At 40.0% G+C, this 144,179-nt stretch overlaps 1 protein-coding gene across 1 annotated transcript; it reads right to left on the bottom strand.

Moving 5' to 3' along the window:
• Positions 1 to 24,929: 24,929 nt before the first annotated feature.
• On the bottom strand, positions 24,930 to 113,276 carry LOC308604968 (uncharacterized protein C1orf87; the record flags this gene model as incomplete). The annotated part of the gene is given in 15 exon segments (XM_081214603.1): positions 24,930 to 25,090; positions 32,935 to 33,142; positions 36,436 to 36,500; positions 57,576 to 57,637; positions 57,775 to 57,872; positions 65,453 to 65,694; positions 69,575 to 69,638; positions 71,365 to 71,498; positions 71,501 to 71,575; positions 71,578 to 71,614; positions 72,197 to 72,202; positions 72,206 to 72,325; positions 85,908 to 85,949; positions 85,953 to 86,142; positions 113,170 to 113,276. Coding segments are annotated over 15 exon segments (1,611 nt in total).
• Between the last annotated feature and the right edge of the window lie 30,903 nt (positions 113,277 to 144,179).

The raw sequence follows: 144,179 nt of genomic DNA, 5'->3' as shown, positions 1-144,179 counted from the left end.
TTTGAATACTTTGTTTTTCCCAATGAACACAAAAGTGGCTCCAATGAATGAGAAGTGATGAGACACTAACTTTTTATTAAAATGTTTCGATAATTTAAAAAATTGTTCTATTTTATCCAGGACATTTTGGTTTTTAAACAGCTTTGTTGAGATATAATTAACTTACCTATATATGTATAATCTTACTTTGACACATACATTCCCCATTTAAAGCATACAATTCAATGGCTTTTGTTATTACATTAACACATTTTTAAGGTCGTAGGTAAAATATGTATAAAACAGAAAACTTGCCATTTTAACTATTTTAAAGTATACAGTTCAGTGGCATTAACTATGCATTGTGCAAACACCACAGTGTTGTGCAAACATTACCACAATTTTGTTCCGAAAGTTTTCATTACCTCAAACAGAAACTATGTTGACATGATTTGGCTTACATGTTAAAAAAATAACTCTTTATGCTATGCAAAAAAAAATTTATATTGGGAAGGGGCATGATTGAAATATGGAACCTGATAAGAGTCTATTGCAACAATCTAGGTGAGAGATGGTGGAGCTTTGGCCAGAATAATATTTGAAAGGTCAAAAGAATAGGTCAGATTGAGGATGTATTTTGAGATGAGAGATTATAGGATTTGCTGATAACATGAATATGGAGTACATGGAAAATAGAGGAGTCAAGAATGATTCTAAGGTTTTGGTTTGATCAATTGAGTTGCCATTTTCTGAAAGAGGTTGGAGCAGGTTTGGAGTTGTGATGGTGGTGGAGAGTTAGGAGTTCATTTTTGGAACTGTCATATTTGAGATAACTTAGATATCCAAGTGAAGATATGAGTAGTGAGTTAGGCGCCTGTAGTTCAGAGAAGAGGGCCAGGCTGGAGATATAAATTAGAAATATTGGATGTAGGTGATATATAAGCCATGGATTAGATGAAATCAACTGGAGAGTGTGTATGGATAGAGAAGAACAGAGTCCAGAGGGTTGAGACCTGGACTGGTCCAACACTGTGCCACTAACACGAGAAACAATCTATTATGTTTTTGAGAAAAGACAGAATGTAAGAGATACTATGAGTGTTCACCCACTGTCAGAGTGGTCCAGTTTCTGTCTGTGTGGCCACATGGACTCCTACACACCCTTTTCCTGTGTCTGCTGTGTGGTTGTCCTGGGATCAGCATCTCAGTGGAATGATAACAGTGAGCTGTGGTGAATGATATTACAGTATTACTCTGATGATCACAAGGTATTAAGATTTTGTGTTGGTTGGATAAGTTGTAAACTCATGGGTAACCTCCAATGCCTTTGGTGTGTGGTAGGGTATTTTGGAAGAGTTGTGGTGTTCAAGATCTGATGCTACTTTCTGACATGTATTGTCGATCCTTACCTGTCCTGTCATTAGTTGGCCCAGAAGCAAGACTGTGGCACATAGAAGTAATATTGATTAAGCCTGACCCTTGGCCAGGTAGTAACGTAAGCCTAGCCCAGTCTTCTTAAGATAGTGCCTTAACCTTTCACCACAGCACTCTTCTCCTTCATCATCTTTACCTGCGTCCAGAGACTTTCAGGGCAGTCTTTACTTATAGTCCTTCATGGAGACATTTATGAAAGGCCTACTTTATCCAGGATACCTTAAAGATATTTATTTTCATTTGATTGAATCATCACAGCAACCTTATGATGTAGATCTTTTTATTCCTACCATTCCCAGTTTACAGAAGAGAAAACTGAGGCTCAGGTAGGTCACGCAGATGGTAAATGGCAAAACTGAGAACAAACACATGCCTGCTGGACTCCCAAGGCCATGTTCTTCCTGCTTTACACACTAATGACATATCTAATGCATGAAGCACAAACACATAACAGAAGTTCTCATGGTTGCTGGTGAGGACTAAGCAGGTTTTCCCAGGAAAAACATGCAGGTGGGGCTGATAAAAAAATAACACAAAAACAGCAGGATTTCTTTATAGAAACATCTTTGCAAAAGGGTGAGTGGCAAGGAAAGCAGACAAAGGCTTCAGTTGTGACTGTCTTCACATCCCAACTAGGTTGGCTGAATTTACTTTGGAGGAAAGAGGTAAACAGTATACATTTTCATCCATATCGCCAAAGCTAGCACCTCTGATTGAATGTTTTACTTTCTGGGTGGTTGTTTATGCATTGTGAAGTCATGGCATTTATGTCTCAGTGTTGGTGGAGGGTGGTGGAAAGGGACAAGATCAAAGAAATCTAAGCACTTCAGGCAACTCTATGCCACAAACCAATCATTTTGCATTTACAGTGTACATCTGAGCTTCCCCTTTTTTTCCTCCCATTGAAATGTGACCTTGGCCTCTGTCTCTGAACCAGCCAGCCTTTGAACAGATGTAGTTTTATGGTTTAGGTTGGAAACTCCAGATACAAAAGCTTACACAAATTTTAAGAACAAGCTGAGATAACTGTGAAAGAAAGCTCTTGCTGCAGGAGCCACAAAGCCAGGAACAAATCTCCAGGCCATGTAATCACAAGGGGTTTATGCAAACCTCTTAAAGGAGGTTTCTACAAATATACATCCTATTTCCCCTTTAGAAAGGGCTGTTCCTTTCCAATGAGTCAGTGTTTAACAGAGCTTGGCAAAGCATGAGCCTGTCGGCTGGAAGAAGATGCGGTTTTAAAACTCGACCTATTCTTTAGAGAAGAAAATAACCCTTAAGCTGCATTAACATGGCCTACCAGGAGCAGCAAGCATGGGGATTCTGTTATTCTGTTATCAAGGCGTCCTCTGGGCTGGCATTTCCATTCCAGGCTGCAGCAGCCCCTGCTTGCCTGCACCTGCCTTGTTATCTGCCTCCTGCAGACTAGACTCGCCTTTGTGTGTGCCATCTCTGAGCGTGTATTTGTGAGCAAGGCTCAGCTTTCTGGGCTTTAATTTTGAATGAGATGGAAAACACACTCAGCACAGCCACTGCCTCCTGTGTCTAAGTCTTGGGGCAAAGTTCATTTCATCTTCCTATCGCGTGAGAAAAATGGAACTGCATTGGACGCAGACATGGTAGGATTATGCTGTAACGTGCTATTTTTAAGGACTGATCTACTGGCCTTTTTGGGTAGTATCGTAGTGTTTTCTTAGTATTTTTATGAATCTGAAATCGGAATCATTTACTTCTTGAGGTCAAGATCAAAGACACAACTTTTCAACGCATGTGAAAAGACAGATTGCTGGGTAGTCTCCCAGCCTGGTCAGGGCTGTGGGTCTCACATTCTCAGTAAGCCCCCAGTTCACAGAGCTTCTATTGCTAGAATAATTCTTTTCTGCTCTCCTGAAGGAGTGGAATGTCACCTGAAAGCGATGCAGGTAATTCTCCCGTCTCTGGGATCTCCATCTGTAGATGATAACATTAAATGAAACAGAGATGAATCAGAAATGGCTTATTTGAAAGCAATATTATAGCTCTCAATAAAAACCTTGTGGTATCTGCCTCTCCTTCCCCCGAAAAATGTTTGTTTGAAAAAGATCTCCGAAGTTATCAAACAAGAGATGGGATTGAGTGGAGTCAGATGAAAATATCTGGAATTTATTTTATAGCACAGGTTCATTATTCTCTTCCTTCTCTCCTTCGTTACTTATCCCTCTCTTGTCTTTTTTTTTTTTGTCTTGACACTTACACTTCACTCCTTTCTCCTCTTGGTTTCAGTTATCCCCCACAAATAAGTGACTGGACCCTCCTAGCAGAGGCTAGCTGCTGGGGTTCTAGGAGAGACCAAAGTCCCAGAGAGGAGAGGTGGTGGGGGAGAGACACAGTTGGAGCAGGGCAGCTGGCTGCTGGCGCTCACTCTGGAGGAGGGGTCCCCAACCCCCAGGCTGCAGACCGCTACCTGTCTGCTGCCTGTTAGGACCTGGGTTGCACAGCAGGAGGTGAGTGGTGGGCAAGAGAGTGAAACTTCATCTGCCACTCCCCAATGCTCCCCATCACTCTCATGACCGCCTGACCCATCACTTGCTTTACTGCTTGAACCATCCCCCCACGACCCCCATCCGTGGAAAAATTGTCTTCCACGAAACCAGTCCCTGGTACCAAAAAGTTTGGGGACCACTGCCCTAGAGGTCTTCTCCACAGTGAGTCCAGCAGAGCCAGGGGACACCCCAGTTCTGTTCATCGCCCCTGGCTACATGGCCAAGAACAGTGTGTGTGGTGTTCAAGAACACCAGTCAGAGGATGAAGCTGTGGGGCTGGTGGGCACTGGCGGGGGGGACCAGAGCACGCAGACGACTAAAACAGCAGTTCTGTGCCATCTTCGTGATGGACTTGTGCCTCTCCCAGCTCCTCTGTCCAAAGTTGTAACTCGGTGGCTCATGCTATGTTCATAAAGTTTTGAAACTATTGCAGAGTTTTAATCAGAAAAAGCTGATGTTGTATAACTCTCTGTATGAGGGATAAGAAAATTGTAATTGCTGAGTTTGATTTCTGCACATAAGCAATAAAAACCTTCATGTTTTTGTTCATTCTCGACTTATTGGAGACCGACCTGTTACCATGAAGGAAGAAAACCATGGCATCAACACCGTATCTGTTGAGTACTTTAGATGCTCAACAAAGATTTGATGATAGTTCGTGTTCCATGGAAATGTGTTCTGTATTATTTAGTTCATTATAAAATCCTAACAATCCTGGGGCTCAGTCCCTCCAGAGTCTGCTAGATGGCTGAAATGGACCTGGGGATGACTCTATGTTAGAGCTCACTGATTATGACAATGGAAGGGACCTCTGACACCACCTTGCCCAGAGGATGTGAAGTGACTTGCCCAACGACCCCCAGTGAATCTTTGGTAGAGAAAGGAATGGGTTGCTTGCTTTACTGGGCAAACCCTCCCAGATAACATTTGCATAAAGCTGGAGAGTGGGAGCAGCACTGAGAATTTCAGCAACCCTGAGAGCCAATGCAAGGAGCCATCTGACCTCAGTTTCCTCTTAATTATCCCCCAATGACTGCTTCGGGTTGTGTCCTTTCTTGTTCCCATATCCCTTACTGGTGTCACCTCTCTGGCTCTATGGGGCAGAGGTAGGAGGGTCTCTCCACTTCAGATGCTTGGGCTCAGGTATGGCTACATGTCCTTCTCCTTGTGTCCTTAGCAAAGCTGAGAGAATTCTGGGGGTGGCGGCTTGAATGAGATTTTACTAAAGGTGGACATGTGGGGACACAACTGCCTCTTTCCTGATAGACTGACATCATCAGAGGAGTCAGGCTTAATGACTGGCTGCAGGCTAATCCACCAGCTCACAACAACTTGGTGGGACATTCAAGACAGAGAAGTAAACTTACAGCAGCTGCGAGGATAGGCTGGCTGGGCTTTTTTTTTTTTTTTTTTAAAACAGAGACAATCAGATTTCTCCTCCTCAGGTGGATCTTCCATCCTGATGCTGTGTCCATTTCCTGCAGATTTCTCTCCCTTTACACAAGAGGGCGCTGGAGCCCATGGTACTGCACTCTTGGCTTGAAGAAGAGGATCCAGGGAAAGGCGGAAAAGCCGTCTGGCTGCGTTCCAGGTGATGGCACTAGCTCTGCCAGCTGGAGGTTCAGGTACTGTGTGTGTACCCCGAGATGCAGTGACTCGTAGCGCTGGGAGGGAGGATGTAAACCTCAGCCAGGCATCCGGGAGCAAGGGGTTCTGGGCACACCTCTGAGACAGGCATTGCCTAGCTTGGAGGGTATCCTGCAGGAAGTGACCATGTGAACCAGGCTTGGGACATTTTAGTTCAGAGAAAAGAAGATTGATGGTTAGGTGGAGGTCGGGGGGATGGGAGCTGCCTCTGCAGTCCTAAAAAACTTTTTTTTAAACATCTTTATTGGAGTGTAATTGCTTTACAATGTTGTTAGTTTCCGCTGTATAACAAAGTGAATCAGCTATATGCATATGTATATCCCCATATCCTCTCCCTCTTGTGTCTCCCTCCCACCCTCCTTATCCCACAGCTCTAGGTGGTCACAAAGCACCGAGCTGATCTCCCTGTGCTATGCGGCTGCTTCCCACTAGCTATCTATTTTACATTTGGTAGTGTATATAAGTCTATGCCACTCTCTCACTTCGTCCCAGCTTACCCTTCCCCCTCCCCGTGTCCTCAAGTCCATTCTCTACATTTGTGTCTTTATTCCTGTTCTGCCCCTAGGTTCTTCAGAACCATATTTTTAGATTCCATATACATGTGTTAGCATGTGGTATTTGTTTTTCTCTTTGTGACTTACTTCACTCTGTATGACAGACTCTAGGTCCATCCACCTCACTACAAATAACTCAATTTCATTTCTTTTTATGGCTGAGTAATAGTCCATTGTATATATGTGCCACATCTTCTTTATCCATTCATCTGTTGATGGACACTTAGGTTGCTTCCATGTCCTGGCTATTGTAAATACAGCTGCCATGAACTCTGTGGTACATGACTCTTTCTGAATTATGATTTTCTCAGGGTATATGCCCAGTAGTGGGATTGCTGGGTCATAGGGTAGTTCTATTTTTAGTCCTAAAAAGCTTTTGTTTGGAAGAGAGACTAGGCTTATTTTATGTGGCTCTAGTTGCAGAACGGGGACCTATGAATAATCTTTATCAAGAAAGAGATTTCAGCTCAGCATATGAAGAATTTTGAACGTGTGGAAGGTAGCATGGTTTAAGCAGGAAGGGCGTGGGCTGTGGAGGAAGCCTGAGTTCACCTTCTGACCTGCCCTGACCAGCTCTATGACTCATCACCTGACCTCCCTTAACCTCAGTCCTCTTACCTGTAAAATGGGGATCATGTTGTCTACTTTATAGGATGGTTGTGGGGAGTCAATAATTTGAATAAAGTGCACAGCACCGTGCCTAGCATTTTTGGGGGGAGCTCAATTAAAAAGATCATAGTAGCTAAGCTTGATTCCTTATTCTGTGGAAATCGCTGTGCCATCTCCCATCCATTGTCTCTAAGCCTCCAAACAACCCTATGAGGTAAACGTTCCTACTTGTATTTTACAAAAGAGGCAGGTGGGTTCAGAGGGTGTAAGAGATTTGCCCAAGGTCTCAAGCCTGTGAACTTTTGCGACGCTGACATCCTAAGCCGGGTCTGTCTGTCTGCAGAGCTGTGCTCCTGCCAGGACACCATGCTGCCTGCCTGTGTCAATGTGGTGTCTTCACCCCGAGGGCCCCTGGGTCTGGGAGCTGTTGGCGGGTTTATGTATCATACACAATGATGCAGGGGCACATATGTTGTTCTGGCAAAGGCAAGGCGCCTTTTCCAGTGTCGGTTGAAGCAGCGGATGAATAATACAGGGAGAGGGACCCACAGAAGGGGCAAGAGGAGGCCAGAGTCACATCAACTCCCCTGCCTCTAACACGGGCAGCAGAAGGTGCAGCTGGCGGAGCCCCATCATCCCGCCCCTGGGTTTTGCACAGCTTTCCTTCTCCATTCTTTCCCATTTTTGACACTTGTGATTATTACCAATCCTGGTGGCGTTGACGCACGGGAGTGCAATGGTTACCATGGCATGCTTAATAGCGAGAGCAGATGTTTGGCAGGCTAACTCCATGCATTCTAAATACACAAGGCAAAAGGCGGTGGAGGGAGTAATTGATTTGCTGACTGCGATGGGAAGCCAGCCCGTGCCGTGCTGGGCCCAGGCACCTTCCCACAACCTCTCTCTTACACAGCATGCAGCCTCATCATAAGCTGACCTCTCGTGGGCCCCTCTGGCCTCACGTGTTACCAATTCCCACCTGCTCGCCTCTCTTCTGCTCAACACCTGTAGCCTCCCAAATAAGCTATGGTCTGTCTCCTGTCTGGGTCTCACAAGCTGTTGCTTCCATCCAGAATCCCATCCCACGTGCCCACCTGTCCCTCAGTTCTGGACTTGGTTCTCAAACATGCCCTCCTGAAGGCTGAGTTGGCAGGGTCACCCTGTGCCTACCCTTTCATAGAACTTACTGCTGGACAGTAATTGCTTGTTTAATTGTTTATCTTCCCAGTAGAAGGCAAGGTTTTTGAGTGCAGGTACCATGATGCTTACAGGAATAATTTTCACTCTAATTTATATAAAAATCACATGAAATAAAACTTACATCCTTTACCATTAGTATTGCATTCCTTGCAAAAACACCTCACAATTGGTCATGACAGCAAGTGCCCATGTCCTCTTTCTAAACAGGATTATTATTATCTGCATATGAAATACCTCTGAGCCTATGTTGGCAGCATTGCCTCCATCTAGGAATCTAGTGTTTCCCTTATTCATGTCTACCTTTTCAAATCCTGTCCATCAATCAAGACAGCTTTCAACAGCCATGTAATCTTCCCTGACATACCCCTTTTCTAAGCAAATATGATTGCTTCTCAACCACGGACCCCTTCCCCATCACCCTACTTCCACTGCATACTTAACACCAGAACATACTGTTTGCATTTCTTTTGATACCCTCGACTTTCCAAGATGCAGCCAAGTGCAGTGGAGAGCCCAGACTTTGGCCTCAGGCCAAAGTTCATGTCCCAAGTCTGTCATTTACTTGTTATGTATAATTTTGGACATATTAAATGACCTCCCAGCTGCATTTGCCCATTTATTGGAATGGGTATAATCACACCCACTCCACTGGGGAGCCATGTGGATTGAACGAGATACTGCAGAGAAAATACGTAGTTCAGTACGTGGAAACAGTAAGAGCTCATTAAGTGGTTGCTATTATTAAGTCACTGATTACATATTTGCCTGACACTCCCAAGGAGACTGTGCCCTCGTTGAGGTCTGGTGCCATGAAATCTGCCACCTACAACTCGGTGAGTGGAGGAAACTTGCCCGCCTTGCTGAGCTCCGCTTTCCTTGTCTGTAAATTGTGGTTACAAGACAATCTGGAGAGATAACTATTTGAGTTCCTTTTAAACTGTAAGCTCAAAAACAACCTGAGTCACCTTAAAAGAACCAGATGAGAGGAAACACAGGGAGCAAAGGCACATCCAACTTCTGCTTCACTTTGAAGATGCTGGGGCTAGTTTATAGTCAATTATTGCCTTGGTGACACACGAGGTTTGTATTCAACTCACCCACGAGTTCTGAACCAGGTAAACGAAGAGTCAGAGAAGGGAGTGGTGTGTGTGTGTGTGTGTGTGTGTGTTTTGGGGAGGGAAACGAAGGATAGAGAGAGGGTTTTCCAGAGACAGAACCACTGAGAATTTGTCTGGAGAAGAAAGAGATACTTTCGTTTGACTTTATTTTCCAATCATCACAACTAAGAGTAAAGAAACTACCAGCTCTGTGATTGTGACCAAGGCCTTAAATTAGTAAAGAAGAATAAGAAATCTTTTACCTAGTGGTTTGATGTAGGGCATTGACAAAAGTGAATGTTAGTGAATGTCACTGAGCTGATCCCCAGCTGGGTGGTAGGATTGAGAGGTCCCTGTCATTTCAGTTATACCAAAGTGTTCATAGCTTTTTTTCCCCATCTTAATGAAAATTCTGTGATTTTCAAAAACTCTATTTCAAAAGAACTATAGCTGTGGCTCATTGTTTTCAAATTATGAAGTGGATTTTTTTTATATCACATTTTCAACAGTTGCAATTTCCACCTCCTTGGGAAAGTTACAGGAAACACATAATCCCTCCCCTCCAACCCAGTGCTCCCTTGATTCTATGCTTATGAACTGGAGCTCAGGTATTTTCTAGCATGGCACGGGCTGGAGTTAGCTTGTTCCCACTCCTTCACTTCAGCTGCCATGTGAGAGCTGTGAAGGAAGTCTCTGGGTAATTGCCTCTCTATACTTCAAAGATTGCGCTGGCCCCCAGCATTGGGTGACATCCTCACACAGCCTTCAGGTCTGAAGAGCTGGATTCTAAATCTTGATTTGTCAGTAATTTGTAACACTGAGAATGTATTTTCTCCATTCTGGGCCTCAAGCTTCTCACCTGGAAAACACCAGGGTCGGACTCCATCATTTTCTGTGTCTTTTCAGGAGATCATATGGTTTTTCTTCTTTAGTCTGTTGATAAAGTGAATTGTATTGATCAGTTTTTGATTGTTCAAACTTGCATTCCCAGGATAAACCTCACTTAGTGCTTAACTTTTCATGTATTGTTGGATTTGATTGGCCCGTATTTTGTTAAGGAGTTTTGAGTCCATGCTCAAGAGGGAGATTGATCTGCTGATATCTTTGCTTGTAATGTCTTTGGTTTTGGTATCTGAGTATCCCAACTGAATTGGATGATGTTCCCTCCTCTTCCATATTCTGGGAGAGTTTGTGTAAATATTATTTCTCCCTTAAATGTTTGGTAAAGTTTTCCAGTAGACTCCATCATTTTGAAGGTTTTTCATATTCTAGGCAGCTCCCAGATAACTGAGGGTCTTTCCTGGGGAAGGTTTGAAGGGGTGTCCCACCTCAGGCCTGTTAGAGGAATAGGGGAAACACTTTCTCCGAACCACACATGGAGGATTCCTCTTCCATGGTTATTTTTGGTGCTATGTCACCAACTTGCAGGCCAATTTTCCCAGAATGATTTGGAGCCTCTGGGAGACAGCATGGATAGTGGAAAAAGCTCAAATCCTTGGCTCTAGCACTTACCGGTCATGTAGCCTTCCATCCACATTCCTAAACCTCTCAGAGCCTCGGTACCTGCATCTATAACTGGGCAAGGTAAAGTTTAGCTCGCAAGACTGGTACGAAGATAGGTTTTCAATGAGCGCTAGCCTCCTTCCTAGGAAATAGGAACACCCCGTCCTATTTTACTCAGGCTGTGGGACCCATCTGGGTATAAAGCCTGTTTGCTCACCTCTGAATCTGGGATAGAGTCTTTTGAAGGGAGTCAGAAATGCAAAGACAGAGAGCTATTTTTTTTTCCATCTGTTCAACAAGACAAATGAGTTTACCTTGAAAACAGTCACGTTACAAAGTAATTGCTGGATGGGAACAATTTGTTATAATGCTCCAGTTCCAGGACTTCCCTGGTGGCACAGTGGTTAAGAATCCGCCTGCCAATGCAGGGGACACGGGTTCGAGCCCTGGTCCGGGAAGATCCCACATGCCGTGGGGCAACTAAGCCTGTGCACCACAACTACTAAGCCTGCGCTCTAGAGCCCGTGAGCCACAACTACTGAGCCCTCGTGCCACAACTACTGAAATTCGAGTGCCTAGAGCCCGTGCTCCGCAACAAGAGAATCCACCGCCATGAGAAGCCCACACGCTGCAATGAAGAGTAGCCTCTGCTTGCCGCAGCTAGAGAAAGCCTGCGTACAGCAACGAAGACCCAATGCAGCCAAAAAAAAGAAAAAAAAAGATAGACTGTCACTCTCCAGTTGAAGAGAACAAGACTCAGGCAATTAAGTGATTTGTCCTTAAGATGATAAGTTGGGGATCCAAAATATAAGTCTAAGTTTTCTAACTCAGAGTCTACTGTTCTTTCTAAGACAGGACTATATTCTGATCATACCAATAAGTGGCTCTCTTCTTCTCTTAAGTTCCATGTCATTTTAAGGACTTGAATTACCTCTACTTCACGGGATGCTCTTTTATTACAATATGACATGGTTACTGAAAGAAACAAAATCACAGTTCTTTGGTCAACATACTTTCCATTCAAAAAGCACAGTGCTCTTTTGAACCTCTGGTGTTACACAGAAAACCTGAGCTTTGGAATCAATCCTAGCTCCCTTAATTACACATTATGTTATTTTAGGCAAGTTTTTAAGGCCCTTTGATCCTCTGTTCCCTCATCTGTCAGATGGACATAATCACATCTACCTGTTGGGTTGCTGCAATGGTCAAATTACCTGTGTATGGTGTGTGTAGTGCCTAGAAGAATGTTAAGTGCATGGTGGAAGCTAAGTCAATGTGACTTTTCTCTCCTTCCTCCTGTCTAGCATGTACTTTTTGATCCACTTCCAGATCTCTAAAACTGTCTCCTAACATAGTAACTAATAACAGTGGAAACTAATCTTTATCACTAATGCACAGTTCATCTGGGAGAAAGCCATTCCTTCTTAAATCAGGACTAATCAACAGGGCCTCAAGACCCAGATCCATCCTACCATGAGCTTGTAGGAACAGATGGAAAATGGGCTGTGCAGATGGGAAAACTCCATTTTCCAACAGGAATTATTTATTTGTGAAGTTGGAACCACTTGGAATGAATATTTTGAATCAGGAGGATGAAATATTGTAAGATTCAAAACAGGGCCATGAAATTAACTAATGCACTGCAACTCCCAGCATCACTGTGAGGCAGGGAGAAGGAAAAATAATGGGGCTTTTAAAAAATGGTCCAAACACATAAATTATTTACTTGTGTGTGCATCAGTGTCAATGACTCCCTGAAGCTCTTCTGCTGATGGCATTATCCCTCACGCCCTTCCTAAGAAAGGCCGTTCTCACTGCAAGGTCCTTTGTCTTTGCGATCAGGTTATTATAGAACATGAACATTATAAATACATAGCTGTCATTTTATGAGACCTGTGTCAGGTTAAGCACTGTATGTGGTTTTTCCATACCTTATATCCAGCCCTTATGATGGTCCTGCAAAGTAGGTACTTTAAAGCCTACTTTACAGATGAAGAAACTGAAATTCAATGATATGAAGTGATGTACCCAAGTCACACAGTAGTATGGAAGAGTTTTTCCTGCTTCTATTCTTGTGTGTCAGAGCTTTCCCCTAAGTGGCCCCTGAGCAATCAAAACATTCACCTCATCTCATCACAGCCCTTTGCCCTCTGTATGGAGTCTTCACACACACAGCCCTTTGCCCTCTGTATGGAGTCTTAGTTGGGCAGTAAGGGTCTTCAAGATCTGATCCTACCTTCTCCAGCTTTGCCTCCTTCACTTTCACCTGGAGCATCATGCTCCAGTTCCCAGTTCCCAGTTCCCAGTTCCTAGAACAGAGGGTTCATATCTCGGGGGGTTTGCTCATTTTGTTTGGCCTACCTGGAAAACTCAGCCCTGCCACCCAAGTACCCCACTTCTGTCCCTGTTCTGGCAATTACTTCTCCTCTGCCAGGACTCAGGTCACTCATAAATAGTCTAGGAGGCCTTGCCTGATGACAATGACACCCCTATCACTGGGCTGAGCTGAGTGCCCCTCTGTTGTGGTGGAGCACTCCTGGCTTTCCTCTCACCTGGCACTTATACTCTGTGGGACTCAGCATCTCTAGTGTCTGCCTTCACTGACAGGTGAGTCCTGCCTTACTTGTCTCTGTATGCCTGGTACCCAGCACCGCTCCAAGCACAGTGGAGTGTTTCTTGAACTGATGAGTAAATAAATGAATGGATGGATGGATGCGAATGAGGAAAGCTCCCTGCTAAAGCATCCATGTAGTATGTCTGTGGTATTCATAATGGCCTCAGATCAACCAATAAATAAGTTATCTGTATAGGAGTAAGTCATTAATGCCTCATAGGGATCCCAGAGAGGGCTGAAGGAAATCACAGTGCCACCTGAGTGCTGTTCTCTGAGTGGGAAGGATTGAGCTGGGAGACAGGTAGATGGGAGTGGACATGCATTTCCTGACCTGTTAAGTGCCAGTGAGGGAAGCTACCGACAGACCAATTTCAGGCAAGGGTCAATATTGGAAGGAAAGAAGTCCAAGTTAGTCAGTGGGATTTGGCGATAGGCCTTATCTAGGATGTCTGGAAAACATTCTGTCTGTTGGGAAATCCATTCACACTGTTTACTGAGGTCTGATCACAGTAGGTGCTCAGTAAATACTTGTTAAGTAAAACAGAGAGAACTATACAGGGCTGAGCTCTTCTTTTCCCTCCCTAGATACAAGAGATCCAGGGTAATTAAAAACCCCAGGAGGAAGCAGCATCCAGGCAACTGGCCCCCGTAGGCAGCGCGGAATGGAGGTTGACACAGGCCTTGGAGCTGGAAAATTCTGTGTATATATCATGACTCTACCACTCTCCTGCTGAGCCTCTAAACCTCAGCTCTCTTTATTCATAAAGTATATACCACAAAAAATAAAAAAAATAAAAAAAACAACAAAAAAATGAAAATACCGCCAAAAAAAAAAAAAAGTATAAATGGTTCCCACCTCTGAAGGTTGTCATGGGTATTAGGTGAGATTATAGTACCTGGCCACAGCATGTATTCAATACTGAGAGTTTCCTTCTCCTTCTCTTGGGTCAGGGAACCTTGGCATGAGGCAGCAGGAGACAAATTCCAAGCCACCCTGGTGTGTGGAAGCGCAGTTCTTTGCACCCTGGCCGGCCTGGTTCTCGGAATGGGGCAGACCAGCGGCTGGCAGCTGGGTAATAAGCCAGGATGGAGGAGGACTGGCAGGTCTGGCAAGTAATGGCCAATAAGAACCGTGCTGAGGGAAAGCAGATCACCATCTCTGTCTCCAATTCCTCCTGCGCCTTTAGCAAAGTCACAGAACTTCTCTGGGTCTCAGCATCCTCATGTAAAATGCTTGCCATTCTTCTTGCATTCCATTCCATCCCTGGCCCATCCTTGTGTTTTGTTCTGAGGATAGAGGGCATACATGTGCCCTAGACAATGCATAGGCCATTGCAGTGGACCTGGTCAGAAACCACTCCCTCCAGGAGGTGGGGGAATAACCAGCCACCAGTGCTCCTTCCAGAGGCAGGTGTAGATTGGAGCTCAGGCTCTGGAAGCTGCCACTGTGCACAGGACTTTGTTCTAGGTCTGCCTGAGAAATAGCAGGGGTCTTCTAGACCTCAAGTCAGCTGAGTAAGATGTGGATGTGATTACAAGTGTGGTGATAGTTACAAAGAGTAGAGAAGATGAATCTAGTTTAGGGGTAGTGGTACCTTTTTTTTTTTTTTTTTTTTTGCGGTACACGGGCCTCTCACTCTTGTGGCCTCTCCCGTTGCGGAGCACAGGCTCCGGACGCGCAGGCTCAGCAGCCATGGCTCACGGGCCCAGCCGCTCCGTGGCATGTGGGATCTTCCCGGACCGGGGCATGAACCCGTGTCCCCTGCATCCGCAGGCGGTCTCTCAACCACTGCGCCACCAGGGAAGCCCAGGGGTAGTGGTACCTTTGTTCTCTTTATCTGGCATTGGGATAAGGTGGCCAAGACCTGGCAATCTCTCAGATGCTTCATAACCCAACTATTCTGTCATTCATAGTGTCCTATACTTGGGAGGGACCACACTCATCTTTCCCATTACTGACAGGTTTCCATCCTTTTTGAATGCTTCTGAGGACAGAACACTACCTACCTTAGAGAACAGCCCACTTCACTGTTCACCAGTTCTGATTGTTAGTATGTCTCTTCTCTCAGGTGGAACCTGAGAGTTATTAGTCTCCCTAATAACTTTCCTCATTTCTCATCCCACTCTTGGACCCAAAAGGGAACAGAACACCTCTCCCACTTGTCTTTTTGTTCCTTTGCTCTCTCTCCCACTTGCTGACTATGAGGGCAGGTGGTGCCATGGTTGAGTAAGGAGTCGGAAGTGTCATTAACCAAGATCAGCCCTGGTGGGAGTATTCTGAGCTTGAGATGGCTTATTTGGGATGCGCTGATTATTCAGAGGTGTGCGCATATGGAGGTTAAAAATGGAGGGTGTAGGTCAGGGTTTGAGTTATGGAAAGTTTTATATAGTGAGGGACATATGATTCTGATCTTGCAGGATAAAAAGGCATCCAACAATTAAAAATAAGTGAAAAGAGTATTGCAAGAGGTAAGAAATCACAAACATGCATAGTATCTTTAGGAAGCAGGGAATGGTCCACGTGGCTGAAATAAAAATGGGGACAGAGTGGCAAATGAGGCAGGAGAGAGAGGCAGTGGTGAGACACAGCAACGCAGTGCAATGCTTATTTCCAGCAAGATATTAGCTGAGCTGTAGTTGGTCTAATTTGGTAGGTAATAGACAGCTGTTCAGTTAGTATGCAGTTTTATGACACTTTTTTATTTATTCAGAAGTATAGCCTCTTATAGGCCAGACTCTATTCAGGGCCCTGACACTTCAGCAGCGCAGGGCCCAGGATATAGTATATGCTTTACCTGTATTTTCTGAATAAATAAGCGTGGCAGTGGGCTTGTAAGATGTAAGGTGCTGGAACTTTACTTAGGACAGAATTTCTTAGTATCTTGCATAGAACACTAGTTCTGAGGAATGTTAAAATATTATTTGAAAATAAAAAGTACTTTGGTCAAATAAGTTTGGATTAAATAAGGGTAAGAGAATTTGTCTTTTTTTTTTTTTTTTTTTTGCAGTACGCGGGCCTCTCACTGCTGTGGCCTCTTCCGTTGTGGAGCACAGGCTCCGGATGTGCAGGCTCAGCAGCCATGGCTCATGGGCCCAGCCGCTCTGCAACATGTGGGATCCTCCAGGACTGGGGCATGAACCCGTGTCCCCTGCGTTGGCAGGCGGACTCTCAACCACTGCGCCACCAGGGAAGCCCTCTTGTTTTGTTTTGTCTCAGTTGCATGTGCATTAGGCATTTAGACTCACCAAGGGGGAAGAGAGATAGCCTAGGGTGCTTCCCAAACTTACTGGAACATGGAACACCTGTCTGGAGGAGCACCACTCGGTCTTAGTGTTCCAGGAAACACAGTCTGATAAATACAGACCTATAAGTATCAGAAAGTAAGTAAAGAATAAGAATGTTATTTTTTATTATTGAAGTATAGTTGATTTACATTACTGTGTTAGTTTCAGGTGTACAGCAAAGTGATTCAGTCATATATATATATTTTCCATTATAGGTTATTATAAGATACTGAATATAGTTCCCTGTGCTATACAGTAAATCCTTGTTGCTTATCTATTTTATGTATAGTAGTTTGCATCTGTTAATCCTGTACTCCTTATTTATCCCTCCCCCCAACACTTTCCCCTTTGGTAACCCTAAGTTTGTTTTCTATGCCTGTGAGTCTGTTTCTGTTTTGTACATAGATTAATTTGTATTATTTTTTAGATTCCACATATAAATGATATTATATAATATTTGTCTTTCTCTGTCTGACTTACTTCACTTAGTGTGATAATCTCTAGGTCCATCCTTATTGCTGTAATTGGCAATATTTCATTCTTTTTTATGGCTGAGTAATATTCCATTGTGTGTGTATGTGTATGTGTGTGTGTGTGTGTGTGTGTGTGTATACCACATCTTCTTTATCATTTCATCTGTTGATGGGCACTTGGGTTGTTTCCATGTCTTGGCTACTGTAGATAGAGCTGCTATGATCATTGAGGTGCATGTATCTTTTTGAATTAGAGTTTTCATCTTTTGGGGATATATGCCCAGGAGTGGGATTGCTAGATCATATGGTAACTCTATTTTTATTTTTTTAGGGAACCTCCGTACTGTTTTTCCATAGTGGCTGTACCAATTTACATCCCCACCAACAGTGTAGGAGGGTTCCCTTCTATCCACACACTCTCTAGCATTTATTATTTGTAGACTTTCTGATGATGGCCATTCTGACCAGTGAGGTGATACTTCATTGTAGTTTTGATTAAGAAGCGGACTTTTTTTTTTTTTTTTTTTGCGGTACGTGGACCTCTCACTGTTGTGGCCTCTCCCGTTGCAGAGCACAGGCTCCGGACGCGCAGGCTCAGCGGCCATGGCTCACGGGCCCAGCCGCTCCGCGGCATGTGGGATCTTCCCAGACCGGGGCACGAACCCGTGTCCCCTGCATCGGCAGGCGGACTCTCAACCACTGCGCCACCAGGGAAGCCCCCAGACTGGTTTTAATCATTAAGAGCATGGTAGAAGGACAAAGTGGAGAAGACCCAGCTACTTCTTAAAATATCTGACTGAGAAGGAACACATATGACTTCAGTTCACATTCCACTGATGAGAACTAATCACAAGGCCATGCCTCAATGCAGAGGGTGCTGGGAAATGGAATCTCTGCTGGACAGGTACTTTTTTCATCTTCAACTCCCCATTACGGAAGAGGGAGTAAAAATTTTGGTAGACAGGTAGCTATCTCTGCCACAGTATCTGAAAGAAACACTCCATGACTGAGTTAGAGAGAGAAAACTCAAAAGAGTCTGAATGTTCAGCTTTACACTGCAGAGTTCCAAGGGCTATTGCTGGAATTATGTCCCCTTTTCTCTGACTTTCAAAGGTGTATCAGTAAGCTTAGCCAAGGTTTGCCATGATAACAAACAATCCCAAATTCTTAGTGGCTTAAGTTTTGTTCATGCTCCAAGGTTGACTTTTGTTTATGTATATGTCTATAATACTGATTTCCACTCTGTTCCACATTGGCCTTTGCTCCTGGTCCCAGGCTGCTCTCAGAGAGCTTTCTGAATTGTGGTAGAAGAAAAAGAGAAGGTGGAAGAATCATACAGTGTCTTTTAAAGCTACTGTTAGGAGTGACATGTTTCTTCTACCCATCTTTATTGACCAAAGTAAGTGATTGGGATCAACAGGGTGGGTTGACAATTCTCTTGCTGGAAAGGGAGTCACGAGTCACAGGCTAAACTTAACATCAATGAGGTGGGAAAGTATCACCCCCTAGGGAGAGGATACAAGTTTGTAACATTAGATATTTTGAAAAATAATATAATACACCCTACGGGGGACCCAGAATTCCCACCCTTTGGAGTTAGGGCACTGGAAGTTCCTGTGGAATTGTCCACCAATTTCAGGGGAGAGTCACACCTTCTGTTATTGGCAGTCACTCAGCATTAAAAACAGGATTTAGATTTCCAGTCTTGTGAATGTCTTCCTCACTTGGGCTGCTCTCAGCATCCCTGGAGTCCTGTGTTCAATACTCTCTCCTCAACACACGTGATGAGGGAAGGACCCCAAGTCCTGGCTTGTGGAGTTAAGGGAAGAAGGTATACAGCCTGGTGTGTGTGTGTATGTGTTGGGGAGGAGAGGATGGCGAATTCTGAAAAACAGGAGGAAAAGAGATTAGATGTGGCTTGCGTATGCTCTTCCCTTTCCTGGAAAGATAATCTCCCTTTACTCACCTGGAAAATTTCCACTCAACATCCCAGGGTAAGCACAAGTGTCTTATCACAGGAAGCTCTCACTGTTCTGCTTAAGTGGAGCATTTATACCCTCTGTTTGCCTTCCTCATTCCCAGGAGAAATCTAACAAAGTGCTTGTCACATACATACAATTATTTATTTTCTTGTTATTATGGGTTGAATTGTATGCCTGCTTAAAGACAGGTTGGAGTCCTAACCCCTAGTGCCTCAGAATGTGACTTTACTTGGAACTAGGGATTTTACAGAGGTAATCAATTTTAAGGTAATGACCTTAAAATAAGCGCATTATGGTGGGCTCTAATTTAATATGATGTGTCCTTATAAAAGGGGGAAATTTGGGCACAGAGACTGACATGCTTACAAGGAGAACACCATGTGAAGATAAAGGCAGAGATCTGGGTCATATTTACATCTATAAGCTGAGGGACACCAAAGATCGCCAGCAAACCACATGAAGCTAGGAAAGAAGCACAAAACAGATTCTCCCTCACAGTCCAAGGAACCAACCCTGCAGACACCTTGATTTTGGACTTCTAGCCTCCAGAACTGTGAGGCAGCACATTTCTGTTGTTGAAGCTACCCAGTTGGTAGTGCTTGGACACAGCAGTTCTAGCAAGCTGATATACTTGCTTACACATCTGTTCCCCCAATTTCCTCCCAGTCTTGAGACCCTCCCCAACTTGAGTCCATTCTGGAGGAAAGAAACAAAGCTTTCTTTCTTCTTCTTCCTCTTCCTCTTCCTCCTCTCCTCCCCTTCCCTCCCCCCTCCTCCTTTTCCCTCCCCTCCCCTCCCCCCTTTTTCCTCCTCATCCCTTTCCTCTTCCCCCTCCTCCTCCTTTGGCTCCAAGGGAGGGTAGAAAAGGGATTAAAAGGAGAACACATTTTAGAAGAACAAATTGGAGCTGTGTGGAGAGGAAAAGATGACAAGTAGTGAGATCCACATCTCTGAAGATGTTCAAACACAGGGAGGTTGAAGGAAACTCTGCTAAGGACTGGTTCTATGAGAATGCTGAGAAATAGCTTTGCCGGTGGAATCTCCCAGGGATTGGCCTATTGATCAATATTTTGGAACTCCGGTGATATGGAACCTCACAGAACTGTCAAAGATTGTGTGGGAGAGCAGGATGTGTGTTTTGAGCAAGGGCTTAGTGTAAGGCGCCAATTGCTCTCCACCAGATAAGTCTTTGTCAGAGCTCAATATGCCCGTGAATTTGTCTGGAATCCATTCCCAGCAGCACCATCTGCTTGTGATTGTCCTACCATCTGACTGTTTACCCTCTGTCAACCCCCCTCCCGTGGGCACTCCCACCACCAGTTAGAGTCCACCCATTGTCCAACCTGGAAAAACTGAGTCTGAGGAGAGACCTGGCAGCACAGAGAGGGAGGAGGAGGGAGATCATCCAACACACTGGTGTTCAAGGCCAAGATATATCTGGAGAGAGCTCACCATGCCTTCACACAGGACCTGGGGAGGGAGCATGTGGCTGAGCCAGAGCCATATTGTGCCCCAGGCAGACTGATGGCTCCACAAGTAATATTGATGCCTTTTGTTTGGAAACTCTTTGTGGAGTCTTCCCATGTCCCAACCAATCACGCTAAATGCTGGGCCTCCCCCAAGCCACTTTGCCTTTTGCACAGCCCCATGGCCAAATGTGCAGGCAGATGAGTGGCTCTGAATGCTAATGAGGGGAATGGCTGGCATTCCAGAGGCACCAGCTCTGGGAACCCCTACCTTTGTTGCTAAGGAGACTTGGAAGCAGAGCTGAAAGGCTCTCACAAGGGGTGGGGGGCGAGGAGGGGGGAGCAGAAAGGCGAGTGTTTATTTTCAGAGCCATACAGTTCTCCAGCCAGCTCCAAAGCTGTCCAGTTTCTGATCCCAATTAGAATATAAAATCCCGTTATTGTTTCTCTTAATGATCTCGGAAAATTCCTCTGAAGAGTTAGTGGGCACTTAGCAAACTGTTTGGACGGCGCAATCTGTACAGTTGTGCTTCTGCTTGTGTGAACCGATCACGTCCAGAGTCTTGAAAACACCCTGTATTCCTGTCTCCAGAAGGTGGTGATGAGCTGGGGGTACTGGAAGAGGGCAAACGTTGCTGGCTTTTCCAAATGTTCATGTGGAGGTGTCATTCCACAAACGTGTTCCAGGTTCCCATTGGGTGGTGAATCTGGGCTCTGTGCTGGGGACAAAGACCAGGAAGACCTTGGTCCTGGCTTGGCATGTCCACTAGACTTGCTGGGGAGTCAGACCACACACACTAATGGGAATTCTGTGGGTTATTTGCTCTAACTGTGACCTGCAGGGCACCGCTGGACTGGAAGTTGTGCACTGGGTTCTGGTCCTGACTTCATCACTCACTAGCTGTTACTCCTTTGGCAAGTCCATTTACCATGCGAGCCTCAGTGTCTCATCTGTACAATGGGCATAGGAATGCCCACCTGGTTGGGTTATGGTGAGGAGTAAGGACAGGAGAGAGAATGAAGAATAGAAATGTGGAGGACACGGTCTCTGCACTCTAGGACCACACGATCAGTGAGCCAACCATTGGCTTATAAGGTGTCTGTATCTGGAAAGGGCGCATAATGATTTGGCCCATTGAATGGTGTAAAAAGAAACACTGTATAAGAATAAAATAGAAAGCCAGTTCCCCCTTGTGGAGCACATCTCTGTGCCAGTGTCAGGCGATTTGTATACATTATCCCCTTCAATGTGAATGACTCTATGGGGAGGTAGTGGATTGCTCAGGGTCACACATCTGGGAAAGAGTCTGCCCAGGTGGTGAGATCCAGCCTCTGCTGTGTCTTCGGTGCTCTTTCCATCTTTAGAGGCTGAGGTTTTTAGAGAGTTGGGGGAGATGCAGTCAACACCAAGTCTCTCCAGGGCATTCTGGAGCTTAACCAAGCCACTGCACACAGACACCCATTTAGAAAGATTCTGCTAGAGAAAGATGGTCAAGATCACAGACACCAGACTCCCTCTACCCAGTGTTTATTAGAAGTTCACAATGACACAGTCACAGGGAGTATATGAAACAACTCTGATCTGAGAAAAAAAAAGAGAGAAGGGTAATGGATTTTCCATAAGCAAACCATGCAAAAGTTTTAGCATAGCGGTCACTAAAAAATATTTGGAAGCATAATGACCTCATAGCATTTTGCTGTTTGTGTCCAGTGGTTTGCTTCACAGCCCGGCCTCTTTTAACTTCTGCTGTCACTTTGTCACCTAGATATCTAAGCTGTTCTCTATGACTTAAGTTGAATTTTTTTTTTTTTTTTTGCGGCACACAGGCCTCTCACTGTTGTGGCCTCTCCCGTTGTGGAGCACAGGCTCCAGACGCGCAGGCTCAATGGCCATGGCTCACGGGCCCAGCCGCTCCGCGGCATGTAGGATCTTCCCGGACCGGGGCACGAACCCGTGTCCCCTGCATCGGCAGGCGGACTCTCAACCACTGCGCCACCAGGGAAGCCCGAATTTTTGTGTTTTTTTTTTTAATACTTACTCTGAGAAAATCTAATGAGTATTTACTTTTACAAGGACAAGTCTTACACATACACACCCTTACACATACATACCACACACATCCTGGGGTAAAGCAGTGGAGACTTCCAGACTGGAGATGATCTAAGAGCAACTGGCACTTGGTTCTAGAAAGCAGATGTATCTCAAAATTTGTTTGTGCTGTAGCAGTAGTGTTATTGCTCTCTGCCATTTCACACAGACCATTGTTCAAACTTCCTGAGGCTCAGCAGCTAAGAGAAGGGACATAAGAAAGGCCCATCTCTACTATGTGTCTGCATGACATGGCTTTCAGTGTTTATAAAACTCCCCTGAAGAGTACAATTACTCCCATTTTACAGATGAAGGAACTGAAGCTCAGGGAGATTTAACATTTGCCAAGGCTGCCACCTAATAAGTGCCTGAACTGGATTTTGGCTGGTTTTTAAAATTAATTAATTAATCTATTTTATTTTATTTTTTTAACATCTCTATTGGAGTATAATTGCTTTACAATGGTGTGTTAGTTTCTGCTTTATAACAAAGTGAATCAGTTATACATATACCTATGTTCCCATATCTCCTGCCTCTTGCGTCTCCCTCTCACCCTCCCTATCCCACTCCTCTAGGTGGACACAAAGCACCAAGCTGATCTCCCTGTGCTATGAGGCTGCTTCCCACTAGCTATCTATTTTACATTTGGTCGTGTATATATGTCCATGCCACTCTCTCACTTCATCCTAGCTTGCCCTTCCCCCTCCTCGTGTCCTCAAATCCATTCTCTAGGTCTGCGTCTTTATTCCTATCCTGCTCCTAAGTTCTTCAGAATCTTTTTTTTTTTTAGATTCCATATATATGTGTTAGCATACAGTATATGTTTTTCTCTTTCTGACTTACTTCACTCTGTATGACAGACTCTAGGTCCATCCACCTCAGTACTAATAACTCAATTTCATTTCTTTTTATGGCTGAGTAATATTCCATTGTATATATGTGCCACATCTTCTTTATCCATTCATCTGTTGATGGACACTTAGGTTGCTTCCATGTCCTGGCTATTGTAAATAGAGCTGCAGTGTATCCCTCCAGCCAATTATCCATAGGCACAACCCAGCAGCTTTCTTCTGCTTCACTTCTCTGAGCCTCTGTTTCCTCATCTGTAAGGAGCTGTGAAAGCTGCCACATTGAGTTGTCAGATTTGGATGAAACAGAATACGTCAAGTTCCTGACACACAGTAGTTGCCCAATGCATATTACATTGTCTGATCTAATATTCTAATTTCCCTCATTTGGTACTTTGGTAGCATGAGAAAGCCATGTTTTTCTGCTTAGTTCTCTGTTCTAAAAGGCAGCTAGGAAGCCCAAGGGCTCTAGAGTGTTAGAGGGGCATTTTTCTGGGCAACTCAAGGATTATAAAAACTAGAGAAGGAGAGACTAGGAGGCCCTCAGAGATCATTTATGTTAGTGGATCCAGATTATTTTGTTCTTAAGGTTTAATTTATAAGATTTTAGGAGATACCCCACTATGTAAAATGTATTAAAGGCGATGCTCAGAGACCTTTCTGTTTGCTTTTTCCCTTGACCTAACTCCTTCATCCTGTCTTCCATGCACAGAGATTGGAAAATCAGGATCCAGGTCATTCAGCATTAATGATGGTACCGGGAATACTTCTGTCTCTGAAGTCCTGGGCTTCCTTCAATGAGCTCATACTGCCTGAGTGATGTGATGTGAATGTAAGTGTGTATGTTGTGGCCAGGGTGGTGCAAATTGCAGGGGGGTGGATGTTAAGACTAGAAGAACTGTGGGAGCTGGTGGAAAGTTTTACTTGGTTTTCCTGCCAGAGGAAGCAAAGAAGATGTTACCTATTTCCACAAACCTTTGTTCCAGGAGTCCCTCCTCAAAACATGTATTCAATACTCTGGGAAAATATTCTTGGAGACAGTGTAACATCATCTAGTTTTGTACTAGAGAAAATATTGGACTTGTTCAGAAAACTTCACTTGAAATTCTGCTTCTGCTGCTTAGTATTAAGATAATATATTGTTAATACTTTTATTTTTCTTACAATGTGGAAATCCTAGAATAGTGACTAGAGGAAAGGCTGACTTACTCATCCAAAAAAGATATATTTAGGTCTATTATTTCACAGGTATTTTGGGAGTTGACAATATCTAGCATGTTTTTTACTATATGGAATTGCAGGGTTTGCAAAAAAACAGTTTGATCAGCAATACAGAAAAAAAATCATTGAATATTCATCATCAGCTTTTTAAGAATAGAAGGGGATTTTAAGAAATTGGGTTTTGGCCACCTCTGAAGAGAAAACCTGGTTTCCTTGTATCACTTTGAGCTGCTTATGAGTGAGCATCATAGCCAGAAACCAAGTCCAAGTTCAAAGTGTCGACAATAGCTGCATCGGCCTCAACTCTGACAGCGCCTCCACCACTGCACTCGGGCTGAGGAGAAACATGTGTCCGGGTAAAAAGGGAGACAAAAGGAACATCTGTTCTCACAATATGGGCTTGTTATCATAGCTCCTTTAAGTACTGAAGCGCTGGTTCCAAGAGCATATTTTCTCCAGCATGGAATCTCCGCAAGGCTTGGTCAATTTTCCGAGGGCTCAGGGACAGGTTGTAAATAAGATTGTAGTTGTGAATGAGGCATCTGGCTCGTTCCTTCTCCAGAACTCCTGCCATTGGGTTGGGTGGGTGGGAGATTTTTAAAGAGTATTTTTTTAGAGTATTTTTAAAAGAAAAACCAAGAAAGAGGAAAATGCATTAGCTTGAATGACTTCTGAGCAAGAATTAAATGCTAATATTTTGAAATTTTAAGCTTCTTAAAAACCAAGTGACACCCTAAAAATATATTTACAATCCTGGCTATGCATAATAGATGTTGAGAGGAATCTGAGGGTGATTTTGGGGAGGAGATGGGGTCCAATATAATCCATAGGTAGACTCTAAAGCGATTTTAGCTTGTTCTTCATAGCCATAAAATTTTAGAAGACCAAGTTTTGAAAATGGTGGGGTGCTGGCTAAAAACAATTCCTAATTGCTCTAGTTTATGTTTATCTTACTGAAATATCCAAACATGTTCCTAGACATGCAGGATTTAAACAGCTCATTTTTATGCATTTCTGGAAATATATTTACTGTGACTCCCTCCAGCTTGCTGTGTGATCACAGGTAAATCACCTAACTTCTTGTGGCTTAGAGTCTAGATCTGTATAATAGAGATGGTGGTGCTTATCACAGGACATACTCTGGTACCCACGTGTTATATGTACCAATGCCAATGTGTTGTCCATGCTAAGGGTAAGTAGATTTTGATAGTTGCAGAGAGGAGTTTAAGTGTAGAACACAACAACAGCAAAGGTCAATGACTCATTCATAAGCTCTTAATTGTGAGCTTATATATGTCAGATACTGTGCTTGGGAATAGAGAGGATTTTGAGAAGTAGTCTGTTACCTTAGGAAGATCACCAACCAGTTGGGGTGATAAGAGATGCAGAAAATTAACTAGAGTGCAACAACAATAATGACTGATACTCATATATAACATTTACCATGTTTCAGGCACCCCTCCAAACAATTTACCAATATTAACTCACTTAACACAACAGCCCATTTTACAGAGAGAAAAACTGAGGTATAGGGATGAGCAGTCACTTGGCCAAGGTTGTTCTGGTCCATGCATTTAACCACCATACTGTATTATAGAATGAGGGGAAAGAAATTGTTTCAAGCAGGGCTCAGATTGTTTTCTAAATATTTTCCATGAATTGTGAAGATCTACGCTACAGGTGTCAAGCTTTTAAATATCTTTTATAGGGGTGAGATACATCCCTTGCATGTGGCTCTTCTAGTCTCCTGTACTTGTGCAGACTATAATAATGATTGTGAAATTCTTTCTCAAAGAATCCAGAAGGAGTGGTCCCCTGGTCATTTTGCAGAAAGCCACGACCAGTCTATTAGATTTGGGCTATAGTGGATACCTGTCATCTCTGTTTGAGCTCTGTTTGGATTTAAACATGCAAGGGACAGTTGAGCATGATGCTCCTCTCTGAACTGCTCTCTAATGAGTGTTTTTAACAGTGGACTACAGACAGCTGGGGTCCTAATGTGATTTATTCCATTCAGTTCTATTCAGTTCAGTCCTGTCCTGTCCCTTCCCATCCCATCCCATCCCATCCCAGCCCAGCCCATCCCATCCCATCCCATCTCATCTCATTCCATACCATCTTATCCCATCTCACCCCATCCTGTCCTATCCAATGCACTGTTTTTTAATTGTCTATTCTCTTCAGGTTTATTTACTGTCTCTTTCTCCTATTAGAATGTTGGCCCTTTCCTCTGCAGAAATATCTTTCTTTGAGTTGGCCAATTGCATCTTTTCAATTTTCTGGATTGGGTGAAGGCTCTTGACCTGGTCTAGGTTGGATCCCTCAAGACATTTCCTTATATTCTACCTCTGGAAATATAAGTCATGGACTTTGGAGTAAGTTACTTTAATTTTTGAGCCTCAGTTTCCTTGACTCTAAAATAGGGATAATTAAATTGTTTGAAAATTAATAAAATAGTAAGTGCTTAGCACAGTGCCCAGAACTATTAAGCACTCATTAATGTAGGTATTTTTATGGATAGTTATAATAGTTATATCAATATTACTTAAAATACATAAGAAAATATTTTAATTAGAAATTATTTATATATATAATTTAGTTTATATTTTAATTAAAAATTAGAATTAATGTTAAAAAATGCATATAAGAATTACCACTGGTGTGTGTGTGGGGACTTTTCTTCTATCTTCTAAGTTTTACCATTGGTAGAGGATTCGCGCCTCAGACAAAAGTCCATTGACTGAAATTTATCTCTGTCTAATTTGTTGTCATTAGGGGATGCCCAAGACAGCTGCATAAAATAACCTTACAATCCATCTTAGTGTTGGGAAGCTTGTCCTTGTCCCACCAGAACCAGAATGAAATAAGAACCTCTTTATTATCCACTTCATGTTCAGTTTACAAAGAATTTTTAAATTTCATTGGATCCTTTCTCAAATCTGGGAGGTATGTTTTATTATTATCAGTCCTATTTTATAGACGAGGAAACAGGCTTGGCGAATATAAGTGACTCAGCAATTGGTGAAGTCTGGACTTGAATCTGGTTAAAAACACACAAAGAAACAAACCAACAAAGTAACAAACAAAATCTCATGATCTTTCAGGGGGATTGGTATAGCGGGAAGTCCAATAGAACTGGGTTAGAATTATGCCTCAACTTCCCACCTGCTGATATTTTATCACTTTGAGTTTGGCTTTCTCCTCTGTAAATAAGGACATTAATCCCTTCAGCATGTGGTTGATGTGAGGAGTTAGTGATGCAGCGTATGTTAAGTCCAGACCCATGTCCTTGAGGGCTCTCATTGCACTATGCCTCTTTGAACTCTAAAATATTTTCTGTCTAGCCTTCAGTTCACTGGGAAAATTCCTAATCTACCAGTCACTCAAATATTTATCCCAACCCCCCATCTTTCTTTAGAAAGCATGACCAGTTATTCATAGTCATTCCTTATTCTTTCTCCTCAAGGATATTTTCTTGACAACCCCCATTAAAGAATAAGCTCAGAGTAGGTTCCCAGAAATGCTAATTTGATGATGGATGTTCTGCCTTCACCCTGGATGAGGAACACCCTGGCCTACATATTTCCTTGCACATACTAAAGAGCACTGATTCATCATTGGGCAGAGTAGGGATGATCTGCTCAGCGTCTAGAGGAGGGCCATGGTGGTCTGCTAAATACTGTGGCTAATAAACCAACAAGATGACCTCAGTTAATCCTCTTTCCTCATTAAAGATAGTTATAGATGTTTCCAGATTTGGCTGACACATTCCTTGGCTATTGAGGAACTAATGAATTTCATAGAAACAGAGAAAACAGGCATAAATAGTGAAAAGGCCATGAGAAAGTCATTTCAAATCTGCCAGAATCTGCCCCAAAGTCAAGAAAACTCCGTTTTTCCCCAGAGCAGTTCAGAAGTATGAGAAAGGTCCCAGTCTTTGGGAGTCTCTTAGCAACTAAGTTTATGATCCATCATCCACCATCAAAACTCAGCATTTGTTTCTTTGGAAACGTCTTTTCTCTCTACCTGATTTTTTGTTTTGTTTTGTTTTTGTTTGTAACCCCATCAACACTCTCACAGTCTTGATATGTATACACAGACTCATGAAATAAAGGTTATTTCAGTAAACTTTTGATCTCCCTTTTCCCCAGTATCTTCCTTAAATGATCCATTTCAGCTTTCCCTGTGTTCTCTGGTTGAACCTTTGGTGGACACTGGGTAGAGAATTAAGCCTCATTCCAGCCTTCAGGATTCACAATAGGGTCTCAACTTCACTATGCAATCCAACATGACCGTCAGTCCTGTCTTTCTCACTCTCTTCCCCATCATACTCATTCTCACCTTCTAACCTTTGCAGAAGATGGTTTCACACTCAGAATGCCCTACCCAGCTATTCAAAGTCTACCTCTCCTCTGGGTTCAGCTCAAGTTCTCTCTTCCAAGAAGCCCTCTCTGAGTACTCACTGAGCTTTTTTCATCTCCTCTGTCTTTGGACTCTTTAAGTCTAGTTTGTGTCTTTAATTATAATACTTTATTCTGTCTTAAAAATTTTTCTTTTACTGGCTTTGAACTATTGGCAACCTCTGTGTCTTACCTAAAAGTTCCCTGAGGCCAGAGACCATGTCTCATCCTTTCTGGTTTCCCTCCTGGTCCAGCCTCTAGCACAGGGCTGGGCTCATAACAAATGTTTAATAAATGAGTTTCTAATTCATCTAGATGCATTTTTTATCTAAAATTTTCATTCCCCCCTCTCTTTGGTATAGTTATTAGAAGTCATTGGGTATTATATGATATTCATACTTCATGTGGTCTAGAATTAACTTGCATTGGAAATTCAAAGCAAAATGAAACAAAAACATACAGAGAATGGAAAGGCATTAGTGCTGTTATATGATTACTTCTAGAAAGTACTAATGTGTACACTAACTTTTTTTATTGAGATGTAATTGATATATCACATTGTGTAAGTTTAAGATATACAATGTGATGATTTTATACACATATATAATGAAATGTTTACTGTAATAAGGTTAGTTAACAAATCCTTTACCTCCCATAATTACCATTTTGTTGTTGTTGTTATGGTGCATACATTAAAGCTCTACTCATAATAACTTTCAAGTACACAACACAATATTGTTAATGAGAGTCACTACTCTGTATGTTAAATCCTTGGAACTTATCTTATAACTGAAAGTTTCTACCCTTTGACCAACATTTCCACATATTTCCTGGCAACCACCATTTCTATGTGTTCCATATTTTTAGACTCCACATATAATGCTAAGTCTTCATGAATAACAGTATGTAGTTAAGGACAACAATTTCAGTGCATGTGTTTTTGTATGTGCTGCCTCTTATCCATTTCACAGGTCTCTGACCTAGTTCTGAATTTCATTATCTCACTTAAGCATTGCAATAACATCCTTTATCCTTTTTATGCTTTAAATTTCTCCTTCATTCTGCACATAGCCATCAAGGACCTTTCTGAAATACAACTTCATCATACCACTCTCCTGCTTAGAAACACAATATGCTCACTAGTTTGAATTAAATCCAAGTTGCTTGGTCCGTCATCTAGATCTGATCCCATCCTATATTTTCACCTTTGTCATTTAATATTCTTCTTAATAGCCCTTGTATTCTATTCAAACCAAATTCCTTGTATTGAGCTTCATACATAATGCTTTGCTTGGCTAACTTGCATGTTTGCCAGGAAGGACCCTCTATTTCAGTCCTTTGTATACAAACTGCACTTTCCCTTAATGATCAATTTCACACTAACATAACCTTATCACCTCACTAGGAATGAATTCTCCTTTGTCTGAATGCCCACACAGCACCCTCTAATGGTATTTGTCACCTTCTATTTTGGGTTTAGTTACTTATGTACATTCATTTATTTGTTTCCTAAAAAAAAGTTTGAACAGAATTGTGCAAGGTACTCAGGATAAAAAAGTATCTTAGTACTTAGATAGTACTAAGTCCCAAATAGAAAAATACAATATATCAAACATGATAATGGGTGTTAAAGAACTCTAAGAGGCCAGATAAATGTTGGCCTAAATCTGTCTGGGGAAATCATGGGAGTCTCAGAGGAGTAGAGCTTGAGTTCTGACATAAATGTGTTTAGGTATTTTTTAGCCAGGTGGACAGTGTGGGGAGTTGGCAGGGATAGAGCAGAGGCAGACAGCTCAGGTAGAGGGCGTAGGGTTAGAAAAGGCACAGCCATTGGCTTCTCTGGTGACGCAGTGGTTAAAAATCCACCTGCCAATGCAGGGGACACAGGTTCAAGCCCTGGCCTGTGAAGATCCCACATGCCGTAGAGCAACTAAGCCCGTGCGCCACAGCTACTGAGCCTGCGCTCTAGAGCCCGTGAGCCACACCTACTGAGCCTGTGTGCTACAACTACTGAAGCCTACACACCTAGAGCCCGTGCTCCACAACAAGAGAAGCCACCGTAATGAGAAGCCTGCACACCTCAACGAAGAGTATCCCCTGCTTGCCACAACTAGTGAAAGCCCATGGCAGCAACAAAGACCCAAAGCAGCCAATAAATAAATAAATAAATAAATAAATTTATTTTTTGCGGTACGCGGGCCTCTCACTGTTGTGGCCTCTCCCGTTGCGGAGCACAGGCTCCGGACACGCAGGCTCAGCAGCCATGGCTCACGGGCCCAGCTGCTCTGCGGCATGTGGGATCTTCCCAGACCGGGGCACGAACCCACGTCCCCTGCATCGGCAGGCGGACTCTCAACCACTGTGCCACCAGGGAAGCCCAAATTTATTTACTTTTTTAAGAAAGAAAAGGCACAGCCACAGGAGAAAGCAAGGCACATTTGAGGAAGGCAAGTTATTCATTATGATAGGGTAGGATATGCTGAGAGAATTACAATAGAAGGAGAAGATACTGGTCAGGTGGATAGGGACCAGCTTTTGCCTTGCCAAACAGTTTAGAGTTCAGCCTGTTAGCAGGCATGCTGATGATTTCAATCAGGAGAATTACAAGGTTGGATTGTGGGTTAGAAACTAAGAGAAACTGTAAGCAACCTGGTGGGGGATTCATGTCTGATTTATCTTTGTGTTTCCTGATTGCGCTCAGCATAGTGCCATGCACATGGTTTATGTACAAATTGTATTTGTTAAGAAGTGAAAGAAAGGGAGGTGTCCACTCTTAGACTGCAACACAAATGGAAAGGTGTATGACTGCTTCCATGTCCTTATTGTAAATAGTGCTGCAATGAACATCGGAGTGTATGCATCCTCTCAAACTATGGTTTTCTTTGGATATATGTCCAGGAGTGGGATTGCAGGATCATATAGTAGTAGCTCTATTTTTAGTTTTTTAAGGAACCTCCATACTGTTTTCCATAGCGGCTGTACCAATTTACATTCCCACCAACAGTGTAAGAGGGTTCCCTTTTCTCCATACCCTCTCCAGCATTTTTTGTTTGTAGATTTTTTGATGATGGCCATTCTGACTGCTGTGAGGTGGAACCTCATTGTAGTTTTGATTTGCATTTCTCTAATAATTAGTGATGTCGAGCATCTTTTCATGTGTTTTATGGCCATCTGTATGTCTTCTTTGGAGAAATGTCTATTTAGATCTTCTGCCCATTTTTCGATTGAGTTGTTTGGGTTTTTTGATATTGAGCTGCATGAGCTGTTTGTATATTTTGGAGATTAATCCCTAGTCGATTGCTTTGTTTGCAAATATTTTCTCCCATTCTGAGGGTCATCCTGAATGGACAGAGAAGATGTGGTACATATATACAATGGAATATTACTCAACCATAAAAAGGGATGAAATAATGCCATTTGCAGTGACATGGATGGGTCTAGAGATTGTCATACAGAGTGAAGTACATCAGAAAGAGAAAGACAAATATATAATATTGCTTATATATGGAATCTAGAAAAATGGCACAGATGAACTTACTTGCAAGGCAGAAATAGAGTAACAGATGTAGAAAACAAACTTATGGTTACCAAGGGGGGAAGAGGAGGTGGGATGAATTGGGAGATTGGGATTGACATGTATACAGTACTATATATAAAATAGATAACTAATGAGAACCTACTGTATAGCACAGGGAATTCTACTTGGTGCTCTGTGGTGACCTAAATGGGAAGGGAATCTAAAAAAGAATACATATATATATATATATATATATATATATATATATATATATATATACACACACATACACACACACACACATATATATACATATATATATATATATACATATATATATATATATGGCTGATTCACTTTGCTGTACAGCAGAAACTAATACAACATTGTAAAGCAACTATACTCCAATAAAAATTAATTAAAAACATTTGTGGAGCCCAGTACAAAATGAAAAAAAAGAAAAAGACATATGAGCTGTAAGCTGCACACGTCACCTGTATTACTCAGATCACAGAGGTAGAGGGTATTTTCTAGCTGCCTGAGCCTGTCGATCCATGTCTCACATTCTTCAGACGTGTTCTTCATCACTGGATTGACAAAAGGCTGTGAGAATGGCCTGATCTTCAAAGCGCTCAGGAGATCTTTGGGGGCTGAAGTCTCAGCAGGCGGGTTTTCTGGCTGCAAATCCTTTTCTGGAGTTTTCTACCAAAACAACAAACATTTCACTGGCAACATATTCATAACCCAGAGCTCCCCCAGTATCTTGGCCAACATGAGGCTACACAACTAGCAAGATTTATTGTAGGCCTGGCTTTGTAAAGCTGGAGGATGAGTTTCAAGTCCTCTGTACCATAGGACCATATCTGCTAAGTCTTGCTGGATATAGACTACTATGTTGAATATTTTCTTTTTTCTTTAAGAGAAGGATAAAATTGTGACTTTTATTCAGTTTGCATTTCTGATTTACACAAACAGAGGTTTTTGTAACTGACTAAGACTTTCATGATGTTCTACTCTGTTTTATACTAGTGGGATCCATAGGCAATGCTTATAATTTCTTGGTGGAAAAACCTCTGGATTGTGAGTGTGAGATTCTTGACAAAAAGTGATTGAAACAATAGTGGTGTTATCTTTGGCTTGTGGACTCACTATAACGAAGCATAAGGCACCACTAGTTCTGTCTGTCCTATTCATTTAACAAAGGAAGCTGAAGTCCAGAGTGGGGAAGTGACTTACTAAGATCATATAGTGAATGATAGACACAAAACTAGATCGAGGGTATAGAGGTTATATCTAGCTCATCTTTGTATCCTAACCCCATGTCCAGTACAAAATAGAGATCATTTTAGAACAAATAGACAAATGAGGTCAGTAGAGCCATGTCAGACATTCTGTCACCTGTCATGTAGAGAGAGTGAGCATCTATTGTTTGATCTGCCCAACCCCAGTTTTCCAGGAATTGCCCCTCCTTTCAATCCATATGGCTGTAGAGAGAACCATCATGTGTCTAAGCACATAGTGCAGGACTGGGCACCTAATGCAAACTGTTCAATAAACACATTTTCCAGTGACTTTGGAACCATTTGTGAGAGTTAAAGCCAGAGATAGGAAAACAGAGATCATTCTGGATGAGAGGTAAGAAGAGAGAGACAGAGAGGATATGAAACAGCAGAGAAGAGATAAGATATAAGAAGTCATGATGATGTTCAAGGTTCAAGTCTTTGATTTTATTGTTATGTTTCTATCCTTGGGGAGATATATGTATACAGATATATATATATATATATATATATATATATATATATATATATATATATATATATATATATATAAATAGTATGCTCCTTCCTTATCCTTCTAATAAATTAAGTTGGTAGAGTTGGTTATATTAATTGTATTTCAAATATTCTTAACTAATTTGTCATAGAATTAGGCTTTCCAATTTGTATACCATCTGTGCTTCTCCCAAATTTCAAATACCTGAATTTCTCCAATTTTGTACCTTGTCTCAAACCTCTCACATATAAGCTGTGGAGATCCCCTTTCTCTAAAGAATAGTAATTTCAATAAGAGGCCAAGTTAACAAACATGGATTCAGCTGCTACTGGGGAACGTGAAGAATTGTCTTGTTTAAAATAATATAATGCTATACAAAACTGTACCCATACGGATGACTAGTGATCAGTACATTTTGAGAGATTAATATATAAGAATTCTACTTTGATAAAGTCTATTTTGGAAGAAGCTGAAAGCTTTTATAAAGTAAATAAAATAGTGATTCTTATACTTTTTAGAGCTTTGGACCACTTTAGAAATCCAATGAAAACTTTAGATAATCTACCCAGATAAATGCACATTTACATACAGTTTGGTGGATGATTTTAGAAAACTCAAAGACGTCCTGAGAGCTGAGAAACTGACTCTAAATAATTATACATTTCTTCAGATAGTTCAACACTCTCTTTGACCACTAAAGACAGGGAATGGGGGAATTTGTATGGGCCTGAATTAAGCTAAACCTAGGAAGTAAGTACGTAAGTAGATAACTAACTAACTAACTAACACACCCTATACTGTTTTGGTCCCACTGTGTCAGGATGAAGTCTAAATTCCTTGCTTGGCCCATAAGACCATTCAAGTTCTTGTTCTTCCTTCTCTTCTTTCAATGTATACATCTTTTTCTCCAGCCACATAAAACCAGAAAAAAAATACAGTTGTTTGATGCCCTTATGCCTTATATACTCTGTTTCCTCTGTTGTAAAAGTCCTTCTTGCTTCCTATGCCTTGATGTGTTAGGCTCCTACTCATCCTCCAAGGCCCAACTCATATTTCACTTCTTGGGGGAAGCCTTCCCTGATAGCCCCAGCCTAGGTGAGGGACAATTCTTTGTAGCCCCTTTATCCATCATAGCACTTGTTATGGGATAGTGTAATTGCCTGTTAGAGTATCTCTCCCATCCCCTAAAGACCTTGAGCCTGGGCCTGTGAGATAATCATTTATGTATCTTCAAGTTCTGGTTAGTGACTGTCACATAGTTGGTTCTCAAGATATGTTTATGGAATGAATAAGTGAATGAATAAATGAATGATTTTCCTGGAACAATAGGAAAGTTGCTTTACCAAACTTCTGCTTCAAATCCCCTTTCTAAAAAGTGGGACAATGAATGCTGCTTATACAGGAATATGAGAAGAATCGATTATTGCAGAGAGGCAGTAAAATCCTCAAACAAGAGGCAAAATAAAAGAGCAAAGTATATATTTTTTATAATCTTATTCACAGCACACTTAACACTCAAGGAGAAAAGCATTTGCTGTTGTTTCTTGCATGGCAACAGGCTTGCCAAAATGGATACTATTTTCTAAAATATTTCGAAGTGTGAAGTGCATGAAGAGGCCTCCCATCATCTGAAGATGAATTGTGTTCTAATCCGGGCATTTAAAAACAAGAACAACAGAGAAACTCAGGCTGTTTATCAATTCTGTCTGCATCTTCTCCTGGTTAAGTGCTGGGAATATTAAAATGAATTTTAACTGCTTGCCAGATTTTCTTTTTTTTTAAATCAAAGAGCCCATTACATTTTAAAATGTGATGTCTGGGGAAAAGGTCACCCTAAATTTCTGGAAGCTGGACTTAAGATGTTAAAATAAGTCTCACAACCATCCTTCTGGCAGTTAGTGGACTGGTCACAGGCTCTAGAAGGACACCTGTCCACATGCTACAAGTTCAACTTTCAGGGGCCAATGGCAAACCCATCACTGAGTGGTGATAAGTGGTTTCTGCATGCATACCAGCTAGGAGAGAAACCAACCACACTTTAGGAGTTTGTCTCTATTCCTTCTCTGCTGGAGTAGAATCTTGAAGTCAAAGATAGTCTGATATCAATGCACTGGGTGGAAATCAAAACCTCAGAAAGGAGGGTCTCACCCAGCATCAGTGAATAGAAGGCGAAGGATTGATGAAGCCCTTCGTCGAGGTCTGTATACCCAGCTGCATACCATATGTTCAGTTTTTCCTTGAGATATCTCATTAACTTCAGGATGCACTGGAGTAGCAGAGGTTTCTTTTCATTTCTTTCCTGGATGAGAAAGAAAAAAATGGTTTTAGTTTGGTCTCTTCATTTTAACACATACACATATACATCCAGGCAAAGAAAATGTTGAGGCTCTGCTATACGATTGGCATTGTAAATGGTGATGGGGATACACTGGTGGATAAGAAAGATCTAGTTCCTGCCCTGATGAAGCTCACAAAGGGGAGGTAAATGTTAAATAATCACTCAAGATTATTATTTAATTACAAACTACCATAAAGACAACACAGGAATATGTGAAAATAAATTCCTTTTGGGCTAGGGGTAGGAGTGGTGAAGGATCAGAGAAGGCTTCTTGGAGGAAGTGACACTTAAAGTGGGGACCTGAAGGATGAATAGGAGTTTCCAGGCAAAGGTGATGGTGGGCATGTGCATAGAGCAGAGAGTTCCAGATAAGCAGAGACATCAGCCTGTAGAAATGTCCTGAATAAGGAGGGCTTTTACAGTTTGGGAAGTGGCAAGGGACCTCTTCCTGTGGTCCTGCCTCTTAGAGAAGCAAGCACTTCTGCCTCCCTTTCCACCCAAGTTTGCACTTGAAAGATCATGTAAAACCTTTGTCTTCTCCCTTCCTTGTTCCTTTCAATGGTCAGAAGTCCTATATGGGAAGAGGTTTGAATGGCATCCCTAACCCAGGAGATTTTACTGTCCAGGTGCTAGCTGCTCAGGCTGCTGCCTTCATGAATAGAAGAAATTTCCTTAGGATGCAGGAAAGAGACATAAAGACCTTCAGTTTAAATCCTCTAAGGCTTATTGTGGGCATCATTCACTCATCACTCAGCACCTGCCATCAGACTTGGCAACATTCATTTACTGTATAAATCAGTATGACAACTACACAGCATAGACTTCTGGGAGCTTCAGCTTCAATATTTAATGTGTAATTCAAACATTCCATTAACAAATACATATTGTTTCTGAGTTGGGTGTTGCTATTTTCAATAAAATGGTTCAATCAATGAATTTTGAACAAAAGGTAGAGGGTGACAGTATAACACACTGGTGGAGAATAGAGGCTCTGAAGTCAGATGCCTTGGGTTTGAGTCTTGGCTCCTTTCTCTATTAGCTGCATGACCTAGGGCAAGGGACTTGTCCTCTTTGTGTCTCAGTTTCCATTTCTGTAAAATGGGGATAATGCCATCTATAGGTTATTGTGAGGATTAAATGAACTAGAAAATGTAAAGCAAATACTTGGAGCATAGCAAGTACTCAATAAATGTTAACTAATAGTGTTATCTATGTAAGGATGTTTATATAAATAAATTCACAGTTGGATTAAAAAGCCTTTTGTTAGACTTTTAACATTGCACCTACAACTCATTATGAATCTTCTCCCACAGTTTCTTGATGGAGAAGGCAATGTGATTTCATAATCTTCTCTGAAGTCCCAGCACCCAGCATTAGAATAAATACTCATTGCATGTTGGTTGACTAAATGGATGATCATGTGCCCTAATCTGAAGTTTGGAAAATACAGTCACTGAATATATAGTTCTGTGTCTCCCATTCTTTTTCAGGCCCTATGGGAGGAAGGATTTCTCTCTTTATCCTTCTATACGTAACCCAGATGCTATAGATGAACTTTGGTGTCAGATCTGAATGCTATAATCTGGCTGCTTCCCTTTACCAGCTGCAAGCTTTCAGATCCTAATTTTGTCAGTTGTGAAAAGGGAATGATAATAGCTTTCTGCAGTAATATTGTGAAGATTAAAAAAAATTACCTAATAAAATGCGTAACACAGGAAAGATGCCCAATACCAGGTAGTATTATTTGTTACTCTGTTATTTTATGTGATCTTAAGCAATCTAGTTTCTCCAGAAAAGAGGACTTTACATTAATTATGATGTGCCAGGCATTTTTGTGGGCACTGTTCACATGCATTATCCCTTTTAGTATAAGATCTAGAACCTAGAGTTTGTCCTGGTCCAGTTTCTCTACTGTCTGCACTTCTAAAAGTTCTATTAGAAGAAGATGGATGCTCGTCTCCCTGGTCTCTTTTAAGCTTCCCTTTCTCCCTCCTAATGCCTATAAGCATATTTTAAAAGGTAATGGTTTGCACATGTGAAAATTGAGAAACCTGAGGCAGAGCTGATTTTTTTTTCTTTCTAACACAGCAGGAAGGATAAATAATAACCATCTGTCTAGACTGCCAGTTGAAGATTTGTGCTGGAAGAAATAGGCCAAGCTGGCTTCTAGAGATTTCCAGGTATTGGAAGAACCAGGTTTTACAGGGCTTCCAATGGTTTCTGAGTTACACAGCCAGCCCTACCCTCTTTCCCCCACCCCAACTAATGACTTGAAATCAATGGTCTTCAACACTGGCTGCTAAAATGCTCCCACCTGGGGAGCTTTAAAAATTACCAATGCCTAAGTGTCACGCAGACCAATTATATCAGAATCTCTAGGGGTGAGAACCCTTTGGGAATTCTAAAAAATTCCCAGGTTATACTAAAGTAAAGCCATAATAGATAACAACTGACTTAAAAAATGAAATTATGTCATTTGCAGCAACATGGATGGACCCAGAGATTATCATACTAAGCGAAGTAAGTCAGGTAGAAAAAGACAAATATAATATGATATCACTTATATGTGGAATCTAAAAAATGATACAAATGAATTTCTTTATAAAACAGAAATAGACTCACAGACATAGAAAACAAACTTATGGTTACCAAAGGGGAAAGGGGTTGGGGCTTTCCTGGTGGTGCAATGGTTGAGAGTCCGCCTGCCGATGCAGGGGACACGGGTTCATGCCCTGGTCCAGGAGGATCCCACATGCCACGGAGCGGCTGGGCCTGTGAGCCATGGCCGCTGGGCCTGCACGTCCAGAGCCTGTGCTCCACAACGGGAGAGGCCACGACAGTGAGAGGCCCATGTACCACAAAAAAAAAAGGGCGGGGGAAGGGGCAATGGGAAAGGGAGGAATAAATTGGTAATTTGGGATTAACAGATATACACTACTATATATAAAATAGATAAACAAAGATCTACTATATAGCACGGGAACTATATTCAATATCTTGTAACAACCTATAGTGTAAAGGAATCTGAAAAACATTATATATATATGAATAACTGAATCACTTTGCTGTATACCTGAAACATTGTAAATGAACTATACTTTCTAAGAAAGAAAGAAAGGAAGGAAGGAAGAAAGAAAGAAGAAAGAAAGAAAGAAAGAAATGAAGAAAAAGGAAGAAAGAAAGAAAGAAAGAAGAAAGAAAGAAAGAAATGAAGAAAAAGGAAGAAAGAAAGAAAGAAAGAGAAAGAAATGAAGAAAAAGGAAGAAAGAAAGAAAGAAAGAAGGAAAGAAAGAATATGGCCTCATTGGACCTACTGGATGAAGCTTTTGTGAGAAGAAAACGTATATATCTTGAATATCTATATATGTCAGACATTTCCCACGTGTTTTCTTAATCTGAAGAATAACTCTGTGAGGTAGAAATATCTCCATTTGACAGGTGAGGAGACTGAGCAATGAAAGTTTCAGTTATCTGCTTGAGATGACAGAGGTAGGGTTAGGTTGGGATTCTAACCCATTCATTCACTCAACAAACATTTGCTAAATGCTTATTATGATACAACAATGAACAAGGCAGAATCTTCTCATGGAGTGTACATTCCAGTGGTGAGGGCAAACAAGTAGGTACAAAAAATAACGTCAAGTAGTGATAAGTGCTAGAAACACAACTAAAGCCAATGATGGGGGTAGAAAGTAATTGCAGTTGCTATTTTTAGATAGATAATTCAACAAAGGCCTCTATGAAGTGACACTTAAATAGAGTCCTGAGTGGAGAAACAAGGGAGAAAGCCATGCAAATGTCTGGGGAAAGATCATTCCAGGAAGAAGCTATAACAAAGGCAAAGGCCTCAAGGAAGGGAGTATTTGGTGCATTCAAGCAATAGCTGAGAGAAGAGCCTAGCTGACACGGGATGAAAAGAGAAGAGAAGTGGGTTAGATATTTGCAGAACTAAAGGGCCTTATGGGCCATGCATGAGACCCTTCATTATGCCCTTCTAGTGATATCTTGCTTTGTAGGGGCCACACCTCCCTCATCCCAGTGCTGTGGTTTGGTGGGAATATCCTTAGTTCCAACTCCAATCTTGGTTTCTGATTCGTTGAAGACTATTTTGGTATCCCAAACACAGTCTTGTTTCAAAGACGGACATGAAACTCAGTCTGAGTCTCTGAGATGAGAGGAGATATCTGTTATAGTTTCTTAGCTAGTAAAGTTCTCTCCTTCTTGGCAGGACCTCCCAAAAGAGAGTGCTGTGAATATATGATGAACATAGCTGCCAGAGCTATTTTGCTATTGCAGGAGTGCCCAGAGCAGTTGGGACACCAACATTTAGAGGCTGAAGATGATGCCAACACCAGGTAAAGCAATCAGGGAGCCAGAAAGAGAGCAGATCTTTGATCTGACACTTGAATGGCTAGATCAAACCATGTCTATAGCTCTTGCTGTTGCAAGACTTTTAAGTTACATAAACGAAATCTCTTTAATGTCTAAACAAACTGAGTTGGATTTTCTGTCCCTTCAGTATAAATAGTTCTAACTAGGAATTACTATGGATTTTTTTTCTTAATAAAAGGGAGGTTAAGCTCTTAGCCATTTTTCTGTGCTATCTTGAGTGACGGGCCATCAGAAAATGTTTGAGGGGATCAATGAACCTCTGAGGCTACCATCATTCCCTCCTAATTTTCCCCCATCAGTAGTCATGCTACAGCCCTGCTCCATGCTTCCTGCTCTCCTTCTTTCTTTCCCTCACTTCACAGGCTCCACTGTGAAGAGATTCAAAGTTGGGGTCATATTTCATTTTTGTAAAATACTACTTTAGATCTTAGAACAAACCATGTTTGGAGGAGTCTAAGCTCTTTTGTGTTTGTCTTCATGGGAGTTTGTATCATTTCTTGGATCTGTGGTTTGAGATATTTTTATCACTTTTGGAAATTTTTCAGTCATAATTTCTTCAGATATTGCTTCATCTATACTCTCTTCCTCCTCTCCTTCTGCGACTTAATTACACATATCTTGGATAGTGTCACCATTTCCTATATGTCTCTTATACATTCTGTTTTGTATATCCCATCATCTTTTCTCATTTATGCTTCAACCTGGATATTTCCTATTGAACGATATTCCAGTTCACTAATCCTCTCTTCAGCTATCTTCTATTAAACCCATCTGTTGAGTTTTTAAATTTAGTTTTTGTATTTTTTAGTTCTAGATATTCCATTTGATTCCTTTTATAGATTCAAATTAATGGCTGAAAATTCTTCATCTTATTCATTTTCTTAAACGTATTAATTAGAGTTATTTGAAAATCCATGTTCTGTTTTGTATCATTCATGACCATTTCTAACTGAACATTTTGTATGGATAATTCTAGAGATTTTATGAGATGTTAATGTCTTCCACAGAGGGGTTTTTCCTTCTTTCTGTTGGTTGTTCAATTGGAATTTCAAACAATAGCTTTCAAAGAAATATTGTTTTGTATTTTTAAAAATTTTTATTGGAGTATAGTTGATTTACAATGTTGTGTTAGTTTCAGGTGTACAGCAAAGTGAATCAGTTATACATATAGATATATACACTTTTTTTTTTTAGATTCTTTTCCCACATAGGCCATTGCAGAGTATTGAGTAGACTTCCCTATGCTATACAGCAGGTTCTTATTAGTTATCTATTTTATATATAGTAGTGTGTATAAGTCAATCCCAATCTCCCAATTTATCCTTCACCCCACTTATCCCCTGATGACCATAAGTTTGTTTTCTTTCAATTTTTTTTTTGGCTGCCTTGGGTCTTCGTTGCTGCACATTGGCTTTCTCTAGTTGGGGTAAGCGGGGGCTACTCTTCATTGTGGTGTGTGAGTTTCTCATTGTGATGGCTTCTCTTGTTGTGGAGCACAGGGCTCTAGGTGCACAGGCTTTAGTACTTGCAGTGCATGGGCTCAGTAGTTGTGGCATGTGGGCTCTAGGGCATGCAGGCTTCAGTAGTTGTGATGCACAGGCTCAGTAGTTCTGGCTCACAGGCTCTAGAGCACAGGCTCAGTAGTTGAGGCACATGGGCTTAGTTGCTCTGCGGCATGTGAGATCATCCTGGACCAGGGATTGAACCCATGTCCCCTCCATTGGCAGGCGGATTCTTAACTGCTGCGCCACCAGGGAACTCCCCATAAGTTTGTTTTCCACATTTATGACTCTACTTCTGTTTTGTAAATAAATTCATTTGTACCCCTTTCTTTTTCTTTTTTTTTTTTTTTGCGGTACGTGGGCCTCTTACTGTTCTGGCCTCTCCCATTGCAGAGCACAGGCTCCAGATGCACAGGCTCAGCAGCCATGGCTCACAGGCCTAGCTGCTCTGTGACATGTGGGATCTTCCTGGACCAGGGCACAAACCCGTGTCCCCTGCATCGGCAGGCGGACTCTCAACCACTACACCACCAGGGAAGCCCCATTTGTACCCCTTTTTTAGATCCCACATATAAGCAGTATCATATATTTGTCCTTCTATGTCTGACTTACTTCACTCAGTATGATAATCTCTAGGTCCATCCATGTTGTTGCAAATGGCATTAGTTTGCTCTTTTTTATGGCTGAGTAATATTCCATTGTGTATATGTACCACATCTTCTTTATCCATTCCTCTGTTGATAGACATTTAGGTTGCTTCCATGTCCTGGCTATTGTAAATAGTGTTGCAATGAACATTGGGGTGCATGTATCTCTTTTGAAATGTATCTATTTATTTATTTATTTTTGGCTGCATTGGGTCTTCATTGCTGCATGCAGGCTTGTTCTTGTTGCATTGAGAGGGGGCTACTCTTTGTTGCGGTGTGTGGGTTTCTCATTGTGGTGACTTCTCTTGTTGTGGAGCATGGGCTCTAGGTGTGCGGGCTTCAGTAGTTGTGGCACGCGTGCTCAGTAGTTGTGGCTTGTGGGCTCTAGAGTGCAGGCTCAATAGTTGTGGCGCATGGGCTTAGTTGCTCCATAGCGTGTGGGATCTTCTCAGACCAGGGCTTGAACATGTGTCCCCTGCACTGGCAGGCAGATTCTTAACCACTCTGCACCAGGGAACTCCCACATGTATCCTTTTGAATTATGGTTTTCTGGGGGTATATCCAGTAGTGGGATTGCTGGGTCATATGTTAATTCTCTTTTCAGTTTCTTAAAGAACCTCCGTACTGTTCTCCATAGTGGCTGTATCAGTTTACGTTCCCACCAACACTGTAAGAGCATTCCCTTTTCTCCACACCCTCTCCAGCATTTATTTTTTGTAGATTTTTTGATGATGGCCATTCTGACTGGTGTGAGATGATACCTCACTGTAGTTTTGATTTGCATTTCTCTAATAATTAGTGACGCTGAGCATCTTTTCATGTGCTTTTTGGCCACCCATACATCTTCTTTGGAGAAATGTCAATATAGATGTTCTTCCATTATTTGATTGTTATTTTATTTATTTATTTTGATATTGAACTGCATGAGCTGTTTGTATATTTTGGACATGGATCCCTTGTTTGTTGCTTCGTTTGCAAATATTTTCTCCCATTATGAGGGTTGTCTTTTCATGCTGTTTATGGTTTCCTTGCTGTGCAAAAGCTTTTAAGTTTACTTAGATCCCATTTGTTTATTTTTGTTTTTATTTTCATGACTCTAGGAGGTGGCTCAAAAAAGATCTTGCTGCAATTTATGTCAAAGAGTGTTCTGCCTTTGCTTTCCTCTAAAAGTTTTATACTGTCTGGCCTTATATTTAGGTCTTTAATTAATTTTGAGATTTTTAATTTTATTTATTTATTTATATATATATATATTTATTTATTTATTTTAACATCTTTATTGGAGTATAATTGCTTTAGAATGGTGTGTTAGTTTCTGCTTTATAACAAAGTGAATCAGTTACACATATACATATATCCCCATACCTCTTCGTCTTGCGTTTCCCTCCCTCCAACCCTCTCTATCCCACTCCTCTAGGTGGTCACCAAGCACCGAGCCAATCTCCCTGTGCTATGCAGCTACTTCCCACAAGCTTTCTATTTTACATTTGGTAGTGTATATATGTCCATGCCACTCTCTCACTTTGTCCCAGCTTACCCTTACCCCACCCGTGTCCTCAAGTCCATTATCTAGAAGGTCTGTGTCTTTATTCCCGTCTTGCACCCAGGTTCTTCATGACCATTTTTTTTTTTTAGATTCCATATATATGTGTTAGAATACTGTATTTTTTTCTCCTTCTGACTTACTTCACTCTGTATGACAGACTCTAGGTCCATCCACCTCACTACAAATAACTCAATTTCTTTTATTTTTATAGCTGAGTAATATTCCATTGTATATATGTGTCACATCTTCTTTATCCATTCACCTGTCAATGGACACTTAGGATGTTTCCATGTCCTGGCTATTGTAAATAGACCTGCAATGAACATTATGGTACATGACGGTTTTTGAATTATGGTTTTCTCAGGGTATATGCCCAGTAGTGGGATTGCTGGGTCATATAGTAGTTCTATTTGTAGTTTTTTAAGGAACCTCCATACCGTTCTCCATAGTGGCTGTATCAATTTACATTCCCACCGACAGTGCAAGAGGGTTCCCATTTCTCCACACCCTCTCCAGCATTTATTGTCTGTACTTTTTTTTTTTTTTTTTGCTGTACGCGGGCCTCTCACTGCTGTGGCCTCTCCCGTTGCGGAGCACAGGCTCCGGACACACAGGCTCCGCGGCCATGGCTCGCGGGCCCAGCCGCTGCGCAGCATGTGGGATCTTCCGGGATAGGGGCACGAACCCGTGTCCCCTGCATCGGCAGGCGGACTCTCAACCACTGCGCCACCAGGGAAGCCCTGTCTGTACATTTTTGATGCTGGCCATTCTGAGCAGTGTGAGATGATATCTCATTGTAGTTTTGCTTTGCATTTCTCTAATGATTAGTGATGTTGAGCATCCTATCATGTGTTTGTTGGCAATCTGTGTATCTTCTTTGGAGAAATGTGTATTTAGGTTTTCTGTCCATTTTTGGATTGGGTTTTTTTGTTTTTTTGATATTGAGCTACATGAGCTGCTTGTAAATTTTGGAGATTAATCCTTTGTCAGTTGCTTCATTTGCAAATATATTCTCACATTCTGGGGGTTGTCTTTTCATCCTGTTTATGGTTTCCTTTACTGTGCAAAAGCTTTTAAGTTTCATTAGGTCCCATTTGTTTATTTTTGGGTTTATTTCCATTTCTCTAGGAGGTGGGTCAAAAAGGATCTTGCCATGATTTAGGTCATCATAGAATGTTCTGCCTATGTTTTCCTCTAATAGTTTGATAGTGTCTGGCATTACATTTAGGTCTTTAATCCATTTTGAGCTTATTTTTGTGTATGGTGTTAGGGAGTGTTCTAATTTCATTCTTTTACATGTATCTGTCCAGTTTCCCCAGCACCACTTATTGAAAAGGATGTCTTTTCTCCACTGTATATTCTTGCCTCCCTTATCAAAGATAAGGTGACCATATGTGTGTGGGTTTATCTCTGGGCTTTCTATCCTGTTCCATTGATCTATATTTCTGTTTGTGTGCCAGTACCATACTGTCTTGATTACTTAAGCTTTGTAGTATAGTCTGAAGTCAGGGAGCCTGATTCCTCCAGCTCCATTTTTCTTTCACAAGATTGCTTTGGCTATTCAGGGTCTTTTGTGTTTCCATACAAATTGTGAAAAAATTTTTTTCTAGTTCTGTGAAAAACTCCATTGGTAGTTTGATAGGGATTGCACTGAATCTGTAGATTGCTTTGGGTAGTATAGTCGTTTTCACAATGTTGATTCTTCCAATCCAAGAACATGGTATATCTGTCCATCTGTTTGTGTCATCTTTAATTTCTTTCATCAGTGGCTTATAGTTTTCAACATATAGGTCTTTTGTCTCTGTAGGTAGGTTTATTCCTAGGTATTTTATTCTTTTTTGTTTTAATGGTAAATGGGAGTGTTTCCTTAATTTCTCTTTGAGATATTTCATCATTCGTGTATAGGAATGCAAGAGATTTCTGTGCATTAATTTTGTATCCTGTTACTTTACCAAATTCATTGATTAGCTCTAGTAGTTTTCTGGTAGCATCTTTAGGGTTTTCTATTTATAGTATCATGTCATCTGCAAACAGTGACAGCTTTACTTCTTTTCTGATTTGGATTCCTTTTATTTCTTTTTCTTCTCTGATTGCTGTGGCTAAAACTTCCAAAACTATGTTGAATAATAGTGGTGAGAGTGGGCAACCTTGTCTTTTTCCTGATCTTAGTGGAAATGGTTTCAGTTTTTCACCATTGAGGATGATGTTGGCTGTGGGTTTGTCATATATGGCCTTTATTATGTTAAGGAAAGTTCTCTCTATGCCTACTTTCTACAGGGTTTTTACCATAAATGGGTGTTGAATTTTGTCGAAAGATTTCTCTGCATCTATTGAGATGATCATATGTTTTTTTTTCCTTCAGTTTGTTAATATGGTATATCACGTTGATTGATTTGCATATATTGAATAATCCTTGAATTCCTGGAATAAACCCCACTCGATCATGGTGTATGATCCTTTTAATGTGCTGTTGGATTCTGTTTGTTAGTATTTTGTTGAGGATTTTTGCATCTATGTTCATCAGTGATATAGGCCTGTAGTTTTCTTTCTTTGTGACATCTTTGTCTGGTTTTGGTATCAGGGTGATGGTGGCCTCGTAGAATGAGTTTGGGAGTGTTCCTCCCTCTGCTTTATTTTGGAAGAGTTTGAGAAGGATAGGTGTTAGCTCTTCGCTAAATGTTTGACAGAATTCGCCTGTGAAGCCATCTGGTCCTGGGCTTTTGTTTGTTGGAAGGTTTTTAATCACATTTTCAATTCCAGTGCTTGTGATTGGTCTGTTCATATTTTCTATTTCTTCCTGGTTCAGTCTTGGAAGGTTGTGCATTTCTAAGAATTTTTCCATTTCTTCCAGGTTGTCCATTTTATTGCCATATAGTTGCTTGTAGTAATCTCTCATGATCTTTTGTGTTTCTGCAGTGTCAGTTGTTACTTCTCCTTTTTCATTTCTAATTCTATTGATTTGAGTCTTCTCCCTTTTTTTCTTGATGAGTCTGGCTAATGGTTTACCAATTTTATTTATCTTCTCAAAGAACCAACTTTTTGTTTTATTGATCTTTGCTATCATTTCCTTCATTTCTTTTTCATTGATTTCTGATCTGATCTTTATGATTCCTTTCCTTCTGCTAACTTTGGGTTGTTTTTTTTTTTTTGTTCTTCTTTCTCTAATTGCTTTAGGTGCAAGGTTAGGTTGTTTATTTGAGATGTTTCTTGTTTCTTGAGGTAGGGTTGTATTGCTATAACCTTCCCTCTTAGAACTGCTTTCGCTACATCCCATCAGTTTTGGGTCATTGTGTCTCCACTGTCATTTGTTTCTAGGTATTTTTAAATTTCCTCTTTGATTTCTTCAGTGATCACTTCTTTATTAAGTAGTATATTGTTTAGCTTCCATGTGTTTGTATTTTTTACAGATCTTTTCCTGTAATTGATATCTTGTCTCATAGCGTTGTGGTCAGAAAAGATACTTGATATGATTTCAATTTTATTAAATTTACCAAGGCTAGATTTGTGAGCCAAGGTATGATCTATCCTTGAGAATGTTCCATGAGCACTTGAGAAAAATGTGTATTCTGTTGTTTTTGGATGGAATGTCCTATAAATATCCATTAAGTCCATGTTGTTTAATGTATCATTTAAAGCTTGTGTTTCCTTATTTATTTTCATTTTTGATGATCTGTCCATTGGTGGAAGTGGGGTGTTAAAGCCCCTACTATGATTGTGTTACTGTCGATTTCCTCTTTTATGGCTGTTAGTATTTGCCTTATGTATTGAGGTGCTTCTATGTTGGGTGCATAAATATTTACAATTGTTATATCTTCTTCTTGGATTGCTCCCTTGATCATTATGTAGTGTCCTTCTTTGTCCCTTGTAATAGTCTTTATTTTAAAGTTCATTTTTTCTGATATGGGAATTGCTACTCCAGCTTTCTTCTGATTTCCATTTGCATGGAATATCTTTTTCCATCCCCTCACCTCAGTCTGTATGTGTCTCTAGGTCTGAAGTGGGTCTCTTGTAGACAACATATATACGGGTCTTGTTTTTGTATCCATTCAGCCAGTCTGTGTCTTTGGTGGGAGAATTTAATCCATTTACATTTCAGGTAATTATCAATATGTATGTTCCTATTCCCATTTTCTTAAGTGTTTTGGGTTGTTATTGTAGGTCTTTTCCTTCTCTTGTGTTTCTTTCCTATAGAAGTTCCTGTAGCATTTGTTGTAAATCTGGTTTGGTGGTGCTGACCTCTCTCAACTTTTGCTTGTCTGTAAAGGTTTTAATTTCTCCATCAAATCTGAATGAGATCCTTGCTGCGTAGAGTAATCTTGGTTGTAGGTTTTTCTCCTGCATCACTTTAAATATGTCCTGCCACTCCCTTCTCGCTTGCAGAGTTTCTGCTGAAAGATCAGCTGTTCACCTTATGGGGATTCCCTTGTGTGTTATTTGTTGTTTTTCCCTTGCCACTTTTAATATGTTTTCTTTGTATTTAATTTTTGATAGTTTGAGTAATATGTGTCTTGGCATATTTCTCCTTGGATTTATCATGTATGGGACTCTCTGTTTTTCCTGGACTTGATTAACTATTTCCTTTCCCATATTAGGGAAGTTTTCAACTATAATCTCTTCAAATATTTTCTCAGTCCCTTTCTTTTTCTCTTCTTCTTCTGGGACCCCTATAATTTGAATATTGGTGCCTTTAATGTTGTCCCAGAGGTCTCTGAGACTGTCCTCAGTTCTTTTCATTCTTTTTTCTTTATTCTGCTCTGCAGTAGTTATTTCCACTATTTTATCTTCCAGGTCACTTATCCGTTCTTCTGCCTCAGTTATTCTGCTATTGATCCCTTCTGGAGTATTTTTAATTTCATTTATTGTGTTGTTCATCATTGCTTGTTTCCTCTTTAGTTCTTCTAGGTCTTTTTAAAATGTTTCTTGCATTTTCTCTATTCTATTTCCAAGATTTTGGATCACCTTTACTTTCATTATTCGGAATTCTTTTTCAGGTACACTGCCTATTTCCTCTTCATTTGTTTGTTCTGGTGGGTTTTTACCTTGCTCCTTCATCTGCTCTGTGTTTTTCTGTCTTTTCATTTTGCTTATCATACTGTGTTTGGTGTATCCTTTTCGCAGGCTGCAGCTTCGTAGTTCCCATTGTTTTTGGTGTCTGTCCCCAGTGGCTAAGGTTGGTTCAGTGGGCTGTATAGGTTTCCTGGTGGAGGGGATTAGTGCCTGTGTTCTGGTGGATGAGGCTAGATCTTGTCTTTCTGGTGGGCAGGTCCACGTCTGGTGGTGTGTTTTGGGGTGTCTGTGGCCTTATTATTATTTTAGGCAGCCTCTCTGCTAATGGATGGGGATGTGTTCCTATCTTGCTAGTTGTTTGGCATAGGGTGTTCAGCACTGTAGCTTGCTGGTTGTTGAGTGAAGCTTGGTCTTGGCATTGGGATGGAGATCTCTGGGAGATATTCACCATTTGATATTACATGGAGCTGGAAGGTCTCTTGTGGACCAGTGTCCTGAAGTTGGCTCTTCACCTCAGTGACACAGCCCTGATGTCTGGCTAGAGCACCCAGACTGTGTCCTCCACACGGCTCAGAATAAAAGGCAGAAAAAAATGAAAGAAAGAAAGAAAAAAGAAAGAAAGAAAGGGGATAGAATAAAATAAAGTAAGATAAAATAAAATAAAGTTATTAAAATAAAAAATAATTTTAAGAAAAAAATTTTTAAAGTAAAAAAAAACCAGATGGACAGAACCCTTGGACAAATTGTGAAAGCAAAGGTATACAGACAAAATCTCACACAGAAGCATACACATACATACCCACAAAAAGATGAAAAGGGGAAAAAATGATCTATCTTGCTCCCAAAGTCCACTTTCTCAATTTGGGATTATTTGTTGTCTATTCCTGTATTCCACAGAAGCAGGGTACATGGATTTGATTGTGGAACTTTAATCTGCTGCTTCTGAGGCTGCTGGGAGAAATTTTCCTTTCTCTTCTTTGTTCGGAGAGCTCCGGGGGTTCAGCTTTGGATTTGGCCCCGCCTCTACATGTAGGTCACCTGAGGGCGTCTGTTGTTTGCTCAGACAGGACGGGATTAAAGAAGCCGTTGATTCAGGGGTTTTGGCACACTCAGGCCAGGGGGAGGGAGGGGTGCGGATACAGGGCGAGCCTGCGGTGGCAGAGGCCAGCGTGACATTGCATCAGCCTGAGGCGTGCTGTTCGTTCTCCCGGGGAAGTTGTCCCTCGATCACGGGACCCTGGCAGTGGCAGGCTGCACAGAGTCCCGAGAGGGCCAGTGTGGATAGTGACCTGTGCTTGCTCACAGGATTCTTGGTGGCAGCAGCAGCAGCCTTAGCATCTAGTGCCCGTCTCTGGGGTCCACACTGATAGCCGTGGCTCACACCTGTCTCTGCAGCTCTTTTAAGCAGCGCTCTTAATCCCCTCTCCTCATGCACCAGGAAACAAAGAGGCAAGAAAAAGTCTCTTGTCTCTTCACCAGGTCCAGACTTTTCCCTGTACTCCCTCCAGGCTAGCCATGGTTCAGTAACCCTCTGCAGGTTGTGTTCACGCTGCCAGTCCTCTCCCTGCATTCCGACCAAAGCCCGAGCCTCAGCTCCCAGCCACGCCTGCCCCAGCGGGTGAGCAGACAAGCCTCTTGGGTTGGTGAGTGCCAGTCGGCACCGATCCTGTGTGCGGGAATCTCTCCGCTTTGCCCTCTGCACCCCTGTGGCTGTGCTCTCCTCCGTGGCTCCTATGCTTCCCCCTTCCACCACCTGCAGTAAATTTACACACAATAAATTTAAGACAATTGAAATCATATCAAGCATCTTTTCCGAATACAATGCTATGAGATTAGAAGTGAATTACAGGGGAAAAAGTGTAAAAAACACAAAAACATGGAGGCTAAACAATACGTTACTAAATAACCAAGAAATCGCTGAAGAAATCAAAGGGGAAATCAAAATATACCTGGAGACTAATGACAATGAAAACACGACAATCCAAAACTTATGGGATGCAGCAAAAGCAGTTCTCAGAGGGAAGTTTATAGCTACACAAGCCTACCGCAAGAAACAAGAAAAATCCCAAATAAACAATCTAACCATATACCTAAAGGAACTAATGAAAGAAAAACAAACAAAACCCAAAGTTAGCAGAAGGAAAGAAATCATAAAATCAGAGCAGAAATAAATGAAATAGAAACAATGAAAACAATAGCAAACATAAAAAAAACTAAAAGCTGGTTCTTTGAGAAGATAAAGAAAATTGATAAACCATTAGGCAGACTAATCAAGAAAAAGAGGGAGAGGAATGAAATCAATAAAATTAGAAATGAAAAAGGAGAAGTTACAACAGACACCACAGAAATACAAAGCATCCTACGTGACTAGTACAAGCAACTCTATGCCAATAAAATGGACAACCTGGAAGAAATGGACAAATTCTTAGAAAGGTATAACCTTCCAAGAATGAACCAGGAAGAAATAGAAAATATGAACAGACCAATCACAAGTAATGAAATTGAAAATGTGATTAAAAATCTTCCAACAAACAAAAGTCCAGGACCATATGGCTTCACAGGTGAATTCTATCAAATATTTAGAGAAGAGCTAACACGCATCTTTCTCAAAGTCTTCCAAAAAATTGCAGAGGGATGAACACTCCCAAACTCATTCTACGAGGCCACCATCACCCTGACACCAAAACCAGACAAAGATATTACAAAAAAAGAAAACTACAGACCAATATCACTGATGAATATAGATGCAAAAACCCTCAACAAATACTAGCAAAGAGAATTCAACAACACATTAAAAGGATCATACACCATGATCAAGTGGGATTTATCCCAGGGATGCAAGGATTCTTCAATATACACAAATCAAACAATATGATATACCATATTAACAAATTGAAGAATAAAAACCATATGATCATCTCAATAGATGCAGAAAAAGCTTTTGACAAAATTCAACACCTATTTATGATAAAAACTCTCCAGAAAGTGGGCAAAGATGGAACCTACCTCAACATAATAAAGCCCATATACAACAAACCCACAGTAAACATCATTCTCAATGGTGAAAAACTGAAAACATTTCCTCTAAGATCAGGAACAAGATAAGGATGTCCACTCTCACCACTATTATTCAACATAGTTTTGGAAGTCCTAGCCATGGCAATCAGAGAAGAAAAAGAAATAAAAAGAATACAAATTGGAAAAGAAGAAGTAAAACTCTCACTGTCTGCAGATGACATGATACTATACATAGAGAATCCTAAAGATCCCACCAGAAAACTACTAGAGCTAATCAATGAATTTGGTAAAGTGGCAGGATACAAAATTAATGCACAAAAATCTCTTGCATGCCTATAAATTAATGATGAAAGATGTGAAAGAGAAATTAAGGAAACACTCCCATTTACCATTGCAACAAAAAGAATAAAATACCTAGGAAAAACCTACCTAGGGAGACAAAGACCTGTATGCAGAAAACTATAAGCCACTGATGAAAGAAATTAAAGATGACACAAACAGTTGGAGAGATATACCATGTTCTTGGACTTGAAGAATCAATATTGTGAAAATGACTATACTTCCCAAAGCAATCTACAGATTCAATGCAATCCCTATCAAATTACCAATGGCATTTTTTATGGAACTAGAACAAAAAATCTTAATATTTGTATGGAGACACTAAAGACCCCGAATAGCCAAAGCAGTCTTGATGGAAAAAAAACAAAGCCAGAGGAATAGACTCCCTGACTTCAGAGTGTACTACAAAGCTACAGTAATCAAGACAATATGGTGCTGGCACAAAACCAGAAACATAGATCAATGGAACAGGATAGAAAGCCCAGAGACACACCTACACACCTCTGGTCAACTAATATATGACAAAGGAGGCAAGGATATACAATGGAGAAAAGACAGTCTCTTCAATAAGTGGTGCTGGGAAAACTGGACAGCTACATGTAAAAGAATGAAATTAGAACACTCCCTAACACCATACAGAAAAATAAACTCAAAATGGATTAGAGACCTAAATATAAGACGGACACTATAAAACTCTTAGAGGAAAACATAGGAAGAACACTCTTTGACATAAATCACAACAAGATCTTTTTTGATCCACCTCCTAGAGTAATGGAAATAAATAAAAAATAAACAAATGGGACCTAATGAAATTTAAAACCTTTTGCACAGCAAAGGAAACCATAAACAAGATGAAAAGACAACCCTCAGCATGGGAGAAAATATTTGCAAATGAATCAATGGACAAAGGATTAATCTCCAAAATATATAAACAGCTCATGCAGTTCAATATTAAAAAAACAAACAACCCAATCCAAAAATAGGCAGAAGACCTAAATAGACATTTCTCCAAAGAAGACATATAGATGGACAAGAAGCACATGAAAAGCTGCTCAACATCACTAATTATTAGAGAAATGCAAATCAAAAGTACAATGAGGTATCACCTCACACCAGTTAGAATGGGCATCATCAGAAAATCTACAAAGAACAAATGCTGGAGAGGGTGTGGAGAAAAGGGAACCCTCTTGCACTGTTGCTTGGAATGTAACTTACAGCCAATGTGGAGAACGGTATGGAGGTTCCTTAAAAAACTAAAAATAGAATTACCATATGACCCAGCAATCCCACTACTGGGCATATACCCAGAGGAAACCATAATTCAAAAAGACACATGCACCCAATGTTCATTGCAGCACTGTTTACAATAGCCAGGTCATGGAAGCAACCTAAATACCCATGGACAGACGAATGGATAAAGAAGATGTGGTACATATATACAATGGAATATTACTCAGCCATAAAAAAGAATGAAATTGGGTCATTTGTTGAGACCTGGATGGATGTAGAGACTGTCATACAGAGTGAAGTAAGTCAGAAGGAGAAAAATATCGTATATTAATGCATATATGTGGAACCTAGAAAAATGGTACAGATGAACTGGTTTGCAGGGGAGAAATTGAGACACAGATGTAGAGAACAAACATATGGATACCAAGGGGGAAAGCGGCGGGGTTGTGGGGATGGGGGTGTGTTGAATTGCGCAATTGGGATTAACATATATACACTGATGTGTATAAAATTGATGACTAATAAGGACCTGCTGTATAAAGAAATAAATAAAAATAAATAGAAATAAACCCACGGAGCGGCTGGGCTTGTGGGCCATGGCCACTGAGCCTGCACGTCTGGAGCCTGTGCCCTGCAATGGGAGAGGCCACAACAGTGAAAGGCCCGCGTACTGCAAAAAAAAAAAAAAAAAAAAAAAAAAAAAAAAGAAAAGAAATAAATAGATAAATAAAATAAAATTCAAAAATTAAAAAAAAAAGAATGACCTGAGGCTCTTGTTAAGTATACCACTTTCTAACCCTTCCCTTAAAATATTATATAGTGGGTTTGGGAAAAAAAAGAAAAAGAAAAGGAAAAAAAGACAAAGATTATTGGTGTATTGTGTTTTCATTTTAATTCAGTTCAAAATATTGTCTAATTTCCCTTGTGATTTCTTCTTTGATCAGTGGTTATTTATAAGTGTATTGTTTAGTTTCATAATGTTTGGAGAATTCCAAGATTTTATTTTGTTTTTGTTTTTTGATTTCTAATTTAATTTTTTGGGGGTCAGAAAACATATTTTATATGATTTCATCCTTCTAAATTTACTGAGACTTGTTTTATGGATCAGGGTAGATAGGGTTTATCCTTTAAATATTTCATGAACACTTAAAAGGAATCTGTATTCTGCTGTTGTGTGGAGTAATTGCCAGTTACATCAATTTAGTTGATAATATGGTCCAAGTCTTCTATATGCTTACTGATTTTATGTCTACTTGTTTTATCAATTACTGACAGAAAGATGTTCAGTTCTCCAACTATAATTGTGAATCTATTCCTTCTTCCAGTTTTGTTTTTACTTCATGTAAATTGAAGCTATATTATTAAGGGCATGATCATTTAGGTTTGTATGTCCTCTTGATGAATTGAATTTCTGGCAATACCTCTTGATTTAGAAACCACTTTGTCTGACTTTAGTGTAACCATCCCAGCTTTCTTTTCATTAGAATTAATAAGGTATATCACTTTCCATCCTTTTACTTTCTATGTGTCTGTCTTTATATTCTAAAGGGGTTCATTTCAGATAGCATTTAGTTGGGTCTTGATTTTTAAATGAAATCTGAAAATTGCTGCCTTTTAATTTAATTTAATTTATTTATTTGTTTACACCAGGTCTTAGTTGCAGCAGGTGGGTTCCTGAATTGTGGCAGGGTGGCTTCTTAGTTGCAGCTCACCGGCTCCTTAGTTGTGGCATGCACACTCTTAGTTGTGGCATACATATGGGATCTAGTTCCCTGACCAGGGATCGAACCCAGGCCCCCTGCATTGGGAGAACAGAGTCTTAACCACTGCACCACCAGGGAAGTCCCTGAAAATTGCCTCCTTTTAATTGATGCATTTGAATCATTAATACTTATTGTAATTATTGATATGGCTGGATTTAAATCTATTAGTTTTATTTGTATTTATTTTCTATTTGTCCTGTTAGTTTTCTTTCCCTCTTTTTTTTGATCTATTCTTAGTATTTACATGTGATTATTCCGTTTAATCTTCTCTATTAGTATTTTTAACTCAATACATTCTTCCTTCAACCAAAATTATACTACTTAGCTAATAGTATAAGGAGCTTTTTACAGTAAAATTTTATTTCCCCCTCCCAGTCTTGTATGCCATTGTCAAATGTTGCACTTTATTATGTTATAAACTCCACAGTACATTGTTATTGTTTTTGCCTTAAATAGTCAATTATTATTTAAAGAGGTTTTTTTAAAATAAGGAAAATGTATTTTTATTCATTGGCATTTATTTTTTCCTGTACTATTCATTTCTTTGTATAGATTAAAAATGATTATTTTCCTTCTGCCTGAGGGCTTCTTTTAATATTTCTTGTAGTGCTGCTCTGACAGTTATGACTTCTCTCAACTTTGTATGTGTGAAAAAAGTCTTAATTTCCATTAGTTTTTGAAAGATAGTTTTGCTGGATGTAGAATTGCAGATTGATAGTTTCTTCCTTCAATACTTTAAGGTTGTTTTTCCACTGTCTTATTGCTTACATCTTTTCTAATGATAAATCTGTTGTAATTCTTATCTTTGCTGCTCTATATGTAATTTGTCATTTTCTCTTGTGCATTTAAGGTTTTTTATTTACTGCTAGTTTAAGCAATCTGATTATGTTGAGCCTTGGTATGGCTTACTTCAAATTTCTAATATTTGAATTTCATTACACTTCTTAGGTCCATGTCTTTATAGTTTTCTTCAAATTCGGAAAACTTACAGCCATTGTTTTTTCAACATTCTTTTCTTTCCCCCTATTTGTCTTCTCTCCTTCTGAGACTCAAATTTCTCATGTATTAGGCTTCACTACAGCACAATACCCTTCTGGGGATGCTAATCAATGCCACATGTGTTTCTCTCTGATTGGTGGAAATATGAACTATTCCCAAATCTGTGTGAGATCTAAAAATTTCCCCACCTTTTTCTTTTGGTGTTTCTTTCTCTGGCCTTGGGTTTCCTCAAATGCATACATTAGCCAAGTCTTCACATGAAGACATGAGGGCAACTCTTTGGAAATCTCCAGAAAGTACCCCTAGGAGATCTCTCCTTGCTGCTACTTTGTACTGGACATTCTAGCCTTCTTGACCTTCCTGAACTTCATACTCTGTCCCTTTAGCTCAAGGAGAATGCTGGGCTCAGTTTGGAATCCCTCTTCTTGTTCAGTAAACTGAGCTTACCTCATTTCCTTCTCTCAGGAATCACTGTTCTATGCTGCCTGATGTCCAAAGTCTGAAAAATATTGCTTCATATATTTTGTCCTATTTTTTAGTTATTTAGGGTGAAATGGTACATCTGATTTACCATTTACCAGTAAACTGGAAGTGGAAGTTTACTGCTTTTGTTTTTCTATGACCAAGAAGATCCTCTGTTCTTAATATAAGCAAACATTCCTTAACTGTCTTTAGGTGATAAAATTGATTGCTTCATACATAAAACTTCTAGCCTAAAGACAGATCTATGTGTTTGGTATTCTAATAAAAGACTGTGTGAATAAAAAATCAACTTACTTTATTTCGTCCTGATAACCCAAATCTTGATGGTTAAGTAATGTTTCCAGAAGGCTCAAAGTCAAATATAATCCATGTTTCCTACATATAGCCCTGACCTGCAAATAAGAAAAGATTTGAAATTTCAATATAATAAAATTAAGATTTGAATTTCCCTCCTATAATTAGAACTTATATAATTTGGACAAAGAATTAATAACCAGGAGTGCATTATACCATTAAGATACCATTTAGGACAAGAATGTCCACCTGAATGTGCATCACCAGCAAATTTTTAGTGGCTTGACACAAAGGTATAGTTCATTACTCAGAAGCCACTGAACTTTGAAATGCTGATCTTACATTTTTGTCAGCCATGGAATGGACGGTCCAGACCTAGAAATTATACACACTTATTATATAAGTAAATTACAAACTATTTTTGTACAACTACTTTGATTTACCAAAGGAGCTTGTTGTATTAGTAAGGTTACTATCACTATCTGTATTTTATATATGAGGAAACCAAGGCTTAGAGAGATTAAGTGACCTTCTCAATGTCACATAGTTAATAAATGGTGAAACTTAGTCTAGAAACCAGGTGCTCAATTAATATTTGTGGGATGGATGAATGAAGGGTCATTGCAGTTTCCCAAGTATTTAATATTTTCTGAGTCCAGCTGACAAACCAGTTCATCTCTGAAGTTGGTGGGTGTGTGATACTTAGATTCAAACACATCAAACTTTTAGGGTTGTCATAGTATGTATTCTGTGTTTAGCATAATGTTTAAACATAGAGACTTAAGAATAAAACATGACTAATTTTGAATACCGGATATGCTGCCTGTGATTTGTGTGACCTCAGTAAGTTACTGAACCTTTTTATTCCCAACTACTTCATCTACTAAGTAAGACCAGTATTTTCTACTCCTCAAGAGAAAATAAGCAGTTAGAATAATGCTTGGATTTTAGTAGGAATTTGATTAATATTTGTAGAAATGAAGAAAAGGAAGGCAGGGAAAAGGAAGAAGAAGGGATATAGAAGAAAGAGAGAAGAGAAGAGAGGGAAGGAAAGGAGAGAAAGGGGAGCAAGAGAACTAGAAAGAGAGAGAGGAAGAGAGAAAAAAGAAGGAAGGGAGGAGTAAAGGAAGGAAGAAAGGGGCAAAGTAAAGAAAAGAAATGTCTAATTCAGTGTTTGGAAAAATTGTAGCTACTATTATTATTTTTAGAGGAGTTTCCATACACTGACTGTATTAAGCATGTCTTTTTATTCTGATACTTTGACATCATGGGGCCTTGCTGATTCTGGAGAGACTGCCTCTTTCACAGGGCTAGCCAATTCCTAGAGATAGTGAAGGAATGGCTTGCAAGTGTGTCTTTAATCTGCAAACAAACTACTTCTTTTATTGAGGCTCTCACACTTGGGCCACTATTTCCATGTCCTAATTACTCAAGGGCCAAGTGCTAGGCAACTAGGAATGGCCCTTATGTCCCAGAGCCCACTGAAATTATTCAAACTAGCCAGTCCTAAGCCTTCTTACTCTTGTCTCACCCATCCCACAATAAAGGCTCTTGCCCACATTTTCCCTCATCCTCTCTTCCTCCTAACCTCCTGGTGCTTCCCCATGTGGCCTGTGCAGTGTTCCATTCCCCTCCTTTTGGGAGCTGAGTAACAAACTGTCTTTTCAATGGCAATCACCTCCTGATCTGTTGGTCTGACCGTACTTGAATAATATAACCTAGATTTTAATACAGTGACAAAAAGCTAATTTTCATTTGTCTTTATGCAAGGAAACAGCCAATCTGGGTTAGAAACTTGCACATGTTACTTACTAGCTGTAGAAGAGTATGTCAGGGAAGGAAAAAGATCTATTTAGGGCCTCCCTGGTGGCTCAATGGTTGAGAGTCCGCCTGCCGATACAGGGGACACGGGTTCGTGCCCCGGTCTGGGAAGCACATGCCGTGGAGCGGCTGGGCCCGTGAGCCATGGTCGCTGAGCCTGCGCATCAGGAGTCTGTACTCTGCAACGGGAGAGGCCACAACAGTGAGAGGCCCGCGTACCGCAAAAAAAAAAAAAAAAAAAAAAAGATCTATTTAAAACATGAAGAAAATGAATAATAGTTTGCCAGAAGAAAAAGGGGTTGAGTATAATTCCAGGCAGAAGAAAAGCATGTATAAATGATGAGTGAGAAAGAGCATGGTGCTTTTTATAAACTGCATGTATTTTGGCATAATTCACCCTACTATAGTTTTATACCCCTTTTCACTGGGCAGTAAATATCTGTTCATGAGAGCTTCTCTAAAAGACAGTGGTTTACTGAGGGCTGGAATTGTGTCTCCTTCATTTTCCTATCACCATTCCTAGCACAGTGTTGAAAAATAGTTATTGAATAAATGAATACATGGATGAATTAGGAATGAATGAATGAGTTGAAGGTCCTGAAGAGTGGAATGTGTATGGGCATAGGTTGGAAAAAAATAAATTGAGAGAGGTAGAAATTAGTCACATTATGCCATTTTACTCAATAAATAAAAATAGACTTATCCTCAAGATTAGAGCATATTAGCGTTTTTTTTTGTTGTTGTTGTTTTTCGGTACGTGGCCCTCTCAATGTTGTGGCCGGAGTGCAGGCTCTGGACGCGCAGGCTCAGCGGCCATGGCTCATGGGCCCAGCCGCTCTGCGGCATGTGGGATCTTCCTAGACTGGGGCACGAACCCGTGTCCCCTGCATCGGCAGGCAGACTCTCAACCACTGCACTATCAGGGAAGCCCATATTAGTGTATTTTTAAGCATCAATATTAAGAGGTTATTCTAAAAACAGTTTATTTACTTCTGGCAACATTGAATTTTGCTCCAGGCTAAATGAACAGCAGATTAGAAATAGTACATCAGGGTTCCTAGAAGCAGATTGATTGATAGCTAGGAACTGACTGCTGACAGTTGTGGAAGAGCAATAGAAACATCTACCAGAAAATCCTGGCAATTTAGTGTTATCTAGGATTATTTTAAAAATCCATATTCATTAGGATGTCCCTTGTTCAATAAGAAAATATTTGGCTATGTATAGTTTCTTCTGTTCAATAACGACATTTAAAAAATCAAATGTAAATAAAATATTTATGTTATTTAGGAAATGACATGTAAAATAAATATTCATTTCCTCAAAATGCTCCTCGAGAGAGTGATGCACAGATGCTCTCTCAACTTCCTCCCTTCCCATTTATGGTTCCATTTGCATTTTACCCCATCACTCTACTTAAATTGTGTTTACCAAGTCATTAGTAACCTCCACAGTTTCAAATTTAATGAATACTTTTGAGTCCTGATTACAGATGATCTCTTTGCAGCATGTGACATGGCTGATCATGCCATACTTCCATAAATCTATTCTCTAAGCTTTCTTGACCACTGCCATATTTCTTTTGATTATTTTTAGTCTCCTTTCTTGGCTTGTCTTCCTCTACCTACTCCTTAACAATGGGCGTCCTCCTCAACCTTCCCTTCTCACTTTCCATTATGTCCTTGAGTAATCCTAATTACTCCCAAGGGTTCAACTCCATACTGAAGACCCTTAAATCATTTAGCTTTAAGCTCTCAACCTACATCAACACGTTCAAAACTGAACTCATCATCCTTTCCTTTACCTCCCCAACTACTGATTTTTTGTTTCCTATCTCAGAGAACGGTACCACCACCTACCAAGTTGCCAAAGCCAGAACCTTGGGAGTCATTTTTGATTCCTCTGAATTCAGGACCTACGTCTAATTAAATCACCAAGACCTACTTTTCTATCTCCTTAATATTGCCATCCCTCCTGCTACTACCCTGGTCTAAACCCTCATAATTTCTTGCTTGAATGACTGGAACAGTCTTTTAAAGGTTCTCTCTGCCTCTAACTCTCCACATTCTATTAGAGCGCTCTTTTCAAATTTCAAATTTGACCATATCACTCATTTGTTTAATATCCTTCAATGATTCCACTGGGGCTTTAGGATAAAGTTCACACTTCTTAGAAAGACCCTTCAAAAACAAGTTCCTCCTTTTCATTCTAACATCAACTTGAGCAGCATCTCCCACCATCCCCAGCCACCATATATTTACTGTGCTCTGCCTATATGAAATGGCTTACAGTTCCCTGAATTAGCCATGTTCTCTCTTACTTCAGTGACATTTCACATTGCACCTTTTACCTAGAATACATTTCCTGTCCCTTCCTCTGCTCTCCCCCAGTTGTTTGCCAAATTCACACGTCCTCTAAGATTCAGTATTTGCATCATCTCCTCTTGAGTTTTTGGGTGAGGCTAGGTTGGTGTTCCTTCTCTGTGTTCAAATTTACTGCCATCACTCTCTTTTACATATAGTATTGTATCATGTTTAAAACATTACCTTTTCCCTGAGCTCCTGGAGAACTCTGGAACTGAAATCTTAATAGTTTGCTGTCCTTAGTGTCTTATCACACAGAACACATTGAGTGATTAATATGTTGAATGTAAGAATAAACATGCCATATTGTTCAGAAATCTGGCTATTGCTTTGGAAGAAGGGAATGATTTGAAGCTAGTAGAAACCATTTATCATTTTAGGGCAGAGTGTACTGATATAGAAACAACTAAGTACAAAAAAGGAGTCTGGCAAACTGCAGAAGAAAGTCTTACAGTTCTGGTCACTTGGTAAACTAGTGTCATAGCTGTAGTCTTGCCATAGGCATGAACCTCACATTCACAAGCCCCAGTTTCCTAAGTAAAGGGACTCTCTCTTGATGATAATGAGGAAGTTGCATGAAAATGAAGCAAGAGTAATTAGAGGTAGAGCAACCTGTGTTCTAGCAGCTCCTCCTGGCAGGAAGGTCTGCAAGTAGTTCGGGAGGTCTTTGTGATGTAGAGCAGAAAGAAGATGAAAGAATATGGATTATGTATAAAAGTGTTAAACTGAGCCTGCATGCTTGGAAACTTCTTAGGTTCTACAGACTATTCACTCTACACCTGATTTGAATAATGGTCAGGGAAGTTAATAAATAAATGTATGTGGATCCATGTTGCCTCAGGAATTCTTCCTGAGCCATCATTGCATCAAAAATGTGATAGAGGAACAGAATGAGTGAGTCCACAGAATGAGGACGACAGATATTAGATACGTTTTTATACTCTTCTTTGAGAATGGCGACAGTGCCATTGATTCAAGTGACAAGACCCATAGATCACCCTTCAAAACTGCATTTATTTATCTGAGTAGAGGCAGATGACCTCTGAGCCATCTGAAATATTGGCTGTGAGGATGTGCTCTTTTTCCCCTCAGCATGGGGTGCATAAATTTCGTGAGAAACTTAAGGAGGTCTGTGAAACCCTTCCAACTCAGATGGCCTTTCCCAGTCTCCTCGGAAGTCCTGCGTCCAGGAACAAGTATGTTGGGGCGCAATCACTGCTGCTTGTCATGTCCAGTGTCTGTTGGGCCTCAATTTGTCTCACGTTCTGGGGAAACAGAATTCTATTTGCCATGCCTCCCAGAACTGTAATATACTTTGAATGAGTTCCAGATGTCTTAAGAGATGCCAGATGGCTCATGAGAGGCAGACCAGCTTCAAGGAAAATGTGCCCTATTTCCTTGGATATGAACCACAAATTTAAACTTTCAGGGCCAGCTCAGGGTGGAGGACATTCAGGGCCCACTCTGATAGCCAGCATTCAATGTGGCTATCGCTTGACCCTGGGAAAGGTCCTCCTTCCTTAGGCTATTTTGCAGTGATAATTTCACCACAGATTTTTTTTTTAATATAAGGGAAACCTATTTACTGAGTGCCTCATATATCAGACAGTATACTAAGTACCTTTACATACTTATCTTGCTTAATCCTCACAATAGACACGGGAGGTAAGATATTTGGAACCCAGTTTTTCCAGACGGAAAATCTGAGGCTAAAAAGAGTTTCAGTAAATTTATTTTGATTTTCAAGTCATTTATGTACCATTCCACCAGGGCATCTGAGAACATTCAAGCTTCACTGATGCTGTTATGTATTTTCCAATCTAACAAGAAATGGTTCCTTCTTAGTCAATTTCCACTGATCTTCTCAATAACATAATGAAGGCCATTTATGATGTGTGCAATCTCCTGTAGTGTTGTCTCCCTCTTCTAGTGAAACAGGCTTGCATGTTTAATATTCATGTATACAATCTACATGCACACACACATGTACACACTATCATGTGCTTTGCCTTTGCATGGTTAGTTGACTGTATAAATGTAAGCACAGAGAAAGCTACTTCTGTCCTAGAATAAGAATCCACTTTCAGTATGTTGTGTCCTTGCTTCCTTAGTAAACATCACTTGTTCTTCTGAATTCTCTGACTCTCTCAATTCTTAATTCCTGTTTACCTGGATGAAAGGCATTTTCCAATCTTTCCTATAGGAATTTTTTGTTTTGGGGGTCTGTAAATTCCAATTCCTTCTATTCCTCTGGAATTCTAACTCCTGTATCCTGGACTCCTTCCAAATATATCCTTCCAGATATATTCTGCCTATTGGAGTTCCAACTGTGTCTCAATTTCCAGTATTCATCTGTATTTTGAATCCTGGCTCTGCCTCTTGTTGGCTGTGGTCCTTGAGAGATTCAGTTGGCTTCTCTGAGACTCCATTGTTGTTGTTTTTCATTTATTAAATGGGTATTATAACATCTACCTAGATCTTGTACTTATTTGTAAGTGTTAAATGAGTTAATGTAAGTAGAGCATTTAGTGCAGTGTTTGGCACTGTAGGAAGAACTCAGTAAAGCTTGGCGGTGAAAGTTGTTGTGAATGGAATTGCAGTAACAGTGGTCATTATCCAAGGTAACCTCATGACTGGAGTTTGTCTGGCTAAAGACAGCACATGAGTTATATGGGTCTGGATCCTCTTTCAGGAAACATATCTGCAATGTTAATTAACGCTCCCAAACAGCATGCCAATCTCTGTCAGCAATAAATCCCATCAGTCCCTACAATTTGGTGTCCCTAAGGAACAGAGTACCACCTGCTGACCTCACTGGAAGCTGGTAGAGGGTGTGAGAAATGAACACTTGGCCTTAGAAAAATATTTCTTTTCCATTGTGAAAGATTATTTGGTATTGTCATATTGTCTATTGTTAGCATAAAACATAGCCCAGTGTAAGTAATTCCTGGACCAATTCTGCACATTTCACAATTCCTTTTCTCTCTTGTTTTTCTCCTCTTGGGCACAGAAAAAAAACAGTTATAAAATGTAATCCACAGGCAGAACACAGATCATAACAGTGCCTTCTATATTTTTAATTTGAATTTTTATTTTAGTGTCTTCTAATCACTTTTAAATTTCTATTAAACAAGATATTGCTTGATTTCCAAAGGGATGGCCGATTTATCATATAAGGGATTAGTTGTAAAAACAGGAAGAGGAAATCTTTTACTGTAAACATTCTGTTTTCTTTAGCACATCACTTTCCTCCTGGTTGATTGAAATTTGGGAAATGATTATTAGACTTACACTATAAATATTGAACTTACATTATATAAATGCTCCTAGAACCTACATAGTATATATGCACTCCTACTTTCAAAGCTAGCCAGTTATGTATCTCAGTATGTATTATTCTTAGTGAATAATATAACTGTGCCTTCTTACTATAAACCTAGTGCCCCGAGGTTGCCTTCTAGAGATGACTGAATCTGAAATCTAATTTTGGTTACCTTGGGTTGGGGCAGGTAGCCAGAGAACGAACGATCTTCTTTTCGAAAACTCAGGTTGAGATTCTCCATGTTGAGTTTGCCCTTGGCTGCCCTTAGTGCCATCTTCAAGATCTCCAACAGGTGGTGGTTCACTTTTGACTGGCAGTTGGAGTCTTGAGGGGCAGTACTGCTTGGAGAGGCAGGAGAAAGGCTGTGAAAAGATGATCCACTCAAAGCTGATTCACTTTGCTCTACAGCAGCAACTAACACAACACTGTTAAGCAATTATACTCCAATGAAGATGTGGAAAAAAAATGGTTCTGAAGAACCTAGGGGCAGGACAGGAATAAAGACGCAGACATAGAGAATGGACTTGAGGACACGGGGAGGGGGAAGGGTAAGCTGGGACAAAGTGACAGAGTGGCTTGGACATATATACACTGCCAAATGTAAAATAGATACTAGTGGGAAGCAGCCACATAGCACAGGGAGATCAGCTCCATGCTTTGTGACCACCTAGAGGGATGGGATAGGGAGGGTGGGAGGGAGATGCAAGAGGGAGGGGATATGGGGATATACGTATATGTATAGCTGATTCACTTTGTTATACAGCAGCAACTAACACACCATTGTAAAGCAATTATACCCCAATAAAGATGTTAACAACAACAACAACAAAAGCTGCTGTGTGTTTTCACACCACACCTCTCACCCCAATATATACTGTGGAATGAGAGCACCCACCTAGTAAGGCCTTCTAAATCTGGGTAACCTCGTCATGGGACTACATGTGGAGATTGCATAGATTAACTGAAGTCTGTTCCACTCTAGTGAGTCCCACAGTCTGTTCTCCCAGCGGTACCAACCAACTGAACTAGAACATAGACCAAAACTTGTAATCCACTCTTTTTTTCCAGGTTAGAAAAACTTAGAAGTGACCATAGTAGTTTACTTTTCCTGCTTTATCTTACTTTTCTTAAGCCCAGATAATTACTGATAGCAAATCAAATTTCCAAACTGTCAATTGCCACAGCAGATCCTACCAGATCCCTGTAACCAGGGATCTATATAGAAGGAAATCTTGAAGCAGGTGAACTTCCTGCATTATCCTCGACTCTGCTCTTTGTATCTGGAAAACTCAGAAAATGTTTGGGTACAATTATTTACTTACTGTCTGGCATGCAAATGTAAGTAGTTATTAAAATAGTGTATCTAACTGACTATTGTTACTTTAAATAATTGGCAAAAAACAACAGGGTGATGAAATGTTATAGTCATTTATTTTGTGAAACTAGTTTGAGAGGTTTACTCATTTAACATTCAAATGTATGTGTCCTCCCAGATCCAAGCTGCACTATCTTCTCCACAGTGAAGCTTTTCCTTATTTCCACTCCCACTTAAGTGCCACTTCCCTAGAGGGACATTCCATGACATCCCCCAACCTCCACTCATGTAAATCAGTTTCCTTTCAGTGGTGTGCCAGTAAATCTTTAACGACTAGCTCTCCAAGATAAAGCCCTAACCTGTAGCATCACTAATTTTCATGGTGCCAGTACTCCCACCATGGCTGATTTCAAGCTGCCAATGTGATGTCCCTGAATGAGGAACTGGAAATTGAGGCTCACCGGCAGCCCTCCTGTTGCTCCATAACCCCCTGCTTGAGAGACTCTTTCATAGTTCTTTGTTCTTTTCCTTAATAAGTCTCCCTCAAGTTGCAACTGCTTCCTTATTCTTTTAGCTGTTGTTTCCTGCCTGACCTCCTCCCTAGTAGACTGCTCCATAAGACGTGGGCTGAGTCTGTTTTGCTCCTATATCATGTGGATCTTGTACAGATTGGCCTTACCAATCTGATGTATGTGTCCCAGATTTGAATCAGAAGTTTTCCTTCCTCTTTCCTTTTCTTGCAAAACCAGTTCCTGTGGGTAGGAATTCGTAAGGTTTTGGCCTTCGGCTCAGCACACAGAGTACTGAATGGGCACGTGTTATATGGAACCCATTTACTGCAGCTGGTGGATTTCGTAGAAAAACATGCTGCAGGAGTTTACTTCATCTGGTCCAACTTAGGTGATGAGAGCCGTTGCCACTCCTGCTGCCACTGGTGATGCTGGAGGCTTTTTAAACATCACAGAGTGCCCCATATAAGGCTCTACCTGATGGAACCGGGGAGGGCCTTTTTCTGAGCTGTACATTAATTAACAAAGAGCCTGGATTAATTACAGGTCATCAGTCCTGCTCTTCCATAAACACACTATCTGGTTTATATAGACAGCACCTTCTCTGATGAATTCAAAATGATGTCTTTATGCACCTTTTCTATACAGTAGATTTCCGAATGTCCCTGCGAGTGAAGTGATGCAAGCTCTCTGGATAACTGGAGTGCTAATGACATTCCACAGATATTTATGTGCCAGGAACTATGCTAGAAGTATGCTGGACACTGAGTTGGCCAGGAAAGATACCATTCCTAACCTCAAATGTCAAAGAAGTAATTACAAGTACAATGACTGTTATAAAGGGAAAGGGCTATGGGATCATATAGCAAAGAGATATAACCTAGTCTAGGGCTCAAGAAAAGTTTTCTGTCTAGGATTCGTAAGACCCATATCTGCCAATAAGTGACAATATGTTCTGGTTCATCGTCTACTACCCTTCAGGGCTCAAATCTCACTATTTGTTCTATGTGAAGTGTGGTTGCTGATTATTAAATATTGCCAGGGCTTTACAGCTCTCAGCAGGGCAATTGCGCCAAGTAATAGTTGACTGGTGTACCCACATGGCAGCATCATTTTCTTTGGACTGTGAGCCCCTGAGGGAGATACTGGGCCTTGCCAATCTCTGAATTCACTGTGCTCAGCAAAGTGTGCCTGGCAAGCAGCTGGCATTCAATGAATGTGTGTTGAATGAAGTATTGCAGTCAAAAAGGGCACATCATAGAAAGGAATCAAGTCTATTACTTGGCCCAGGGATATTTTTATAGGACACGGTGCCTTTTTCCTAGAGTGAAGTGATACACTTCAATGCCATGGCTCTTAACCACTATGTCACATTATTTGTAAGAGGAAAGAGTGTCTTCTGGTAGGATAGTTTAAAATAGTAAAAAACACTTATATAGAACTTACTATCTATCAGGTACTATTTTTAAGAACTTTGCATTGACTAACTCAGTTCCTCTTACAAATCTATGAAGTGAAGGGAAATCTATCATTGTTCCCATTTTACAGTTGGAGAATGGAAGCACAGAGAGGGTAAATGACCAGCCAAATGTTGCAGAGCCACTAATGGGCAGAAACAGGAATTGAGTCCAGGCTTCTGTCAATGGAAGTTATGCTCCTAACCACTGCACTTTGTCATTTTTTGTGGAGAACACAGAGACTGTCATGTTTTACTGTGCCTCATTTCTAACGCTATTCCTCACATCCTATTTTTACGTTGAGTCATTTCTTTCCTTTGAGATTATGTGAAGGAATTTTTGATTTCTGTACCTCAAACCTTTCTCTGCTAGTGCCTGTAACCCAGGAGTTCACTGACAGGACGTATTTCTGGAATCATACTGTATGAACTGGAGCTCTGCCCCGGTATACACTCATTTCTTATTTCATAATGAGGTTTTTCATTTTCACATGGCAACTTCATAAAAAAGCCACATGCTGGACGTTAAGAAGCTGGTAATTGTTGCAAATAACTTTCTATGCTGGCCTGTGTACAAGAGAGAAAAAAATATCTATAAGCAGAAGCCAACTGTTGGTGAAGAGCAAAGTGATTCTGCATTAGGTGAAGTTTTCGAGTGTACGACCTCCACAATCTCTGCCAGCTCTTGAAGTCTACAAATACTATGCCCACAAAAAGGGAGGAAAGTACGTTTGATGCCTATCATCCTGAGTTTCTTTCACCTTGCTGTCCTCAACTCTTTTGTTTTGCTGTGGATCATCTGAAGCTGCAACTTTATTTTTTATTTTATTTTATTTATTTATTTTTTTGCGGAACGCAGGTCTCTCACTGTTGTGGCCTCTCCCGTTGCGGAGCACAGGCTCCGGACGCGCAGGCTCAGTGGCCCTGGGCTTAGCCGCTCCGCGGCATGTGGGATCTTCCCGGAGCGGGGCACGAACCCGTGTCCCCTGCATCGGCAGGTGGACTCTGAACCACTGCGCCACCAGGGAAACCCTGAAGCTGCAACTTTAAAAAACCAGAGTAGCTTTTCATAATTCACCTGAAAATTAAATATCAAACAGAACAGCCTCATTTAATTTACATGTAGGGGAAAGAAGATGCCTGCTGAGATAAAATGTATTTGGAGAAGTTTTAGCATTAAAACTGTTAAAAACAGGTTTTAAAATATAATAATGATTAGTGCTTTTTGTCAACGATTCCTTTTATTTTCCCCTCTGGACATATGGTAAAATAATACTTCCTGGTTGTCTTGTGGTTGAGTAGGGTGATGACCAGTTCTGGCCAGTGAGTTGTGAGCAGAAGTGACACGTGCTACTTCTGGGCTGATGATTAAACTGCTGACATGACACCCTCCAGGTCTCTCTTTTTCCCCTCTGCCATCACATCCAAAAGTCCTACAGAGTGGATGCTTCATCAGCATGGGTTTGGAGCTAAGATGATGATGGTACTGAGAAGAGCCTGGGGTGGACTCATTATGAAAAATAAACTTTTATTGTTTTGAGCCACTGAAACTTTGGGGCAATTTGTTACAATAGCATAACCTAGCGTCTAGCTTCTCTCTCTCACACACATCTCTTACATAGATATATTCAACAGATATAGTCAGATTACTTAGGGGCAAGGTCTTATTTACCTAGGTGAAAAACTCAAGACTTTTTTTTTTACATAGTAAAGGACTAAAAGAATGTCATCATTTCCATTGCTGGGCTGGATGATATGCTAGGGACTTTGGTCTGCTGGGCAGACAACTCCAGGGCAGTAGAGGGCATAGCAGTGGGGACGGGGAGCCAGATAAGTTCCTGATAGAAACTAGATCTCAGGCTGGTGAATTGGCTTGAACTGAAGATTCAGAGAGTTTGTACTAATAGGTTGATATTGTATTGCTAAATATGTCTCATAAATATACAACTGATTCTATTTTCACAGATAAGGGATGGGCAGGAGATAGAACTAACATTTATTTGAGTACCTACTAAATGCTAAACATGAGACCAGGTAATTTGCATTTATTATACTACTAAATCCTCAGATTAGCTCTATGAGATTGGTTTTGGCCTGATTTTCCATCAACACATGCTCACAAGTGATTTATCCATTGGTATTATTTCTTCCTATTTTAGGATATTTTCCTTTAGCTCCCAGAATTTGGTTACACTTGGATTATGCTTTGTATTCACTCACAATGTGAGCTTGGGAAGTGCAGTGCTCAGAGCAAGAACCCTGGTCTCATCTTTGGGGAGCCTTTATCTCTGTCCTGGGTCTACTATTAATTCTCTGGGTGCCCTGAGCAAGTTCCTTAACCCCTCTGGGTTTCAGTTTCCTACTCAGTGAAATGATGCTGGTGAATTATATTTCAAAGATACCTCCCACCTCTTAACTCTCTAGGAACTGTCATGATACATCTTTGATAAGTTCTCCATTCTAACCTCAGAGCCTATAGACTGATCAGCTTGTAAATAGACTCAGGTGGACCCATTATCTTGCTTCTGTAAGTATCCCAATGCTGTTAAGAGCAGAGAATGAAAGTTTGGACAGGACACCCTTTAAAGAGAAATTAAACAAGGCTGAGACCTAAATCTGTTTTCTATTTGGGTCTTATCTGACTAGAGATTTCCACATATGAATATAAATATGCTTTGTATCTTATGGGTCAATAGTAAAGGTTACTTTCAAGAAAGAAACTTATCTTTTAATTCTATTACTCTGGTGGGTACAAGTGAAGTAAACAAAAGGAACCCACACTTAAAATAAAAAGATGGTCATACCATTTCAGGAGATCCCCTCCCAGAAAATCGCTGGCAAAGGATCTTGACTGTTGGTAACTGCAGAGGGACCTCAAGCCTCAAGAAGAGGTAGCTCAGCTGAGATTGGAGAAGAAATCTTGAAGAGACAGGATCTTCAGCTCTTTCTGAAGCTTGTCTAATAAGCCAGAACTCAAAAGGCATGACTTGAGTTCTCTTCTGACCAGCAAGAAGTGTCTTCTTTTGTTGTTCCACTTGGCCTCTGGCCAATATCCTGAAACAACAACAGTAATAACAAATTAACAGGGCTCTAAAACAAAATGACTAAACACTAATGCAAGGAAGAAGAAGCCTAGTTTGGCTGGTATCAAAGCATCCACTTTTAAGCCTTGTCCTAAAAGGAACAGGGAAGAACACTTACACTTCAGAGTAAGTATTCAGTCTGGGTATATTCATTAGTTTACAATGTCTCAGGACCTTTTTCTTTAGGAGAAGAAAAGAAGGAAATCATTTCAGAGTACATGCTCTGTTAGAAGCCTCCTTAACATGTATCATCTGTCTTTTACAAAACAATTTTTGATTATATGGGAATTTAGAATAACAAATCTTAGAGACTCATTGGATCTGGGAGGAGTAAGGGGGAAGTAAGATGCAATGTTCAGGGGAATCATTTGAGGTTTGCCAGTGAACTCCTCAGGGAAGCTTCCTTGAAAGCTGATGGGACATATGGAGTGTGGTGTCCACCAGTCCATGCTCAGACCTTCTTATTATCTGTTTCACATCAAAATGTACAGTTAACAAATAATACCCCTTCAACCACAATAGAAAACAGCCCAACAACTCTTAGGATACACACATTGGGTTAGTCAGGGCTGCCCCTTGCCATCTGTTCTAAGGACCAGTCTCTAAGGTTTCTCCTGGGGAGGCCATGGATATAGGACAGGGACTGGTCTCCAGTTGGTACAGAGCTGCAGTAGACATTTTCCTGGTTGGGAATCTTAAAGAAACAAAGACAAATAGTAGTAAGGATCAGAAGGGATGGATGAAGAGAAAGAAAAAAGGGAGAATATGAGTGAGTCAACAAATTCTTTTTTTAAAAATAAATTTATTTATTTATTTATTTATGGCTGCACTGGGTCTTTGTTGCTGCGCCTGGGCTTTTCTCTAGTTGTGTCGAGTGGGGGCTACTCTTTGTTGCAGTGCTTGGGCTTCTCATTGCGGTGGCTCCTCTTGTTGTGGATCACAGGCTCTAGGCGTGCAGGTTTCAGTAGTTGTGGCACGTGGGCTCAGTAGTTGTGGCTCATGGGCTCTAGAGCGCAGGCTCAGTAGTTGTGGCGCACAGGCTTAGTTGCTTTGCAGCATGTGGAATCTCCCTGGACCAGGGCTCGAACCCATGTCCCCTGCACTGGCAGGTGGATTCTTAACCACTGCACCACCGGGGAAGTCCGAGTCAACAAATACTTAAAACACATTCACAGTTCCAAATGACTTCAGCCCATGTGGTCATTGAGTCATTGAATCCCCACAGAAGAGAAAGGTTACCTCAACATTAACTTCATCATTATGCAGTTAACACAAGTTTGATAAATAAATGGACAATTAGACACTTTTTCTTTTGTGCAATAAAGAAGGTGTCGGTGACAAAGAAAAAATAGGTAGACCATAAGATGTTTATAGGCAAATGGAGGGCTATTATTAGAGATAGGGCTAACCTTGGGCTGTTTCAATTAGCAGATTCAAGAAGAGCAGCAAAGGCAATTGTGAGCTTTGTCAAGAATGGAATAGAAGAGATTAAAACACCTAGAATATTACACCCCAAGAGCAATGTTATTAAAGGTTACAACAGAATAAATGATGGAACAAGGGTCAATGATAAAATCCCATTCCCTCATGCCATGGTGTATGATGTAGTAATAATGTTTTTTATTTTCTGTATTTTATGATGGTTTGACATCTTGGGGGCCTTGCTGGCTGGAGGAGACTGCCCCTTCAAGTGCTAAGTAATTCCTAGAGATAGTAAGCAGCTTGCCTGCTAATACATCTTTAATATGTGAACCAACCAATCCTAAGTCCATATCTCTAACCACCTCCTTTATCTAACTCTCACACACCAAGCCAATATTTCCCTTGCCCTAAATCTACCCAGGTCTAGATATAAGACTGGGGACAGCCCCTCTTTGAGCCTCCAGTGGGCTTTGGGCCCACTGGAATTGTTCAAACCAGCCAGTTCTGATCTGCATTACCTTTCCCATGGAAACCCCAGTAAAGGCTGTGGCCTGTGCTCTCCCCTCACTCCTCTGCCTCCTGATTGACTTTGGTGCTTCCACATGTGGCCCTGCATGGTGTGGCATGCCCCCTTTTCACTGGGAAATGTAAATAATACATTCTTTCAAAGGCAGTTGCCTCTATATGTGTCACCTTGCCATACTTGATTAAATTAAAATCCTGGGTACAAATTGAATCACATGGCTATTTTTAATGTCAAGTAATTGAAAGGAGACATTATCAGAAGGATTCACTGAAAACTGAGTGTCTGTACTCAATTGATAGTTATATTGAATAACCTATCAGTATGAATAGCAACCTACAGATGCTGTATAGTCATGAAACATTTTAAAGAAAAATCAAGAGGGTCTCTAGAGTGGGCAGAGTGAGCAGCAGTGGCAGAGCATTCTAAAATAAGCATAATAATAACACGACATATATTGGGTACATACTCTCTACAAGGTACCATTATGAGTACTTTGTTTATATCATTCAATTTAATCCATACAACAACCCTATAAGGTAGGTAGTATTTGTACCATTTTATATTTGGAATGCTGAGGCTTACAGAAGTTAAGTAACTGTATTCCTTCATTTAAGAAATACTTATGGCTTGCCTAGGCTAGGCCAGGCACTGTGATAGGCCCTACAGTGAATAAAACAGATATGGCCTCTGCTCTCACAGAGCTTGCAGATGATGAGAGATATGACAAGCGACTGTGACAGTACACCATGGGATGGTAAGGGACACTATTAGAACAGCCCATGGGTCCATCTAACCTGGACTTGGTGGTCCAGGTCTGGAAGCAATGACATTTAAGTCTAGGCTTGAAAGATGAGGTAGATTTGGATAGGCTAAAGGGTGGAGACTTCCGTGATGGACGGAATGGGAATAAAGGGGAATAAAGAGGAGAAGAGAAGATGGAAGAGTACAGGAAAAGGAAACTGGATGTAGAAAACCTCAAAGGTGCACGTGCCTAAAAGAGAGTAATGGATGCTCTCAGAGCATCACTTAAGTTTTTGGAAAGACAAAAGGCAAGTCTGGAGAGGGAGGCAGGAGAAAGGAGATGAATAGCCTTAACTCTTGTTAGTATTTGTGCTTTATCCTGAGGGCAGTGGGGAGTCATGGTAATGTTTTTCGTAGATCTAGCACTAGGCTAGACTTGCCCAAAATTTACTTCCTAGTAAATTGTGCAGATAAAATTTGGACCCTGCTTTTCACCTTTCCTCTGGGATAAGAACTATTCCACAGTCTGTCCACAGAACAGTTTCATTCTGCAAGGTATTTAGTTAGGTATTTCAGACATAGTGTTCTCAGAACAATACGTTTCTTTATAAATTCCTTGTAATATAAAATATTTATATTTTCAAGCACATATAAATATTTTCTGCCTCTGAGAATTGATACACTTCTATATTACAGTATTCTAAAGACGCATTTATCAACACTTATCATTCTCATGGAGTCAAGGTGTTCTTTAGTCCCTTTATTCCCATTTATACAGAAAATTTATTCAGTGCCTTTATCTTTGGCACTAGAGATACAGGTGAACAAGACAGGTATGATTGCTGACAGCCCCTCATAGATCTTTTGGCCTAGACATTACAGACTAAATTTTATGGCCTTGCCTATGGAAAGGGGAAAATATATTGTGCTCCCAGGAATGCTGTGAAGAATGAATGCCATATGTATTTTAAATATTTTGTATATTGTACAACTATATTATGAATTTGTTTGCTATTTTCTGTGTGTCTCCTTCCAAAAGATCTATGAGGGGTGGACAGGAGAACAATATCAACATAATGGTTACTGAAAACCTTTAAAGGTATTTTTTCAAAAAAATTTTCCTTAGAATATATACCCCACTAGAGACATACAGTGAAGTTATTCTGTTTTAAAGTTATTTACAATAGTTCCATGCTCTTTGGTTTTGCTGTCAATTAATACATAGGTTCATGTGGTAGCTAGTCTCCAAGGTGGCCCCAGTGATCCCTGCCTCCTAGTACTCATGTTCTTGTGCAGGCCTTCCCCTCCACACTTAATTAGAATTAGTCTGGATAACCAATAGAAGAACACTGTACAAGTGATGGTATGCCACTTCTGAGATTAGGTTATTAAGACATTGGGGCTTCAGTTTTGGTTGTGCACACACACACTCACTCTCTCTCTCTCTTTCTGGGATAACTTATCTTGGGAAAGCCAGATACCATGTCACAAGCAGCCCTATGGAGAGGCCCAAATTGAAAAGAGACAATATCTCTGGCCACAGCCAGCAAGTAACTGAGATCTCTGTCAATAGCCACTCAAAGGGGCCTAGAAGTGGATCTTCTAGCCCTGGGTAAGCCTTCAGGTGACTGCATTCCTGCTGACATTTGGCATGAAATTTCATGGGAGACCTTGAGCAAGAACTACTCATCTAAGCCATTCCTGGATTCTTGTCCCTCAGAAACAGTGAGAGATAATATATGGTTATTGGTTTAAGTGGCCACCTTTTCAGACAATTTGTTATGCAGCAATAGATAACTAAAACAGACTTACTTTATTTTGTTTTCAATTTTTAGGGCTTGATTTTTTTAAACATTTAAGTTAGTTTTATATTTATGTAAAATATTTAAATAGTTCCAAAGCCAAATCTACAGAACAAGATTTAGTCAGAGATTTGTGGTTTCTATTCTTGACCCCTCCATTATAGTCCCTCTAGTCCCAAGAGGTAACCATGTTTTTTTAAAAAAAACTTTATTAATTCCTTCATTTTTAAAAACATAAGCAATAATAGATATTTGGAAGCATAATCTACATACTTTTCTTCACTTGGCTTTTGTTTAATTAATAGTACATCTAGCTATATTATTCCATACAATGATATATAGTATGGATATAACCATACAATTATATGTATGTCTATGTGTGTATATATATGTGTATATATATGATTCATATATATAGTGATATTCTTCATTACTTTCTACAGTTTTATTAAAGTTTTTATAATACTCCATGTATGGATGTACCTTAGTTTTTTCAACCTGTCCCTTATTGATGGAAATTTAGGTCGTTTACCCTCAGAATGGGAGAAAATATTTGCAAATGAAGCAACCGACAAAGGATTAACCTCCAAAATTTACAAGCAGCTCATGCAGCTCAATAACAGAAAAACAAACAACTCAATCTAAAAATGGGCAGAAGACCTAAGTAGACATTTCTCCAAAGAAGATATACAGATTGCCAACGAACACATGAAAGAATGCTCAACATCATTAATCATTAGAGAAATGCAAATCAAAACTACAATGAGATATCATCTCACACCAGTCAGAATGGCCATCATCAAAAAATCTAGAAACAATCAATGCTGGAGAGGGTGTGGAGAAAAGGGAACACTCTTGCACTGCTGGTGGGAATGTGAATTGGTACAGCCACTTTGGAGAACAGTATGGAAGTTCCTTAAAAAACTACAAATAGAACTACCATATGACCCAGCAATCCCACTACTAGGTATATACCCTGAGAAAACCATAATTCAAAAAGGTTCATGTACCAAAATGTTCATTGCAGCTCTATTTACAGTAGCCAGAAGATGGAAACAACCTAAGTGTCCATCATTGGATGAATGGATAAAGATGTGGCACATATATATGGTGGAATATTACTCAGCCATAAAAAGAAAAGAAATTGAGTTATTTGTAGTGAGGTGAATGGACCTAGAGTCTGTCATACAGAGTGAAGTAAGTCAGAAAGCAAAAGACAAATACCGTACACTAACACATATATGTGGAATCTATGAAAAAAAATGTCATGAAGAACCTAGGGGTAAGATGGGAATAAAGACACAGACCTACTAGAGAATGGACTTGAGGATATGGGGAAGGGGATGGGTAAGTTGTGACGAAGTGAGAGTGTGGCATGGACATATATACACTAGCAAATGTAAAATAGATAGCTAGTGGGAAGCAGCCGCATAGCACAGGGAGATCCACTCGGTGCTTTGTGACCACCTAGAGGGGTGGGATAGGGAGGGTGGGAGGGAGGGAGACACAAGAGGGAAGAGATATGGGAACGTATGTATATGTATAACTGATTCACTTTGTTATAAAGCAGAAACTAACACACCATTGTAAAGCAATTTTACTCCAATAAAGATGTAAAAAAAAAAGAAATTTAGGTTGTTTACAGTTTTTGATATAATAAGTAATGCTGCAACGAATACCTTCTACATAAATTGTTAAACATATTTCCAGTATACCTTTGGGATAGATTTCTGAAAGTGAGATTTTCATGTCAAAAATTCATACATAAGTAGTTTTGCTGATTATTGCCTAATTTCCTTCCAAAGTGGTTGTTCCATTTAAAATTTCCTCTACCTTCTAACAAAGTATGTTGTCAATTTTCTGGACTTTTGCCAGTGTAATAGGTGAGAAATTATATCTCAAGGTGGTTTTAACTCTCATTCCTTTTATTAAGAGCAAGGCTATATCTTTTGATATGTTTAAGGGTCATTCATATTTATCATTCTGTGACCTGTCTGTTCCTATATTTTGTTCATTTTTCTAATAGTTTACTGTCTTTTTTCTTCTTAATTTTTAGATAGAAGATTCTATCTGTTAGGGATATATTTATGATATAAGTTGCAGATATTTTCCCCAGTTTGTTAAGTATCTATGTGCTTTGCTGATGGTGGTTCTGGCCACATATGTGTAATCAAAATTATCACATTTTTTCTTATTGTATCTGCATGTTGAGTCACAGTTGAGAAAATTTTCCCTTATCTCAGATTATAGAGGAAATTGCCCATTTTCTTGTACTACCATGCAGTTATTTTTTATATTAAATCCCTGATCCATTTGGAATACATCCTGGTATACATCGTTACATGTATAATATGTGAGGAATATACACGATTTAAAATTTTCTCTATGGCTAGATAATCCTATATTGCTTATTAAAAAGTCTATGTTTTCCCTACTAATTTGTGATGTCATCTTTATTATACACAAAATTGCAATATGCCATTGGGTTTATTTCTTCACTTTTTTTTTCAAGTCTATTAGTCTCATCTATTTATGTGCCAAAGTAACACTATTTTAGAGACAGAGCTTTTACATTTTATATCTGGTAATGCTAGCCATGTACCCACTGCTTTTCTATTCAGGGTTTTACTGACTATTCTTGCTTGTTTATTATTTCAAATTAACTTTATAACCAATTTGATGATTTACAAAACAAAAATCTTATACTATTTTTACTGGAATCACATTAAGTTTATAAATTACCTCAGGGAGGATTGACATCTTGATTTTGTTCATGTTTTTTCCCATTCTTTGGAATTGTGGTAAAATACACATGACATAAAATTCATTATCTTCACCATTTTTAAGTGCACAGTTCAGTGGTATTAAGTCTACTCATGTTATTGTGTAACCATCACCACCATGCATCCACAGAACTCTTTTTATCATACAAAACTGAAACTCTATACCTATTAAACAACTGCCTATTCCCTCCTCCCCTCAGGCCCTGGCACCACCATTCTACTTTCTGTCCCTATGTTTTGACTACTCTGAGTATCTTGTATAAGTGGAACCATACAGTATTTGCCTTTTTGTAACAGGCTTATTTTACTTAACAAATGTGAAAATTATCCATGTTGTAGCCTGTATCAGACTTTCCTACATTTTTAAGGCTGAATAATATTCCATTGTAGGCATACACCACATTTTGCTTATCCATTCATCTGTTGATGGACATTTGGGTTTCTTCTCCATTTTAGCTATTGTGAATAATGCTGCTATGAACATGGCTGTACAAATATCTCCTTGAGACCTTCCTTTCAACTCTTTTGTGTATTACCAGAAGTGGACTAGTTGGACCTAATGGTAATTCTATTTTTAACTTTTTGAGAAACTGTTGCACAGCGGCTGTACCATATTACATTCTCACCAACAGTGCACAAGGGTTCCAATTTCTCTACATCCTTGCCAACATTTGTTATTTTCTGTTTTTTTTCCTTTCTTTCATTTTTTTTTAGTAGCTGTCCTAATGCGTGTGAGGTGGTACCTCATTATAGTTTTGATTTGCATTTCACTAATGTGATAGTGATGTTGAATATCTTTTCATGTGCTTATTGGTCATTGTGTATCTTCTTTGGAGAAATGTCTATGCAAGTCCTTTGCCCATTTTTGAATCAGGTTGTTTTGTTGTTGTTGTGCTTTAGGAGTTGTCTATATATTCTGGACATTAATTCCCTTATCAGATTTATGTTTTGCACATAGTTTCTCCCATTCTGTGGGCTGCCTTTCTACTCTCTTGATAGTGTCTTTTGATGCACAGCATTTTAAAATTTTCATGAAATCCAGTTTGTCAATTTTTTATTCTGGTGCCTGTGCCTTTGGGGTCAGATCCAAGAAATCATTGCCAGATCTAACGTGAAGGTTTTCCCCTATTTTTCCTTTCAAGAGTTTTATAGGTTTAGATCTTAAATTTAAGTCATAGATTCGTTTTGAGTTAATTTTTGTATATGGTGATCATACTTTTGTATACAGATATCCAGTTTTCCCAGTACCATTTGTTGAAAAAAAAGTCTTTTTCCAATTGAATCATCTTGGCATCCTTGTCAAAAAATCATTTCAGGCTTCCCTGGTGGCACAGTGGTTACGAATCCGCCTGCCAATGCAGGAGACATGGGTTTGAGCCCTGGTCCGGGAAGATCCCACATGCCACGGAGCAACTAAGCCCATGAGCCACAACTACTGAGCCTGTGCTCTAGAGCCTGCGAGCCACAACTACTGAACCCACACACCGCAACTACTAAAGCCTGCACGCCCTAGAGCTCATGCTCTGCAACAAGAGAAGCCACCGCAATGAGAAGCCCACGCACCACAACGAAGAGTAGCCCCTGCTCCCCGCAGCTAGAAAAAGCCCACACACAGCAATGAAGACCCAACACAGCCAAAAATAAATAAATAAATCTAAAAAAAAATCATTTCAGCATATATGTGAAGGTGTATTTTTGGACTCCCTATTCTATTCCATTGGTCCATATGTCTCTCTTTATGCCGGTACTATACCACTTTGATTATTGTATCTTTACAGTTAGTTTTGAAATCAGAAAGTATAAGTCCTCCAGCTTTGGTCTTTTTCAGGATTGTTTTGGATATTCAAGGTTCCTTGAGATTCCATATGAATTTTAGGATGAGTTTTTACATTTATACAAAAAAGGTCATTGGGATTTGGATAGAAATTGATGATGTTAATTTTTTCTGTGCAAGAATATAATAGCATACCTTTCCATCATTCAAATATACTCATGTTTTTCAAGAGTATTTTATATTTTTCCTCATAAATGTTTGGACATTATTTCTTGTTCAGTTTATACCTATGTATCTGATTTATTTATTTTGTTAATTTAGTTAAGTATCTATTTGCTATTGTAAATGGTGTTTTCCATTTTATTTTCTAACTAGTTTTTGTACGTACGTATGTGTGTGTGTGTGTGTGTGTGTGTGTATATGTATATATATATATGAAAACCATTGATTTGTGGATATTGATGCTATAACTCTATTTTGCCAAATTCTCTTACTGTTATTTTTTATAATAAATTTATTTATTTATTTATTTATTTATTTATGGCTGCATTGGGTCTTTGTTGCTGCACGTGGGCTTTCTCTAGTTGCAGCGAGCAGGGGATACTCTTCGTTGCAGTGCAAGGGCTTCTCATCATGGTGGCTTCTCTTGTTGCAGAGCATGAGCTCTAGGCACGTGGGCTTCAGTAGTTGTGGCTCACGGGCTCTAGAGCACAGGCTCAGTAGTTGTGGTGCACAGGCTGAGTTGCTCCGTGGCATGTGGGATCTTCCCGGACCGGGGATCAAACCCATGTCTCCTGCATTGGCAGGCAGATTCTTAACTATTGGGCCATCAGGGAAGTCCCTCTTACTGTTTTAATAGTTTCTTCATTAGAAATTGTGACAGTTTATATATATAATCTTACCATCAGAAAAGAGATTTTCCTCCTTTTTAATTATTATGCCTGGATTGCTTTCGCTTGTTTAATTATATTAGCTAATACCTCCAACATAATATTAAAACCCAGCAGAGATATTGGGTACTTTGACTTCTCCTGACTCTGATGTGAAAGACTCTAGTGTTTCTCCATTAAATAATATGTTGGTTTTGGGTTAATATATAGAGAGACGCACTTTGGAAACAAAAATGAATATTCTCAAGGAATTTACAGACTCATGGAAGGACATAGACAAGGAAACAAACTATTTTAATAGTATAATAACATCTGCCATATGCACAGATTGATGTAGATGTACCTTAGAAAAGGAAGTTTTGGTGGTGAGACAATGATGTTTCTCTCTCTCTTTTTTTTTTTTTTTTTTTTTTTGCGGTACATGGGCCTCTCACTGTTGTGGCCTCTCCCGTTGCGGAGCACAGGATCCAGACGCACAGGCTCAGCAGCCATGGCTCACGGGCCCAGCTGCTCCGTGGCATGTGGAATCTTCCCGGTCCGGGGCACTAACCCGTGTCCCCTGCATCGGCAGGCGGACTCTCAACCACTGTGCCACCAGGGAAGCCCACAATGATGTTTCTTGATAGACTTGATATCTGTGTTGAGACCCCGATGTAATTAGGAGTTAAATAGAGAAGGAGGGAAGAGAATTTCACATAAAAGTAATTGCATGGTCAAAGGATAGGAGATAAAAAGAAGCAGAACTCTATTTGGGACATAGAAGTTCAGTTTAGTGAAAGGTGGGGATTGAAGGGAAGTAGACAGTGAACAGAATTGAGTTGGTACAGTAAGTCAAGGAGTTTGAATTTTCTACTAGGGCAGTGATGATTAAACAGTGGTGTTCAAGTGTTTTAAGTAGGGGATACACTTGATCAGTGGTTTTGAAATTCCTCCTAAAAGAGGTAGCATATATATATCCCTGCCCCATTGGCGTTGTGCTTTGCCATGTGGCTTGCTTTGGCCAGTGGGATGTTAGTGGATATGACATAAGCAAAGACTTAAAATGTACTTGTGGTTGAGTAATGCAGTTGTGTTTGTCCTCTTGAAATGTTTCCATTACCATGAGAAGAGCTTGCCTTGAGGAGCCCATTGGATTCAGAACAATAAGAAAAACAGAGCAGACCTGAACCAAATCTGCGGTCTGGAGCCAAGCCTCGAAAGTCCTACTGTAATAAGTAAAGGCTGTCTTACTCAGATATGTGGTGTGAACAAAAACGACTATTGTTATAAACCACTGAGTATTGGGCTTGCTTGTCCCACAGCATTGTTGTTATCACAGCTGACCAATAAAGAGAAGAAAACATAGAAAAATAAGTCCTGTTTTAAGATAATTAAAATCTTCCTACTGATGTGTAATAGTGGTCTGACTAGGATGATTGCAGAAGAAACATAAGTAAGAGGACACTTTGAGAGACATAAAAAGGATGGAATTTAAAGGGCTCAGTGATTAGTTGGATATCAGGGTTAGGGATGGAGAAGAGGAAAGCATGTCCGGATTTCTTGCTTATGCAACTGGGAGAGTTGTGGGAACTTTCTGTGAGACACAGACCACCGGAAGAAGAGCAGGATCAAAGGTTTGGCTTTGAACTTGTTGAATCTCAGCTGCCAATGCACAGTCAAGTGGAAATGTCCCTGACATCTGTCTATTCATCTATAAAATGAGGATAACATCATGTGTCTCTACCTACCTCAACGGCTGTTGTGGAGAACAAACAAGATAAAACATGCAAAAGGACTCGGAAAAGAACATACTACCAATCAACTGTGATAATTATTAAAATAAAAACATGAACACTTTCATTTTCATGCTGCCAGATGCAAAAAGCACACTTTAATTTTATTTTTGAAACTGTGGTACTGAGTCTGTTTCTAGTCATACATTTTTTTTTGAGAGAATGCAGAGCTGATGCTTCTGAGAAACAGTGTAAACAACATATATGTATTTTCAAAGACATGGAAGGAGAGAATTTAGAGACAAAAGGTCCTAGGGCTGGCAGTGAGAAGAGCCAGGCTCTAACTGTGAGACCTTGAACCATCATTTAAGCTCTCTTGGCCTCTTATTCTTCATTTGTGAAATGAAAGTTTGTATTTGTTGATTTCTAAGCTACCTTACTGTTCTTGGATACATGAAACTATGGATTCTCTTAACATTTTCAGCTTTACTTACCTCCTACTAACGATAGTCTTCAAATTTATCTGTAATTTACAATAGAGTTTCATACTTGCCTGTCCTCACCCATGTTGGCTCAAGTCTCTATCAGCTACTTTTCTTTTAGAGCAAATTCAACTGGTCCAGATTGCCTGTTACATCCCAGGGAGGAAGGCTTATTTTCATCTGTGTATGAGGAATAAGGATCTAGGAGTTCTGATTGGTTTACTTCTTTCACTGTGGCAGGATTCCCTTTACCACTTAGTCAAGGTGGTAATGAGGGTCTCTGTACCAGGCAACTGTGGCTGCCACCTGGCCACCAAGGACCATACACTCGGCAGACAGAACCCATTAGGCCCCCACTTCCTATGAGGTATTGCTGTGTTTGGTGGCTGGGTGTTAGCCATGCTGAGCCTCCCATCAGAAACCTCCTTGAATACTGGGAGAGGAGGGACAAATCATCTCCCTCTGGCACTACAGAGCTAGCAAAGAATCAGATTGTGGGGGTCCAAGAACAGCATACCCAATGAACATTCTGCCTTTTACAATGGCTAATCCAGAAACTGTACCCCAAATGGGTAACTTGATGTGATAGGGGGAGTGCCAAGAAACAAAATTTCATTTATAAGAGAAAAACTAGAAGTGACTTAAATGCCCATCAATAAGGGATTAGTTAAATGAGCTATATTATATCCACATAAAAGAATGAATACAGTTTGGGGATTAAGAATCTAGAACCTGAGCCTCAACTGTGGCTCTGCCACTTCTCAGCCTTATGACCTGGGCAACACACTTGACCTCTTTGTTTTTCAGTTCCTTCATCTATGATCTGAAGATAATAAGAGTTCCTACCTCATTGGGTGCTTGGGGAGTAGTAAGTTAGTTAATATATGTAAAGAGCTTAGAATAGTGCCTGTCACATAGTAAATGTTATATAAGTGTTAGTTCTGATTATGACTCTCATAGAGCCATTAAACATGATACTTAGGATGAATTTTTTGAAGCCGGGGGAGAATTCTTGATATGGAGTGAATAGACCAGGATAATAAAGAGTATATACATAATGGTTCATATTCAGTGTCCATGCATGGAAGAAAGAAGAGAAAGAAATATACCACTATTTGATTGAATTTTAATTTCTTCTTATTTATATGCTTCCATTTTACAAAATTTCTACATGAGTATATAATATTTTATAATTAGAAGGATCAATAAAAATTTTAGGAAGGAAAAAGAGAAGTCCACAGTGTTTGAGACCTTGCAGAACATGGTCTGAGGTCCATTGGTGGACTGGTAACCACTCCAAAGTTTAATCTTTGCAGAGTTCTCATGAGCAAAAGATCCCAAATCCACAGGCTTTTATATTCTCATGACTGGAAACTAGCAAGCATCTGAGTGATTTAGTAAGGGCTATTAAAATTATAAACTAAAAATAGTTATGTTAGTGTTTACTGAAGACTCTAATTCAGTATTCTACTAAAATATCTGGCTGTTACTTCATGCTTGGCAGCACTGCAAAACTCCTCTATATGTCTGTTTAATTGCAACTTCAGAAATTTTTGGAAATGGTACTTTGTTACCAATGAATCATTAGTTTGTCTTGATTTGGGTCCAGTTTTCAATTGCTGCTACTCTTGCTTTTTAATTACAAAGTAATAATCATTTAGATTCATCATTACCAAGTTAGTTTGTTGTGAATTGTTTGGTTGATTCTTAACAGAGTGCAGTGATAATATATTTATATCAAGATAGTTTAAGGCTGATAATTTTTTGATACCTAGACATATTTCATTGGATTTTGAACATAAATGATCTTTTCCTGTAATGTTAAAGCAAACGAACCCTCCCCCTCTAGCACACCCCAAATTTGCATGTATGGTGACATCACTGTGTAACTATCGCTGAGTTAGTCACAGATAGAATAGGCTGACCAATTCAGTTAGTGGTCAACAAAGATGCAATATACAAAATGGCCTTAAAATTCATTTTCAGATAAAAAAATGATTCTAATTCTATCTGATGCAAGTTGTGTTAATTACCATTAGTAGAAATGTGTGTTAGTGTGAGTCTATGTTTCCGACCTAACTCTGAATTTTCCTATCCAATTACCAAGAAAAGTTCAGGTATTTGTTACTCACTTTGCCATCTAGAAATCTGCAACTTAGTGCTCCTGTTAGGAGTTACTGGTTGTCCTCTGGTTTCTGGTTTTTCTCTGGGTGCTTGCTCTTTTCCACATCATCTGGGTCATGATTGATTTGATGATCTGTGGGATTAGTAGAAGCTGGGGTGTCTCTGCTAATCTGCTTTGCAGTACCAGTCACTGATTTCTGGAGTACTGTTTGAGTTTCTGCCTTCAAGTTCTCATTCTCCTTGCTGAGAAGAAACAGTTTTGCACTTTGTTACTCAGAGCAGATTCCATCTGCACTAGGCTGGCATAAGAAAGGGAAGGTATTAGCATGGTGTTGGGAACATTGGTAAATTAGCATGGCGTAATGAAGAAGTAAATGTTGGTTATTTGTCTAGGGATCATTTACCATAGAGACCATGTTATTCTCTTCTCAGGCTTTATCTTCCATATACTCATAATCTGTCCATCTGCTCCAAACCCTTACTGTAAGAAATGGCAGTGTCAAAGATGAACCGTAAAGGTTATCACATATCTTTTGTACTTACAAGTCTAACAGATATTTTCAGTGTTTGCAACTAGAAAAGGAAGAAAGTCAAGGCAGTTTGTCAGCTCCAGTTCTGCTCTATGTCTCTCCTTAATTGCCTCACCGTGAGGCTTCTTTTTCTCTCAGTAGTCTTCCATTTAATTTTAATATTAAATAAAGAGGGGAAAAAAAGAGAAAAACCTGTAGGAATGATTCAAAGAAATTTAAATAAAAAACAAAAATCTAAAAATTATTCAACTTTGTTTAATAACTAAAGACATAAGTCAAAACAATTACAAGGTATTGTTTTATTTTTTTAATTTATTTTATTTTTTATTATTATTATTTTTTTAAAAATTTGGCTGCATTGGGTCTTTGTTGCTTTGAGCGGGCTTTTTTCTGGTTGTGGTGAGTGGGGGCTACTTTTCATTGTGGTGCATGGGCTTCTCATTGTGGTGGCTTCTCTTGTTGTGGAGCACGGGCTCTAGGTGTGCAGGCTTCAGGAGTTGTGACATGCGGTCTCAGTAGTTGTGGCTTGTGGGCTCTAGAGCACAGGCTCAGTAGTTGTGGCACATGGGCTTAGTTGCTCTGTGGCATGTGGGATCTTCCCAGACCAGGGCTTGAACCTGTGTCCCCTGTCCCTTGCATTGGCGGGTGGATTCTTAACCACTGCGCAACCAGGGAAGCCCAAGGCATTGTTTTAAATATAGAAAACTTCTTTGGAAATAAGAAAAACAAATGCTCATGGTCACTTAAATAGATATAATTCTTATAGTGGATGACCAGACTAAACATGTTAAGAGTCAGGAACTTGAAATTTTTAACCTAGTAAATCAATTTTTAAGAATGTATATTAAGGAAAAAAATGCAGAAAAAGAACAATTTAAAACTCTAAGTATTTTTTAATAGATGGATGTATTGAGGATTTCATTCTATTTTCATATGAGAGAATGTATGGAGCCAATAAAATAGTTATGAATAATTTTAATGACAAAAGAAAATGTCTAGTTATACAAATAAATGAAAACATATAATTATCTTAACTATAAATTCATGTAGAGGTATATATGTGTTCACGTGTTAGAGTACATAATATATCTAGAAGGAAATGTCAGAAGTAAACAGTAAGTATCTCCTAATAGAAGTTAGGATATTGCATTATGCTATATTATATCATATTATATCTTATAAAACTATTATTCTAAATTTCCTACATGAGGAAATATTATTTTATTATCAGGAAAAATAAATTTTAAAATAGCTATGCCTTAGGCAGAACACTCTATGACATAAATCACAGCAAGATCCTTTTTGACCCACCTCCTAGAGTAATGGAAATAAAAACAAAAATAAACAAATGGGACCTAATTAAACTTAGAAGCTTTTGCACAGCAAAGGAAACCATAAACAAGATGAAAAGACAACCCTCAGAATGGGAGAAGATATTTGCAAACGAAGCAACTGACAAAGGATTAATCTCCAAAATTTAAAAGCAGCTCATGCAGCTCAATATCAAAAAACCAAACAACCCGATCCAAAAATGGGCAGAAGACCTAAATAGACATTTCTCCAAAGAAGATATACAGACTGCCAACAAACACATGATAGGATGCTCAACATCACTAACCATTAGAGAAATGCAAATCAAAACTACAATGAGGTATCACCTCACACCGGTCAGAATGGTAATCATCAAAAAATCTAGAAACAATCAATGCTGGAGAGGGTGTGGAGAAAAGGGAACACTCTTGCACTGCTGGTGGGAATGTGAATTGGCACAGCCACTATGGAGAACAGTATGGAGGTTCCTTAAAAAACTACAAATAGAACTACCATATGACCCAGCAATCCCACTACTAGGCATATACCCTGAGAAAACCATAATTCAAAAAGAGACATGTACCAAAATGTTCATTGCAGCTCTATTCACAATAGCCCGGAGCTGGAAACAACCTAAGTGTCCATCATCGGATGAATGGATAAAGAAGATGTGGCACATATATACAATGGAATATTACTCAGCCATAAAAAGAAATGAAACTGAGCTATTTGTAATGAGGTGGATAGACCTAGAGTCTGTCATACAGAGTGAAGTAAGTCAGAAGGAGAAAGACAAATACCATATGCTAACACATATATATGGAATTAAAAAAAATGTCATGAAGAACCTAGGGGTAAAACGGGAATAAAGACACAGACCTACTAGAGAATGGACTTGAGGATATGGGGAGGGGGAAGGGTAAGCTGTGACAAAGCGAAAGAGAGGCATGGACATATATACACTACCAAACATAAGGTAGATAGATAGTGGGAAGCAGCCGCAGAGCACAGGGAGATGAGCTCGGTGCTTTGTGACTGCCTGGAGGGGTGGGATGGGGAGGGTGGGAGGGAGGGAGATGCATGAGGGAAGGGATGTGGGAACAGATGTATATGTATGACTGATTCACTTTGTTATAAAGCAGAAACTAATAAAAAATAATAATAAAAATAAAAATAAATCTAGAAACAATAAATGCTGGAGAGGGTGTGGAGAAAAGGGAAACCTCTTGCACTGTTGGTGGGAATGTAAATTGATACAACCACTATGGAGAACAGAATGGAGGTTCCTTAAAAAACTAAAAATAGAACTACCATACGACCCAGCAATCCCACTACTGAGCATTTACCCGGAGAAAACTATAATTCAAAAAGAGGCACATACCACAATGTTCATTGCAGCTCTATTTACAATAGCCAGGACATGGAAGCAACCTAAGTGTCCATCAACAGATGAATGAATAAAGAAGATGTGGCACATATATACAATGGAATATTACTCAGCCATAAAAAGAAACGAAATTGAGTTATTTGTAGTGAGGTAGGTGGATCTAGAGTCTGTCATACAGAGTGAAGTGGAGTCAGAAAGAGAAAAACAAATACCTTATGCTAACACATATATCTGGAATCTAAAAAAAAAGAAAAGAAAGGTTCTGAAGAACCTAAGGGCAGGACAGGAATAAAGACGCAGACATAGAGAATGAACTTGAGGACATGGGGAGGGCGAAGGGTAAGCTGGGATGAAGTGAGAGAGTGGCATGGACATATATGCACCACCAAATGTAAAATAGATACCTAGTGGGAAGCAGCTGCATAGCACAGGGCGATCAGCTCGGTGCTTTGTGTCCACCTAGAGGGGTAGGATATGGAGAATGGGAGGGAGATGCAAGAGGGAGGGGATATGGGGATATATGTATATGTACAGCTGTTTCGCTTTGTTACATAGCAGAAACTAACACACCACTGTAAAGCAACTGTATTCCAATAAAGTTGTTAAAAAATAGCTATGCCTTATGCCTAGAAAGTTGTATAAACTTTAGCTATTGTTATTGACACAGTGGAAAGGACCCATTTTAAAGCATGTCATGTTATGTGAGCATAAAACAATTGCTACAATACTTGTTTATTTGAATAAGGCCAAGATTTTGTGTATGTATATTTTTTACATTAATTCTCTTAGTCATGGCAGCATGAGAAGCAAAGAAGGCTTAAGAAAGAACTCTGAGGAACACCTACTTTTACAGAGGGAAGAGCCCTAAAAGGAGATTTAGAAGAAATCTAAGTAAGGTGGAAGGGAAACCAGGAGAGTGTGGTCTGGCAGGAAAGTGAAGAGAATGTTTCCAGAAAGCATGCATAGTCAACAGTGTCATGTGCTGCTGAGAAAGATGGGTCCTGAAAAGTGTCCATTGAGTTAAACCATAAGTATGTCATCAGGAATCTTGATAAGGGGAGTTTCCTGAGGTAACAGAGGTGGACGCTAGAGTGAAGTGGGTTGAGGTAAGAGGGGAGACAAAAAGCTAAAGGTAAGAAGTATAAAGACCTCTGTGAAGAATTTTGGCTGCAAGAGAAGAGAGCGATGGGGTGGTGACTGGAGTGCAATGTCTATTTCAGATAAGGCTTTGTTATTATTATGTTTATCTCCAAAATATACAAACAGCTTGTACAACTCAACAACAAGAAAACAACTCAATCAAAAAACGGGCAGAAGACCTTAATAGACATTTCTCCAAAGAAGACATATAGATGGCCAGTAGCACTTGAAAAGATGCTCAACATTGCTAATTAGTAGAGAAATGCAAATCAAAACTACAATGAGATACCACCTCACACTGGTCAGAATGGCTATCATTAAAAAGTCTACAAATAACAAATGCTGGAGAGGGTGTGGAGAAAAGGGAAGCCTTCTACACTGTTGGTGGGAATGTAAGTTGGTGCAACAACTATGGAAAACAATGTGGAAGTTCTTCAGAAAACGTTGATACATGCACCCCTATGTTCATAGAAGCACTATTCACAACAGCCAAAACATGGAAACAACCTAAATGTCCATCAATAGAAGAATGGATAAAGAAGATGTGGTAAATATATACAATGGAATACTACTCATTCTTAAAAAAGAATGAAATAATGCCATTTGCAGCAACATGAATGCAACTAGAGATTATCATACTAAGTGAAGTAAGTCAGAAACAGAAAGACAAATACCATATGATATCACTTATATTTGGAATCTAAAATATGGCACCAGTGAACATATCTACAAAACAGAAACAGACTCACAGACATAGAGAAGAGACTTGTGGTTGCCAAGGGGGAGAGGCGTGAAGGAGGGAAGGACCGGAGTTTGGGGTTAGCAGATGTAAGCTATTGTATATAGAATGAATAAACAACAAGGTCCTACTACTGTATAGCACAGGGAACTATATTCAGTATCCTGTGCTAAACCATAAGGGAAAGGAATATAAAACACAACATGTCTCTATGTGTATCATTGAGTCACTTTGCTGCACAGCAGAGGTTGGCTCAACACTATAAATCAACTATACTTCAATTAAAAAAACAAAATTATAAAAAAGAAACTAAAGACAGTAGGGACTTTAACATATTTAAATGAAGAGCCGGGACTTCCCTGGTGGCACAGTAGTTAGGAACCCGCCTGCCAATGCAGGGGACATGGGTTCGATCCCTGGTCTGGGAAGACCCCACATGCTGCAGAGCAACTAAGCCCGTGCGCCACAACTACTGAGCCTGTGCTCTAGAGCCCATGAGCCAAAACCTCTGAAGCCCACATGCCTGGAGCCTGTGCTCCACAACAAGAGAAGCCAGGGCAATGAGAAGCCTGCTCATAGCAATGAAGACCAGTTCCCCCCCACCACAACTAGAGAAAGCCCACGTGCAGCAACGAAGACCCAACACAGCCATAAATAAAAATAAATAAATAAATAAATAAACAAAAAATAAATGAAGAGCCAACTGACCAAAGGAGAGGATATCATTGATTAAATAAGGTGAACCCTGACAAAGTAAGATCTCTGAGAGAACAGAGATAGAAATGAAACTTCAGAGTGGGGAAGTAGGAAGATGGCTGAGGTTGTAGGCAAATTTTAACATTTGGCGATAGGAGACTGACCAAATTGCTGACAGCTTGAATTTTCTCTTTGACATACAAGGTATGGTTACCTGTTGGGTCTCAAGAAAGGAAATGCGGGGATAGGAAGTCTGAATTAAGGACACACGGCCTGACATAGCTTCTATAAAGAGTGGAAGGTAGCTGATCAGAAAAATAAGGAAGGTTGGCTGGGCACAACTGAGCAGCCACTGAAGGTTGGTGACCACGGATTTTGCAGCACCAGTTGGAGAGGGCACATGCCCAGTAATCCTCGTGGAGATGCAAGGAAGACAGACAGCGGGGCTCGTCCAGGGCTGGGGCTTTGCCAGACAGGTGCAATCAAATGGCAATACAGCAAGATGGGATTGATAGAAGAAGAGTGTATATATAACACATAGTTCTTGTAATGAGAGAAGACATATAACATATGGTCCCTGACCTCAAGAAATTTCATTTCATTTTGCTGTCCAAAAATAACAGAAATAATAAGGTTAACAACTGGTATAAACTTGCTTCTAGAAGTCAGGATAGTGGTTATCTTTGGGGGGAGGTATAAAGTCGAGAAGGGAACATCAAGGGGCCTTCTAGGATGTTGGTACCTTCTGTTTCTGAATCTGAATGTCTGCCGCAAGGGTAAATCAGGTTTGTGAAAATTCAGTGAGTGGTATACTTATAACGTGCACTTTTATGTATTACATAAGTATATTTCTATAAAGTGTTAAAAGAAGTTGGCATAAAATTTACATAAATAATATGAAATCTACCTAATTGGTATATAAATAAATGTCAAGTGAATGTTACAAAGAATCAGTGCTATTTGAAGTTCCTAAGAAAGATAAGTAGCTATGGTTTGCAATGGTTGCAAAAATAATAGTATCACTGACTATTTAGCTACATGACAGCCACATTATAGCAATTTACAAACATTCTTTTGTTTAATCTTTAGATCAACCCTATGGGTAGGTGCTCGTATTACTTTCATTTTAGGATGAAGAAATTAAGGTTCTGACAGTTCACGCGATTTGTCCAATTCTACATAGATACATCCCAAGGGACTAAGTTTTTTTTTTTTTACATCTTTATTGGAGTATAATTGCTTAACAATGGTGTGTTAGTTTCTGCTTTATAACAAAGTGAATCAGTTATACATATACATATGTCCGCATATCTCTTCCCTCTTGCGTCTCCCTCCCTCCCACCCTCCCTATCCCACCCCTCTAGGTGGTCACAAATCACCGAGTGGATCTCCCTGTGTTATGCGGCTGCTTCCCACTAGCTATCTATTTTACATTTGCTAGTGTATATATGTCCATGCCACACTCTCACTTCGTCACAGCTTACCCATCCCCCTCCCCATATCCTCAAGTCCATTCTCTAGTAGGTCTGTGTCTTTATTCCCGTTTTACCCCTAGGTTCTTCATGACATTTTTTTTTCATAGATTCCACATATATGTGTTAGTGTACAGTATTTGTCTTTCGCTTTCTGACTTACTTCACTCTGTATGACAGACTCTAGGTCCATTCACCTCACTACAAATAACTCAATTTCTTTTCTTTTTATGGCTGAGTAATATTCCACCATATATATGTGCCACATCTTCTTTATCCATTCATCCAATGATGGACACTTAGGTTGTTTCCATCTTCTGGCTACTGTAAATAGAGCTGCAATAAACATTTTGGTACATGTCTCTTTTTGAATTATGGTTTTCTCAGGGTATATACCCAGTAGTGGGATTGCTGGGTCATATGGTAGTTCTATTTGTAGTTTTTTAAGGAACCTCCATACTGTTCCCCAAAGTGGCTGTACCAATTCACATTCCCACCAGCAGTGCAAGAGTGTTCCCTTTTCTCCACACCCTCTCCAGCATTTATTGTTTCTAGATTTTTTGATGATGGCCATTCTGACTGGTGTGAGATGATATCTCATTGTAGTTTTGATTTGCATTTCTCTAATGAGCAAAGATTTTGAGCATTCTTTCATGTGTTTGTTGGCAGTCTGTATATCTTCTGTGGAGAAATGTCTATTTAGGTCTTCTGCCCATTTTTGGATTGGGTTGTTTGTTTTTTTATTATTGAGCTGCATGAGCTTCTTGTATATTTTGGAAATTAATCCTTTGTCAGTTGCTTCATTTGCAAATATTTTCTCCTATTCTGAGGGTTGTCTTTTGGTCTTGTTTATGGTTTCCTTTGCTGTGCAAAAACTTTGAAGTTTAATTAGGTCCCATGTGTTTATTTTTGTTTTTATTTCCATTTCTCTAGGAGGTGGGTCAAAAAGGATCTTGCTGTGAGTTATGCCATAGAGTGTTCTGCCTATATTTTTCTCTAAGAGTTTGATAGTTTCTGGCCTTACATTTAGGTCTTTAATCCACTTTGAGCTTATTTTTGTGTTCTAATCTCATAGTTTTACATGTATCTGTCCAGTTTTCCTAGCACCACGTATTGAAGAGGCTGTCCTCCTCCATTGTACATTCCTGCCTCCTTTATCAAAGATAAGGTGACCATATGTGCATGGGTTTATCTCTGGGCTTTCTATCCTGTTCCATTTAACTATATTTCTGTTTTTGTGCCAGTACCATACTGTCTTGATTACTGTAGCTTTGTAGTATAGTCTGAAGTCAGGAAGCCTGATTCTTCCAGCTCCGTTTTTCCTTCTCAAGATTGCTTTGTCTATTCAGGGTCTTTTGTGTTTCCATACAAATTGTGAAATTTTTTGTTCTAGTTCTGTGAAAAATGCCAGTGGTAGTTTGATAGGGATTGCATTGAATCTGTAGATTGCTTTGGGTAGTAGACTCATTTTCACAATGTTGTTTCTTCGAATCCAAGAACATGGTATATCTCTCCATCTATTTGTATCATCTTTAATTTCCTTCATCAGTGTCTTATAATTTTCTGCATACAGGTCTTTTGTCTCCTTAGGTAGGTTTATTCCTAGATATTTTATTCTTTTTGTTGCAGTGGTAAATGGGAGTGTTTCCTTGATTTCACTTTCAGATTTTTCATCATTAGTGTATAGGAATGCCAGAGATTTCTGTGCATTAATTTTGTATCCTGCTACTTTACCAAATTCATTGATTAGCTCTAGTAGTTTTCTGGTAGCATCTTTAGGATTCTCTTTGTATAGTACCATGTCATCTGTAAACAGTGACAGCTTTACTTTTTCTTTTCTGATTTGGATTCCTTTTATTTCCTTTTCTTCTCTGATTGCTGTGGCTAAAAATTCCAAAGCTATGTTGAATAAGAGTGGTGAGAGTGGGCAACCTTGTCTTGTTCCTGCTCTTAGTGGAAATGCTTTCAGTTTTTCACCATTGAGGACGATGTTGGCTGTGGGTTTGTCATATACGGCCTTTCTAATGTTGAGGAAAGTTCCCTCTATGCCTACTTTCTGCAGGGTTTTTATCATAAATGGGTGTTGAAGTTTGTCGAAAGCTTTCTCTGCATCTATTGAGATGATCATATGGTTTTTCTCCTTCAATTTGTTAATATGGTGTATCACGTTGATTGATCTGTGTATATTGAGGAATCCTTGCATTCCTGGAATAAACCCCACTTGATCATGGTGTATGATCCTTTTAATGTGCTGTTGGATTCTGTTTGCTAGTATTTTGTTGAGGATTTTTGCATCTATGTTCATCAGTGATATTGGCCTGTAGTTTTCTTTCTTTGTGACATCCTTGTATTGTTATCAGTGAGATGGTGGCCTCGTAGAACGAGTTTGGGAGTGTTCCTCCCTCTGCTATATTTTGGGAGAGTTTGAGAAGGATAGGTGTTAGCTCTTCTCTAAATGTTTGATAGAATTCGCCTGTGAAGCCATCTGGTCCTGGGCTTTTGTTTGTTGGAAGATTTTTAATCACAGTTTCAATTTCAGTGCTTGTGATTGGTCTGTTCATATTTTCTATTTCTTCCTGATTCAGTCTTGGCAGGTTGTGCATTTCTAAGAATTTGTCCATTTCTTCCAGGTTGTCCATTTTATTGGCATAGAGTTGCTTGTAGTAATCTCTCATGATCTTTTGTATTTCTGCAGTGTAACTTGTTACTTCTACTTTTTCATTTCTAATTGTATTGATTTGAGTCTTCTCCCTTTTTTTCTTGATGAGTATGGATAATGTTTTATCAATTTTGTTTATCTTCTCAAAGAACCAGCTTTTAGTTTTACTGATCTTTGCTATCGTTTCCTTCATTTCCTTTTCATTTATTTCTGATGTGATCTTTATGATTTCTTTCCCTCTGCTATCTTTGGGTTTTTTTTTTTGTTCTTTCTCTAATTGCTTTAGGTGCAAGGTTAGATTGTTTATTCGAGATATTTCCTGTTTCTTAAAGTAGGATTGTATTGCTATAAACTTCCCTCTTAGAACTGCTTTTGCTGCATCTCATAGGTTTTGGTCGTCATGTTTCCATTCTTATGTGTTTCTAGGTGTTTTTTGATTTCCACTTTGATTTCTTCAGTGATCACTTTGTTATTAAGTAGTGTATTGTTTAGCCTCCATGTGTTTGTATTTTTTACATATCTTTTCCTGTAATTGATATCTAGTCTCATAGCATTGTGGTTGGAAAAGATACTTGATACAATTTCAATTTTCTTAAATTTACCAAGGCTTGATTTGTGACCCAAGATAGGATCTATCCTGGAGAATATTCCATGAGCACTTGAGAAAAATGTGTATTCTGTTGTTTTTGGATGGAATGTCCTATAAATATCAATTAAGTCCATCTTGTTTAATGTATCATTTAAAGCTTGTGTTTCCTTATTTATTTTCATTTTGGATGATCTGTCCATTGGTGAAAGTGGGGTGTTAAAGTCCCCTACTATGAATGTGGTACTGTCGATTTCCCATTTTACAGCTGTTAATATTTGCCTTATGTATTGAGGTGCTCCTATGTTGGGTTCATAAATATTTACAATTTTTATATCTTCTTTTTGGATCGATCCCTTGATCATTATGTAGTGTCCTTCTTTGTCTCTTCTAATAGTCTTTATTTTAAAATCTATTTTTTTCTGATATGAGAATTACTACTCCAGCTTTCTTTTGGTTTCCATTTGCATGGAATATCTTTTTCCATGCCCTCACTTGCAATCTGTATGTTTCCCTAGGTCTGAAGTGGGTCTCTTGTAGACAGCATATATATGGGTCTTGTTTTTGTATCCTTCAGCAGTCTGTGTCTTTTGGTCGGAGCATTTAATCCATTTACATTTCACGTAATTATCAATATGTATGTTCCTATTCCCATTTTCTTAATTGTTTTGGATTTGTTATTGTAGGTCTTTTCCTTCTCATGTGTTTTTTGCCTAGAAAAGGTCCTTTAGCAGTTGTTGTAAAGCTGGTTTGGTGGTGCTGAACTCTCTCAGCTTTTGCTTGCCTGTAAAGGTTTTAATTTCTCCATCAAATCTGAATGAGATCCTTTCTGGATAGAGTAATCTTGGTTGTAGGTTTTTCTCCTTCATCAATTTAAATATGTCCTGTCAGTCCCTTCTGGCTTGCAGAGTTTCTGCTGATAGATCAGCTGTTCACCTTATGGGGATTCCCTTGTGTGTTATTTGTTGTGTTTCCCTTGCTGCTTTTAATGTTTTCTTTGTATTTAATTTTTGATAGTCTGATTCATATATGTCTTGGCATGTTTCTCCTTGGATTTACCCTGCATGGGACTCTCTGTGCTTCCTGGACTTGATTAACTATTTCCTTTCCCATATTAGGGGAGTTTGCAACTATAATCTCTTCAAATATTTTCTCAGTCCCTTTCTTTATCTCTTCTTCTTCTGGAACCACTATGGTTTGAATGTTGGTGCGTTTAATGTTGTCCCAGAGGTCTCTGAGACTGTCCTCTGTTCTTTTCATTCTTTTTTCTTTATTCTGCTCTGCAGTAGTTATTTCCACTATTTTATCTTCCAGGTCACTTATCCATTCTTCTGCCTCAGTTCTTCTGCTATTGATCCCTTCTAGAGTATTTTTAATTTCATTTATTGTGGTGTTCATCATTGCTTGTTTCCTCTTTAGTTCTTCTAGGACCTTGTTAAATGTTTCTTGCATTTTCTCTATTCTATTTTCAAGATTTTGGATCATCTTTACTCTCATTATTCTGAATTCTTTTTCAGGGAGAGTGCCTATTTCCTCTTCATTTGTTACGTCTGGTGGGTTTTTATCTTGCTCCTTCATCTGATGTGTGTTTTTCTGTCTTCTCATTTTGCTTATCTTACTGTGTTTGGGGTCCCCTTTTTGCAGGCTGCAGGTTCGTAGTTCCTGTTGTTTTTGGTGTCTGTCCCCAGTGGCTAAAGTTGGTTCAGTGGGTTGTTTAGGCTTCCTGGTGAATGGGACTAGTGCCTGTGTTCTGGTGGATGAGGCTGGGTCTTGTCTTTCTGGTGGGCAGGTCCACGTCTGGTGGTGTGTTTTGGGTTGTCTGTGGAGTTATTATGATTTTAGGCAGCTTCTCTGCTAATTGGTGGGGTTGTGTTCCTGTCATGTAAGTTGTTTGGCATAGGGTGTCCTGCACTGTAGCTTGCTGGTCGTTGAGTGAAGCTGGGAGTTGGTGTTGAGATGGAGATTTCTGGGAGATTTTCACCGTTCGATATTATGTGGAGCTGGGACGTCTCTTGTGGACCAGTGTCCTGAAGTTGGCTCTCCCACCTGAGAGGCACTGCTCTGGCTCCTGGCTGCAGCACCAAGAGCCTTTCATCCACACGGCTCAGAATAAAAGGGGGAAAAAGTAGAAAGAAAGAAGGAGGATAAAATAAAATAAAATAAAATAAGATAAAATAAAGTTATTATAATAAAAATAATTCTTAAGAAGAAAAAATTTTTTAAAGCATAAAAAAAAAACAAAAACGGACGGGTAGAACCGTAGGACAAATGGTGAAAGCAAAGCTATATAGACAAAATCTCACACAGAAGCATACACATACACACTCACAAAAAGAGGAAAAGGGGAAAAAATAATAAATCTTGCTCTCAAAATCCACCTCCTCAATTTGGGATGATTCGTTGTGTATTCAGGTATTCCCCAGATGCAGGGTTCATCAAGTTGATTGTGGAGATTTAATTTGCTGCTCCTGAGGCTGCTGGGAGAGATTTCGCTTTCTCCTCTTTGTTCGCACAGCTCCCGGGGCTCAGCTTTGGATTTGGCCCCGCCTCTGCGTGTAGGTCGCCTGAGGGCATCTCTTCTTCTCTCAGACAGGACGGGGTTAAAGGAGCCACTGATTCGGGGGCTCTGGCTCACTGAGGCTGGGGGCAGGGAGGCGCATGATGCAGGGCGAGCCTGCGGTGGCAGAGGCCTTGTTATGTTGCACTAGCCAGAGGCACACCTTGCGTTCTCCTGAGGAAGTTGTCCCTGGATCCCGGGACCCTTGCAATGGCGGGCTGCACAGGCTCCCCAGAAGGGAGGTGTGGATAGTGACCTGTGCTCGCACACAGCCTTCTTGGTGGCGGCAGCAGCAGTCTTAGCATCTCATGCCCGTCTCTGAGGTCCGCGCTGTTAGCCACGGCTCGCGCCCACCTCTGGAGCTCCTTTAAGCAGCTCTCTTAATCCCCTCTCCTGCTAGTGTTGGAGGGTCTCCTGTAGAGGTGGATGTGGCTGTGGCTTACTGCTGGGACAAGGACACTGGCAGCAGAAGTTCTGGGAAGTACTCCTTGGCATGAGCCCTCCTGGAGTCTGGTATTAGCCCCACCAAATAGCCTGTAAACTCGGGTCTAAGTCTTCTTGATCGCTCCTTGATTGTTCCGAGTCAGGAAAGGATCCATGGAAGTTAGGGAATATGTGAGGAACAGAAATTAGAGGATGAGGCATGCATGAAGTGCAGGATTAAAAAGCAAAATGGTCATGGGGCAGACAGTTAACTCTTCTGGATGAAGGCAAGGGGGATGAATCATCTTTGCTTTAATCACCTTCAAAATCATTTTGTGGGCAGTCTCAGGACAGAATTGCCTGAGAAATGTGAAGTGTAACTGCCTGTTAAAACAGCCACAGTAGATGTAAAATCAAAAATGACCTGTTAACTCTGTTCGAAGTAAAAGCTGTTTTTCTTTTTTTTAATCAAACAATATACATAGCACTTTAAAATTATGAGAAAGACGCCCTAGCTGAGAAATGGCATGTGTCTTCTATTAGCACAATTCGTCAACAGGCATTTGCGGTTATCTTGTTCACAAACCCACATTTCTTTCTTCTAGGCTTGTGTGCTATCTACCTGCAGTATTGAAAATAGAAATTTGCCATTTCAAAGGAAGGAAAAAAGTGTCATCAATACTGTCTAGGAAGCAAGACACAGCTAGCTTCCTCATATGTACTGCTAACCTCAGCTGCTGCTCTCAGGGATGTTGTGAAGGGTTTAGTGTCATCTGGGAACTACGGCAATTAGGAAGGATGACAGTAATGCTGGATGATAAATAAATGAGGAGAAAACTGTCCAATTGTTCCCTTTCTCACACTAGGCTCTTCCTGCAAATCAGCCCTTTAGTGCCACCCTTTTGTAGAGCTCAGAGTCTCAGGATTAGAAAGAAACATCGCAAGGGTGTCTAGTAGCATCATCTGCCCAAAGCAATGTACAGATCCCACACTGGCCCCACCTCCCATGAAACTCCATCTCACCAGATCTCACATTTGATTTGGATTACACCCCTCGTGAGAACATCAACTTGCAAATGGAGGACCCAGGGGGCTCAGCAGAAAGGTCACCAGATGCCATCTTAAAGGTCTGCCAGCCTTGGCAGAGGCTCAGTGCTGCCAATTTCCAACTGCGTACCATCTAACAGGCCTCAAACCCTCTGGAGAAGACAGCCCGGAGTGTGCCAACACAGTGAATGGGGATCTAATTTCAGTAAATGAAAGCATGTTCTTGTTTGGAAGTAATAACAGATAATCGGCACAACCAGACTTTTCTCTTTTAAAAAGACAACAACAAAATAAAAAATAAAGTGGAACTCGGAGGGGACTGCAGCTGAAAATCTCACCAAACTCCATGGGGAAGCTGAAACGTAAAGCCTGTGCTAATGTAGCAGATGATGTTGTGATGAAGTGTGAGAGTTTTTTCCTCTTCTTCTTCTTCTTCTTTTTTTTTTTTTTGTTTACTCCCTGGAGCCATCCATATACTATTATCATTGATGTTTAGTCTTCAGAAAGATTTTTAAAGTACATTAATTCCCAAGCCCATGCCCAAATTATTTCTTTGTCATTGTAATTATGCTAGCTAACATGTCCTAAATGCTTATTTCTATGTGTCAGCCACTGTGTATAAGTTCACATAAATTATTTCATGTTATTCTAATAATCCTGAAAAGTAGGCATTATGATCATCATTGTACAGATGAGAAAAAAAATCATCAGAGAGATTAAGTAAATTGCTCATTGATAAACTGATAATAAGTAGAGATCTAGGGCTCAGACCCAGGTCTGTATGGCTCCAAAGTGTGTACTCCTTCCTCCACATTTCTCCTCAACTTCATACCCATAATAAACAAACTGGCTACTGTTAAACAAGAGGATTTTGATTCTCTTTTAAAATGTTAATAAAAAATAATGTATATAGAAGTACCTAGTCCATCTTCCAACCTAGGTTTATAAAGTCCCTCTCAGAACACCCAAGTGGCCATCCTTCAGCTTTGGTTTGTATCTTTCCAGGGACAAGGGATTCATAACATCCCCAAAGTTATTTCCAAAGTATCCCACATCTCTCTTCATAGCATTGAACCACATTCTGACAACAATGAAAATAACCAAAGTGTATTTTTCATGGCATTTTGCACTATACTACTTTACAGAATGAGAATAGTTTCTCAAATTGGGGTCATTTTGGCTGCAAAATTAGTAACCAGCTCAATCACCAATTGTTCTTTGATATGATTTACTCCCCCCCACAATGTTTTCTTTTCTTTTTTAATTGAGGTATAGTTGACTCACAATGTTATATGAGTTTCTGGTGTACAGTGCAATAATTCACTATCATTATAGATTTTACTCCATATAAAGTTATTATAAAATGTTGGCTATATTCCCTGTGCTGTACATCTTATACATGTTTTATACCTAGTTGTTTGTACCTCTTAGTCCCCTTCACCCATTTGCTCCTCCCCCAACCCCTCTCCCCTCTGGCAACCACCAGGTCTGTTCTCTGTAACTGCGAGTCCCTTTCTGTCTTGTTATATTCATTTGTTTTATTCTTTAGCTTCCTCATATAAGTGAAAACATACAGTATTTGTTTTTCTCTGTCTGACTTATTTCACTAAGCATCCAGGTCCATCCATGTTGTCATAAATGGCAAAATTTCATTCTTTTTTACAGCTAAGTAATATTCCATTGCATATATAATGTTCTTTATCCATTCATCTGTTGATGAACACTTAGGTTGCTTCCATATCTTGGTTACTGTAAATAATGCTGCTATGAACATTGGTATGCACATATCTTTTCAAATTAGTGTTTTCATTTTCTTCAGATAAATTAACTCACAGAAGATGATATCCCAACATACCTACTCTTCTGAAACCTTCTTTTTACATGTAAATCCAATTCTACAGCATTAGGCACATTTACACCATGGATGTTTTCTTCTATTTTACTTGTTTTTTAGCTATGCATTATCACCTTCTTAGTCAGGGTTGCAGTGAGCATCCAATCCACTCACTGTCTTCAGGCTGTGTTGTCTTCAAAGATCTCACAGTTAAGCGAGAAAAGCAGACATTTAAACAGAAAATTATAATACAATGTGATAATTGAAAAAATAGAGTAAGTAAAAAAGAGATATAGAATCACAGAGGGTTGTCAAACCAAATCTGCTTAAAAGGAGTGGAAATGACTCCATGAAGGAATTGATTTATGACATAGCAGGTGAAAGAGAAAGTAAGAGGTGGGAGAATATTCCAGATAGAATGAAGGGCTTGTTCTTGGAGAAAAAGACAGTGATTGAACTTCAGACCACCTGAGGCGGGTAAGAATTGTGTAGGGTGCTGGATAATAAGATAGAAGCTTGGGTCACTCTGAACTTATTAAATCAGAATTTCTGAAAGTGGTACAAGAAAATTTATATGCTTATCAAACACCTCAGATGATTCCTATGTACACTGAAGTTTGAGAAACAATGGCATAGACAATGAAAAAGGAAGGTCTTTTCCATAGTTGTGCAAAATGTACAAATAATTTCAGGCAGTGGCTAAGGACGTGAGCTATATGTCCAAGAAACCTGGTTTTGAGTCCTAACCCCAAACATAACTTGTGTGATTTTGATGTTATTTCACATCTCTAATTTTCAGTTTCTCATCTGTGAGATTAGAAAAATAATACTTATCAAGATAAGATGTATAAAATATTTAGCACCGAACCTGGGTTCCCAGTCAGCCCATGACAAATGGTAATTTTATTTTAGTCCTAAGTTAAAGTGCTATCTCCTTTATCAACACCTTTCTCATCACCCAGGTACAGAAGGGGTGCTCTTTCCTTTGGGTCCCCAAACTTTCTTTTTTGATAGGTAAAACTAAAGTTTGAAGGATCAACATTTCACAGTTCATAGGAACTGAGGAAAATCTATTTAAACAGATAAAAAGACAGAGTTCATGTAATCTCTCCCACCACCTTGTTATTTACTAATAATAGTAAATATAAGTTATAGAAATCGCCCATTTTAAAAAAAAGATTAATTCATATTTAAAATCTGCTCTGATAAAGCACAATTCTTTGGAATCACATTCCTTAATTTAACAGAAAAAAAAAACCCAAACATTGTTGTATCAAAGTGTCCTCAGGTGAATTATACCCAGGAGCTGTGCAGACTGTGCTGTTTTTAAATCTTTGAGCCAACAATTTCAACTATAGGCTTGAAATTGAATGTTCTTTGCACTTGCATTCTCCCCTGTTTCTAAGCAAGATAATTGTGCAGCTGCCTGGCCTCTTCATCAATTATCTCCGTGCTTTAAGGCACAGCTCTGAGCCAGGTTTTCCATCCGTGCTCTGAGATCCTCGAACGGCTCCTACAGTTCTTCTCTCTCTGTAACATGTTCTGGATACATCCGCAGGGTCTATGGGAACAAGGAGCAATAATGATTGCTATAGGGGTTTTGTTTAATTAGATTGAACTAAATCAGTGGTATGTAAAGAGACCATGGATTTGAAAAGTGTACTATAGGAAAGGAGGGGAGGAATGAATAGGCAGAGCACAGGATTTTTAGGGCAATAATACTCTGTCTGATACTATAATGGTGAATGCATGCCATTATACATTTATCCAAACCCATAGAATGTACAACACCAAGAGTGAACTTTAAGGTAAACCATGGACTTTCGATGATTATTATGTGTCAGTGTAGGTTCATCAATTATAACCAATGCACCACTCTGGTGAGGGATGTTGATAATGGGGAAAACTACGCATGTGTGGAGGCAGGAGGTATATGGGATGTCTCTATACCTTCCTTTCAAGTTTGCTGTGAACTTACAACTGCTGTAAAAAATAAAGTCCTAAAAAAAGTGTACTGCATAAAAATAAATCTGTGCTTTCTCAAAATTATAAGTGGTTAAACTATATGTGGCAAGGTATTATGTTATCTCTTTATAGAAAGTTTCCCTGTACGTATACAAGAACTTATGTTTTGTTTTGCTCTTAAACCAAACTAGGATTATACAGTTTTGTGATCTTTTAAAATTTTTCCAGTTGACAATATAATGTGGATACCTTACGCATCAATGTTTATGTATCCACAAGAACATTTAAAGTGGCTAGATAGTATTTCATTGTATAGATATACAAGAGTTTATTTAACTAGTCCTCTATTATTTGGGAACATTTACTGTTCTCAAATTTTTACTCGTTTAAATATTGCTTCTCTCCTGGACATTTTCCTTTTCTCCGACTTCCTTGCGTCCTCATCCACTCTGAGAAGCTGACCTTTGTGGACTGATCAGCTGGTCAGCTCCCACGTCTTCTGATTCTGGCCCTGGCATGAGATTCGTTCTCCCTGCAAGAGTGTCTCAAGCTACTTGTGTCTTCTGCCCAAAGGTCACTTCTTTTCTCCAGGTGGCCTGAGTTACAGAATGCTTCCATCTCAATAACATTCCCCTTTTCCTATCTCTGCAGACCTTGAAGCTGCTAGCTCATGATTCCTGTACTATATCTTGGAATTCTTTTACTCTTGTAAACAAATCCTCCTTGAATCATCCTAATTTGAGTTATGCAATCTGTTTCCTACTGGACCCAGACTTGTATATGCTTGTGTACATTTTTGAAACCAAACCATTATATCCACCCATAATTATTTCCTCAGAATTGATCCACAGGTGGTGATTTGATGCCAAAATACATACACTTTTAAGGCTTTTTATAAGTATACCTAAAAAACAATAGCATATGAGTACTCTTTTCCCTAAACTCTTGTCAACCTGGGTATTTCCATTATAAAAATATTTCCAATTTGATTGGTAGAAAATAATATCTCACTGTTGTTTAAACTTCTTTCATTACCACTCAGGTTAATTCCCCACCCCACTGCCCCAACCATACATATATATCTAGTGTTCTTTTTTATTTCTTTTTTTGTGAATTGCCTGTCTAGATCTTTTGCGAGTTTTTGAAACAGGGGTGATCATCTTTTCCCTATTGATTTGAAAGGGCTCTTTATACATTAAGAGGATTAATTTTTTCCTGTCATATATGTTATAAATAGTGTTTTGTTTTTGCCTTTTACTATTTATTATATTTTTGGAAGTGTAGGATTTCAAATGGTAAAGTAACAACTTTTACCTCACAGTCTCAAGATTTAAGATCAATGGCCACCTGTTTTTTATACCATTGATTTGACATTTACTCACATAAAGCGCTATACTCTAATTTAAAGCTCTATGTCTATGTCTTGGGCTGGAGACATATGTCCCAAACAGTATCTCATGCTCCTTTTTACTTCTCACAGTGTCTAGAATAATAATAATAACTTAAAACCTATTGTAGGAGGTTAATAAAAAAGAAAAAAAAAACAGTGGAAAGGGCATAGGAGAAGTATGATTTTAGCATATTCCTTTCTTTGAACTTGTGAAAACATAGACAATTGTTTGTGCCCTGATATCGTTCTGTTTTAGGGACAGATTGAGTTCATGGATAGTAAGGTAATATGTAGATTATATAGCAAGAAATACAATAAACAAAGATAAAGTATTACAATTAGTTATTTCTTTAAAAAAAAGAATAAGTAGGTATTTGAAATTTTAAATCACAAAGTTTATCCAGGCTTTATGTAGGGACTATAATTGATTATTGCTACCATCTCCTGCCTGGATTACCATAATGACTCCCTAAATGGTCTCTCTCATTTTACTCATGCTTCTTCCAGTTTATATTCCACTCAGCAGCCAGAACCATCCTTTAGAAAGCATAAATTCGATTGTGTCCTCCACTGCTCTCAATTTTCCAATGTCTTCCCATTCTACATAGAACAAATCCAGAGTTCCTACCAGGGACCACATGGCCCATGATCTGAGCCCCTAGGGCCTCCCTGATCTCATTTCCTACGCCCCTCCCCTTGTTCACTAGCTCCACCAACTCTAGCTTCCTTACTCCTCCTTAAACACACCAAGAGGCTTCCTATTGGCTGTTCCCTCTGCCCAGAATGCTCTTTCCTCAGCTATATGCATAGTTTACACTCTGTGTAGAACTGTGGAGGCACGGGGATGGTGATGAATACCTGTGGTGTCACTTGGTACAGACTGACTCTCATGGGTGGAAAATCAGCAGCTACGCAGCTGCCCTGATCTCTAGGTGCTGTGCTCCTGGGAAGTGACACTTTGGCACTTTTGTATGAAGCAGGCATAAGGCGACCTAGTACCAAAAAAATCTGCTTAGACTCCAGATGCACAACTTAGGTGCTATTTGTAGCAGTTGTTGGGGAAAGCCAAATGTCCAATATCTGGAGAACTTGGGGTCTGTGGGAAGTTGCAGCCTCTTCTTCTGGGGCAGGAGAGGGAAGAAGAAACTACTAGTTTTATGGAAAGTTGGAATCTGGTGAGCCACACCCACTGGGATAGAGTTGGGCTAGTCTTAGCCAGCCCACTGGCAGCTAACCATGGATAAGTCTCATTGGGTGGTTCTGACTCATCTCTACATAGTCTCAGTTAAATGCCATTTGCTTAGAGACACCTTCTGGGAACATTCCTTGTGATTCCATATACCCTTATGACCCTCCTCTATTTTTCCTCATTGCACTATCCTCACTCGAATGGTCATTGTTTACCTGTTTGTTGTATGTCTCCCATCACTAGAATTTTAGGTAACCTGTTGTGTCCCTAAGGCTTGACACTCAGCAAGTACTAAATTACTGTTTGTTAACTGAAAAGATGTCAATTCCATATATGTATTAATTTCTAAAACTGTTAACATTAACACTTTAAAAGAGTTCAAGAAACTCAAAAATATTGTATTAATGTGAAGGGCTTTGAGGGATTAAAAAGTGACAGAATATGGGCTCCATGAGAGTCATGTGGAAAAATAAAGAATTTTATATTTATTGGCTCTAAACATCAATGTACATTATTACAAATATTTGCTATTCTTTCCCATAAAATCTCAGAGTCAACTTCCCCTGTGCTTAGAAGTTCTATACCAACAGCAATGTAACTATGGAATAAAATGCTTTGGGTCATTGATTCTTGGCATGGGAAGGAACTATAGAGTCCAACTTTATTCACCAGAAGCATCTCTACTCACAGGAGTTTCTTGAAAGGGACCCAATTCCTCTTTTATATAACAACTCAATTCCCAGATTCTATAAATGTTCCCCTAGGCCACATGTCACACCCTGGAGCTTCCATAATGCCATCCCTTTAGTGCTTGCACCTTTAGTGTGCCAGGATCCCTCCTAAAATGTTGCATCCAGGATGAAGCATAGTACTCCCGGGTGACAGGTCTAGTTCTGAGTATGATGCCTGCCTCCTGCCCCACCCACCATTCCTCTATCTGGACACCTTTGGCTCATGCTGAGCTCAAACCCAAGTGTACAGGGGAAAACCCTCCATTTTGTCCTCCACTCTACTCTCTACTACTACCACACACTACTGGTCATCAAATATGTGTGGGTTTTCCCCACTCCAAGCAGTTCTTTGACATCAGCTGAGGGTCCTACATTTCAATTCCGTTCTGACACTATCTACCTGGAGTTAGCACTGATGACACAGGTTAAGGGCTCAGTCACACAAGACTGCCCTGCCCCCTTCAGGTGTCAGTCACAAGTCCAGGTTGTTACCTATATTTCTGACAGGGTGGCTATAAATTAGGGTTCCCATAATTCCCTCCTCAGGTTTGATGAATTTGCTAGTGTGTCTCACAGAGCTCAGGAAAACCATTTACTTGCTAGATGACTGGTTTACTGTAAAAGGATACAACTCAGGGAGAGCCAGATGGAAGAGATGCAGAGGGCAAAGTATGTGAGGCAGGGCATGGGACTTCCATGCATTCTACAGACATAACACCCTCCCAGCACATAGATGTGTTCAGCAGCCTAGATGCTCTCTGAACCCCATACTTTTGGGATTTTTAGGAGGCTTACTGATGTAGTTATGATCAATCATTCACTCTGTTTCCAGCTTCACTTCCCTCTAGGAGGATAGGGTGGTGTCAGGGGCTGAAAGTTCCAAGCTTTTAATCATGGCTTGGTCTTTCTCGTGACCAACCTCCATCCTGGAGCCACCCAGGATCCCACCAAGAGTATCCTCATTAGAACAAAAGACACCTTATCACTCAGGAAATTCTTAGGGCTTTAGGAGCTTTGTGTCAGGAACTAGGGTCAAAGATTAAATAGTAGAACAAATGATACTCCTAGTGCTCTTATCTCTTAGGAAATTGTGAGAGTTTTAGGGGCTCCATACCAGGAGCTGGGTGGGATCAGAGACCAGTATGTATTCTATTTTTTAATTTAAATTTTTTTTTCATTTTTAATTTTTTTGGCTGCACCGCACAGCTTTTGGGATCTTAGTTCCCCAACCAGGAATCGAACCCGGGCCCTTGGCAGTGAAGGCACAGAGTCCTAACCAGTGGACCGCCAGGGAATTCTCAGAGACCAGTATGTATTCTACTACTTCACAGCAAGTAAAACCAAACATTTATTCTATATAATCTCTTACATGTACCCTTATCTAAAAACATACTTTACATATATTTCTCTTGATTTTACCTTGCTGGTTTTCACTCATTTTCCTGCCAAGTCTTCCCAGCATTCTACTACCTACCTGTTTACTAAAGTGATTTGTCTATCTTCCTTCAGTTGGGGATTTCAAAAAGTGTTGACTAAGAACAGGGTCACACATAAATCCTCTCAACCTCTCCACCTCCAACACATTGTGTTTACATCCATTGTTCAGTCACTACCAAGTTGGTATGTCGCCTGTCTTAATATTATTCAGTCCAGAATTCTCTGCCTTATTTCAAGTCTTTGTGAGAAAAATGTGCCTAATGACTCACTGAAATTAACCAATTAACTGTGCTTTATGATTCCCTTCATCTGCACTGCAGTAACCTCATCAATAAAGAGAATGCGGTCAGTTTAGCATGCTCTGTTTTTTTAGTCAACATACACCAACCCTTAGTGACCATCACCTTTGTGTTTTGTTCTCACATCTAATATACTTAATTCTTTGGTCTGTAATTTTGCCAGGGATTGTCCACAAGCCTCAAGTTCTGTGATTTCATTACCAACTTTTATCTCTTTTTAGAAAATGAGATATTTGTCTCAAGTCAACTGGCATATGTTCTTCTGGATCAGCTATCAGATGACTCATCAGGGTTCCATAGTAATATCTTCTTGTTATTTTAGCATCATGGGCCTTTAGACTTATATTTAAAGCACTAAGAATTGTCTTTCTAGATCTTTCCTTTTCTTGGCATCTATTGTACTCTAATTCATTTATTAGGCTTTCAATACGTACAAGACTTTGCACTCAGTGCTGAGGGTACAGTTGTACACATAGAATTTACAGGTAAATGAGGGGAACACAGAAATGCATAGGAAATTGTCAGAGTGCAATAATCCCTACGAATGCTATGGGAGCCCACAGGGGGAGGGAGGCAGGCAAATCTGAGGCTGGTGATGGTGGCACTTCATTAGATTTGCGTTTTAAAAAGATGGTGCTGGCTATACTTGAGAACTGGGCTTCTCAAACACGAATGTTGCATAGGCCTCACCTGGGAATTGACAACAGTGCAGATTCTGACTCAGTATGGCTGGAGAGGGGCCTCAGAGTCTGCATTTCTAACAGAATCCCGGGTGAGGTTGACATTGATGGTCCATAGACTACCCTTTGAGGAACAAGGATTCAGAGAGTGAATGAGAGAATGAGATTAGAGGCGGGAAGCAGGGTTGGAAGGCTGGTGTAGGGATATATGAGGAAAACGATGGTGGCACAAACTGAGGGACACCTGTTTTACTCTTTAAGCCTGTACCTTGATCTTTTTTGTGAAAAATATGTATTCTAAGTAGGCATTGAGTATTTTCCGTTCATCTCCTGTTAGTAACTGTCCAGGCTAAACTAAAAACAGATGGAGGGAGTGCTATTCCAGTCTTAATTCTTAATAAGTGTCCTGACTTTAAGTTCACTGAGGCCTCAGTTGTCTCACCTCATCTGTAAAATGGGAGACTGGTTGTTATGGGTTATGTGCCTCCCCCCCCAAATTCATATGTTGAAGTCCTAACCCCAGTATCTCAGAAGGTGACCTTATTTGGAAATAGGGTGACTGCAGATGTAATTAGTTAAGATGAGGCCATGCTAGAGTAGTAGAGTTATAAGCCAACTGACTGGTGCCCTTATGAAAAGAGGAAATCTGTACACAGACACATATATAGGGAGAGGCAAGGAGAGAGACCTGGAACAGAAGGATCCTTCCTGGGCACCTCAGAAGGAGCAGGGCTCTGCCGACACCTTGGTTTTGGCTGACACATCTCCAGAACTGTGAGACAATACATTTCTGTTAGTCTAAACTACCCAGTTTATGGCATTTTCATTCAGCAGCCCTAGCAAACTAATAGACTGACTTGTACCTTGAAGGTCACTTCTCTGACTGATATACTATCCATCTTTTCCACACATCCTATAAGAAATCTGAACTAAATGTGGTTACACGAGAATAGTTCTATTTTTCCATCCATTATTAATTTGTAATGTTTTTTTTAATCCAGATTTTCCTTATAGAGACTTCTTCCTCTTTTGGCTTTTACTTATGTTTCTTATGTACATTTTTTACTTATGGGCTCAACTGATTTACCCCAAAGAAAACACCTTCTTGAGGCCCTGGCTAAAAGGTGTAGATGTAGCATGACTAAAATGTTTTTTAGAGTCAGACTTTGGAACATGCAAAGGCATGGTAGTGGTGGGTCTGTCTTTAACTCAGCCTCTTGAGAGTTATTTATTTTTGAACCATACAAGAATATTTTAGGAAAGCTTGTTAACTGTCCTATGTCATTCCAGCAACAGTAATATCAAGTCCATAGAAACAGAAACAGAAAACTTATCTTAATATTAAAAAAACCAATTGTTTTATTGTCAGTGTCATAGAAGAAAGAGAACTGTGTCTTTTATTTCCAATTAATGTAGTTGATGTAATGTACTCTTATTTCCTGAATCTAAAGTTTAAAGAATAAAGAGAAATAAATACAGGTACCTTCTTATAAGACAGATGGAATTTTTCTCTACTTTAAAAGGACAAGGATGCTTCCCCTACCTCCCACCCCCATTAGGAACGTATTAGACTCTGATACCCCTGGAAAAAGGAAGGGGTTGAGGATGAAGGGGTTAAACAAACAACCTCAAAGAGGAATGGAAATTAGTAGAATAGCAGTCTTCCAGGTAGAAGGAGAATTGAGCAAGGCATTCCAATTGATCTTATTTACTTTTCTGGACAATAACTGGGATTTGTCAAGATCAGCAGATCTTGAAATAATCACTTATCACAGTATCTTAGTTTCTTCATCTACAAAACAGAGATAACCTGGCATAGAATATAAAAGGGATGCCAAGTGTTTCATAGAAAGAGATATGATTTTTTACTTAATGTCTTGTATCCATGGAAAGATTTGCCTCAATAATAATAGCAGAACCATTTATTAAGCACGTTGAATATACTTCTAGGCACTGGAAAGATGTTTTGCATACTTTTTCTCATTTGATCCTCACAACAACCCTACTAGATAGATGGATTTTATCCCCACTTGATAGAATCTGAGGCCAGAGATGTTCATTCACTTTCTCAATGTCAAAAGTCTAGGAAGGCACAGAGCCAGGATTCAAACTCACATCTCGCAGGTCTGTAGGGATCTCAAATGTATGACTCACGTGCTGCAAAGTTCACTTCCCGTACCATGACAGACATTACTAATTGATTACAGTACTCATTTTGGAATCCCTTGGGGCAACCATACTGATTGGTGGGGAGGTAAAGCCCATTTGCCCTTCTAAAGCCTATACTACATAACAGTAGTCCTCATGGCCTCATCTTCAGGGATTCTGATTTAATGGGTCTTGGGTTGAACCCTACATCTTTATTTTTAAGGACTCTCCAGGTGATTCTGATGATAGCCAGGTTTGGTGTCCACTGCTTTCTGAACCTATGTTCAATGAGGTTAGATCTTTGTGTTTCTCTATTTTTTTGGTCTGTGGGTTTCTGAAATAGAGGAAAGAACTAACGAAATCATTTTAGGAGGGAAAGTAATTATTAACTGCTATTTATGGAATGTCTACTAGATGAAAGGCAGGGATAGTATCTTCTTTTTTTATGCAAACCACCAAAACTCTGGAAGGAAGAACTGGTCATACTTGTCTGTGCCAAACATCTAGAGAATTTTAGCGATACATGAGTGTCCCCCTTCAAGTGTGACTGTGATGAGTTTAGAGGAAGAAAGCCCTCTTAGTTATGTTCTGAGAAGCCCCTATTGGAGGAATATGGATTATGAAGAAAAGTAAGTGAAACTCTTACAATTTATGACTCATTACCAAGCCCACTCGTTTAATTCATAACAGTTTGATTAACAACCTTCCCCTCTCCCTCCCCACCCCCCAAAAATTACTAATGTGGTAGATTACAAACCTGATGAGAAGAAGCAGCAATACTCCATTAATATTTATAAATGTCTCAATGCTTATATTTCCCATCTATTTGGAAAATCAGCCCAAGTAATTAAGGAGTGTGGGGAATTACAAAGATGAAAACTGTGGGAAAACACTGTGCATAGAAATTATCAACACTATTTTACTTTTACTGTTTCATCTTAATGACTTAATTTTCCATGGACAGCATTTTTAAAATGTAAATTTCTGGATTAAAGAAAAAACTTCATTATCATCCAAGCAAAACAGGTATTTTTCAAATAGTAAACTTACATCTTTGGCTTCTCCACAAGGTATCGAAAATGTTTACTTCCAATGATTTTCACCATCATCTCAGGCATCGCATTTGATCCACGGGCAGTCTTCCAAACTGAAGACATAATTCTCAAAACCTCTTCAAATCCTTGGGGGTGGAAAATAAGTAAAACTCTTTCTCTGGATTTTCCACTAGGCAAATGTAGCATCCTTGTCAATAATAACAGCAACAATAACAATAGCGAGACCAAGTGCTTTACCTATTTTATTATTTCAGTATTTCTAATAAAATCATGAGAAAGATACTCTTAATTACTATTATCATTCTTGTCTTACAGTTGAGGGAACAGGCATAATGTAGCTAAGTAACTTATCCAATATCACATAACAGAAATTAGCAGAGTTGGGAATTCCACCTAAGAGGTCTGCAAAACTGGTTGACAGCCATTCGGTGACTCTGCCTTCCTGTACTACAAGTCAGGTGACAGGATTCTTGTGAGGTCAGAGAGGAAACCAGGGCTCTAGAGGGACATGTGAAGAACTCAAATTCAGTTTTGAAGCTCAGTTTCCCCATTTATGAAACCAGAATAATTCCAGTTCTGCTCTCTGGATTTAGGGAAAAGCCAATGAGACCATGCACCTGAAGGAACACTGTGCATAGAAAAGGGGATTTTTCTCATTATCACTGATCTGTTTCTGCAACAATGCAGTGGATCTAAAATTGAGATCCAGCACTAGATATTCATTGCATGTTTAAATAGGTGTGATGCCAGGGGAAACTTAGAAGTTCTATAAACCTGGTCCCAGGCTAACCATTCCCTATCAGAGGCTCTCAGAGATTGAAAGCCTTTTAGAAATCATTCTAATCCAAATGCTCCCTCTACAGATTGGGAAACCAAGGCCCAGAGAGGGTGTTATTTGACCAAGGTCACACAGCGAGTGAGAGCATACCTGTTTCCAGTACTCTGGGCTGATAAGTAGACCAGGGTTCTTCCCAAAACCCTAGCTTCACTTAGTGTGTGGTGAGCAATAGGACCTGCTCTGCGAGGGTAGCCCCATCCCTACAACTTCTTTGAAGCTATCTGGAAACTTCAAGGACCAGAATTTGTGATTATGGGGGTCCTCTCTACCCAACAGCTACGTGTCAATCCTTTCCCTGGAGAGCTCAGTGGGGGCAGCCTTACCACTCGGGCGGCTCAGGGGTGCGTGTCAATTACAGAGGTAATTGACAGAGGCAAGATTTGAATATAAACCTACATATATCCAAAATTTCTAGGCATTCTTTATTATGCTAAGTCTTCAGCAAATGTGGGTAAAGGCACTTTAAACTGACTCCAGAATGGTGTTATTTCCATAAGCAGCAGCAGCAGTCCCAGCATCCACAACCCCTGCCTCCTGCCCTCTAACTGTATTGTGTTTTGTGCTTTACTGTATCATCTACTGGCACATGCTGCCAGAGATGGATGATATACTGGGCTCCCCTCTAGGGCTCACTCTCTAGTGGGCAAGACATACGGGCATATTCTATGATATACAAAGTACCAGGGGAGTAGAGAAGAGGGGGCAGCTCCCTTCTCACTCCCCCAGTCCAGCTTTCACGTTGTCACCAGATCAGTCCTCCCAAGGTACAACTCTGATAAGCCCCCTCCTCTAGTCCAATGTCTCAAAGGCCTCCCATCAGCCATGGAGAATGTCCATGGTTTCAAAGTCTTCTGTGCCCTGGCCTCAAGCTAGACCTAACTCGCTATCCCACTACTTCTCCCAGACTTGCTAAACTCCATTCAACCTGGTCCACTCACTGGCCTGAATCTACCTTTCATTTCTCTGCCCCTGTGGTTCATTCTCTTCCCTCTGTCTACAATACCCTTCTGTTTCCTCATTGTATCAGCCTGCTCTCCATTCTTTAAGTTCCATCTCAAATGGCCAAAAGTATGTGCCTGGGAATCAGATACCTTGGGTTCAAGTCCTGGCTCTACTGTTGCAATGTGATCTTACTCAAGTCACTTAATGTCTTTATACCTTAGTTTCATCTTCTATAAAATGAGGGTGATGTTTTGTAAAGATTAATTGAGTTATATAAATAAGGCATTTAGAACAATGCCTGACACATAAGGAGCAATATAAATGTTGGCTTTCATCATTATTATAATTATCTGTCAAGAAGCCAAACCAGATCCCAGAAGCTGAAAAGGATTTCTCCATTCTCTGTATAATTTGGTTTCTCTTTTATAAAACGTGTCTTTCTTTGCCTGTTTGCATCAGTTATCATACCTTCCAGGACTATGCTTGTGGTAGGCTGAATAATGGCCCCCCAGATGTTCACATCCTAATCCATGGGAGCTATTAATGTTACCTCCTGTGGCAAAAGGGACTGCGGATGTGATTAAGTTAAGGATCTTGAGAAGAGGAGATTATACTGGATTATCCAAGTGGATCCAAATATAATCACAAATGTCCTTAAAAGAGGCAGGCAGTAGGAGATTTGACTACAGAAGAGGAAGTAGGAGATATGACCTTGAAAGAAAAGGGTTAGAGTGATTTCAAGAAGAGGTCCTGAGCCAAAGGATGCAGGTGGTCTCCAGAAGCTGGGAAAGGCAAGGAAACAGATTCTCCTCTAGGGCCTCCAGAAGGGACCACAGGCTGCTGATCCCTTGACTTTAGTCTCACTTTAGTGAGACTGCTTTTGGGCATCTGGCCTCCAATTTGTGTTGTTATAAACCACCAAGTTTGTGATAATGTATTTATTATAACAGCCATAAGAAATTAATGCAATGCCACTGAAGGATCTTCTTCTTTATAGAACTGATCATACTCTATGGCTTGAGTAGGCTGAACAGTTCTTATCAATGGCTAGTACACAGATGTCAGAAGATAAAGAAGTCTTCTATCTGCCCACAGTTTAGTAACCTGTGAGGATAAGGTGTTGAGGCTGCTGGCAGAGATCTATATCAACACATACTACCTTTTTTTCAGTAGAAGAGGAGGAAGCCAGATCAGAACTGAAAATAGAGCCAGTGTGTTAAAAGTGACAAGACAAAGAGCCTAGATCCAGCTATACCTGAAGCTAGAGTCTAGAATTCCCAAACAGAGGAGAGATAAATTTCCCTTTTACTTAGGATATTTTGAGATGGGCCTCATTAATCTTTACCCAGAGAGTTCTGACTAATACAGAGACTCTTAAACTTCATGTTGCTAAGGTTTATATGTGGGGCGCAGTTAAAAGATTGAATGACATTTTAAGTTTCACTATAAATTCTGTGATAAAGCTTGATGGAGTAAATTGATCTTGATCATATCTGATATTCTACTAAAGACTATCCTTTGACCTTATCTTGACTTAGAGGTTTTATAAATGCTAACTAGAAACATAATGGCATTGGAGGGAGGCTTTCCATAATGCAGCTGTTCTATCAGTTTGGAGGTATTTAAATGAAATTTGATATATTTTTTCAGACCCCAGGGAGCCTTTGATTTTCCATTTCCTAGCCAAGTGACCTTGAACAAACAATTTAACTCTTTTATCTTTAAGGTAGAGACAAGCAATAACTACAGTCAGAGCTGCAAAGAAAATCTAGGTGTGTTTGACTCTAGAAGTAGCCTTTATAACCACAACTCCACACCTCCTCTGTGGATGTTAGTTAGCCATTGTTGTTGTTATTATTGTTACTATTAATGTTAATGTTTTTATTGGCATTGCTTTAAGGCTCTAAGTCCCTTAGCGAAGCAGCTTCTGTGACAGAATTCTTAAGAAGGAATGGCCTTTTCTTATCTGGGATTTTTTTTTTTTTTTACTTCACACTCTGCTTTATGAAATGACATAACCAGGAAACATCTCTCCGGTGGTTTATATTAAACAAGACAAAACAAAAAGCTATGCAATAAACGTCTCCATAAGATTAAATACTGCAGTTAAAACTGCCTTCCTTGAATTCAACAGCTTTAGATTACGAGTCACCAGAGAAAGATTCCAGAGAAACATCTCCATCCAATAGAGTCAGCTCTCTCCCCTTCACCCCCCATAAAGATGAATAGCTGTAATAAGGGGACCAAAGAATGCCCCCACCTAAAACTTCATGATTTTACATTTACCATCAAACAGACTAAGGAAGAGGAAAAAATTGTCTCCAGTGTTTTGTTTTTGCCCATATAAGTCAGAACAGAATGAGTTTATAAATAGGAAGTGATAAAACACTACTCTTTTGAACAGTTTATTCAAAGATCTATAAAACTGAGGCATTTTACATTGAAGTCCCTGTCCAAAAAGAGAAGGGACAAATACAGATGTAAGCTGAGCTGTGTTGCAAAGAATATGGGGTATTATACTTTTTTTTTTTTTTTGGCCAAAGAAACATACAGGACCCAAGCCAATGATCTTTATGACTAACGGAGGATGTCAAGTAAAAAGATGAATGAGGGAAGGCGGATTTTGGAACAGAATGCAAATATGGCCAAGTTTCTTTCCTCTTTAAAATGCTCTCATGGCTCTGGAAAAACAAGGTCATGTAGCATACTACATGGGTTGAATTTGGGCCCTATATTAGTTTGGGTAGATGGGTTGAATTTGGGCCCTATATTAGTTTACCAGTGTTGCCATAACAAGTACTACACAGTGGGTGGATTAAAAACAGAAATTTATTGTTTCACAGTTCTGGAGGCTAGAAGTCCAAGAAGGTGTCAGGAGAATTGGTGGCTTCTGAGGGTGGTGAGGCAGAATCTCTTCCATGCCTGTGTCCTTGTTCCTAGTGGTCTATGGACAATATTTGGTGTTCCCTTGGCTTGTAATTTCTGCCTTCTTGTTCACATGGCATTTCCCTGTGTGCACATTTGTGCTCACTCTACTCCAGTATAACCTCATCTTACCTCTGCAGTCATTCTATTTCCATATAAGGTCATATTCTGAGGTATTGGGGGTTAGGATTTCAATGTGTGAATTTGGGGGGCATACAATTAGCTATTGACTGAATATTCACGCTCCTCCCCCATCTATATGTTGAATCCCTAACCCCCAATATGATGGTATTTGAGGAGAGGCTTTTGGGAGGTAATTAGGTTCAGATGAGGTCATGGGATTGGTGCACTTATGAGGAAAGCAGGGACCAGAGCTCTTTCTCTTCATCCCGTGAGGATACAGCAGGAAAGTGTACCTCTGTAAACCAGGAAGAGGGTTCTTTCCGGGAACTGAAATGGCTGGCACCTTGATTTTGAACTTCCCAGACTTCAGAACTTGAGAAGTAAATGGTTGTTGTTTAAACCAGTCAATCTATGGTATTTTTGTTATAGTAACTTCAACTAACTAAGGCATAATTCAATCCATAAGAAGGCCTAACTGCTTGGATACAAAATCTGGCTCTTCACTTAGTATGGTGTTACTTCAGGCAAGGTACTTTGCCTTTCCGTAACTTTATATCTTCATGGGTAGTACCAATGCCTACAATCATGTAAGGTTGAAAGGAATTAACAAACATTTAGGATAGTATTTGGTATATGGTAAGGGTTTGTCTTTAGCCTTCCTCCTTAGGATGATATACATGTTCTTTCTTTCTTTCTTTATAAATGTATTTATTTATTATTTATTTTTGACTGTGTTGGGTCTTCATTGCTGCACATGGGCTTTCTCTATTTGTGGAGAGCGGGGGCTACTCTTCATTGCCGTGTGTGGGCTTCTCATTGTGGCGGCTTCTCTTGTTGTGGAGCATAGGCTCTAGGTGCCCACAAGCTTCAGTAGTTGTGGCACAAGGGCTCAGTAGTTGTGGCTTGCGGGCTCTGGAGCACAAGCTCAGTAGTTGTGGCACACGGGCTTAGTTGCTCCCTGGCATGCGGGATCTTCCCGGATCAGGGCTTGAACCCGAGTCCCCTGCATTGGCAGGTGGATTCTTAACCACTGCGCCAACAGGGAAGTCCCACATGTTCTTTATTATGGCCTCCTTGGTTTGGCTGTTACTCACTTCTCCAATCCCATCTCCCTCTCTTTCTCCCCAGCTGAAGCTTCACGAAGTTACCTGCAGTTCCTTAAAAACCTCCCATGGAGTTTTATCCCTCATGCCTTTGCAGAAGTTGTTGTTTTTGCTTGAAATGTTTTCCTCATGACCCTGTTTCTTTCAAGATAAGATCGAATGTCACCAATTCTGTGAAGTTATCTATTCTCAGTGTCCCTAGGCAGGTAGGTCTGCTCTCTTCAGTAAACTAGCAGTCTAAATGAACCCATGGGTTAAATCCAATTCACCTGCCTTCACTAATCAAGGTTATTTTAAGATTTGCTTGCTCTCCAAGCCGCATGTCCTCCAAGCAGCATGTAGCCTGAACAATAAGATGTTTGCCTGAGCTGTTTTCTAGGACTTGGAGTCAGCTGTGTCTAGTTTGAGCTGAGCCAGTTAAGACTTGATAAGACCACCGACCCTTTAACTGGGCATGCGCGAATGTCCACTCAATGATCTTTTGAACGTGCATAGGCTTATAGCTCTTAGTTACGCCTGCGCAGAACAACCATTGTTGCACCTTTTCCCAATCACCTTTCTCTGCTCCCATGCCTCAGGCCTACCACTTCATTATTCGTTATCCCATAAATACCCCAAGCCCCTTGCCTTCTGGGAAGGGGGTAGATTTGAGATTTGTTTTTCTGTCTCCTTGCTTGGCTGCCTTGTGAACAAACCCTCTTTGCTGCAAACTTCAGAGTCTCAGCATTTTGGCTTGCTGTTCATCCCGCAAAATGAACCTGGTTTGTAATATTAACACTTATTGCTCTCAATTGTAATTACTGGTTTATTATCTTTTTTCCCTACCCGGTTTCTCTTGTTGATGGTAAATATTATGTCTTATTCATCGTATGGCCAGTTCTAAGCACAGTGCTGGCACATAGTATGTGATCATAAGTATATTTTAAATATATGAAAGGAAAAAAACATACGTTGAATAACTTGTAATAGCATAATATGAATTATGATAAGTAAAGACCATTTAACAAAGGATAGCATCTTCTATTTAAGATTTACAATATGTCAGTCACTGAGTGAGTCACTTAGGTGTGGTATCTCATTTAATTTCAGTAATGTTCCTATAAGGGATATATTATTTATTTTTTTGCTCTGTTGAGGAATCTGGTCTCAGAATGCCGGATCAGACAGGACTTTTGATGGTAAATAGGAGAAATTCCACTAAAGCCAATGATAGCAAAAGGGGCATTTCTCATGAAACTCGAGTACAGAAATGAACTCAGGTCTCTGGCACAGTCAGGGACATGGAAAATTTTTTTTTTCTTAACCTTTGTCTCTGCTTCTCTGTGTACATCGGCTTCATTTATTCTCTTCTCTGCTATAAGTTGGTGTTTTCTGATCCCAGACCATGGGAAAAAGTTATCCCCACAATTCATGAGTTTATGTTATTTCCATTCAAGAGACCAGTAAACCTAGAATTTCTTAGTTCCATTTACTAGGGTTGGCCTAGTTTGGGTTAGGCCAATTCATCTGAACCAATGAATTGTTGCACTGAGAGAAAGGAGATAAAAGCAGAAAGATAAACAAAATTGTTGGAGGAGGTCTTAGCCTTGAGGAAGAGAGAGTATCCAGTAAGTTACAAGGTATAGGAACCTGGTAGAGGTTAGTCTGATAGGAGGTTGAATAATTTGCCCAAGGTCTTACAGAAAATTAGTGGTAGAACAGTGATTCAAATTCACATCTGTCTGACTCTAAAGTATTGCATCTTCTCCTTGGAGGATACATTTTTCATCTCTAGAGTACAAAAAAAGAGTCCTAGAAAAATGTGGTCTTAACGAAAGGTCCTAGAGAATGGCTGCAGACTAGAAGTTCTAAATCACAGAAAGACCATTCTGGTCACCTCTGCCCTGGATTGTTAAGAACATTACCTGATTTTAAGCATTAACAGCTGTAAATCACAGAATTTCAAGGTTGAAAGGAATCTCATAAGTTATGCCCAATGATTCTGAAGGTCTCAAAGAGGCTGTATGGTAGAATTAAGAACACTGACTCTGAGACCAGAAAGTTGGGTTCAAATATCAATTCCACCACTTACTGTTGCATGTCCTTGGGCAATGGGTTTAACATTTATGCCTTGGTATCCTAATCTGTAAAAGGAAGATCATAACAATAACTACATTATTCTTTTTTTTCAAAGCAATATTTGTTACGCACTTATGTGCAGACCCTCTTCTAAGTGTTTTCTATTTACCAACACATTTATTATCATAATAATTCTGTGAAGTAGGGAATATTATTTTCAATTCAGGAAACCGAGGCAGAGGGAAATTCAATACCTTGTCCTAGATTATACAGTTACTTAGTGGTAGGGCTGGGATTCAAACACATGCAGTCCAGCTTCAGTGCTTATGCACCACCACCATGTTCTACAGCTCCCTGCTGCTCTTGGGAAGAACAAGTGACAGAGTATACATAAAGAGCTTAGCACAGGTCCTGACACACCCTACATTCTCAATAAATGTCAGTGCTGCAGCCATGACTCTCCTCCCAGTTCTAATCTTCTTACTGCCAGCTATGAAACCCAAGTGCCATAAACTCAATTCCTGAATGCTTGTGGGGAAAGAAGGAAGCCTGCTTCACTTCCTAATACTGCTTCATGGCCTAGAAGAGGGACCTTGTGTAGATGTAGGACTTTTCAATGCCCAGTATCCCCACCCACTTCTAAAATGGCCTGATTGGGATAATGCTCCCTCTTTTTGGTGGGAAGTAAGAAAGTGGTTGAGAGAAGGAACACTTCTCGATAGAGCCCCCAAATGGTCTAAGTTGATTTTATGATAAAGATTACTATATTAGTATCACTGGTATCTATATCTATTAAATATTTATTGGGCATAATTTTAAGGTACCACACTGGGTTGTTGAAGTTACGATGATGAATCAGATTTGAATGCCCCTCTCAAGATTACCAATCGGAGAGGTAAAATATGCTCATAAATATTCATAATACAGGACTGGAATGATTAATATTCTTGAAATGTCCATACTACACGAAGCAATCAGAGATTCAGTGCAATCCCTTTCAAAATCCCAATGGCATTTTTCACAGAAATAGAACAAACGATTCTAAAATTTGTATGGAACCACAAAGAAATCTCAATAGCCAAAGCAATCTTGAGATAGAAGAACAAAACTGAAAGCCTCATGTTTCCTGATTTCAAACTGTTATGAAGCTGTTGTAATCAAAACAGCATGGTCTTAGCATAAGAACAGGCACATGAATGTCTAGATCAATGGAATAGAATACAGAACCCAGAAGTAAACTCATGCATAGATGGTCAGTTAATTTACAGCAAAGGAGCCAAGATATACAATGGTAAAAACCAGAATCTTTAGTAAATGGTGTTGGGAAAACTGGACAGCCACATGCAAAAGAATGAAGCTGGAGTATTATCTTACATCATACACAAAAATCAACTCAGAATGGTTTAGACTTGAGCATACCTCCTGAAACCATAAGACTCCTAGAATAAAATATAGGCAGTAAGCTCCTTAATGTTGGCCTTGGTAGTAATTTTTTGAATTCGACCCTGAAAGTAAAGGCAACAAAAGCAAAGATAAACAAGTGGGACTACATTGAATTAAAAAGCTCTGTACAGCAAAGGAAACCAACAACAAAATGAAAAGGATACCTACTAAATGAGAGAAAATATGTGCAAATCATATATTTGATAAGGGGTTAATATCCAAAATATATAAAGAATTCATACAACTCAATAGCAAATAAAACAAACAATCTAATTATAAATGGGCAGAGGATCTGATTAGACATTTTTCCAAGAAGATATACATGGCCAGGTACATGAAATGATGCTCAGCATCACTGATCATCAGGAAAATGCAAGTCAAAACCTCATTGAGATATCACATCATATGTGTTAGAATGGCTATTTTCAAAAAGACAAGAAATAACAAGTATTGGTGATGATGTGGAGAAAAGGGAACCCTTATGCACTGTTAATGGGAATATAAATTGGTGCAGCCACTATGGAAAGCAGTATGGAGATTCCTCAAAAACTTAAAAATGGAAGTAACATATGTTTCCAGCAATTCCATTTCTGGATATTTATCTGAAGAAAATGAAAATCCTAATTTAAAAAGATGTATGCGCCCCATGTTCATTGCAGCATTAGTTGCAATAGCCAAGACAGGGAAACAACCTGTATCCACTGATGGATGGATAGAAAAAGAAAACGTGATTGCTGTATCTCTCTATATAGATATAGGAATATTATTCAGCCATATAAAAGAAGGAAATCTTGTCATTTGTAACAAAATGGATGTACTTTGAGGACATTATGCTAAGTGAAAAAAGAGAAAAATACTGTATTATATGTGGAATATAAACAACAAATAAGCAAACAAACAAAAAACCAAAGCAAAGCAAACTCATAGGTACAGAGAACAGATTGGTGCCTACCAGAGGCGGGGTGGGGTGGGTGAAACAGGTTAAGGGGGTCAAAAGGTACAAACTTCCTGTTATAAAATAAACAAGTCATGGGAATATAATATACAGCATGGTGACTATAGTTTATAATACCATACTGTAGATTTGACAGCTACTGAGTAAGTAGATCTTAAAAGTTCTCATCCCAAGAAAAAACATTTTGTAACTCTGTGTGGTGATGGATGTTAACTAGACTCCCGATGATCATTTCTCAATGTATACAAACATGGAATCATTATGTTGTACACCTGAAACTAATATGTTATATGTCAATTATACCTCAATTAAAAAAAGAAGTGATTGTATAAGTGTTCAAAGATATAGATGCAGTGTGGCATTTTTTTCTTTTCCTTTAAAATAAATCCTGTATTTAAATCTAAATCTTTTTTTTGGCTGTGCTGGGTGTGTTGCTGTGCGGGCTTTCCCTAGTTGCGGTGAGCGGGGCTGCTCTTCGTTGCAATGCGTGGGCTTCTCATTGCGGTGGCTTCTCTCGTTGCAGAGCATGGGCTCTAGGCATGTGGGCTTCAGTAGTTGTGGTGCATGGGCTCAATAGTTGTGGCTTGCAGTCTCAGTAGTTGTGGCTTGCGGGCTGTAGAGCACAGGCTCAGTAGTTGTGGCACACGGGCTTTGTTGCTCTGCAGCATGTGGAATCTCCCCAGACTAGGGCTTAAACTCCTGTCCCCTGCATTGGCAGGCGGATTCTTAACCACTGTGCCACCAAGGAAGCCCTAAACTTTTTTAAAAAAATATTTATTTATTTACTTATTTGGCTGCGCTGGGTCTTAGTTGTGGCATGAGGGATCTTCGTTGCTATGTGTGCAACCTTCGTTGTGGCATGTGGGAACTTTAGTTGTGGCATGCTAACTCTTAGTTGAGGCATGTGGGATCTAGTTCCCTGACTAGGGATAGAATCCAGGCCCCCTGCATTGGGAGTGCAGAATCTTAGCCACTGGACCACCAGGAAAGTCCCATGGACTTTAAATCTAATTTAAAGTATTAGATTTTATACTCCAATAAAGATGTTAAAAAAAAGCATTAGATTTTAGATTATGGAACATTCATATAATGAACCACAGAGCAGTCATTGGAAGTGACGTAATTAGACATAAACATGTAAAGATGATCACAATATATTAAATTTTAAAACCAAATTACAAAATTGTATGTGTCATAAATGCCATTTAAAAACATATAGTAAAAATAACATACTCTAGTAATAGAAAAAGAGTTCCGGCAAGACACATTAAAACCTTACAGTATATAATTAAACAATAAAAATATAATTAATTCAATGAAAAAACAGGCAAAGGATTTGACATATGTATGAGTATTACTCAATCATAAAAAAGAAGGGAATCTTGCCATTTGCTACAACATGGCTGGACCTTGACGGCATTACGTTCAGTGAAAAAAATCAGACAAAGAAAGACAAGTCCTATAGGATCTCACTTATTTGTGGAATCTAAAAATAGAAATAAAAAATTAAAAAAAAACCCCAAACCCTGAACTCATAGATACAGAGAACAGATTGGTGGTTGCCAGAGGTGGGAGGTGGGCGGGGGTGGGTGAAATGGGTGAAGGGGGTCAAAAAGTACAAACTCCCAGTTATAAAATAAGTCATGAGGATATAATGTACAGAATGGTGACTATAGTTAATAATACTGTGTTGTATGTTTGAAAGTTGCTAAGAGAGTAGATCTTAAAAGTTCTCATCAGAAGAAAAAAATGTAACTATGTGCAGTGATAGAAATTAAGTAGCCTGGGGTAATCATTTTACTATACATACATATTTCAAATCTTTATGCTGTGCACCTGAAACTAATATAATGTTACATGTAAAATAAGCATAATACAAAATATACTGTTAGAAGGAACAGCAAGAAATATGAAAATCTGAAGGAAGGAGAAATTACTTTAGAATAGTGGGATTAGGGAAGGTTTCATTGGAAGAGGTAGCATATGAGTTGGGCCTTTTAAAGATAGCAGTTTGATATGTGTGAAGGGAAGAGACAGTATGCTAGGCAAGGGAACAACATAGATTAAAAAAAAGAACAAGGAATTGTGAGATGTGGTCAAAGAATGGTGGTTAGTTTCACTTGGAGGATGGTAGAAGGTAATTTCGGAAGGTAGGTTTGGGCCAGTTTGTAGAAGACGTTGAGTATGAGATTAAAATGCATATATTACCTTGGATTAGGACGGAAGGATGTGTATGCTATTTTATGGTATGAGTGAAATGACCTCACCCACAGCGTTAGTCAGGAGGGTCCAAATTATGTCTCTTACGTTGTTAAGAGATGACATTTAAATTTCAGTGGCTTAAGAAAACAAAACTCAAAAGTTTATTTTATTTATGCAAATTCTGCCGTGGATTTGGGCAATTCTCCAGGACAATTATCCTCTGTGTGTTGGTTGGCTCCGCAGTCTGGTCTCTGTGGACCCTGTGGCACCTCCATGTTAACACAGGCTTCCACAATGGCTGTTGCAAGAAAAAAGTTCTGAAAGGTTACCCATCTGGAACTAAGTTACTTTGTTCTAGAAGCCACACAAGCACTGCTTCTGCTTACAGCTCATTGGCCAGACGAGTACCGTGGCCCTTCCTAATGCAAGTGGGGCCTGGGAAGTATGGTCTCTGTGTGTCTGGAAATAGGGAGGACATGGATACTGAGGAGCCCTAGTAATGTCCACCACACCCAGACTTGCAGAAAATCACTGTGATTCAGAACAAGATTGTATTTACAAACAAAATAGAGATATGTAAGGTTTCTAATACTCTATTAACAGAAATTTCCCCATCTGTTGCATTTACAACTTTCAAATGAAGGAAATATTGTTTACGGTTTATCTACCCACAACACATAATGAGAAGAAGATAGCTACTTATTTCTGTAGTCTGCCTGTGATTATCTCTAGGGCAGCATAAATTGGTGTATGTTGTATGGGGCATAAGCTCTGCCGACACACAGCTGACACCTTACTTGGCTTCAGCTGCAAGCTGCAGTCTAGCCATTATAGACCACATCTTCCAAAGGATGCCTCCTCATAAGAATGTGATGAGAGAGAAAGCCATGCTTAAGGAAAGAAGAACACTGATGAAATGTGTATACACACAGTCGCCTGTATGTGGTGTGAACATGTTACACGATCTACATAAAAGGAAGATATTTTGAGAATGGAATGTAGAGCTAGTATGGCCTAGTCAAAAGTGCCTGAGCTTTGGAGTCAGAGATCAATAAGCTAGAATCCTAACTTTATGAACTAATTGCTCTGTGACTTCGAGCCTCAGTTTCTCATCTTTAAAATGGCATTGATAACAATAGAATTCTCCAAAAATGTATTAAGAATAACAGCTAAATTTAATTAAGAGCCTGGTATGTGTCAAACTTTTTACATGTGATGTTTTATCACATCATATCTATCATCTATCCTCTATCCATCTCTCTCTATCTTTCTCATTAACATATGTAAGGACATTGATTCCGCTCTTATGCAATGGGAGGGAGCGTTCCAGCTTGAGTCTAAACTGGGATTTAATGTATCTGATGTACTGACCTGGTGAATAAGGCCTCAGGTAGTGGGTTTGCATGAGGGATTTTTCCAGGGGTAGAGAGGAGCTACTGAAGGAATATGATAAAGTGGTTTCATGTGGGTATCTAGGAATTAGCTTGAAATAGGATGGACATACGCTGTTTGTTGAGATTTAGGTATCCCACCACATACCCAAGACTGTACATAGCTAGAAGTAGATGGTAAAGGAGATGATGTGGAGAGACTCTGAGACACAGAGACAGAAGCAGCACTTGTTTGGTAAGTAGGTGACAAAGTGTAACACACAAGAGAAAGGAAGGCTATTTCCGTCCACCTTGGCATGAACACCATAAGAATCAGAATGTGGCTCTGCTAGAGTCTCCTGAGAGTGTGATACTTTGAGTGCACTGGACCACAGCACCCTTGGGAGGTAATCAATATCCACCTGGTGGGCATCCTCATCTGTGACTGTGACAAGGCTGCGCTATTCTCAAGTGGCTTCCTGATCAGTTACCATATCCTCAAGGGAGAAAAAGAAAATCAACAAAAGTACCATGTTGTTGAGAATGAATGGAATACCCACTGGGATCCTTTGAAATTTTAGGGAGGCTGTGTCTTTAATAGCCGATCCATAGATTCTAACTCAAGGTCTGACACAAAGGAACTCAGAAAATGCTTTATCAAAGAATAAAAGAAGGAATGAAGAATCATCCCCATCCTCAAGTGAATGCTGTGTTTCTCTGTGGGGACAGTAGTGGCATTCTGGATGGAACATTCTTCATTGTGCAGGACTGGGAAGAACATTTAGCACTAGTTTCCAAGAGCATTTTCCATTCATTGTAGCAATCAAAATATCCACCACCCCATGCTTATTGTGGGGATGCTACTCCCTCAGGTTGAAAATCATTGATCTAATGGGACCCAAGACTGCTATGCAGGCTTAGAACCAATATTTCTGTGGGAAGCCATAGAGCTTCTGTAGAGTGGGACCTTTTTCTCTGTATGCTCAGGACATTGGTGACTGGGATTTTCTCTTGCTTCCTTTGGTTGGTGCCCTAGGAATATCCTAGAAAGGAGCTCCGCTTGACATCCCCATGTGCTTTTCCTGAGCAGTGAATCTGCCAAGGCCATCCCAGTATCATCCTGAGGAGCCACTCCTGGCCCCCTCAACACCACCACCGTCTTGGTCTCTGTCGTCAGAGGTCTAGAAGCTTCTAAGTACTGCATTCCAACTGGTGGAGATTTTTGAAAGAGGAGTCAAATGAGAGTAAAAACATCAGCTTTATTTATAGTCTGGTAGATATTAAAGATCAGGAAGATCGGGGCTCTTTGTCAAAAGTGATTTTGGGACTTTTTCTACCGCATAGTCCGTAAGCTATACAAGAGCCTTATAGAATCTGCCTGGAATATTGTGTTTATGTATGTAAGCGGAGGGGATTACTTGGATAGGGAAGGTGAGACGCGTGAGACAGAGAGAAAGATGCCTTTTAGGATCATTTGTTTGTGTCTTTTTATTTTATTATTATTATTTTCTTTCACTTTCTGCCTCCTAAAATTCCAGCAGCAATACTGCCAGTTCTAATATTCACCACTAGGTGGCAGTAAAACAGAAATGTCTGCAAAGAAAGCAGAAATCCCTTCAGAATTATAATAAGTTTTATAGACCAAGACAACTGCAGTTGTAAAACATTATGGTGTATCAATTGGCATATTTGCTGATCAAATCTTTACAAGGTTCGAATAGGCTCATAAATACTGGTTTCTCTAGTTTGGCCTATTCATGCTTCATGCTTCTGTTTAAGACATTTTGGAGGCTGGGAATCCCGCAAATGGTTGAAATATCAAAGCAATATGCCACTGACAATTTGTTTTCCTGTGACTGAGGGAAAATATATATGCCTCGATTAGAAGCACTACCCAAACAAGCACAATTTGCTACATTCAAAGATGAGCTCATTTTTCATGCAAAGCACAGCCCAGGCTGGAGTGAACCAACAGCTAAATCGTTTTGCTACTTGATTTTTATAAGTGAGTCCAATTCCCTTATCATTCCCACTAGAGTCTTATTATGCAGAGATGTTTCCTCTTTTTTTAAATAAATGGTAACCAGCTGATGATAAAGTCAGGCTTTAAGATAAATTCATAGAATCATAGCGAAGGGGGTGACATCAAAATACCCTTTTTCATTAAAGTGTTGGTCTCGTGGGTGGTTGAAAAGAAAAGTGAATTGGTTTATGACTATCAGCATTTGATAATGGGGAAACTGAGGTCTAGCTGTTAAGTGACATGTGACTGATGAGTGATCTAACCATACTGTGAAACTAGATTTCCCTTAAGGCAATGGGAGGGCTGTGAAACTGATTACCTTTAGAGACCTGTTCAAGAATTTTTGGATACCAAAGCAAGTTGAGTAGCTAAGCTTCTTTCTGTTTTTTGCAGATATGCACATGGATTGTTTTAGAGAAAATGGTGAAATTCCTTGAAAAGGTAGACCTTTATCATATGGTCACTGCTTATTTTATATACTTAGATAAGGATCTTGTCTCTGGCCAATCATTTGTGATAGATTCTGCCTTAGGGAACATCTCTTTGGCTTCCTTCTCAGAGCTAATGCTTATGTTCGCTTTGCTTTATCTAGAATCCTCTGCTTCTGTTTTCACCTGGATAAATTCTGTTGAAAATGAACTTGGTGGCCCTTTGATGTGTTCCCCAGATATCCTTCCTAGGTACTTTCTCCAGGGAGGAACAGTTCTTTGTCATCATTGTCTGAACTTCCATTAGATGCAAGGTGGAGACCTTATCTGTTTTGCTTGGCATTATATGCATGGAAGTGCTTGACACATAGGAGGTCCTTGAATAATTACTCTATGAGAGAATAGAGTGATCCTAACTCTGGCTTTTACACAATGATACTCTTTTTGAAGATGGAATATTTATTTGAGAATTTGAAATAATACAGAATATGAAATGTTTAATGTATATTGCATATTAAATGTATTGTAATCATTTTAAATTACTGAAAGTTTTAATTTTATCACAGTAATTATATATACATATAATTATACTATGCTCCTATATATATATATATATATCAATTTATCTATCAGATATATATATAGACTTGTTTGTTTTGCTCTAGGGAAAGAGAGACTAATAATTATTGATCCTTGCTATGCAGCAGGCACTGTATTAGGTCCTTGTACATATTGATGCTATTTAATTTTCAAATATAAGCAGTTTGAGTGACTAAATTAGAGCTCAGATAATTATATGGCTTGCCACGCACTCAGAATATAAGGAAGCTGGGTTCACACCCAGACCTACCTTCCTCAGAAGTTCCTGGTATTCCACTCTCCAGAAGTGAATGGGGCTCAGAGAGCAGGTGTCCCTTTCCTACTGTCAGACAGCTAGTCAGTGACAGAGCTGAGTAGTAGAATCTGGGACTCCCGACCTTTACAAGATTTCACAAGGCCCAGACTTTCCATCAGCTCTGTTTACACTGAGAAATGCATTCATTTGGCAATTGTCTGGGCCCCATGTGAACAGCTGCTAACTTGTGGTGTTAGCTAGTTCACAGATTCCCTGGTCTTCCTGACTCCAGCTTCTGCAGAAGTTTAGGATTGGGAAATACAGATTTTGTCATTCATTTGCTTGTATGTAAAAATCAATTTTCCAGCTCTCCCACTCCTTAGTCTCGTCCTAAGCCATCTTGCTGTGCATTTGTCAAGGACATTTGCCATTTTCAATTTGGAGAGGATAATTCAAGTCAGAGAAAACTAAGCACCAGAATTCATGAAAAAATATATTAGGAACAGTTTAAAAATGGGAATGGCTGTATTTGCTCTATAACAAGCAGAGCATTAAAAAAAATCAATAATAAGAACAACTAATGGTGATAATGTCTTCCCTGACTCATAGGGATATTTAAGAGTAAAATGATGTAATTGATGGGAAACACTTTGAAAAATAAAAGCAGCATGCAGCACAAGACATTATGATGACTATACGATTGTCCTTAAGCACAGCTAAAAGTGAGCCTCATCTCCCTCAGGACCAGATGTCATCAATGAGAAATCATTTGTATAATTCCCTAAGTGCAAAGGATGTCTGCAGGCCTCCAGGCTCTTATACTTGTTGTTATGATCTCTCCATAGGGTGTTCCATGAATGTGGCCCAGGGCAAATTAGAACCTCTCTGAGCCTTTCTTCCCAGGTCTGTGAGATGGGGATTAATCTTATTAGTAATGGCTGCCTTCTACAGAGCAATTCTATGTGCCAGGTACCAAGCATCTGGGGTTTATTATTTCATTTAATGCTTACAAAGGAAATGCCTTATTTTATAGATGAGGAAAATGAAGCATAGTGCAGTGAAATATATAGGCCTAGATCGCACAGCTGGAGTATCGTGAAGTGTGTAGAAATCCACAGATCTTAACTTAGTCAGTGTGTGTGGTGGATTGTGCAGATCTGACACTCCAACATGCTTTTCTCTATCCCCTCTTCTTCTTTGGGCAGTCACCCCTCCTCCAGGCCATAGTCCATAGTATTCCGTGCCTGTCCATGTTACCACAGGGTAATAGTGTGACCAGGCCTAGCTGGTCACAATAATACTCTCACTCTAGCCCCATTAACTGACTCAAGGGCTGGGTACAGGATGAAGGCCTGGCCAACCAGGATCCCTAGGATTTATATATATAAAAGTGGGGAGAGAGACTGTCTCTCCTGTAGGATTGCCAGCCAGGATGAGGTAAGAAGACTCAAGAAGACTGTTTACAATAGGAAAGAACGAAGCCAACAGAATAACTGAGGCAAGAGATGGAGAGCGTTCTGGCTACATCCTTTAAGCCCCTGGGCCCAGCAGTGCTTGAGGTGAGATCCACCCCACGCTTTCCAGTCATGGGAGTCAGTAAATACCATTAAAAAAAAAAAGACACATTTTTTAGAGCTGTTTTAGGTTCACAGCAAGGTTGAGAGGAAGGTACAGAGATTTCCCATATCCTCCTGCCTCCACACATGCTTAGGCTCCCCCATCATCACCCACCAGAGCTGTACATTTGTGACAATTGACAAACTTACACTGACCCATCATAATCACCCAAAGTCCATAGTTCACATTAAGGTTCACTCTTGGCGTCGTACATTCTATGGGTTTAGACAAATTTATGATGACATGTTTCCACCACTGTAGTATCATACAGAGTAGTTTCTGTATGATACTAAATAAAATTTCTTTTTATTTATTTAATTTTGGCTGCGTTGGGTCTTTGGTGCTGCTCGTGGGCTTTCTCTAGTTGTAGCGAGCGGGGGCTACTCTTCGCTGCGGTGCGCAGGCTTCTCATTGCAGTGGCTTCTCTTGTTGTGGAGTACAGGCTCTAGGCTCACAGGCTTCAGTAGTTGTGGCACACGGGCTCAGTAGTTGTGGCTTGCAGGCTCAGTAGTTGTGGTGCACGGGCTTAGGTGCTCACGGAGCAGGGCTCGAACCCGTGTCGCCTGCATTGGCAGGCGGATTCTTAACCACTGTGCCATCAGGGAAGCCCTAAAACTCCTCTGTGCTCTGCCTATTTACCCTGACCTCCCTCTCCTCCATCCCTGGCAACCACTGACTCTTTCACTGTCTCCATAGTTTTGCCTTTTTCAGATGTCATATAGTTGGAATCATACTTTTCCAGATTGGCTTCTCTCACCTAGTAATATGCATTTACGTTTCTTCCATGTCTTTTCATGGCTGGATAGTTCATTTCTTTTTTTTTTTTTTTTTCATTTCTTTTTAAAGCTGAATAATACTCCATTGTCTGGAGGTACCACAGTTTATTGATCCATTCACCTACTGAAGAACATCTTGGTTGCTCCCAGGTTTTGGCAATTATGAATAAAGTTTCTATAAACATCTGTGTGTAGGTTTTTGTGTGGACAAAAGGTTTTAACAAATACAATTTTAAAACTAATTGAATTAGATTTTTGGCATTTGCAACCAAAAAAATTTCTGAGTAATATAATAGGTAACAACGTTTGTTTATACACATTGTCTTCCTTGGTTCTTCCAACAGCTCTGTTCCCTGTATTCTTATGAGTGGCTTTTTCTAATAGAAATAAGAAGAATCAGAAAAAAACTAATGATACATTTGATATCTATACTCAGTGTTTGTGCCTCCAAAGACCTTGCTCTTTCCATACTGCCCTGCTAGACACAGAAGGTAGAACCAGACATGCTAATGAGCTTTGATTTTAGTAAAACAAAGGCAGATAATCTGTCATATTAGAACAGTCTCTTTTTAAAAATAATTAATTTATTTATTTATTTTTGGCTGTGTTGGGTCTTTGTTGCTGTACGTGGGCTTTCTCTAGTTGCAGTGAGCGGGGGCTACTCTTCGTTGCGGTGCACGGGCTTCTCTTTGCGGTGGCTTCTCTTGTTGTGGAGCACAGGCGTTAGGCGCCCGCAGACTTCAGTAGTTGTGGCACATGGGCTCAGTAGTTGTGGCTTGCGGGCTCTAGAATTCAGGCTCAGTAGTTGTGGCACACAGTCTTAGTTGTTCCGCGGCATGTGGGATCTTCCCGGGCCAGGGCTCGAACTTGTGTCCCTTGTATTGGCAGGCATATTCTTAACCACTGTGCCACCAGGGAAGCCCAATAATCTCTTATTTTTTCTGATTATCCCCAAGAAGTTAACAAATGTTTTTCTAGTTATTAAGGCAAGTAAATGCCCCAGACTTCTTTTAATAATATCTTGTTTTAAATATATTTGACACTTTGGTGCCTTTTTGACAACAGAACTGTAATCATGATTGTACTTTTTACTTGATGATCAGGGTCATAATTTCCCCTGTCATAACAGACAACACTCTTTGTTGTTAATGTGATTGTTTAACTTTCCAAATAGATGGTAAGGTCCATGTGGGTAGACAGTATGCTGTCATTGTCACTATCATCATCATCGCCATCATCATCAACCCAGTTCTTAGCCCAGTACCTGGTATCTACTGTTAACTAAAGGCCTGAGTCATGAATGCATGCACCACAGGCATAATTGTAAAATGAAGATGAATAATTCTAATGCAATTCAATTACAAATATTTAAGAGGCTACTGAAATATGCAAGATTGGTTCTTCATTTAGCCCCAGATCACTAAGGTTTTGTCTGCTTTTTTTTCACATTCCTCCCTCTTTTCCAGGATGTTTTGCTGTTCATATGGGTCTACAACCGTGGGTGTTATATAGGTGTGTGTAGAAAGGAATGACCAGTCTCTAGTATCTGATAGGTCCTGGCTCTGTCCTTCAATATTTGTGTGTCCTTGAACACACCCCTTAACATCTCTGACCTTCACTCTCCTCCAGTGCAAAATGGGAATCCAATAAGCTACCCCAAAGATGTGTGATAAGGATAAACTGTGATAAGGCTCTGATGTCACCCAGTAGGTGAACCACAAACATGTCTTAATGAGAGTTCCAGAAGAGTAGGACACTGAATGCCAAAGTATTAAAATGAGGCGAGGGACAGTGCTGCCTGGATGGAGGAAGTGCACAGGGGAATGAAGGTATCACTCAGAGGGTTTCCAGTGTGGTTTTGATACTGCAAGTGCCAGATCAGCCTGAGGCGAAGATCAGGTTGTGAATAAAGAGGTCTTTCTGAGCAATGGAAGGAACACATTTATTTTCAGAGCAAATGACTCTTTTCTTTAGTAAGTGATGAAGTCAGTGTACATGAGTCCCATTGCTTTAGATCCCCATTGCCGTCCCCTGTGTGTGCAAACCACAAACACTTCCAGCAACCAACTCCAGACAGCTTTGTGGGACATCAAGCTGTTGCTATGTCATCACTTTTTTCTTTCCTGAGGAACATCATCTCTGTTCATCAAAGATAAAGGAACATTTTTAAAAAAGATAAAGGAAGATAAGTATTAGGAAAGCAGTTTGGGATGCAGGAGATCCTTAGACCTTGCTATTTACTTAACCTTTCAAAACATATCTAAATAGATAACTGTTGATTCCTGTGTTAGCAGGAGAGGGTGGCTGTTGAGAATATGGTCTGGAAGTCACATCGACAGGGATTCACATCCTTGCTTCTGTCTTTACCGGTTTTGTGACTTTGCACAGGTATCTAACCTCTCCAAGCCTCATTACACTCACCCATAAAATAGGTATAAAGTACGTCCTTGGCATGATTGAAGAAGAGCCCAGAGCTTGGTACTTAGCAGTTAACTGACTGTCGCAGTTGCTTGGATTTTTGTACAAGTTATATCAGTGAATCCGAGAGCTAGCAGGACAGTTTGCTCAAGGTGGAACATCCCTGGCTGTACTGCATTGTTGGACTCTCCCTCCCTCTCTCCTTTCCTTTCTACTGTTTTTTTTCAGTCCTTTGTATATTTCTTTCTTCCTGTCTTTGTCAAACATCTCTTTAAAAAGAAGTTTTTTTGCAGTATAGTTGATTTGCAGTGCTGGGCAATCTCTGCTATACAGCGAAGTGACTCAGTGATACACATATTTTTAAAGTCAAACATCTCTTGATCATTTACTTTGTTCCTACAACGGAGCAATCAAACTCCTTTACAAAGTACTTTTGTGGACATTCATTTTGCTTTTACATATTTTTCATTTTACAAAGTACATTTATATAATGTGTGTTGTTTAATTTCAATACATTTTATTTACCTATGATATATATTCAGAAAAATGCACGAATCACAAGTGGTCAAGTAATTTTTACAAAGTACGTGTACCTATGTAACCAGCACTGAGATAAAAAAGTGAAGATTTCCTATACACCCCCCCAAAATCTCCCCTGTGCCTCTTCCTAACCAAAGGTAACCACTGTTCTGCTTTCCAACAACTTAGATTAATTTTGCCTGTTTTTGAACTTTAGTAAATGGAATTATATACTCTTATGTGTGGTTTATTCCTTTCAATTAGTGTGTGAGATTCATCCATGTTGTTACTTGTAGCAATAATTCTTTCTTGCTGCTGTATAGTATTTTTTAAAATTCATTCTACTATTAATGGACATTTGGGTTGTTATGAATTCTTGTGTTTGTCTTTTGATATACAGGTAAATCAGAAACACATTTCTACTGGTTGTATACCTAAGAGATAAATTGCTGGGTTGTAGAGTGTAAATCTTCAGCTTGATTAGGTACTGCTTAAAGGTTTCTCAGAGTAATTCAGTTTATTCCCTCACCAGCGGAGAATGAGAGTTCTGGTAGCTCCATATACTTACCAACAATTGGTATTGTCAGAATTTTTATTTATACCCTTTCTGTTGGGTGTGTAGTGGTATTATTTTTATTTCAATTTGCATTTCTCTAACACCTAATGAAGTTGATTGTCTTTGCATATGCTTATTGGCTATTTGAATATCTCCTTTTGGGAAGTGCCTATTCAGGTTTTCTGTCTTTTTTCTTCTTGATTTGTAGGCTTTTCTTTTCTTTTTTAAAATTCTGGATATGGGTTCTTTGCTGTATATATATGGCAAATATATTCTCCCAATTTGTGGTTTACCTTTTCACTCTGTTTATATATGTATGTATATATTTATATTTTTAGTTTTTATTGAAATATAGTTGATTTACAATGTTGTCTTAGTTTCAGGTCTACAGCAAAGTGACTCAGTTTTTTTTTTTTTAATTAGTTTCTGCTTTATAAGAAAGTGAATCAGTCATACATATACATCTGTTCCCACATCCCTTCCCTCATGCATCTCCCTCCCTCACACCCTCCCCATCCCACCCCTCCAGGCGGTCACAAAGCACCGAGCTGATCTCCCTGTGCTCTGCGGCTGCTTCCCACTATCTATCTACCTTACGTTTGGTAGTGTATATATGTCCATGCCTCTCTTTTGCTTTGTCACAGCTTACCCTTCCCCCTCCCCATATCCTCAAGTCCATTCTCAAGTAGGTCTGTGTCTTTATTCCCGTTTTGCCCCTAGGTTCTTCATGACATTTTTTTTAATTCCGTATATATGTGTTAGCATACGGTATTTGTCTTTCTCTTTCTGACTAACTTCACTCTGTATGACAGACTCTAGGTCTATCCACCTCATTACAAATAGCTCAGTTTCGTTTCTTTTTATGGCTGAGTAATATTCCATTGTATATATGTGCCACATCTTCTTTATCCATTCATCCGATGATGGACACTTAGGTTGTTTCCAGCTCCGGGCTATTGTGAATAGAGCTGCAATGAACATTTTGGTACATGTCTCTTTTTGAATTATGGTTTTCTCAGGGTATATGCCCAGTAGTGGGATTGCTGGGTCATATGGTAGTTCTATTTGTAGTTTTTTAAGGAACCTCCATACCGTTCTCCATAGTGGCTGTACCAATTCACATTCCCACCAGCAGTGCAAGAGGGTTCCCTTTTCTCCACACCCTCTCCAGCATTTATTGTTTCTAGATTCCTTGATGATGGCCATTCTGACTGGTGTGAGATGATATCTCATTGTAGTTTTGATTTGCATTTCTCTAATGATTAATGATGTTGAGCATTCTTTCATGTGTTTGTTGGCAGTCTGTATATCTTCTTTGGAGAAATGCCTATTTAAGTCTTCTGCCCATTTTTGGATTGGGTTGTCTGTTTTTTTGCTATTGAGCTGCATGAGCTGTTTATAAATTTTGGAGATTAATCCTTTGTCAGTTGCTTCATTTGCAAATATTTTCTCCCATTCTGAGGGTTGTCTTTTGGTCTTCTTTATGGTTAGCTTTGCTGTGCAAAAGCTTTGAAGTTTCATTAGGTCCCATTTGTTTAGCTTTGTTTTTATTTCCATTTCTCTAGGAGGTGGGTCCAAAAGGATCTTGCTGTGATTTATGTCATAGAGTGTTCTACCTATGTTTTCCTCTAAGAGTTTGATAGTTTCTGGCCTTACATTTAAGTCTTTAATCCATTTTGAGCTTATTTTTGTGTATGGTGCTAGGGAATCATCTAATCTCAAACTTTTACATGTCCCTGTCCAGTTTTCCCAGCACCACTTATTGAAGAGGCTGTCCTTTCTCCACTGTACATTCCTGCCTCCTTTATCAAAGATAAGTTGGCCATATGTGCGTGGGTTTATCTCTGGGCTTTCTATCCTGATCCACTGATCTATCTTTCTGTTTTTATGCCAGTACCAGACTGTCTTAATTACTGTAGCTTTGTAGTATAGTCTGAAGTCAGGGAGCCTGATTCCTCCAGCTCCGTTTTTCGTTCTCAAGATTGCTTTAGCTATTCGGGGCCTTTTGTTTTTCCAAACAAATTTTGAAATTTTTTGTTCTAGTTCTGTGAAAAATGCCATTGGTAGTTTGATAGGGATTGCATTGAATCTGTAGATTGCTTTCGGTAGTAGAGTCATTTTCACAATATTGATTCTTCCAATCCAGGAGCATGGTATATCTCTCCATCTATTTGTATCATCTTTAATTTCTTTCATCAGTGTCTTATAATTTTCTGCATACAGGTCTTTTGTCTCCTTAGGTAGGTTTATTCCTAGATATTTTATTCTTTTTGTTGCGATGGTAAATGGGAGTGTTTTCTTGATTTCATTTTCAGATTTTTCATCATTAGTGTACAGGAATGCCAGAGATTTCTGTACATTAATTTTATATCCTGCTACTTTACCAAATTCATTGATTAGCTCTAGTAGTTTTTCGGTAGCATCTTTAGGATTCTCTATGTATAGTATCATGTCATCTGCAAACAGTGACAGCTTTACTTCTTCTTTTCCAATTTGGATTCCTTTTCTTCTCTGATTGCTGTGGCTAAAACTTCCAAAACTATGTTGAATAAGAGTGGTGAGAGTGGGCAGCCTTGTATTGTTCCTGATCTTAGTGGAAATGGTTTCAGTTTTTCACCATTGAGGACAATGTTGGCTGTGGGTTTGTCATATATGGCCTTTATTATGTTGAGGAAAGATCCCTCTATACCTACTTTCTGCAGGGTTTTTATCATAAATGGGTGTTGAATTTTGTCGAAAGCTTTCTCTGCATCTATTGAGATGATCATATGGTTTTTCTCCTTCAACTTGTTAATATGGTGTATTACATTGATTGATTTGCGTATATTGAAGAATCCTTGCATTCCTGGGATAAACCCCACGTGATCATGGTGTATGATCCTTTTAATGTGCTGTTGGATTCTGTTTGCTAGTATTTCGTTGAGGATTTTTGCATCTATGTTCATCAGTGATATTGGCCTGTAGTTTTCTTTCTTTGTGACATCCTTGCCTGGTTTTGGTATCAAGGTGATGTCGGCCTTGTAGAATGAGTTTGGGAGTGTTCCTCCCTCTGCTATATTTTGGAAGAGTTTGAGAAGGATAGGTGAAGGATAGGTGTTAGCTCTTCTCTAAATGTTCGATAGAATTCACCTGTGAAGCCATCTGGTCCTGGGCTTTTGTTTGATGGAAGATTTTTAATCACAGTTTCAATTTCAGTGCTTGTGATTGGTCTATTCATATTTTCTATTTCTTCCTGAGTCAGTCTTGGCAGGTTGTGCATTTCTAAGAATTTGTCCATTTCTTCCAGGTTGTCCATTTTATTGGAATAGAGTTGCTTATAGTAATCTCTCATAATCTTTTGTATTTCTGCAGTGTCAGTTGTTACTTCTCCTTTTTCATTTCTAATTCTATTGATTTGAGTCTTCTCCCTTTTTTTCTTGATGAGTCTGGCTAATGGTTTGTCCATTTTGTTTATCTTCTCAAAGAACCAGCTTTTAGTTTGGTTGATCTTTGCTATCGTTTCCTTCGTTTCTTTTTCATTTATTTCTGATCTGATCTTTATGATTTCTTTCCTTCTGCTAGCTTTGGGTTTTTTTTGTTCTTCTTTCTCTAATTGCTTTAGGTGCAGGGTCAGGTTGTTTACTCGAAATGCTTCCTGTTTCTTAAGGTGGGATTGTATTGCTATAAACTTCCCCCTTAGAACTGCTTTTGCTGCGTCCCATAGGTTTTGGGTCGTCGTGTCTCCATTGTCATTTGTTTCTAGGTATTTTTTAATTTCCTCTTTGATTTCTTCAGTGATCACTTCGTTATTGAGTAGTGTATTGTTTAGCCTCCATGTGTTTGTATTTTTTACACATCTTTTCCTGTAATTGATGTCTAGTCTCATAGCATTGTGGTCGGAGAAGATACTTGATACAATTTCAATTTTCTTAAATTTACCGAGGCTTGATTTGTGACCCAAGATATGATCTATCCTGGAGAATGTTCCATGAGCACTTGAGAAAAATGTGTATTCTGTTGTTTTTGGATGGAATGTCCTATAAATATCAACTAAGTCCATCTCGTTTAATGTATCATTTAAAGCTTGTGTTTCCTTATTTATTTTCATTTTGGATGATCTGTCCATTGGTGAAAGTGGGGTGTTAAAGTCCCCTACTATGATTGTGTTACTGTCGATTTCTCCTTTTATGGCTGTTAGTATTTGCCTTATGTATTGAGGTGCTCCTATGTTGGGTGCATAAATATTTACAATTGTTATATCTTCTTCTTGGATTGATCCCTTTATCATTATGTAGTGTCCTTCCTTGTCTCTTCTAATAGTCTTTATTTTAAAGTCTATTTTGTCTGATATAAGAATTGCTACTCCAGCTTTCTTTTGATTTCCATTTGCATGGAATATCTTTTTCCATCCCTTTACTTTCAATCTGTATGTGTCTCTAGGTCTGAAGTGGGTCTCTTGTAGACAGCATATATATGGGTCTTGTTTTTGTATCCATTCAGCCACTCTGTGTCTTTTGGTGGGAGCATTTAGTCCATTTACATTTAAGGTAATTATTGATATGTATGTTCCTATTCCCATTTCCTTAATTGCTTTGGGTTCGTTATTGTAGGTATATTCCTTCTGTTGTGTTTCTTGCCTAGAGAAGTTCCTTTAGCATTTGTTGTAAAGCTGGTTTGGTGGTGCTGAACTCTCTCAGCTTTTGCTTGTCTGTAAAGGTTTTAATTTCTCCATCAAATCTGAATGAGATCCTTGCTGGGTAGAGTAATCTTGGTTGCAGGTTTCTCTCCTTCATCACTTTATTTATGTCCTGCCACTCCCTTCTGGCTTGTAGGGTTTCTGCTGAGAGATCAGCTGTTAACCTGATGGGGATTCCCTTGTGTGTTATTTGTTGTTTTTGCCTTGCTGCTTTTAATATGATTTCTTTGTGTTTAATTTTTGACAGTTTGATTAATATGTGTCTTGGTGTATTTCTCCTTGGATTTATTCTGTATGGGACTCTCTGTGCCTCCTGGACTTGATTAACTATTTCCTTTCCCTTATTGGGGAAGTTTTCAACTATAATCTCTTCAAATATTTTCTCAGTCCCTTTCTTTTTCTCTTCTTCTTCTGGAACCCCTATAATTCGAATGTTGGTGCGTTTAATGTTGTCCCAGAGGTCTCTGAGACTGTCCTCTGTTCTTTTCATTCTTTTTTATTTTGCTCTGCAGCAGTTATTTCCACTATTTTATCTTCCACCTCACTTATCCGTTCTTCTGCCTCAGTTATTCTGCTATTGATCCCATCTAGAGTATTTTTCATTTCATTTATTGTGTTTTTAATCGATGCTTGATTCATCTTTTGTTCTTCTAGGTCCTTGTTAACTGTTTCTTGCATTTTGTCTATTCTATTTCCAAGATTATGGATCTTGGAAATAGAATCTTGGATCAGCTTTACTATCATTATTCTGAATTCTTTTTCAGGTAGACTGCCTATTACCTCTTCATTTGTTAGGTCTGGTACGTGTTTATCTTGCTCCTTCACCTGCTGTGTGTTTTTCTGCCTTCTCATTTTGCTTATCTTACTGTGTTTGGGGTCTCCTTTTTGCAGGCTGCAGATTCGTAGTTCCCGTTGTTTCTGGTGTCTGTCCCCAGTGGCTAAGGTTGTTTCAGTAGGTTGTGTAGGCTTCCTGGTGGGGGGGACTAATTCCTGTGCTCTGGTGGTTGAGGCTCGATCTTGTCTTTCTGGTGGACAGGTCCACGTCTGGTGGCGTGTTTTGGGGTGCCTATGGCCTTATTATGTTTTTAGGTAGCCTCTCTGCTAATGGGTGGGGTTGTGTTCCTGCCTTGCTAGTTGCTTGGCATAGGGTGACCCGCACTGCAGCTTGCTGGTCGTTGACTGAAGCTGGGTGCTGGTGTTGGGATGGAGATCTCTGGGAGATTTTCGCTGCTTGATATTATGTGGAGCTGGGAGGTCTCTTGTGGACCCGTGTCCTGAAGTTGGCTCTCCCACTTCAGAGGCACAGCACTGGCTCCTGGCTGCAGCACCAAGAGCCTTTCATCCACCCGGCTCAGAATAACAGGGAGAAAAAGTAGAAAGAAAGAATTAGTAGAAGAAAGAAAGAGAGAGGGAAAGAAAGGAAGAAGGGAAGAAAGGAAGGAAGGAAGGAAGGAAGGAAGAAAGGAGGGAGGGAGGGAGGAAGGATGGAAAGAAAGAAGGAAAGAAAGGAGGGAGGGAGGGAGGAAGGAAAGGAAGAAAGACAGGAGGGAGGGAGGAAGGAAAGAAAAAGAAAGTGGAAAGAAGAAGGGTGGGAGGGAGGGAAGAAAAAGAAAGAAGGAAAGGAGGAGCGGAGGGAGGGAGGGAGGAAGGGAGAGTAGGAAAAAAAGAAAGAGCAGGTAAAGTAAAATAGAATAAAGTATGAAATATAGTAGCGTTATTAAAATTAGAAAGTAATTATTGAAGAAAAAAAAAAAAAACCGGACCGATAGAACCCTGGGACATATGGTGGAAGCAAAGCTATACAGAGAGAATCTTACACAGAAGATTACACATACACATTCACAAAAAGAGAGCAGGGGGAAAAATCAAAAATCTTGCTCTCCAAGTCCACCTCCTCAATTTGGGATAATACGTTGTAAAAAGAGGAAAAGGGCGAGAAGTCTGAAATCTTGCTCTCTAAGTCCACCTCCTTAATTTGGAATGATTCGTTGTAAAAAGAGGAAAAGGGGGAAAGTCTTAAATCTTGTCCTCAAAGTCCACTTCCTCAATTTGGGATGATTCGCTGTCCATTCATGCACTCCACAGACGCAGGGCACATCAAATGGACCGTGGAGCTTTAATCCGCTGCCTCCAAGGCTGCACAGAGAGATTTCCCTGTCTCTGCTCTCACAGCTCCCGGGTCTCAGCCTTGGATCTGGCCCAGCCTCTGCGCGTAGGTCGCCGGAGGGCGTCCGTTCTTCGCTCAGACAGGACGGGTTTAAAGGAGCCGCTGATTCGGGGGCTCTGGCTCACTCAGGCAGAGGGGAGCGAGGGGCGCGCAGTGTGGGGCGGGCCTGCGGCGGCAGAGGCCGGCGTGACGTTGCAGCAGCCCGTGGCGCTCCGTGCGCTTTCCCGGGAAAGCCGTCCCCGGGTCTCGGGGACCCCGGCAGTGGCGGGGTGCACAGGCCCCCCGGAAGGCGGGGCGGACAGTGACCCGCGCTCGCACACAGGCCCCGCGGCGGCGGCGGCGGCGGCCCACGACCGTCTCCGAGGTCCGCGCCTTACCCGCGGCTCGTGACTGTCTCCGGCGCTTCCCCAAGCAGCCCTCTTAATGCCCTCTCCTCGCGCACCAGGAAACAAAAGGGAAAAAAAGTCTCTTGCCTCTTCAGCAGCTCCAGACCCTTTCCCCGGACTCCCTCCGGGCTAGCCGTGGTGCACTAACCCCTTCAGGCTCTCTTCCTGCCGCCAGCCCCAGTCCTCTCCCTGCGCTCCGACTGAAAGCCGATACCCGAGCCTCAGCTCCCAGCCCCGCCTGCCACGGCGGCCGAGCAGACAAGCCTCTCGGGCTGGTGTGTGCCTGAGGGCACCGGTCCTCTGTGCCAGAATCTCTCCGCTTTGCCCTCCGCACCCCTGTTGCTGTGCTCTCCTCCGCTACTCCGAAGCTTTCCCCCTCCGCCACCTGCAGTCTCCGCCCGCGAAGGGGCTTGTAGTGTGTAGAAACCTACCCCCCTTCACGGCTCCCTCCCACTGGTGCAGGTCCCGTCCCTATCCTATTGTCTCTGTTTATTCTTTTGCCCTACCCAGGTATGTGGGGAGCTTCTTGCCTTTTGGGGGGTCTGAGGTCTTCTGTCAGCGTTCAGTAGGTGTTCTGTAGGAGTTGTTCCACGTGTAGCTGAATTTCTGATGTATCTGTGGGGAGGAAGGTGATCTCCGCGTCTTA

The sequence above is a fragment of the Mesoplodon bidens genome (genome assembly GCF_964165515.1).
Source record: "Mesoplodon bidens genome assembly, chromosome: 2".
NCBI lineage: Eukaryota > Metazoa > Chordata > Mammalia > Artiodactyla > Ziphiidae > Mesoplodon > Mesoplodon bidens.
The sequence above is the reverse complement of the archived record's forward strand: the minus strand, read 5'-3'. Positions and strand labels throughout refer to the sequence as shown.